General features: G+C 45.5%; 1 protein-coding gene across 1 annotated transcript; it reads right to left on the bottom strand.

The window, feature by feature from the left end:
* Positions 1-5,490: 5,490 nt before the first annotated feature.
* On the bottom strand, positions 5,491-93,468 carry KCNJ6 (potassium inwardly rectifying channel subfamily J member 6). Its single transcript, XM_019922288.3, has 2 exons — positions 92,556-93,468; positions 5,491-5,816 (listed from the first exon to the last, which is right to left on the bottom strand). The coding sequence occupies exons 1-2, from the start codon at positions 93,451-93,453 to the stop codon at positions 5,491-5,493; spliced, it is 1,224 nt and encodes a 407-aa protein (XP_019777847.2). The 5' UTR covers positions 93,454-93,468.
* Positions 93,469-144,179: the final 50,711 nt, after the last annotated feature.

Consider the following 144,179-nt stretch of genomic DNA (forward strand, 5'->3'; position numbering starts at 1 on the left):
TAGCTCAGTCCCTGGAATTCCCATTTTTTTAAATTGTTTATTAATGAGTAGTTGTACCACATCACTTTCTGAGCTGGCCACTGGCTCTTGCCTGACTGTTTACTCTATTTACCACTCTTGGGGGAATGGTTATGAAAAGAAAGGAGCTTTTCTTTGAGACTCAACTCAAAGTCCTGTGAAGCAGTTGTCTCTCTTACAAAAAAATGAGTTATTTTTCCTTGAACAAACCTAAGCACAATACTGGAAAATAAAGTCATACTGGAAAAGAATGTCATCATTCTAATTTGCCCAGGAATATTTTAATAGTACAGTACAATATGTAATAGTACTTAATGGTATTAATAGTAGTTAATAGCACAGTACTGGGGTTGGCAAACTTTTCCTGTAAAGGGGTCAGAGAGTAAATAGTCTTCTGGCTATGTGACCTCTGTTTTAATTACTCAGCTCTGCTGTGTATTGTGAAAGCAGTCATAGAAACAGATAAACCAATGGGTGTGCCTGTGTTCCAATAAAACTTTATTTATGGACACAGAAATTTGAATTTGATATAATTTTCGCATGTCACCAAGTAACCTTCTCTTGTTTCTTTTTTTTTCTTTTTCCCAGCCATTTAAAAATGTAAAATCAGTCTTAGCTCGCAAGTGGTGCAAAAACAGGCAGTGGGCCAGGTTCTGCGCGCAGATTTGGTTTGCTGACTCTTTTTGTAGTAAAAAGAGCCCATGGTTTTAGCCTCAGCACCTGGATTTGAGACCAGGATCTGTGATTGACTTGCCTTGTAGCCTTGGGGAAGTTACTCAGTTTGCCCAAACCCTAGTTTTCCGTCTATAAAACGTAAATTATAATACTCAAGCTCTGATGGTGGATTAGAATTAAATGAGAAAACTTGTGCAAGTACTCTGAATGCTCCAAGACACCACACAACGTAGGGTGTAATATTGTTTGGTTATTATTGTACATACTGTGCTTTGTCAAAATCAAATAGTAGCCTGACAGAGCTTGGACTGCTAGATGACATTTTACATCAAAAGCTCTCCAAGACGTTGAGGGCAGAGATATTAGGAAGAGGTATGCTTTACTCAATTTTAAATTAAAGGATAACATTTTCTTAAATGCGGGGTGGCCATAGAGTCTAGAAACAAGGTATTATTAGTTGATTATATTGTAATGCAATATCAATGAATCATCTATTATGTATATGTTGCCTATGTTTTTTGACTTTATAGCCATCCATTGAAATGAAACCATAGAAGATAATGTTTACCATCTATGTAGGACATTTAATCTTCAACTACCCTTATGACTCTTCTGAATCACATAGAGTATCACCCAAGTCAAGGAAAGAAAGACTGTAAAGTAGTCAGACCCTTGGCAAGCTGTTTTGGAAATAACTATGAATATATATATATATATATATATATATATATATATATATATATATAATTTTAGATCTTGTATCACTTAGCTAAGCAAATGATTTCACATTATTTTGCTGAGTTAAAGTAGTTTTCTAATGGAATTTTTAGAGTCTCTTTCTCTGTCCACCAGCTCCCATATTTATAAACAGTTTCTGAACATCCCAAAGATACTGGCTTCAATCTAAATAAAAAAGCAAAGGGGAAAAAGTAAGAAACCTGAAATGTAAGAAAATGTAGGAAGGGAAAACATAAGAATGTTGCTTGGAGACTTCAAAACTTAGGCTTTTAAATGAAGTCATAAATAATTTTTAAATTAGAGTATAATGAAAAACAGACATTTCAGAGCCCTAGTTTGGTTAAACCAGCAAGAGAAAATTGTGCTTAAGAAATAGATTGACCTTTTTAGAAACAGTAGCTGGATTTCTGTTAGGGAACATAAGATATTGAACTAAATCAATGGAACTGGAACTGGAGAACTAGGGAAAGAGAAAAAGAGAGGGACAGATGGAGGAAGGGAGTGGGGAAAGAGAGGTTTCCTTCTCCTGGACATAGAGTGTCTATGTATTGGACCAACCAAGCTAAAAGGCCATATTTCGAAGGGATGGAAAAGTAATGACCTGACATTACAGTGATTGCAAAGGTGTTAATCCAAAAGAGTATAGTTTGCGCATGGGACATCCAAGGACATAAACAATTTTATCAGTTACATAAAGCTGACATAAATAAATAGGTGCTCTTCCAGTTGGAAAGCATGTTGAGGTGGGTGGAAATGACAATCTGAGGGTCTTGTCAGCCCTTGGGGAGGTCATGCTCCCAGCTGAGTCTGCCCTTTCCTCCAAACTGGAGTCAATTGTGGCAAACTGTAACCCTTTAGCCCAGAGTTCTTATCTGGCTAATGGATACTGCCATGCTTTTATGGGAAAGGGACTCAAATACATCATCAAACAGACCAAAATATCAAGTTGAGTGTGATCCTCATTCATTATGAGTACTGGTGCATTAAAATAGGCTTATTTATTTCCATAGCTCTGGATTTGCTAACAAAGTGACTGAGTGATTGGAGCCTGGATATGGTGGAAGAGAATGGGTAGAAATTGTAGGGTCATCTTTGCTGAACTGTTAATGAAAAACACCATTCAATACTTGCTACTTAGAAAATTCAGTCTTAATGAGCTTTTTTCAGTTCCAAATTTTAACAGTTGACACAAAATACACTGTTAAACTGTGTTATCAATAATTGTAGAAAAATAGACATGTTTGATAAGGACATTCTAATAAAAGGTTCTTCTGGAGCATCCTCATTTAAAGATTCAGAGGCTCACATTACAAAAATGAGATTTGGTTCATGTTCCATCTCCAACCACATTGACACCAAAGACAGTGAGAAATAGGGAAAGACCTCATACCTGGGTGCCCTGTCACAGATACAGAACTGACGTGTGTGTCTGACCAAAGGGTTGTCAAGGCTCTTCATTCAGTTGTGCTCAAGGGCCCCCAACTGCTCTTCCAACCAGACAACAGGGTCTATGTTGTCCTTTAAGCCTTAGTAATGGACTTAGAAAGGCCCATTGAGTCTTTAGGAGCTAAATTAGCAGACTTTTTGCAACCCCAGCTGATCTTGCTTTGTGCTACCATGCCTGGCCCTGCAACTCTGGTGATGCTGCAGGGATAGTGCCCCCAAGGCAAGAGGGCCCTTCCTAAGGCTACACTGAGGTAAGGCCACAGTACCTCCCCACAGCCTGGCAAGAAGTGTATGGGGCTCCCTCCTCCTCCTCAACTACAACCTCCTCTTTGGAGTATGTGGAATGAATAAATGATTCAACAAATATTCAATGCGAAAAGTGAAATGTTGGCAAAAGGAAAGAGTTATGGCCAACAGTTTTGTTTTCCATACCGTCAGTACCAAGAAGCAGTTGTCTTGATACAAGGTGTCAGAAGTGGGAGAAGAGAGACCCAACCCCCATGTCAAATTGAGGAGTTACTTTCCTTATCTCTGGGACATGCTTTTTAGTAGACAAGGTCCCCAAACTACAGTGTGAAGGCCTGTGATATCTGGTCAGGGAAGGCAAGGGCAGCAGGGAGGGACAGCTAGTTTGAGCTCTTTGACCTCCATGGTGCAAAGCCTCAAACTAAGCACAGCTGTAGAAGTTGAAAATGAACTTGGATCCAGTCAATGAATATTTATGATGGATGATTATGTTAGGGAACAAACAGTTTATAAATGCCAACTTAATGTGAAAGATCTGCTTCAGTGCAAAATCTCCACCTGCCCTTGAGGTTTTGTCTAAGATTCTCTTCCTTTTCTTATTTTTTCATTTGAAAATTTTTTCATTTTGAAAATTAGATTTTCAGTACAAAATACTATTCCTTCCTTCCCTCCTCCTCTCCTCTCCTTCCTTCCTTTCTTTCTTCTTTCCTTCTTTTTATCTTTGCAGATTAAAATGAATTAAGGCTGTAGTTTTTTGTTTTCTTTGATTGGGAGACACTTTGGATTTGATTTCTAACCTGTGGCATACTCTAGAAATATTTCTTAGACAGTCACCAAGATTGTTGATCTAATCTTTAAATATTGAACTCTGGAAATTTCATAATAATAAACTAATAATAATAATAATAATAAATACCAATGCAAGGAATGCTGATGGATAAGCCCCCCAGGTATAGGAAGAGTGCCAGATGGAGTCAAGGTGTGTGAGATCAGTGACTAAAATATACTTCGCCCATTACATGCCATTATGAATTTCATGACTTTAGACCCAAACCACCTTTTACTAATTTAACATGTCTCATTTTTTAACTGTGATTATAGAGTGAAAATAGTTGGAGAGTCAATGGTTTTGTAGAAAAAAAGTTTCTCAAACTGTGGTACTACAGAGGGTGAGAGCTAACTTGAAAAGCATAAACACATAATTCCCGTCATTGGTGGGAATTCCCTAGTGGGCCAGTGGTTAGGAGTTGGCACTCTCACTGCTGGGGCCTTAGGTTTGATCCCTGGTCAGGGAACTAAGATCCTATAAGCTACGAGGTATGGCAGAAAACAAAAACAAAACAAAACCAAAAAACACACATCATTGGTGACATGCCAGAGCATGTCCTCCTCCTGAAATTCTGCCCCAGGCTAGTCAGTGAGGTCTTGTTACTTAAAAAAGAGACCTCAGTTTTGTAAACATTTCACAGTATATCAGCATACTGGTGGTGTGTTTTGCCATCTACTGAACCTCCAAACTTCTCCCAGACCTATGGCTTATTAGATTCAATTAAAGGGAACAGTGAGGTACCCAAACGGCTGCCAGTCTGGGACACAGAGCAAAGGCCATGCACTAAAGGGCCAGCGGTCAATGGGACCAAAGAAATCCAGAAAACAGGACATCAGAACAGAAATGCCTACTGTACTTTGGGAATCCTTTTTTTTTCTTTTAATCTTATTTCTAAAGTTATATATCTAAACCTACATTAATTTTACATCTATGTACATTATTTAGAAGTTTTGTTCTACAGTACATTTGTACATGCTGGGTTTTATTACTAACTGCAAAAGAAAATAATTACATAAGGCATATATATGTACAGTATTTTGTCATTACCTCACCTGGGTCCTATAAATGCAATGCCCGCAGAGGGCAAGCACCTCGCCCTGTAGATGAAATTTATTGAGATGTATAAAACTGAGGGCTCAACTCTATGTCTCACTGCATGAATGAATAGGCACCAGAGACCTTCCTCATCATATCCCAGGTAGACTCTTTGATGCACTCTTTTGAGTGATCTGGTATTGTACAACACATGCAGGTAAGTAGCAGAAATCTCTAGGACTTGGATGTGTCGTATTCAGGGAGGAGACCAGGCTTGGGTCACAAATGAGGGCACATGACACCTTAACCCAATCTGAATCTGCCTTGTCGAATCTGAATAACTGAGAGGGCAGGTAGATATTTTACACCTTGAAGATTTGTTTTCTGGTAATGCCAAACTTCAATATAAGGAAAGAACAAAGTAAGAGAGACAGAAAAGAAAGAGAATGAGAGACAAGGGAAGGTTGTGGGCGGAGAGGAGAAGGGGTGGCCCAGCCAGGGGACTAAACTTTGGATTCGTTCTCTAGATTCGCCACATCACCATTCCTCTCCGTCTGCTCCTCAGGGTTCTTTTCTTCCTCCTCAGTCTCCAGTTCTGCGTGTTGGTTGAGTTTGCTGGAGACGGACCAGCTCAGGGGCAGCTCAGCCCTGCTGGCTAACTCGGCCAGCTCTTTGGCACTGAGAGATGGGGTGCTGGTCTCGTAGGTCTCGTGGAAGCTGTTGTAGTCGACTTCGTAGAACCCGTCCTCCAGCGTCAGAACAGGGGTGAACCGGTACCCCCAGAGGATCTCACTAGTGATGTAGGAGCTTCGAGCTTGGCATGTCATCCCTGCAGAGAGGAGAACAGAGGCTTTAGTGTGTGTGTCTGTGGGCTTTGTATCGCCCAGGGGACTCAGGGAGACAGGCAGGACTGCTGCATGTGATGTTGAGACTGTGACCCACATAGGCTGCTATAATAGGGAAGAACAGAATCTGACTCCATATTAAATCTGCTTCTTTTACTTTAACATTGTATTCAGTTGCTTTTGCTACAAGTTAAGAATGTTGCCTATAGCCTGAAATATACAGGATATCCCATTCTCAAAACTCTGACCTTTAAAGGTATAACACTTTCCCATTCATATAGAGGTAAAAAGTTGCAGAACAGAGGATAACATTTGTCTTGTTGGAGGTTTACAGGGGCATTATGACCTGACCTACATGGACAGCTGCAAGAACAAAGGATTCTGACCCCAAGAAGTCTGCAACAACCAGCCACACCCCCTCCTCTTTTAGTATAAAAGAAGCCTGAATTCTAACTCAGGTAAGATGGTTCTTTGGGACGCGAGTCCACCATCTTCTCAGTCTGCTGGCTTTCGAATAAAGTTGCTATTTCTTGCCTCAACGACTCGTCTCTTGATTTATTGGCCTGCCGTGAGGTAAGCAGTACAAGTTTGGACTTGGTAACAGTGTCACAACTACAAGGAGGTGTCTTTCTTGTTGTAGACATGTGCTACCATGCAGGAGGGCATGTGGTGCAGATACCAGGCTTCCGCATGGAATCCCAGGGAGCAACGTGAAAGTTCTGGCTCACACCAGGCACTTGCAGGCACTTGCCTGCAAGGTCAGGCACACACACAGGAAAGCATGTGTGCACATGCACACAGGTGCACACTCATGTGGTTGTGCCTTGTCCACTTTTTACTCCAGGATCATCTGAGGTCATGACTTTTGTCTCACACTGCTTTTAGAGGTTTTGCCTGAGCCCTGCTGGGATTTGAGTCTTGGTTTTGGCCACAGACTTAGAATGAAATTTGACATTTTAAACTAAACTTATGCTGCCTTTCAGCTGGAGGCCACGGATTTGTGGTACCCTCCCATTGCCGTGACACAGAGGCAGCTACTGTGGTCACCCAGATGAGGTTGGAAGGGATGCTGATCTGAATGTGTACTTTCCCCAGGACCAGTGGAGATGGTTGTTCAGATCGTGTGATAATATAATACTTTAAAGTCGCCCCCCATCTCACCCGCCCTTCCTGCTTATAGACAAGAAGACTTTTTCTAATTTGCACAAAAATGCCATGTGAGCTACTGGCAGCCCAGGAGCCGGGGATAGCTTCCTTTTAAATGTGAAAAGGCAGAACAAGGGAAATCCCACCCACCTCCTTAGAAAAGGAAACTAGGCAACAGGCTTGGTGTAAAATACGGGGAAGCCATTGGTGCATTTTTTTTCTGAGGTCGAAGAATTCTCTTATGAAACTTCTCAGGAAATGGAAGCGTTCATTCAGCCATTCCTTCAGGGCTGATTTTCCATTAGCTCAGTAGGTCCAGTACCAAGGGCCCACAGTGCTTTTAGGGGCCCATCGTAAAGTATATTACATATTACATAAGGTAGATTATATACTTATTATATTATATAATTATATAAAAATATAATTAGAAAATTTTTAAATGGAATAAAGGGCCTGCAAAGGTAAAACCACGTAGGACTCACCATAGTCCTACTGCAGCCCTGTATTCATTCATCCAGGGAAGCAGCCAGCCAGTCAGTCAATATATTATTCCTAGGACAGCCTATAATATATATTAGGCAATTGCTTTATGCTGAATGCAGGTGTGGTAAGGAGAAGAGGGCACATGTAGGTTTTACACAGAAGGTTTTACACAGTAGGTTTTTCAGATCTACAAAATATTCCCACAGCAGTGCACCTGTTCCTCGTGGCTAGAAGAAGAATGTTGGGGCCCAGGGACTGAAGTGACTGACCCACTGCAGCTGGCAGAGTCTGAGCCCATACAGCCCTCATTCACATTCTGCTCTTCCTCTGAACCTCAAAACTGAATGCTACCCTTCTTCAATGTTTCCCTGATTACCCAATTATTTGGTCTGCCCACCCCCATGCCTCTGAAACAAGTAGGGCAGGGTTACTGGGCATTGCAAAGCAAAGAACAACAGCATCTTGCTTTTATTTCTCAACGTTTCTCTTCTGAGTTACCAACTCTTTATCTGTGTTTGGGAGTGATGGGGGAAGACAGGTGATGACAGGGTTCTGTGGGCTCAGAGTGAGGCACAAACAGGAAGTCAAAAAGAAAAGGTGATAAAATGACTTTCAAATTTTTCTTCCCATTGAGGAAGCATATGTTTATTGTGACATGACTAGAAAACAGAGACAGGCATATAAAATAAAATTCACCTAGATTTTGATTTCTGGCTATGTAAATGGCCAAATGGAACTAGAAATTAAAAATACAATTATTAAAATTAAAATCTATATGGAGGTTTAACATCCAATTGGAATTGACTGAAGAGAGAATTAGAAACTTGGGACACAGGTATGAAGAAACAACACAGGATGAAGCCAAGAGGTTGTCATTGGGACTGCTGGAGAAAGGACCTCTGAAAACCCTCTCCTCCATGAAAGCAATGAGAACGCTGGCAGAAACGGACAAAGCAAACTCTTTTAGAACTCTGTAAATGAACTCCAGGAGTGTTTGCTCAAGAAAAATGGCTGAATTGCAGTAAGAACCCTGAGCTTTGGGAAATTTAAATTTTCCCCCTGCTCAGCTTTACGTTAGCCTTAAAAATCAACAGCCTGCAATCATGGTGCAAAAGAGCAGTCTAGCAACTGCTGGAGGGGTCAGAACAGGATTGGAGCTCTTTCAAAGCCTCATGCTCAGAATTGTCATCAGTTGAAGTTTCTAGCAGTTCCCTAGAAAATCCCATTTACAAGGCTTGTCTCTTTGTGACTTGGGACAGAGTTTGCCCAATGCAAATAACTTGTTCCCTTGGGCTGTTTGTCAAAAACAAACAGTGGTTAAACTTTGTACTCTCCCCCAGCCCAAATTCCTATGTTGTTCTAACCCCCAGTACCTCAGACTGTGACTTGTTTGAGAGAGGGTCTTTAAAGAGGTAATTAAGTTAAAATGAGGTCATTGGGTGGGGGTCCTAATTCAATATGACTGGTGTTGTTATAAGAAGAGGAGATAAGTTACACAGACATGTGTAGAGGAAATACCGTGTGAGGACATAGGGAGAAGATGGTCATCTCCATCTGTAAGCCGGGGAGAGAGCAACCAACCCTGCCAACACCTTGATCTTGAACTTCCAGCCTCCAGAATTAGGAGACAATAAATTCCTGTTTAAGCCGCCCAAGTCTGTGGTACTTTGTTATGGCAGCCCTAGCAAATGAATGTGCTTATTGAATTCCACAGGGATAGTAAAATACCTTTTCATAGTACCACTTTAATAGGATTAATTTATGTAATCAAAAATGAATAAGAGAGATTTAAACAAACGTTTGTGGATGCTTTCCCAATTTTTATTCACCTTTGGTGTCCTGATTCATTTGAAAAGAGATGAAAAGAATATTAATATATTTGTCTAACAATATCGAAAAGTATTTCTAGTGTAAGCCGATAATTTCCATTTTCTTCAGAAAGATTCCTGTCTTACATGTTGACATTGGTCCCAGTCCATTCTTAGAAAAATTGTGATTTTTACTGATGTTGAAAAAGTAACAAAATAAAACCAACTAAGGTGCAGCCACCAAAATTACATCAGTGTGTGACAGTGGAGCCCTTGTGATTTTCGATGTCACTTAACTCACTGAAGTGTGACCGTGACTCTGAGACCAATTTTTCACGGATTGTGTTTCAGGCTTTGAAATGAGTGTGAGCTGAGGATGCAGAATTTTCTTCGCTTAATAAAAAAGATTAAACATGAAAAACATGAAAATATCCACAACACTAATAATGGAAAACAGGAATGACACATGTATATTTACCACGCACATAAAAGTTTAGATACTACCTGTCTATGTATGTACAGAAATATAAAGTAAAAGGAGACCTCCTGGTCATCAGAAAAAAAAAAGATTCAATCAGTGTGTATGCAAGTTGTGTTTGTTTTTCATATCAGAAAGATCATTACGGTGTCCTGAGGTAGGTTTTTTATTTTTAAATTAATTAATTAATTAATTTTTGGCTGCACTGGGTCTTTGGTGCTGTGCGCATGTCTTCTCTTGTTGCGGCGAGCGGGGGTTACTCTTTGTTGCGGTGCGTGTGCTTCTCATTGCAGTGGCTTCTCTTACTGTGAAGCACGAGCTCTTAGGCACATGAGCTTCAGAAGCTGTGGCTCGCGGGCTCTAGAGTGCAGGCTCAGTAGCTGTGGCGCAGGGGCTTAGCTGCTCCATGGTATGTGGGATTTTCCCGGACCAGGGCTCGAACCCGTGTCCCCTGCACTGGCAGGTGGATTCTTAACCACTGCATCACCAAGGAAGCCACTGAGGTAGGTTTTTGAAGTGAGTGAAGTAATCTCTGGAAAAAGAGAAGCTCCTTTTGTAGAGATGAATAAAACCTGAAAAATCTGATCTCCAAGTTCAGATCACAGCCTTTACTCTGAGCATGCTGGCTGTCTTGCCATTTGCATTTATATTTTTATGACTGTCTGTGTGCTATTTGCTTTATCTTGAATGCCCTTCCCCCGGTGGACTCCTGTTCATCTTTCAAGAGCTGATTTATTATCTCCTTTCTAAAGCCCTCTGTGACCGACCCCACTTGAGTTGGAACTAGGAGCCCACGGCTATCAGGACATTTCAGTGACACCCCATCACAGCCTTCTCACAACCTTTGCAGCTCATGCTAAGTGTCTGGTTTCCTTGTTGGACTGTGGATGCCTCAAAGTTCGTTTATCTTCTTTATTTCCATATTCCTAGCATTTACATAGTGCTTCAACATTGGAGGTTCCCCCCAAAATACCTGTTGTTAAGTGAAGAGAATGGACCTAAGGAACTATAGAGAAATGTTGACTGGAAATGTCTGACATGTATTATTAAATTAAAAGATGGCTTGTGGTTCTTAGAAAAGAAAGTGAGAGATTTCTGTTTCTGCGTCATGTCAGATTACCTAGGAATGACCCTCAGCTAAAATACAAGCTAGACACTGGAAAGTTACAAACTCCCGAATTTTAATCAAAAATAAGTTCAATAACAAGTAAGGGATGGAACTTCTGGGCTTGGTGAAGATGGAGTCAGTGCAGCCTTTGTCTCCCGTTGCTTACAATGAAGACTTCTAGACAAAACACAAAATGCAACAACCTGCAGACTCTGAAAAGTTACCACTAGTGGGAAGATTGGGGAGGGGTACCAAAACTTGAAGAATGACTTGTTTGGGGGTAAATTTCTTGTTTTTTTTTTCCTCTCTTTTATCATCTGGCTTTAACCTGAGAGTGGTCCCTATGCAGAACTGGGCTGTGGTGCTGCAACAAAATCTCAGAGAGAAACCCTGTCTTTCTGGCCAAAGGACCAGGACAAGGTCCCCTCTGGGCTGGAGAATGGGGGTGGGGAGCTCTCATTAATTTTGTATCTCTGCACCCAGCTCTCAGTGCTGCGTAGTCCAGAGCTGTGAGAAAATCTTTCTGGCCAGAGGACTGGGAAAAGAGGTCTCTGTGGAACAAAGAGTTTGTGGCTGCGTTTTCCTCTCTTCTCACTGCCTTACTCTGAGAATGAACTCTGAGCCTGTGAAACCGGGCAGCAGTATGGGTGGCCAACACGTGGAGAGAAATCCTGTCTTCATAGACAGAGAAGAGGGGGTCTGGGAGCTGAAAAGGATGGGGAATCTCACAGAGGACAAAACTGAAGAAGAGTATCCCCTAATTCTGTGTATGAATCGATGCAAACCATGAATAAAAAGAAACGATGAATGAAAAGAAACTACTATGTGTTTCATAACATATAATCATACTTTGAAACGACTTCAATGAAGAAACTCTAATGGGAGTTCAATAATACTTAGAAATGAATGATACTGAGATGCAGAATGTCAAGATTGTGGGATACATGGAGAGTAAGAAACATGTATAGACCTAAATGCTTATATTAGAAAAGAAGAAAGTCTGTGCAGAATATCCAACTTAAGAAATTAGTAAAAGAACAACAGGATGAATCCATGGGAAATAGGTAATAAACATCAGTGTATAAATGAATAAATTAGAAAACATAATATTGAGTGAAAAAGCAAGTTGTATAGAATATACAAAATGATACCATTTGTACAAAGCTAAAAGTAAGCATAAGTAATATATCATTCAGGGGCACATTCAAAATTATTTTTTTAAAGAAATTAAGAGAATGATAAAAATAAGTAGTTACGTTAGGGTGGAGAAGGAATACAGAAGGAGATATAGCAGTAATGTTCTAGCTCTTAAATCGAACAGTCAAATTGGAAGTGTTTTCTTATACCCTGGAATGTAATACGTGACATGCATTATTTTGTACTTACCAAGTGCTATACTTTAAAAGCTTGCTAATTCCATTTGTTGTTGCAGTATTAGCCTGCTTATCTTTTGTGCAAAGGCTCCTCTTGTTCTGTGTTTTCAGAACTGCTTTTTCTTCTTTTTTTTATTGAAGTATAGTTATTTACAATGTTTCAGGTATACAGCAAAGTGGTTCAGTTATACATATATATATATATATATATATTCTTTTTCAGATTCTTTTCCATTATGGTTTATTACAAGATATTGAATATAGTTCCCTGTGCTATGCAGTAGGTCCTTGTTGTTTATACAAACTTATATTTTTATGTAAAGAATTGGAAACAATAAAAAAGAATTGTGACATAATCTAATCTATATAATTCTGCTTTGTACCATCATTTAAATGTTTCCAAACATCTGTTGGCTCAAAATAGCTATAATGTCTTTTCTTAAAGTTACCCTGTGATAAGAACTGTTAACCACTCATTTATTCGGGTCATGTTTATTAAATGGAATCCATGTGCTAGGTAATGAGTTCCCAGCCTCAGGGAGCTTACAGTCCGTCTTCTCATTCCTGTAGAAGCTCAGAATCAGGAATTCTGACTGGGACTTCCAGAAATGAGGACCCTTGCCTGCGTGCCCTAATGACCAAGGGTTCACGATAACTGACATCCAACTGGGTGCCTGGGGTCTTCGGAATGTATGGTGGGGGCAGGGGAAGGAGGGAGGCTCAGTGCATCTGGGGCGTAAACTCCATCCATGGTCTCCTTGGCTCCGTGACCCAGCTAGTGGGGTTAAACAGAAATACATGATTGTGTTTCTCACCCTTCAACTAGTTTTTCATGCATTTTTATTTCCTTGATGGTGAGTCAGAAACTGGGTCTCTGTAGAGTAGGATGCTGTCTACTTAGCCTCCTTGACTGCTTTCTGTGCAAATAACCACAGGAAATTCCACAACTGAGAGTCAGCTTAGAGGTGGGCAAGACAAAATCGGGGAGGAGGACGTGACATGTGAGACCTGTGCTATAAATGATAGTCCCCGTTTCTTCTCATTCCTCATTATCACGTCACTGTCATCTTCATGGAATATTCCCAAGTAGTTACTGTGAGCTGGGGATTCCCTAAGCCCTTTACCTTGTCTATTTCATTTAATCCTTACAACAACCCCATGAGCATGTGCTATGATTCTATCCCTGTTCTACAAATGAGGAAACTGAGGTGTGGAGACCACTCATGTCACATCCCTGGGGAATCTGGCCTCACAATCTCGAAAGAAACAGGTGGACACTGACATTGCAAGACAGCATTGAGGCCAGTGGGGTTAGAGGAGGAATGGCCTGTTGGTGTGTTCGTGGGTCAGTCATGCCTTTGACTTTGTGTTTGAGGAGCCTGCTTGATTTCCATAGCAGCATTGTCTGGTCTAAGTTATTTCCCCAAAGCCCAAAGGCACGCGCGCATGTGTGTGTGTATGTGTGTGTGTGTGTGTGTGTGTGTGTGTGTGTGTGTGTCTTAAAAAGAATTATTGCACTTCATAATTTCTCCACTGAGAGCTTCTCTGGTTAATCTTCCAAGAGTTTAACTCACTTGAAAGTGAATAGAAATAGCCCATCTTTTTGGTGGTGTTTCATTTCTTGAGTAAGAGGACGTTAGAATAAGGAGTGGTGAAGGAGGGACTGCTTGTCATTGGTGGTGAACAAAAAGCCCAGGAAGCCGGGAAGCCAGACTGAGGCCCAGTTGAGGGATCTAACAGGCACTGAGCAAACACAGGTCAGACCCTGCAAGATGGAGATTTAACAGGCAAAGCCTTATTTTTAGATTCGCGGCGACAAATGATGACTGGAGATGTTTAGTGCAGAATACCAATATGATGAAAGCCATCCTCAAGAGAGAGCCCTCTGGATAAAGCTGGAAGTATGCGCTCAGTAGATAGAAAATGCATCAAAATTGCCTGGAGAATGTGATTCCAATAAAATAAGATGGAATAAACCACCCTCACCACTTTGGAATTCTGTAAAATTAACCTATATTGCCAATATTCAGAAACAAAGAATTGACTGCAGGCATTTTGTCTTTTTATTTCAAATACCAGGCTACATGATGTAATGTTTTCCTTTACTCTTTGTTCTCATTCTCAATAAAAACTGCACTGAATTAGTGCAGTAATAAAGTGTTCTGCACTAATGTTTATAAGTCTTTGTGAGGGAGAACGATCTTGGTGATTTTCCAAGCCCAGTGTCAAAAAGAAGCAGTATAGAGTAATCTCTGCCATAATGTAATGGTAATTCTAATTCATTAGGCTCAGCCAACTGCTGATCATTTAAACAACAACAAGCCCTGTCTTATGCTCAGGTTAAGAATACCTTCAATAAACAGTTGTACTTCTTCTGTTACTGAAATTTTGGGTGGCCAGTGAGGTTCACCTTTAGCTACACAAAAAAAATATTGAAAAGTGTATTTTTTTTAATGTTTAGAGAAAGGCATTCTACATGTGTACTCCCAATTGTACTCTCACCAAAGTAACTGATAAATTCATAAATCAAGTATTGAATTAAGTAATACACATTATTTATTAAGTGTTTATTGTATGCCTGGCACCAAATGCTTTATGTGTGTCAACCAACTAACAACACCTTACAACAGCCCTCATAGGTGGGTGATGCTACGATATCTACTTAACATATAAGCAAACTAAGACAAAGAGAGGTTAAGTAAATGTTCTGGGTCACACAGTTTTATGGACTGAATTGTGTGCCTCCACAATTCCTATATTGAACCCTAACCCCCTCATGTGACTGTATGTGGAAATAGGAACTTTAGGGAGGGAATTAAGGTTAAACAAAGTCACCTAATCCAGTAGGACCATTGTCCTTGTAGAGGAAGAGGTACTAGAGAGCTTTCTCTCTTTCCACGTGCCACATGAGGACACAGCCAGAAGGTGGCTCTCTACAAGCCAAGAAGAGAGGCCCTACCAGAAACCAATGCTGATGGTGCCTTGCTATTGGACTTCTAGCCTCCAGAATGGTGAGAAAATAATTTCTGTTGGTTAAGCCACCCAGTCTGTGGCATTTTGCTATGACAGCCCTAGCAGACTAAGAGTAAGAGTGGAACTAGGGTTCTAATTTAGGGAGTCTGTCTCTAGAGCCCATGTCCTCAACTGCCACACTATTATATCTATTTTTGAAAACAGGGATCATGTGTTCATTGTCACCTTTATAACTCCTGTAAGTTCCTTATACTTATATTTACAAAATAAAATGGAGAGTAGATGAATCATCATGGCCCAAGTGATGTTGCCACTGGGTGTTGTAACTTGACTGCCAAATAATACCTGCTCACCATTTGTCTTTCCCATCATATCTACCATTTGTTCCCCACCAGCTCTCCTAAGCCTGTCCGTTCTTACCTTGTCTACCATACAAATGTACTTATTCTCTACTCAATCTGGAGCAGTGGCTACCAGATTCAGAATGTTGCTTGGAGACACTAAACAACCTTGATTCTTTTTGAAAGAAATCATGAGATAGCCTCAAATCAAATCATAAACTGCAGGATTCTTCTTCAACCTCTCCCATTCTATATTCGTTTCTCTCTTCTCCAACAGTTCTGGGTTCCCAAAAATCTATACACTTATCATTGGCTCTATCCTACGAGCACACAAAGCAGCTTTGGAATTATCACACCTATAAGTCTACTGAAGAATTGTTTGTACAAGACTCAGACCTCACAGCAGAGGACCAGATATGCTTCTAGTTGAAACAGGAAAGCCCCTGTGACTTTACAAGAAAGCCCCAGTATGTACCAGTAAATAGTGAGCCACAGACCGCCAAATGCACTTGAAAGCCAATTAGAACACTTCCCTGCTTCCAAAAATTCTATAATAGAACACTCACCAATCAAAGACTCTCTTAACATTTCCTCCTTTTACTCTGCAAGTCCTGTGGGTTTCTACCGAAGGAAAGAGATAGTAGCAAACTATCTCGTATGATCTGAATAAGCAACCTTTTGTTAATAGTACAGGTGCTCTGTGTACTTTTGAAACCATCATCCGCAAACCTATGAGGTAAACTTAAAAATTGAAATTCTTTTTAATCTTAGACGATTCCCACTGAGGTAGTGCAATCCAAGTACTGAGTTCCAAAGTTATTGGATTCATCCTTTTTTCTATGTAGCCTTGTTATCTGTTTTATATCTAGTTAGGTTCATTTGTTTCTAATGGTATTTCCTTTTAGGATTTGTTTTTGTGGTCCTTTTTTTTTTTTAAAAGAAATTTTAAACCACTTAAATAGTTCAAAAATTAAGTCAGCATAAAAAGATATATTCAGAAAGGTCTCATTCCCACCTCTTCTTCTATCCTGTTTCTGCCCACCTCCTGTATGTGGCCATTTTCATTTGTTTCTGCTTTACCCTGTGTTTCCTTTTGTAAAATAAGCAAACTTAGATGCACACACATTCTTATTTCTCATTTTGACCCTGCAGAGGGAATATATTTCAGGACAGGAAGCTGTATGATGATTTTCTTCTGCTAAAGCAATTTGAAATCTCTGGAGGTGCTCATTTCCTTTTATCATAGAATCCATAGGCTTATCAATGATACAGTGGAGCTGAACAGTGGGAGCTGGAAGCAGACTGGCCCAGGTTTAAATCTGGGCTGCCCAGAGCCACAGTGTGGCCTGGATAGGCTACTTAGCTTCTCTTATTCCTCATCTGTCATAGCTGGGAAAATAATGACCAGAGTAGAGAAACGATCTACAAGAAATTTCACAGGTGAAAGCCTTGACCTAGGGCTCTGTTTGAGGACATCACTGGCAATTCTCTTAGTGCCATTCCTTCCCTTGGTCAAGCATAAAAGCTGACCTTTCTTGTAGAATTAGCAGCATTGATCAATAACATTTTCCTCCCTTACATCAAGTGTTTGGTTGCTTGTTGATTTTTTTCAAAAGGAATAAAAACCATTCAGAGAAAGATCTGGAGACATCATGTTTCATCTTCCTGTTGATGTCAGGGTTTACTTTATGCCTTACTATTCTTTGAACATTTCGAAATACCCTTTGGTGCCTGATATTTGAAGAGTCACTCGTCTCTTCATTGTCCCCCATTATTCTGCATTTTCCAGGCAGTGGTTCTTAACTTTTTTTGGTCAAGGACCCTTTTGGGAATCTTATGAAGTTCATGGATCCTCTCTTCTTAAAATATACAAACATACAACAGTTTGCAAAGGTTCAAGGGCTCAGGAACTCACTGAAATTTGTGGGATCCTAGGTTCAAACAAAACAAAGAGAAGCAAAACCAAAAGAACAAAACAATTCTGCTTTAGTAGAAGGTGTGTGTGTGCATGTGAGGAGGAAGGGGTTTAAGGGAAAATAGAGAAGAGAGGGTTTCGTTAAACTGCAACTGGGTTATGGGCAGGTCATGTGCTTTCTCAGTGGCCAGTGCTCACCCTACCAGAATCTTCCTCACCAAATTGCAATTGTCAATATTTGTTCCTACATTTTCAAGTCTGGGGATGGGGGTTCCTGTGGGCAGGAGTTCTGTCTTGGCCACTACTTTATCTCTGTCCCCTGCTATAGTGTTTGGCAATGGTGTTTGATAATATGCCCAGTAAGTATTTGTTAATGGCTAAAGGAATAAAAGGGCCCAGGTGATAATAATTCATTTATTCATTCATCATATAATATTTATTGAGGACCTACTGTGTGTCTGGCATTTTGACGAATTCTGGGCATCAAAAGATGACATGGTCCCTGGGTTCATCGGATTTATAGTCTTCTAAGAATGGAATAAACATCTAAATGAATGTAAAATTATAACTGTAATAAATGCAATGAAGAAAAGGTGGATTCTTCTATAAAACATAACATGGAAATCACACTTGGGTTCACGTGGGAATTAGTGAAAGTGTCCCTGAGGATGTGGCATTTGGGTTAAGACTTTAAGGATGAGCAATGGAATGAGTGAGGTAGGGGTAAGTGGACTATATCAAGGAAGCATTTCTGGCAGAAGGAGGCTCTGTTGGAGGAGGGTCCCTGAGATGTCCAAGAAACTGAAAGACTAGTGTGTTTGCGGTAGGGGTGAGGGGAACTAAATAAAATATTGCTCTGGCTACAGAGGGAAAAATGACTTGGAGGAGGGCAAAGTGTGTGTGGGGAGAAGAGTGAGGAAGCTACTTCAATAGTACAAAGAAGAAATTATAGTTATCAGAAGCAGAAGAGAACCAGTGGAGATGGGAGACTAAAATGGACTGAAGATGTATTTAGGAGGCCAAATGGATAGACCTCTGTAATGAATTATTCATGGGGGTGAGTTAGAAGGAAGAGCCAAGAATGATGCCCAGATTTCTGGCTCAGGCAATGGGCTGGATGGTGGTGCCACTGCGAATCTTGAGTGCAGGAAAATTACATGTTTGGTTTTGGGAATGTTAATTTTATTGTGACTTTGAGATATGCAAGGATATTGAATAAGTCCTTGGGATAACCAAGTCTCAAATCCACAGAAGAGGTCTGGATTGGGTATATACTTGGGCTGTCAGTGGCATGTGGATGGAATTGAAGCCTGGGGGCGGATGAAATTGCCAAGGGAAGGGTTTGTGATGAGAAAAACTGAGGGTGAGACTATTGTGAAAATTTAACATTTGAAGGTGGAGAAGGATGAGATTGCCCAGCATGTTGAGAGAGAGAGAGGGTGGCTACAGAGATAGGAAGAAAGACAGAAGAGTGGAGGGTGACACAAGCCACGGGACAGGAGTGTTCAAGAAAGGCGGGTGGTTAACAGTGCCAAGAACCGGTGAGAGAAAATTGCCCCAAACCGAAAAGTATACACTGGATTTCAGACATGGTGGTCATTATCAACTTAGTGAGAGCTGATGGGTAAAGGAGTCAGTGAAGTGGTTTGAGAAGTGGGTTTGGGGTGAGGAAATGGGGTGAGTGAATTTAGGAAAGTTTTTCAAGAACCTGACTATGAAGATGAGGAGAGAAGGCAATAGTTAGCAAGGGACATGGGATTGAGTGAGTTTTTAAAGACGTGGGACACCTGCCCACATTCAAATACTGATGCAAAAGGCTCTGGTTGAGTGGGAAGGGCTCCATGTAATGTAGGAGAAGATGTAATCAGTAGCTTATGGTTCTGGAGAGACGGGTAAAGCTAGGAAATCAAGGTGGCAGAAGGAGGCTCTGTCCTTATAGACCGTGGGCGTTGGTCCAGGTAGATTTGTGATATGGGGCAGAGTTGAGCGAATTTCTGTCTGAAAGTGCCTATTTTCTTATTGAAGTAGGAGGTGGGTGGGGGAAGATTTGAAATTTTCGGTGGAGAGTGGGACAGCGGACTGATCAGAGAAACAAAGAAGGATTAAGACAGGAGGATAATCATGAACTTGCAATGAATACTTGTTGCTTATATTCCTTCTTCCTAAAGGTACTCAGAGTTTTATTAGGTGCACCCCCTCCACTATAGCCCATGAACTTTGGGGTTCCACTGGGCTTAAGCTTGTTGATACATTTCATTTTCTTGGCCATGGTCATTGGTTCCAGAAGGCATATGATGTTCCTTCAGTGGTTCTTCGTTCAGGATGAATTTCAAACCATTGCATAAAGTGATGGGCAGAAGTAAGCTCTCCTCATGATTGTGAACCAGGGCACATATAGCCCTGCTGGCTGCTGGTGGCCATATTGGGGCTGTGAAAGCAGAGAGATAGGAAGAGATGACTGGGAGCAGACACCTTATCTGTCCATGGACTTTGCACTTGTGAGAGGCAACAAACCCCGTAAGTGTTCTAGCCTGGTTGTCAACAGCATCCTAAAACAATCCGTCTGACCCTGGCACCAGTTTGCCCTGATGTATGTTAACCTTCTCTAGCCAGACTGCTGGGGTTAACACATGGGTCCATTGATCTGCCAACTAGACCAAAACCAAATGAAGACTAACGTATTCATTTTTTTCAGTAAGAATTTATTGAATACCTTCAAAGTGCCATATATATTCTGTGCTTGGTGATGGGGATTCAGTGATGACCTTGACCTCATAAAGTTGACCATCCAGTGGAGGGCTGCAGTAGGGCCAATGACCCAGCACCACTGATGATAAATTCTCATCAAATTTCAGTAAATGAATGAATGAGTTTCTCATTATCACTACAGCAGTTCAGGGTGATTGGCCATATTCTCCTGAATGGCATATTGCCTTAAAAGATCCCGCAAACTTCGATTCCTTCAATTCAACAAACTTCAAAGCTGCTCTTGATGTTCATTTCAATCTACTTTTTCTCATCAAAAATACTAATTTTAAGGGGATGGGCAAGGAGACGGTGGGAATTTTCTCTGGGTCTAGACCTACATAGAGATGCTATCAAACGTGCTAAGCAATAAACTGGTCCTGATGCTGACGTCCAAAGCACACACACATACACACACCCACTCACTCTGGGGCCCACCCCACGCTGCTGCCAGACACTCCCCTGTCGGTGCTTGTCCCACGCTGGCCACCAGCCTTTCAGTTTTCACCGTGCTCTCTGTTGGTCGAGGAAGCATCACTTTAGAGCCGATTCCTGCAGTGGGGATTTCCCTGGAGGGACCCATGAACATGCAGAGGGAAAGTCTTTTGGAAAGTTCATGAATGCAGTCTTCTTCCTGATGACCCCAGGTTATTCCTGGCTGCCCTGTGTCTTCCCACTCATGGTGTGAATGCTTTTCACGGCTTCGTGGGGTGGGTGGAGAGGCGCCAGCTCTCAGCTTTGACACACTATAAGTTACACTTTGAGTCCAAAGTTGCACCAGTGGCCTGGACAGCAGGGCTTTCATTGACAAGAGCAAAACTTTGTGGAGAGAAAATAAAAAGGACTTGAGAGTTCCAGAAGCCACAGCTAAGAGAATTGAAGTCTTCCTGTGCCATTCAGGAAAGTGAGACCAGCTGGGAAGAGGGGGGACCGGGTGGAGGTGTTGGGGATGTGACTAGGGTTTGCACACTGCCCGGGTTTCCAGGAAATGGCTCAGGATCCCCTGCCTTGGGCCTGACTTAGGCGTGGGAAGAGGCCAAGACAAAAGGCCCTAAAGAGTTTGAAGTGGAATCAGAAATCGTCAGGACTCAGTGCCTTTTCTGTGGCCCTGGAGGATTTCAGACGTCATGGAGCAGGCTAGGGTCGGCCCAGCTTCTGTGAGGCTGGCTGCCAGCACCGACAGGGGAGTGTCTGGTAGCAGCGTGGGGCGGGCCCCAGAGTGAGCGGGTGTGTGTATGTGTGTGCATGTGAGTGCACTGTGCCTGTTTGTGTGTAGGTGGGTGCGTTTTGCCCTTGTGCAAGCTCCCCTCGTGTGTGTGCAAGTGCGTGTGTTCCAGAGCGTGTACGCGGGAGTGTGTGTGTGTGTTCCCACATCGCTCCACCGAGAGGGTGGATCCACTGGCAGGCCCAGTGGGGAGAGGTGCCCAGAAACTTCTACCCAGGAGCCTTGGCACCTGCATCCGACACAGGGACACCATGGGATACCCTCGAAGACCTTGGGGGGAGTAGCAACGAGACAGAATGTACTTAAGCCACACCCCTCCATCCCTCGTGCCAAAATGATGTATAACCCACCCCAATTCAGAGTGCTCCTAGGATGGCGGAGGGGGACATCTCGAATGACAGTTTAGATCTGAGTTAACCCCATTTAAAGTTGGAAGTGAGGGAATTCCCTGGTGGTCCAGTGGTTAGGACACTGTGCTTTCACTGCCGAGGGCGCAGGTTCGATCCCTGGTCAGGGAACTAAGATCCCACAAGCCACAAGGTGTGGCCAAAAAAAAAAAAAAAAAAAAGTTGGAAGTGATTGTCACCTTTTAATTCCCAAATTTAAGGTTTCTTTTTTCTAGGAGGAAACAAAAAGGGTGCTTAAGAGAAGAGTTAATTTCAGTCGCAGAGAAAGTCAGTTCTATCCGTACTTATCTGAGTGTTGGCTATAAAATTATAAACTCCCCTTGAACATGTTTTTAAAAGTTGGCTTAAAATCTTTAGAACTCCTTCTCAAATAAGACATAAAATGACATTTATAACTAAAATGCCTTTGTCTTAGAGGGAAAAATCAGAGTCTGTGAGCCTGAGGATGCCCTCTGATGAGTTTATAAAACTTGGGAAAACTTATGTGATCCTATTACTCTTTGTAGAGTTCAACATAAACACCCTATTTCAACTGGCTTTAAGATTCTAGTAAAACCAGTTTTGAGTTTGATAATTAGAACAATATAGACATTTGGGTGTGGGGCTCAGTTTTTTTCCAAAGACTTAGGATCTTTTTGATGGGTAAAGATGTACAGATGGACCATTTCTATGGACCTGTGGGCTCCTGTCCAGTACATGGATTCATTGGTGTTAAAAGCATGTACTGTGGTTTTGAGAAGACTAAAACGTACATGAACTACTGCCTACATTGTTTTTGTGGCAATTGAGAGTTAAAAATGTTGAGGGAAACTCTAGATGATGACCTCATCCCACCTATCTAGCTTTTTATAAAACCCCAAACTCAGGTGAAACTGCGGGCAGGCAACAGACGGGTGATCATATCCTGCAAAAATCAGTTACATGATTGTGGAGCTGCTATTATGTGCAAGCTCACTGGATTGGCTCTGCAGCTGACCATGCCGGTCCTCTTGGCCATCAGGGCCCTCTTCTGGGGCTTCGGGGTCCTCTGTCTACACTCTCTCCCTGGATGACCTCATTCACTCATGTGATTTCATGTGCTGCTGGCTTTCGAACCTCCAGCCTGACCCTCATGTCTGATCTCCAGACCCAGACATTCACCTGCCCACTGGGCATCTTCCCTCCAATGTCTCATTAAATGCTCCTGATGGGACACGTGCAGCCACTTTCCCTCCAAGCCTGCACCTCACCCCAGGTTTCTGATTCCAGGTACCATTACCACCAGCCAGACAGAATTCTCTCCTCCCCCCAGCATCCACTCCCTGAACACATCTGGTTGATTCTGCCTCTGAAATATTGCTGGGATCTCTGCTGTTCCCTAGCCTCATGGCCACCACCGTGACCTGTATCACCTCCAGCAGCAACTCCAGCCTTCAGCCTTTCTGCTCTCCTCTCTTTTCTCCTCCTGCCACCAGGGTGACCTTGGAACAAAGCAGATCTGATTCTAGCTGTGTCTGGCTTAGAGCCTTTCAGTGACTCCCTATCGCTCCTCGAATAAAACTCCAAAACCTTAGAGCCTTCTCTCCGGGTCTCTGCTCCCACTACCTGAAGTCCATCCTCCTCTCGCCTGGCTGGCTTGAGACCTTCCTCAGGGGTCATATTGCTCTCTCCAGGGGGTCTTTCCTGACCCCTGCACTGAGTTAGACCTCCCTGTCACTCTCACCCATCACACCCGCCTGTTCCCTTTGAGACTTTCACTGCAATTCTTGATAAAATGCCTGTATTCCCCGATAGAACATAAATGCTGCGACAGCAGGGACTGTTCCTGTTTTATGTTTCTGGAACCGTGCCCAGAGTGGGACACAGTAAGTGCCCAATAAAGACCTGGGGAACTAAAGAAATGAGAGGAAATGACAAAGCATAACCAGCATTTCTTTCACTGATAACCTTACAATAGCACAAATCCAGTTGGAGAGGGAACACCTTCACCTGGGAAAAAGATAATGGGTAGTTAGAGGCTGCATGTGGTCAAACCTGAATGAGCAGCCCAGGGAGTGTTTCCAGGTTTAAAGACTGAGGGATTCTCTCTGGGTTGGGGCCGGCTGGGAAGGCTCTGGACCAGGATGCCTTTAGCTGGGCCCTGAAGACCTCGCAGGATGGGGCTTCAGGTTAGCAGAACCCCTGTGCCTTGAAGTTCCCATTTGTTACGTGCAAACAAGCTCTGGGCTAAGGTGCTACCATTGAGAACTAGACACTTCAACAAAGGCTCAATTTGGCATCTTGTGGATACCGTTGGCATCCCAGTGGGTGACCTAGGTCTCTAGACCACCCCTTGCCACAGATTTGCACCTGGGCAGTTGTGTAGAAAGCTGAAAGTGAAGAGAAGCGTCTCAGCAAAGGTGACACAGTTACCAGAGAAAAAGAACATCATTTTGGCCAAGAATACGAAGCCAGTAACACCTATCAAAACAACTTTCAGTTCTCCAGCCGGAGGTTTGTCTCTGCCTGTAAGAGGCATGTGCACAGCCCTCGATTTTTTTTAGGGGTGATTTACGTGTGGGAAGGGAACAGAATGGGGGGACCCCCCCTCCTGATTTTCCTTTAGGTCTATGAATCTGTCCTATCTCTCAGAAGTGTACGAAAACTGGAGACCCTTCACTGAAAATTAAGTATAGTTTAAGCCTGGCCTAGACATAGTTCACTTTTATTGCCTTTTCATAATTGTTTATGTTTTCATTAATTTTACACCTTGGGAGCCACTGTTGGATCAATTTGCAGAGATACAGTTTCTGTGTCTCAGAGGACCCATTTGTACTCTGCCTTGTTAATAGCCCGTCAGAAGGAAATGGCTTGAGAAAGACGAATACTGTATGATCTCACTTATATTTGAAAAAAACCAAAAAGCCGTCAAACTCAGAGAAAAAGAGACCAGATTTGTGGTTACCAGAGGTGGGGGGGTGGGGAAGGGGAACTGGAGGAAAGTGGTCCAAAGGTACAAACTTCCACTTATAAGAGAAATAAGTCCTAGGGATGTAATGTACAACATGATGACCATAGTTAATACCACCGTATGGTATATTTCAAACTTGTTAAGTGAATAGATCCTGAGAGCTCATCACAAAGGAAAAACATCTTCATTTCTTTTTTTGGTATCTGTATGAGATGATGGATGTTAACTAATAGTGATATTAGTGATAGTCATAGTGTATTGTGATAGTCATTTCACAATACATGTAAGTCAAATCATTAGGCTGTACACCTTAAACTTACACAGTGCTGTATGTCAATTGTATCTCAATAAAATTGAAGAAAAAGAAGGAAATGCTTGAGCATATTTTAAATTCTTCTTAAAGTTAGGGGCATACCTGCAAAACAATAGCCAAACTTCCTACCCTCCCTCCTTTCCTCAAAATCATTTTCTGGAAGATTCAAAGGTGCCCTTCCCCTAGGGGGAGGGAAAGTGATGGGCAAGGGAAGAAGCAGCAAGTGTGGGAAACACCAACTGCAAGAAAGCCAGTGTTTTTCTTTTGAAAAAATGAACAAACAAACAAAAAACCCCAATAAAACCAGACCCTAAATGATTTTTTAACCACAAGCAACAGATTTTTAAAAACAAAGAAGACCTTTACAGACTGACTTACAAATCTAGTGACATTCTTGTGATCTGTTGGAATTTCCTTGTTGTTCAACTAATGGTGAACAGTTAACGAACTTGGGGTCACTCCTACTTATGATTCTATTCTGCTCCCTTTCTTCAAATTTGGATTCTTTCCCGACATGCGGAAAATTGGGTTTGGCTTGTAGCGTGTGAGGCAAGCCTTTTGAATGAGCACATCCTCGTAAACGTGCGTCACACTGTTAGAAAGGAGGCATCATCCTGTTAGCCTCCTTAAGCTAAATTCTGTGTTGAAGGCTTGATTTCAAGTACATGTATCAACTAATCTCTACGTTCCTCATTCCAAACCATTTATGGTGAAAAGTGTAACCCAGGAGGGTATGACGTTTCAAATACAGGGTTTTGATGTTAAATGAGAATCAAACATTTCTAAGGATCGAAAGGAAACTTGGTGTGGCGAGATAAACCCTCACCACACTTCATCCTTGGGCTCCGAATCGCCACCAGGTGTCTGGCGAGATAAACCCTCACCACGCTTCATCCTTGGGCTCCGAATCGCCACCCAGGTGTCTGGGTTCTCGCCCGCCTGAGCTCCGGGCAGTGACGGGACCAGCCCTTTGGTTTCTATTCTCACTTCTTGCTTGTTATTATCCTGGCATGATACCACGTTCTGGGAGCCTCATCATTTACTTGATTCTGCCTTTTAAGGCAAGAAGGGTCCGTATAACGACACTGTGTTCCTCTTCGGGCTAATCTCTGCCATCTCATCTCACTGTTCCTCCGGGAGGGATGCTGCGATGTTCCAGCCGGTGTGCCGGAGGTGCTGAGCAGAGTTCCCCAGAGACAGGAACAGCAAATGCCTGGATTCTAGGCCACGGTGTATCTGCAGTCAGCTCAGACGCTTTGTGACAGGGGCACTTGCGCAGCGTGGCGCAGATCGTGTGCGCGGGTGAGACTGGAGGCGGGGGGGGATCCCCTCCTCTGTCCCAGTGGGAGGAAGACAAATCATATGTCGGGTGGAATAATACACGAGTATCTAGCACGGTGCCGAGCCCTTAACGCGTTCCTAGTCAATGGCACCTTCTATTAAGCCTAGGCTGTTATGTTATGCTTATTGTATCCTCAATGTACTGGTGATTCTTTTTAGCTCATTTCCTTGCACCCCATGATTTTTGGGGTCTTTCTAAGAGTGCTTTATGAAGTGTAGAGACCTGGCCGAGGGGCGTGTATGTTTTTAGGGTCAGGGTGGGCTGGGGGAGCGGTATTTTGTGGCTGTTTCATGGCTTGGTTCTGAGTTAATGTACTAACCATGTCTTTTATTTTCTGTGTTCTGATGCTTTGACACCTGGGGCCTTGCTGACCCTGGAGGGACTGTCCCTCCCAGGGTTAGCCAATCCCTGCACATATTGATTGATAGTAAACAGCTTGCCCGTGAGAGAAAGTTTTAATTACAAACTGACCCATCTAGAGTCGACGCTCCGAACCCATCCCTCTATGAGGTTTTCCCACTCCTGGGCCACTGTTCACCTGCCCTAATCACCCCCGGGCCAGGTGTCAGACAGCCAGGGGCAGCTCCTAGGCTCAGAGTCCGCTAAAATCATCCAAACCAGCCCATTCAGTCTTGCCCCTCCCTCCTGTGAAAATGGCTAAAGGAAACCTCACTGAAAATGGAGCGGGGAAGCCCTGAAACGTACAGACCCGGGCAGGAAGAAAGGTTTCCTCTGACCCTCCAATACAAGCTGCCCGCCGCCGTCTGCAACTAATGGCAAACCCCACGGCCTGCCCCGATTCCCTGCTTTCAAGCCGCCTCCTCTGTTCTCTGGACTTGCCTATGGTTCACCATAGTTGGCTCGTCTCGAGCTGCAATTTTTTGCTATTCCTGAATAAACTCATTTTGCTGGTAAAATACGTGGGTTTTTTGTTTTTTTGTGTGTGTTTTTAGGTCAACGCTCGCCACAGAAACCACAATAAAAGCTTTTCCCATCGTTTCCCCTTTCCCTCTGCCTCCTGGCCAATCCCAATGCTTCTTCCCATCACACACCCCCTCCATGGCGTGGCGTGCCGTGGGATCTGTAACAAGTCGTCTTTGCAATGGCAATCATCTCCTGATCTGCTGGCCTTACGGAACCTCAATTTTTCTACTGATACATAGAAAAGTTGTTTCTCTGTTTTAAAACAGTTAATCCCTGGAGGAAATGAAGGGCAGGGTCTGTGGCTTGGTTGACAACAGTGTAGCTGGGGAGGAAGTAACAGCACCGCTAACAGTGATTGTGTTTCCTGAACCTCAGATCGGGAGCCGTGATCTGAGCCAGCACCATGTGTCAGGTGTTACGGGCATTATCTGTTCTGGACTGGAGTAGCCAGGACAGGGTGGCTGCTGCCACAGATGCTCTTTAGACAGTCCTGGGGGGATGTCAGGAGCTCACGGAAGAGGCAGCTTTGAGCATGACCTCTGCCTTTCACTTTCAAGAATTGAAATGCTCCCCAGGGCTTCCCTGGTGGCGCAGTGGTTGGGGGTCCACCTGCCGATGCAGGGGACGCGGGTTCGTGCCCCGGTCCGGGAGGGTCCCACATGCCGCGGAGCGGTTAGGCTCGTGAGCCATGGCCGCTGAGCCTGCGCGTCCGGAGCCTGTGCTCCGCAACGGGAGAGGCCACAACGGTGAGAGGCCCGCGTAACGCAAAAAAAAAAAAAAAAAAAAAAAAAAAAAAAGTGCTCCCCAAAAGAGCTAGGACTTGGGGATCAAGGCCTGGAAGGGGCCCACAGGGGAAGAGGCTCTGCCTGAGAGGGTGGAGGCTGGCTGGCATCGTTGAGGCCGGCTGCTCTGTGTGCAGAGTTTGGGGCCATAGTCTTGCAAGTAGTGGCTTCCTTGCTGCCACCTGCTTGCCGAGCTCTTAGAATGTTCCTCAGGGGAGCCATGGGGAAGGCCGCCTGGCCTTTCCTCTGGGAACTGCTCATGCACACATGGTGGGCATCAACCTGGAGAGTTGGTCCATGGCCTCAGGGGGATGGATGTCATCCGGTTAATATTTAGATTGGGGGGATGAAAACCAGAATTGTTTATTTTCCTTTCTGGGTAATCTAACTTCACTCCTTTAGCATTTTCTTCTAACCAAACTGTCAGTAGGTACACGTTTTCTGCTCCTGGAAGAGAGGGTCTTGATTTCACTGTGCTACTTCCTGGACCATAGATGTCACAGGACCTTTCTCAGCCTGACGAGATGATGGAAACTAGCCTTCTCCCCTGTTTTTTGTTATTTCCCGGGGTCCATCATTTCTAGAGCCACATTCTACTGGATTTATTATGCTGGGGTTTTAAAGTTTTTTTTTTTTTTTAAAGAACTTGTAATGTTAAAATCAACGTGTTTCTCTTTTCTCTCCCTTTGACTTCTATTTAATTTTTTTCAAATCCCTTGTCAATTTTTATTAAAAATTTTTTAATAATAAATTTATTTCTTTTATTTATTTATTGTTGGCTGCATTGGGTCTTTCCAAAGGTACAAACTTTTGTGCGGGCTTTCTCTAGTTACGGTGAGCGGGGGCTACTCTTCGTTGCGGCACGTGGGCTTCTCGTTGCGGTGGTTCCTCTTGTTGCAGAGCAGGTGCTCTAGGCACGTGGGCTTCAGTGGTTGTGGCACGTGGGCTCAGTAGCTGTGGCTTGCAGGCTCTAGAGCACAGGCTCAGTAGTTGTGGTGCACGTGCTTAGTTGCTCCACGGCATGTGGGATCTTCCCGGACCAGGGCTTGAACACGTGTCCCCTGCATTGGCAGGCGGATTCTTAACCACTGCACCACCAGGGAAGCACCTCTATTTAATTTTTACAATTAAAATGTCCATGAGCTATGGTGGAAGAGACCTGAGAAGTTTCGACCCGAGGAATCCTAGCACTTATATTCCTAGAAGGAGGATGGGATGCCTTTTCTCCTCTGGCCACTCCTTCAGTTTCCTCTAATTGTTCAGTATTGTTCCACAGACTCAGAATTCATTACAACTGTATAACTTCTCAATACAAGTTATTAAGGAATATAGAATGAGAAATTGAAGGAGACTTATAGAGAGGAATATTTTTGTAGGTTGCAAAAGCCGTCCATGACAGTCTCATGATGAAATCAATTGGAAACTAGGGTTTCCGTGGTGGGAAGCTGTGGGGATGACAGTAGTCTTTTGCCAGGGGCTGTCTGCACCATCTACAGAGATGCAGCCATGAGCCTCAGATTGCCTTTGGTGGGCTGTCTGTTGCTGAGGTTTCAAAAGGCGCTGCTTCCAAATGAAGTAGCCTGGGTTCTGATTTAGTGACATTTGTATCTTGTATGTTTATTCTACGTCATTGAATAGAAGGTGACCACATGGCATAAACTTGATTCAGTGAGCATCTTCTATATGCGCCAGGGACATGCCCCTGCCAAGACCTTCATGGGCGATGCAGCCCTGCTTCCCTTGGACAGCCTTGGTGGCTTTGTTTTTTTTTTTTTTTTTTTTGCGGTACGCCGGCCTCTCACTGTTGTGGCCTCTCCCGTTGCGGAGCACAGGCTCCGGACGCGCAGGCTCAGCGGCCATGGCTCACGGGCCCAGCCGCTCCGCGGCATGTGGGATCTTCCCGGACCGGGGCACGAACCCGTGTCCCCTGCATCGGCAGGCGGACTCTCAACCGCTGAGCCACCAGGGAAGCCCGGTGGTTTTGTTTTACGTCCCCTTGGTGGCCTTTTTGGTGGAGAAGGGTTTGGGGAATATCTCTCAGTTCATTGGAGGCCGTGTATTTCACTTTACAACTCACAGCACTTCATAAGGACTCCTTTACTGTGAAAATACTGATCGTGAGTGTACACCAATGCGTGTGAAAGTAATAACTTATGACTTGATCTGCATTAACCAGAAAATGTATAGTGGAAGACCAACTTTAAAGAATGCTAAAATGTTTGCATAAAAGGGTGTCAGGTGGAATTATTAAGACTGAGAAGGGGTGCAGAGACAATGCCAAGAGGGAGAGCATCCCTAGTGATTAGTACCAGCCGAGGCAAAGGCCCAAAGCACAGAAGACTGAGCTGGCCCCCCTGCATCCCAGCTCATTTCCTGTTTGAACCATAGCTATTTGCATATCTGTCTCCCTTTCCCTTTCCCTATTCAAGAGTAAGCTTTCTACCTAATGCAGTATTTACCCAGTGCCTTACAAATAGCAGGTGCTCAATAAATCAATGGATGGATGGAATCATGAAAGAACAAAATGAGACAGATAATCAAGGAATGGGCCACCGAGGTCTGCAGTGGAGGTGAGTTTGCGCTGGTCTGCACGTGGGCCCAAGGGATTCAGGCAGAGAGTGTGGGAGAGGGGTCAATAGGAGATGAAACTGCGGGTCCTTCTACAGGTACTTCTCCACAGCCCTGGCCCCAGCAGCGGTGCACAGATGGGCTCCATCCTCTCCAGGCTCCAGGGAGCCTTCCTGCCTGCAGGGGGCGCCAAATCGCCCAGCACCATCTCATTTGGTGCATTCGCTTTTGCAAAGGCTTTCTCAACTCTTTGAGGGATGGTTTTAGTCTGTGGAGATTCTGCGTGGTTTGACACGTTTACATTGGGCACAGCGCTCCCTTTCTGCCCTCCCTTGTACATTTCTAGCTCTGCTTTTAAATGAAGAGGTGGAGTAGACTTGTGGTTGCATCACTTTTCACCTGACCATTTTATAGGGTCTTTCCTCGGCGACACGTTTGGGGCAAAATCTTCACTTTTTTTTTTTTAAGTTAAATGTTTGACTCTGAACTATACATGCATTCCTCCATTATGAGTTGGAATCTGCCTTTTAGCTGGAAGTCCTTCAAATATAATTTTAAGATTTTTATTAACAGTCTGACTTGGGAGCTCCCTGTACCTCACTGATTCAGTGATCTGATAAGAAGTTTGCATTTCACAAAAGTGACAGTGTTACTCTAATAGAAGAAATGGAAGAAAGACCCTCCCTGGGTCAGGGAGAACACCCAGTAGCTTGCTTGCTTTCCTCTCTCTCTGTCTGTCACTCTCTGTCTGTCTGTCTGTTTCTCTTTCTAGGTCCCTGGAGACTAGTTCAGCCCTGGACTCTTATAAGGATTGAATATCCTCAAACCTCTACATAAAGCACAAAGATTCATGGCAGAGTATGAGAGAGACAAATGTCTATTTATCTCTTTTTGGACTTGATAAACAAAAGCATGTCCTCATTTGTGGAAATAACAAGGAACTCTCATTCCAGCTCTTAAAACAATCTGTCTGGCGTGTCTGCATTCTAGAAAAGTAGTGCACTAAGATGTGGCTTTGATCCTGCCTGGCCCACTTGAGGCTGATTCAGAATGTCTGGGGACAGTTCGCTCTTGTCCTCTGTGAGCAATCAGCCCTGACAAGGTGGGTCTGGGCAGGAAGGAGGCAGCCCACAGTCGTTGTTGGGAGTAGGCTACCCTTGTCTTCCTGTCACTCGCTGTGTGACTTGGGGCAAGTTGCTTTGTCTTTCTGAGCCTCAGTTTCCTTATCTGTAAAAGAAGAATAATAATACTTTCCAGGTTGCTGTGAGGTGTACTATGCAAGGCATGCAGGGAATTTTACCTGATCCACTGTAAGCTCTCCATAAAGAGAACAGCTGGAGGGCAGCAGCCTCCACACCTTTGTGCCATTCCTCCCTTCTGGAATATTCTTTCTCCTCCTCTGCCTGTCAGAGTCCCATCTAATGCCATAAGGAGGCCTCTCTGAGCATCCCAGCCAGCTTTATTCTCAGGAATTCTGATTCATTTATTGTCTGTACCACTCACTAGGGTCTTTTCATGTTCTGTCTATTGTTTTTCCCTTGACCATTTTTAAGGGTTTTATTTATCACTATCATAAAAAAGTTAAGTGTGAGTCTTAGTTCCTCAACTAGGCGGTAAGTCCATGGAGTTTACTTTTCATTTTTATTTATTTATTTATTTTTGGCTGCGTTGGGTCTTTGCTGTTGTGCATGGGCTTTTCTGTAGTTCCGGCGAGCGGGGGCTACTCTTTGCTGCGGTGCACAGGCTTCTCATTGCAGTGGCTTCTTTTGTTGCAGAGCACGGGCTCTAGACACACGGGCTTCAGTAGTTGTGGTGCACAGGTTCAGTAGTTGTGGCATGCGGGCTCAGTAGTTGTGGCGCACGGGCTTAGTTTCTCCGTGGCACATGGGATCTTCCCAGACCAGGGCTCGAACCGGTGTCCCCTGCATTGGCAGGTGGATTCTTAACCACTGCGCCACCAGGGAAGCCCAGTCCATGGAGTTTAGTGAATGTATTTTTGCACCTCCAACCTCATCCCTTAATCAGATAACCTGAAGAGAATTTTGTATCTTTTGCATAAGCTCACTAAATACTTGAAGATAATATCTAAATAATATCCCTAGAGTGGGTTACTTGATTCATTCTACTGGCACTACACAAAGCTTTTGTTCTTTTGAAGTGGGTGCTCACTCCCGCAGCCAGCCTGGATCAGGTGTCACGTACATAAATAAAAATCATTCAGTAATTCAGCAAGTGTGGGTGCCTATTATACGAGTCAGGCACTGTGTTGGTTATGGGATACACTAATGAATAACACCAGACACAAATCCTGTCCTCTTGAAACTTGTGGTTTGGGCGGGGTGATGAACATTGATCAGTGTATAAAAGCTGTGATGAGTTTTATGTAAGAAAAAGGTATAGAAGGCTATGGCTGAAGATAAGGGTGGGGACGTGGTATAAACTGGTGAGTAGAGAAGGCTGTCTTGGTGTCAGAATTAACATTACCCACATGAAGGGGAATGTGGAGAGAAGGGAGTTATTGGACTGGTGAGCCAGCTGTGGTGGGAGAGTGTGGGCTGGCCATAATGGGAAACGGGGCTAGAGCGGTGGGCAGGGGCCCACGCACAGGCTGTGGTCATATCAATAACTCAGCCTTTCCTCTGAAAGCAATAAGAGGTCACTGGGGGCATTTTGAGGAGGAATCAGAAAGGACCTGATCTGCATTTTCATTGAAAAGGGCTGCAGTGTGGACAGTGGGCTGGAGGACAGTACACGTGGTCACAGGAGGGCAGCTAGAGGCCTTCCTGATGGTCTGGGTGATTGGAGCAGCTGCAGAGAGGGAGAGAGTGGATGGATTCAAGAGGTAGGAGTTGAAATGGGCTGAGCTTGAAGCTGGATTGGAGAGGGGCATGGGGAAGATGCAGGGGCCCGATGTCTCCTGGGTTTCTGGAATGAGCATCTGGAAGGATGGAGGTGCTGTATGCCAACATGTGGACTCCTGGGAGAGGACCGGGCTTAGGGGGTATTTGTGAATTTAGTTTGGTTGTGTTGCGTTATGGTGCCTTTGAAACCCAAGCTCCAAGAAGAGCTTTCACGGTGGCCGTTGGATGAAGCATTCAGGAACTCTAAGGACAGATCTGGGTTAGGGGTAAGCTTAAGAGTCACTGGTGTGGGGTAACTGAAGTTGTGGGTGGGAATGAGAATTGGAGACAGGATAGAATGAGGGAGAAGAGGGCTTAGATTGAACCTTGAGAAACTCTGACATTCGTGGCTGGTTACAGGAGTATGAGCTTGAACAAGAGCCTGAGGGATGGACAGAGGGGAAGAAAAACCATGGAGGTTAGATGTCATAGGAGCCCAGGGAAGAGAGCAGAGCCAGAGAGAAAGTGTGGTCAACATCAGAAATGGCTGGAAGGACAAATAAAATGAAGATTGGAACTGGCTCATTGGATCTGGAGACTAGACGTCATTGAGGAGCTGAGTGAGAGATGTGTTGCTGGACCAGTAGGGTCAGACCCCAGTGGGAGGTGTGGATGGGCAAAGAGAAGAGGGAGGAGGAAAGTATAGACAATTCTTAATTTGCTTGTGTGGGGAGAGAGAAAGAGAGCAATGGGGAGCTGTGGAAACAGGGGAGAATTTCTTTATCTTTGTTAGTTGTTTTTTTTTTAAATTAATTAATTAATTTATTTTTGGCTGTGTTGGGTCTTCGTTTCTGTGCGAGGGCTTTCTCTAGTTGTGGTGAGCAGGGACCACTCTTCATCATGGTGCGTGGGCCTCTCACTGTCGCGGCCTCTCTTGTTGTGGAGCACAGGCTCCAGATGTGCAGGCTCAGTAGTTGTGGCTCACGGGCCCAGTTGCTCCACGGCATGTGGGATCTTCCCGGACCAGGGCTCGAACCCGTGTCCCCTGCATTGGCAGGCGGATTCTCAACCACTGCGCCACCAGGAAAGCCCCCTTTGTTAGGTTTTTAATAAGAGAGACTTGAGTACAATTACAGACCAATGCAAAGTATTCACTGGCAAGGGAGAGGCTGAATATTCAGGAGAAAGAGGATCTTACCTAGAATGTTTTAGGGTGAGTGGCTGTCCTTGTTTGCCCAGGACAGAGGGGTGTCCTGGGACCCAGGACTTTCAGTGCAAAACCCAGAACAGTCTTAGGTTAACTGGGATGTTTGGTCACCTGAGTTTTTAGAGAAGGTGAGAGGCGATGAGATCCAAAGCATAGGAATAGGAACCTACTTCTGCAGGAGGAGGGCCACCTTCTCTCTTGCAATGGAGGAAAGGAAAGGATGAACTGAGGTGGAGGGAGGTTCATAGGCTTGTTCTGCAGAGGAATTGAAGGGTGCTCATCTGATGTTTTCAATTTCCTTTAGGAAGTTAAGGGGTATGATTATTTGCTGAGGGGGGATGAGTGGAGAAAGTTTCAAATGCTTCTCATGGAGCCTGGAAGAGCAAGTTGACCAGAGAAATATAGTGGTATTACTGGGTGGTGGTGAAGGGCCATGTGAGGTTGGGTGCCATGAATTTATAACAATGCTCATTTGCCCGTCACGTGTATGGGATTATCCAGCAGAGATCAGCTGCTCAAGGGCAGCTTAGAGATGGTGGATTGTTGGCTTCCCGCAGGGCTGACATTTTTCCAGCTGGTGCAACTATTCTAGCAACAGAACAAAAGGGTGAAAGGAAAAATTTAATGTACTGCCAAGAATTTTATTAAAGTGGTGGAAGACAGAACTTAGGCTGCATAAAGAAAAAGTGAAGAACTTAGGCTGGAAAAGAAAGAAAAAGTGATGATGGATTTGGAGTAAAATCAATGGATTGGTAAGGTTGGCGTTAAGGCTGTGAGCCCAGGGTGGAGGCTGTGGTTGAGCTAGAGGTGGGAAGTTGTCACCAAGCATGCCAGAGGGCACAGGGCATGAGGCTCAGAGGGTGCTGGCTGGGATCTGTGAATGTACATTCTCTTCACGGGACGTTATAACAAAGGAAGGGAGGGACAAAAATACTCTAGGGGGAAGTAGGGTGAGTGATTGATGGTAGAGGCAAGCTTCTAAATGTGTTGAAAAAAATAAAGCAAATGCGTTTAAATGCTTTAGGGAAACTACCATTATCAAGTTGTCTTTGATTCTAGGATGAATGGTGTTATGGGTTGAATTGTGTCCCCCTAAAATTCGTATGTTGAGGTCCTAACCCCCGTGTCTTCAAATGTGACCTTATTTGGAAATAGGGTCATTGCAGATATAATTAGTCAAGTTAAAATGTGGTCATTGGGGTAGCCCTAATCCAATAGGACTGGTGTCCTTATAAAAAGGGGAAATCTGGACACACATACTCACACACACACACACACACACACACAGAGCACCACGTGAAAATGAAGGCAGAGATCAGGGTAATACATGTGTAATACAAGGATGCCAAAGATTGCCAGCAAACCACCAGAAATTAGGAGAGAGACCTGGAACAGATCCTTCCCTCAGCCCCCAGAAGGAACCAACTCTTTCGACACCTTGATCTTGGACTTTTGGGTCCAGACTGTGAGACTAGATTTCTGTTGATTAAGCCTCTCAGTCTGCGGTACTCTGTTATGGCAGGAAACTAATACATTTTGGGATTATGAGACTTCAGTCAGTATTTTATACACTCTCCTCTTTCATAGTTTTTCCCTATCCTGTCTCTAGTTCTGATGTAATTCTAATTTGGTGTCTGAACAAATGTATTCCTCTAATTATCTTGCCTCTCTTACTCTCCTACGTAATATTTTTAATCTTTAACAGGCTACCCTAGGTGAGAATTTATGACCTGTGTTAGGGGCTTGAAATGCTTTCCACAGAAAGTTGGAGACACAGTCTCAGTTATAACAACTTCCAGAAAAATTAGGTAAGACGACTCCATACTCTAAAGGACAGTCCTCAAAGTGTGAAGCCACCCCGCTCCAGCACTGACCCCGTGATGACAAGGAGGCTCAGGCATGGAGACCCCAAAAGGGTCTGGAGCCGTGTGCAAGAGATGCCCATGAGGAAGCTGGTGGTCTCTGGGCAACTTTCACCATCTCTTAGAAGCTGACATTCTGCCTCGTGAGAGCTTTATGAGCACTGGGGACCACGGACGTAAAAGCATCCTGCACACTTTGTCAGCTTGCCGCCCATCTCCTCAATGTTTTCATTCATTCATTCCTGGGGCCAGCGAGCCGATATCCCTCAGGGCTGCTGTGTCCGAGGCACTGGGATCGTGGAGCATGCAGCATGGCCCTCAGCGCTGGGCAGACAGAAGCCACTGTCAGCTCCCTGGCTGGTCTCCTGTCTTCCTGGTGTAACAGTCCCCTGTATTGACCAGTGGGAAATAAAGTTTCCGTGTCTCCTGATAACTCCTCCCAGCTTGCTTTCGTTCAGTGGCAATCCCAGATCCCCTTCCCACAGTCCCTGTAGACAGCAAGTGCAGGAGAAAGGGCACCGGCCAGCGGGGGGTCAGAGCCCTGACTGTGCCCTCGGGCAGGGCCTGTCCCCCCCTCCCTCCCACTCCCACTGGCCTCCTTTGATCTTCTCAAGCGCTCTGTGAAGCAGCGGGGGCAGTCGCTGCTGCATTCCTGTTTGACCGATGAGCAAATTTACAATTAAGTGACCTGCAGGAAGCAGAGGCGAATTCCTGGAGGAGCCTCGATGTGGTGGGTATTCGGGGTTCTCCTCCCCAGCAACTGCTTCCTCATCCTCTCTGCACAGCGCCTGGCTGTGTTTGGGGACACAGATGTTTTCCTGGGCTCCGGTGAGGACCCCGTGTCCAGGTCAGTGCCAGCACGCGTGGACCTTCCTGAGACCACGTGGGACCCAAGTCAATCACAGTGATTCTCAGAACTTACGGGGCTACAGGAAAGGACCTTAGCCCTTCCCCTTTGAACTTGAACCTGAGAGGTGTGAGAGAGGCTGGCTGAGACAGAGGCAACACAGAGGAAGTACAGCTAAGAGAAGGAGGAAGGGAAGGTCCCATGACATCGTTTGAACTCTTGGGTCAAACTGTACCTTAGTTAGTCCGGCCTGGGCTTGTGATACTGGTCTTTGTGCTCCAGCTTGTGTGTGTGTGTATGCACACATGTGTGTTACTGGCACTGAAGAGGGTAACTGATACCCAGTGCTACGATGTGAAACCCTGAGCCCCCAGACCAACCCCCACCCCCAGTGGTAGCCACATTGCTTTCTGAAATAATTACGCTTTCAGAGATGACATCTCTGAATGTGACATGCAAATCAAAGCTGCTGTTTTTTGTAAAGAAGCCGAATGAACTCACGGGCTGTTTTTTACAAGAATTTCAACAGACTCTTTATTCCAAGGAAGAAGCGATTCTAGATTTTATGTGGACCTCTGTGCAGGCTGTGATTGTGTGTGTGAGTGAGTGTGTGAAAGTGTATGAGGGGGAAGGTGGGACATAGGTGGGGGAGGATGGACGAGAACAATGATGGGAAAATTCTTTGCAAAGTTAAAGAAAGGTCTTGTTCAAATATGATGTGACCTTCCATGATTGTTCAGTTGATTCTTGGCCTCTGAAAGCTCCATGATTAGTGCAGCGCCTTCCCTTGATTCTTCCTGATGACCCGGGAGGTCCTGGCGGTGATGACTCACACCGGTGGGCTAGTATTTCTTCCTTAGAGACCATGACCTGGAGCCCAGCCTCGAGATGGAAGAGAAGGGAGCAGAGGCAAAAAGGAGGCCAGGCCAGCAGGTGCTGTGCTGGGGACGGGTTTTAGAGGAACATCCTCCCCTGGCCCCGCTTCTGGTGCTGTCACCACCTTCTCCTCTCCTGTGTCTGGAGTTGGTTGATGCCACTACTGGGACGCATGCAGCCCAGCCGCGGGGGCATTGCATGGACACAGTGTCACACCACCACCTTTGTCCCGTGGTTTTTCTCCACGTTCCCATAACACACGGGACCCCCGTGGGCTTAGGGATCGCGCCAATGGTGGTCACTGACCATCCTGGCCCAGCCGATGGGGACCCGGGCGGGCACAGCATGCTTGCATATTGCATTCACAGCAGCAATGCTGTTTTTGTTGTTGTCACTATATATTCTATTTTATTTTTCATTTGAAATATTGTTAGTGCCTACCCTAGGTCCAGCCTTTTTCCAGGTGGGAAAATTCAAAAGCAAGGGACATAGGGAGAGGCAAATACCCTTGGGATGAGTGAAGTATTCAGCACCCTCTCCCCTTATACTCTCCCTTGGGATCCAGCCTTCTCTGCAGATGGAATAACAGACCCACCTCACCTCTCAGACCTTCTCTTACCAATTCACTCTCAAGATTTCAGCTAGGCTCCAGGCTTTTAAATGCACACAGCCTGAAAGACGTAGCTCCTGGATCCATGGATCATTTATGGCTCAGTGTAAGCACATTTTCAATGGGTTTGAACGGAGCAGAGCACCTGTGGGGACTGGGCTTGAGAGGCCATGTTTCCTGGGTGCAACGTGATGTGCTGTGCCCCCCCAAAGTGATGCACCCCTGCTCCCCAGACTGGCGTCTGCTGCCCACCACCACCTCCTCCTTGCCTAGCATTACGGGCACTGTGTTTGCTCCTGGAGACCGGCACCTTCATTACATTGCTTGGGGCTCCTTCCGTGGTGTGTCCTGGGTCTAGGCTGGATAACTCCTCCCTGGAAGATACATGCTGGGTTTGAACCCATGGGCTTCAGACCCCTCTTGACTGCTAAGGGGCCTGCCTCAACATCCCCAGCAGCTCACCTGTCTCTGCTGGTCCCTCCGATGGCGCAGCTGCAGACTCGGCTGGGTTTGTGGTGTAGACGATGGCGGGGTTTGCGGTGTAGATGACGGCTTGTGGCTTGGTTTGCGGTGTAGACAATGGCTTGAGGCTTGGTTTGTGGTGTAGATGACGGCTTGTGGCTTGGTTTGCAGTGTAGACGATGGCTTGCGGCTTGGTTTGCAGTGTAGACGATGGCTTGTCGCTTGGTTTGTGGTGTAGACGATGGCTTGCGACTTGGTTTGTGGTGTAGACGACGGCTTGTGGCTTGGTTTGCAGGGTAGACGATGGCTTGCGGCTGGGTTTGCGGTGTAGACGATGGCTTGGTGGCCCTTGTCCTGGACTGGCTTCTGGCCCCCGGTGCCCCCACCTCGAGGTGGGCGGCCAGCACCTCTCACGCCCCAGGCTGCGCAGAGCTGCAGGGAGTGAGCCAGGTGGAGCTCCTGGAGCTGGGAGCTGGCATCCGATCCAAATGCAGTTTTCATTTCTGTTCTCACCCAGCCTGCCCGCTTGGACGGCGCCCTGGAGAACAGACCCTTGGTCTGGCTTCTGGCCAGGGTGCTGTGCTGGTTGGGTGAGGACAGAGGTGGTGGTCGTGCATGACTTGGCCCCCGGGGCTCTCTTCTCTGGAAGGTCCTGGAAACCACTGGAAAGAATGGGGGATGCTTGCTCCTCCTTCATCCCTGGGGGGTGTCGTGGCGCTTGTGCCTCCTTCTGACCTGGAGAGAGGTTCCAGGTGCGTCCCTGTGCTGCTCCACTGGAAGGTCCGGGCGAGGGGGAGGGGCTTGCCCTAGGGTGGAGGGGGAGTTCGGGGTGCCCCTGCCCTGGGGCCTGCACCGGCCTCGCTCCCCGGGACGAGGAGTCCCCTCCTCCACTGCCACCAAGCCCCAGGTGTCTGGGACCCGGGAATGCCCTCCCGCAAGCGTCTCCAATCTTATTCCAAGGCCCACGTTGGCCAGAGTCGCAGAGTTGGCTGTGTGGGCACCCCTAGGCCTGAGGGGCTGCAGGAGACCTTGGACATACCTGCTAGGGTGAACCCACATAGGTCCCAAGGACCCCCGCTGGACCAGTTGGGAGACGGAGACTAGAGAGAAGAGGTGTGTGTCCTGGGGGGGCACCTCTGCGCTTGCTCTGGCCCCATGAAGCACAGCCAGTGGGAGCCCAAGGGGGAGGAGCTGGTCCTGAGATGGGCGGGGATCTGCCCCACCATCCCCAGGAAGAGCCCCACTTCTCCATCTGCAGCAGGATCGAGCTCCATGGGGAGCATTGGACCCTCTTCCCCGCCTTCCTCTCTTCTTCCTTTAAAGGGACACTGTCACTGGCTACGTAAGTTATGGGGTCTGATGCAAAGTGAAAATGTAGGCCTCTTACTCACAACTGTTTAGAATATTAAGACTGTGACAGTGGAGCATTAAACTAAGTCAGGGCCCTGTGTACAGGTTGCTGGCTCATAACGCTGACCCCGAGCCTTTATAATTTTTATTAACCTAATTTTTTTTTTTTTTGCGGTACGCGGGCCTCTCACTGTTGTGGCCTTTCCCGTTGCGGAGCACAGGCTCCGGATGCGCAGGCTCAGCGGCCATGGCTCACGGGCCCAGCTGCTCCGCGGCATGTGGGATCCTCCCGGACCGGGGCACGAACCCGTGTCCCCTGCATTGGCAGGCGGACTCTCAACCACTGTGCCACCAGGGAAGCCCCTAACCTAATTTTTTACTGAGGTATAGTTGATTTACAATATTAGCTCAGGTAGTATAACACAGTGACCCAAATTTTTATGGATTATACTCAATTTAAAGTAATTATAAAATATTAGCTATAAAAAATAAAGTAAAGGGACTCTCCACTGGGAGAGGGTCCATCGGGATGACCGCAGTGAACCAGAGGGGCTCCCCTGATTTTCTGGACTTGGTGGAAATCACACTCCTCCAGTTTTGCCATATCATTCCTCATAGAAAGACAAGTAAATAAAGCGGTGATTTCTCAAAACTGACCCATCCGGGCCACCACCTGGTTTGGAAAAGTCCCTGCAACGTGAAGCATCTTTTCAGGGGAAATGGCACACTGTGTTCTCTGGCAGTGTCTTTCCCGTGGTTGTCTTGCAGGCTGGTGAAGTGGTGAGTGCGGGATTTGAACTCAGGTCCGTTGGCTATTCAAGTTCATCACACCATGCCTGACTGGACTCAAGCTCTGAGACTCATGTTTCTGACTAGGATGTTTTCTTCTAAAACAAGGCTCCTGTTTCTGTAAATATTTATCGATCACTTTGTTACACATGGAACGGAATTTCTTTGAGTGAGGTGGGGGCAGGGGACATGGCCATCTGCAGAAAGGGCCCAATTAACTGATTTCATGCCAGCCACAGCCTGATGGAGACACTCATTTTAGTGACTAAGTTGAAAATAAAAGCGAGATCAGAGCATCGCAAGCATGTAGCAGGAACGCACAGTGAATTCAAGGGGGAGACGGAAGATTTGGACCCTGAAGACAAGCATGACATTGCAGTTTAGTTTGGGTGAGAAAACTGAGATCTCTTGGAAATGCCTCTGCACGTGTGCGAGTGTCTCTATCAGGTTTCTGCTGCTGTGCGGCCATTTAACATTGGTCCTAAAATATCCTCAGTGCAGAACATTTGAAATGAGCTTTTCATTTGCTAAAATGTTGCAGCGAGCAGGCAGAAGTGATGCTTGTGTGCAACTTTCTGATGGTTTAAAAAGCCTTGCAGAAATGGGGGGTGGTGATAGTTTTTCTTTTTTTTTTTTTGGCTTGTCTACAGAATGAGTGGAAAGAGAAAATGTACCCAAATACTGTGCTCATTCCCAAGGGCACACCAGGCAATGCAAACACCAGAGGCAGGACTGATGGGAGGGAAAGGGATGCTGAGGCCAAAAGAACTCTCTGTGGCACAGATCCTGCCTCATCAGGGCTGGAAAGGACACCAGAGGCCATCCCCGCCCCCCTCCTGTGGCAGGTGGGAAGACAGAGGCAGCGACCGCTTGCTCCGGGCGGCCCAGCCGGCTAGTGGCAGAGCCTGGGGCTCACCTAGACCCTCCGTTCCCCAGGCCAATCCTCTTTCCATTCTGCCTCCCCCAAACATCATCTGTCTAGAAATGTTGGCTCCCACACTTCAAAACAGAAATCTCCTTGTTCTCTCTCCCCATGTGAGTAATTTGTTTTCAGTGTTTACATTAGCTGGAAACAGAGCTGGGAATACTCCTCACTCTGTTTTCAAATGAGATGTATTTTGATCAAGTTTCCTGGCCTCAAATGCTTCTCTGCTTCGTCAGGGCTTGTTGGTTAGAACTTGGTTCGTGGAAGTTCTCAGAGCGGCGGGTGGAGCTCGGAGGAAGAGTTCCAGGTTGTCCCTGGGTTTTGTTTTTTTCCAGGCACGGCTGGAACCTGCAGTACAGTCAGATCACACTGTTCCACATAAGAAATGTGCTGTGAGGCCGCATTCCTGACCATGAACTTGGCACCAAATGAGTCGTAGAAGTGAAACCAAAAGGTGTGACCAAGGGTGGGTAGATGACCCTTGAAGACCGAGCCCCGGCTTTCAGCTGCCACCCCATCACACCTGGGGCAGATGTCTTGTGACCCCAACTGCTGGAGATGCTATAAGCATCCAGGTAGGTCTGAGATGCAGCGGAGAAGATGAGAATGGAAAAAGGGAAGCTTGAGAAAGAGAAAGAGGCAGGAATAAAAGAGGGAAAGAGCACAGGAAGACGCAGCCGGAGGGCAGGGGAACTTGTGCTCACCACGGCCCGGGACCTCCCTGCCGTCCCTCAGCTTCCTCACTGTGGAGGGTACTCACATGAGCCAGTGGTCTCCAGCCCAACCCAGTGGAAGGACCACAGTCCACAGGTGGGGGCTGTCAGGGACAGGGTGACGCTTGGTCAAGTTTGCGACTTCAGGATTAGGTCTGGTACACTCCTGGCTTCTTCTGGCCTTCCTAACTGGGTAGAGATTCAAAACCTTTTGTAAAACTACCCAAGCACTTCTGCGTCTAGCTGTGTAGGCAACCGGAAAACTGTCCCCTTCAGAAATACTTAAAATGCCACCGACACACGATAAAAACGTAGGTGTCGGTACAGATGAAGCTGGGAGGAAAGGCCAGTCCCTAGAGGCAGGAAGAGGGAACGGGAGGGGAAGTGGAGATGGCTAGGGGCCACCTCGGTGAGGTTGCTCTGGGTCCACCTGGGTGGCGGGCTCTGCCTGGAGGGCTCCGCACAGCATCACCCGCAGAGCCTCACCATCTGGGGAGCCTTTCCCGAACGCGTCCACCTGGCACACACCTGCAGTTTCTTTTCCCCGTTTTTATTTTTTTGTGATTTGTCCCCTTGCACTTGACCGAGAGTGGCCACATTTCACCAACATCAGTGCCCCAGAGTGCAAGGACCTCCTGAGGCCCCAAAGGGGCAATAGGAAATATCAGAGCCGGTGGACACGCTTTTAATTGGGCACCACTCTGGGTCTTGCACGTCCTGCCCTGGGCGGGGAACACTGGACACAGGTGTTCTGGCCCAGCTGCGATGCTCTGAATCCAGGTGAGCTGCAGAGCGGGCTAGCACACGGGGCACAACTCTCCCTTTAGCCACCTTGTCCCTTTCGTCTCCTGCTATGGCCACAGCATGTATTGTTCCCACGAGGACAAAACAAAGACTCTTGGATGGTTATTTCTCCTGTCACCCAAGCAGCAAACACACACACACACATGCACACATGCACACACACACAGGACTCCACGCCTTGTCTGCTTCCCTGTGTTAGAAATATCTGGGCTTGGGACAAGGCATGCTGGAAAGGCCCATCGGCCTCCGAACACCCTCTCTGCCTGTTTTCCACCTCGAGACAGAAAGAGCTTACTGCATGCAGGCCTGGCACCAGGAATTGCACACTTTGCTTTATTAACCGCATTGATCTTGGGGAGCCCTGTCTTATGCTGGTGTCTCACTCCGTGGACTGTCACATGATTTTAAGGACGAGAAAGTGAGACTGTCCGCTTCTAGCAGGTCATTATGACATCTTTGAAAGAAGGCAGCATGTATCAGTGGTAAGATAGTGTTTTAGAGTTTCTTCAACATTATTCAGACTCACAGGGCAAAGATTTGCATTAAATTTTGCCACAACTTTAATTACTGACTGAATGCCCTATTCAACTTTACCATTGAAAAGGTCTATTGAAATGAATATTTCTAGTTTCCTAAAATTTTTGTAGAATAGGCTAAAAGATATGCCTCTAACTACAAGAGTAACCAGCATAATTAACTTTGATTATTTTGATTATTATATAATTAATTGGATACTGGTTAATAGTATTAGATACTCTTGGTAATAGTCTTGATAACCCCTCCACACCCACACTCTGTATAACTCTTTGAAACTGAGAATGTGATTGACTGTAATGATTAGAATGTGACTAGAATGTGATTGACTAGTAATGTAATAGGGAAGAACAAATCTGACACCATGTTGGATCTGTTTCTTTTACTTTAACCTTTGTATTCTATTGCTTTTGCTACAAGTTAAGAATGTTGCCTATAGCCTGAAATATACGGGATAGCCCATTCTCAAGGCTCTGACCTTTAAAGATATAACATTTTCCCATTCATACAGAGATAAAAATTTGCAGAACAGAGAATAACATTTGTCTTGTTGGAGGTTTACAGGGGTATCATGACCTGACCTACATGGAGAGCTGCAAGAACAAAGGATTCTGACCCCAAGAAATCTGCAACAACCAGCTACACCCCCTCCCTTTTTAGTATAAAAGAAGCCTGAATTCTAACTCGAGTAAGGTGGTTCTTTGGGATGTGAGTCCACCATCTTCTCGGTCTGCTGGCTTTCCGAATAAAGTCACCATTTATTGCCCCAACAACTCATCTCTTGATTTAATGGCCTGTTGTGCGGTGAGCAGTACAAGCCTGGACTCGGTAAGAGTAACAAACCCTTTTGTAAGTAGCCGGTTTCTAAGGAGTTGCTTTTAACAAAACTAAAACAGGGGACTTCCCTGGTGGTCCAGTGGTTAAGACTTCACTTTCCAATGCAGGGGTGCAGGCTTGAGCCCTGGTCAGGGAGCTAAGATCCCTCATGCCTCAGGGCCAAAAAATCAAAAGATAAAACAGAAGGAATATTGTAACTAATTCAGTAAAGACTTTAAAAATGGTCTGCATTGGGCTTCCCTGGTGGCTCAGTGGTTGAGAGTCCACCTGCCGATGCAGGGGACACGGGTTCGTGCCCCGGTCCGGGAAGATCCCACATGCTGCTGAGCGGCTGGGCCCGTGAGCCATGGCCACTGAGCCTGCGCGTCTGCAGCCTGTGCTCCGCAACGGGAGAGGTCACAACAGTGAGAGGCCCGCATACCGCAAACAAACAAACAACAAAAAAAAAACAACAAAAAAACCCCTAAAACAGGACCTAATTCATGTCTCAGCATGTGGATCATTTAAAATATTTTTTGATGATTAATCAATATGTAATTTTTAAAGCAAATGATTCCAAAGAAGTTCAAAGAACTGAGTGGCAAGCTATAGTGATACGCATTCTACCCCATTTATGTATTTATAGGAATAATACTTATCAGTACTTGTAGCTAAACAAATAATAAATCAGAATGAAAATAATGCTCATCCCTGTCTCAGACTACCAATAAGTAATAGTATCTACAGCTACATGTGAAAAATAAAAACTCCACCCAAGTCTTTAAGAGATGTATATCTAATAAATTTTTTCTGTTTGTACTTAATAATTATTTACCCCAAATTAATATATTATTTATTTATTTATGACTGTGCCACATTGCTTGTGGGATCTCAGTTCTCTAACCAGGGATTGAACCCAGATCATAGCAGTGAAATTCTGGAATCCTAACAACTAGGCCACCAGGGAACTCCCTTTAATGTTTTTTTTTTTTTAATATATTCATATTTTGATTATTTGTGTTCTACTTATGTTGTAATGATATCTATGAAGAAGAAAACAGTTTAATCCTTGAAGTTTTATGATTACAAGAAATTTTTTTCAAATTTAAATTTGTATATGTATTCTTGTTGCAAAGAAGTCTGACATTGTAATCAAAAGATCTGGAAGCACAAAAATGTAACACACTACAATAGAATTCTCTGGGGGAGGTGAAATGAAAATACAAGTTCAAGGGAAAAAAAGACACTGTAAAATGTCAGATGTTTAAAGAAAAGCTTGTCTTGTGTTTTTAAAATAGATGATAACTATTAAATTGCTATATATTTATATTTCATAAAATATATTTAAATGAATTATGTAATCATTTTATAGTTAATGTCAGTATTTACAGTATGCCAAAAAATCTTTTGCAATTACTTAAACTTATGATAAACATGTTAGATGTCAAATTAAACCTCTGTGAGAGGCCTGTTTGCCCAAATTTTTAAGGAGTATGTGAACAGAAAAGTTGTATAAACCCCCTTAGACCTCTGATGTACAGCACTCAACTAATTCCCTAGTAAAAAGATGAAGATGGTTCTACTGAATTTTTAAAGAATCCAACAGCATCCTATTTATAAGAGGCAGTCCATCAAAACAGTATGGTACTGGCACAAAAATAGAAATATAGATCAATGGAACAGGATAGAAAGTCCAGAGATAAACCCACGCACTTATGGTCACCTAATCTATGCAAAGGAGGCAAGAATATACAATGGAGAAAAGACAGTCTCTTCAGTAAGTGGTGCTGGGAAAACTGGACAGCTACATGTAACAGAATGAAATTAGAACACATCCTAACACCATATACAAAAATGAACCCAAAATGGATTAAAGACCTAAATGTAAGGCCGGATACTATAAACCTTTTAGAGGAAAACATAGGGAGAACACTCTGATATAAATCGCAGCAAGATCTTTTTCGATCCATCTCCTACAGTAATGAAAATAAAAACAAAAATAAACAAATGGGACCTAATTAAACTTCAAAGCTTTTGCACAGCAAAAGAAACCATAAACAAAACGAAAAGAAAACCCTCAGAATTGGAGAAAATATTTGCAAATAAAGCAACTGACAAGGGATTAATCTCCAAAATATACAAACAACTTATGCAGCTCAATATCAAAAAAACAAAACCCAATCAAAAAATGGGCAGAAGATCTAAATAGACATTTCTCCAAAGAAGACATACAGATGGTTAAAAAGCACCTGAAAAGATGCTCAACATCACTAATTATTAGAGAAATGCAAATCACAACTACAATGAAGTATCACTTCTCACCCGTCAGAATGGCCATCATCAAAAAATCTACAAACAATAAATGCTGGAGAGGGTGTGGAGAGAAGGGAACCCTCCTACACTGTTGGTGGGAATGAAAACTGGTACAGTCACTATGGAGAACAGTATGGAGGTTCCTTAAAAAACTGAAAATAGAGCTATTGTATGATCCAGCAATATATGCTACTCCTGGGCATACACCTGGAGAAAACCATAATTCGAAAAGATACATGCACCCCAATGTTCATTGCCTTATTCACCGTAGCCAGGACACGGAAGCAACCTAAATGTCCATCAACAGAGGAATGGATAAAGAAGATGTGGTACATATATACAATGGAATATTACTCAGCCATAAAAAGAACAAAATAATGCCATTTGCGGCAACATGAATGGACCTAGAGATTCTCATATTGAGTGAAGTAAGTCAGACAGAGAAAGATATATAGCATATGATACTGCTTATATGTGGAATCTAAAAAAAATCTACAAATGAATTTGTCTACAAAACCGAAGTAGAGTTACAGATGTAGAAAATAAACTTATGGGGTTTAAGGGGTTAAGGGGCGAAGGGATAAATTGGAAGATTGGGATTAACACGTACACACTACTATATAAAAAATAGATAACTAATAGGTACCTACTGTATAGCACAGGGAACTCTACTCAGTACTCTGTAATGGCCTATATGGGAAAAGAGTCTAAAAAAAGTGTGGATATATGTATTTCTATAATAGATTCACTTTGCTGTACATCTGAAACTAACACAACATTGTAAATCAGTTATACCCCAATAAAAATAAAAATAAAAAGAGACATTCATAGAACAGAAGAGTACAGAAAGTTTGAAGAAAAATAATAATAAGAGGTATATCAGGCAAATAGTAACCAGAAGAACACTTGTGTAGCTATATTAATATGTGACAAAATGGACTAGGGCTAAAATTATTGCAAGAGATGAAAGGATCACTTCATAATGATAAAAGTTTCTACTCGTCAGAAGATATAAACATGCTAAATTTATGTACATCTAATAACATGTCTCAAAATAGAACAAGAAGAAATGGACACATTCACCAATGTAATGAAGGCTCTATCAGTAACAGATAGATTAAACAGACAAGAAATCAGTAAGAACCCATGTATCTATACAAAGAACACAATTAACAAGCTTAATTAATATCGTGAACACGTGTCAGACACTGCATCCAAGGGCTGGGATCACATTCTTTTTAAGGACATACAGAGTATTTATTAAATTGACTATGTACAAAATCAGCAACCAAGACTTGATAAACTCCAAAGAACTATCATTCAGTTCACATTCTCCAGCCATAACGAAATTAAATTAGAAGTCAATAACAAGGAAGATTAATAAGATGCCATGCTTTTGGAAACAAAGTCATGTCTAAATAATTTATCTGTTAATGAGCCAAGATCATAGAAACTGGATAACTCTTGGAATTGAACCATAATTTAAAAACTACATATTAAAACTTGTGGGATGAAACTAAAGGGACTCTTAGAAAATCAACTCTAAATTATATTAGAAAAGAAAAAGAGGACAGAAAATGAATGAGTGAAACACCCACTTTAAGAGAAAAAAGTAACAGAAATAATCCAAAGAAAAAGCGGTAAAGAGACAATAAAGATAAAAGCAGAAAATAATGAAAGAGAAAACAATAATGTAATGGAAAGGATTAAGTCGATTCTTTGGAGGCTAATGAAATTGACCAACCCCTAATGAGATGAGCACAGTGGGAAAAAAAGATAATTTGAATAAACAGTATTAGGAATTAATGAGTGTACATACTAAAGATGCCTTGAGATGTAAAAATGTAACAAGAAATACGAATTTATACCAGTAAATTTGAAAATTGAGATGAAATAGACAAATTTCTAAAACATATGTAACTTCCAAAAACTGACTCAACTAGAAATAGAAAGACCTGAATAGTCCTATAACTATTAAAGAAACTAAATTGGTAGTTAAAAGACTTCATAAAAAGGAAATACTAGATGCAAAAACTGAAGTGGTTTGCAAGCATAGCATGTGGGCTCTTTTAAACATTTAAAGGATAGATAACTGTACAGAGATTGGAAAAAGGAAATATTCCTTTTATAAATTTTTAAATTTTAACGAACTAATTATTTAATTAATTTTAAATTGAAGTGTAGTTAATTTACAATGTTGTGTTAGTTTCAAGTGTATAGCAAAATGATTCAGTTATATGTATATACATATATGCATATAGGCATATATAATATATATATTCTTTTTCAGATTCTTTTCCATTATAGGTTATTACAAAACATTGAGTACAGTTCCCTGTGCTATACAGTAGATCCTTGTTGTTTACTTATTTTATATATAGCAGTGTGCACATGTTAATTCCAAATTCCCCCCCCAACACCCCTCTATCCCCTTTGGTAACCATAAGTTTGTTTTCTATGTCTGTGAGTCTACTTCTGTTTTGTAAATAAGTTCACTTGTATCCTTTTTTTTTAGATTCCACATATAAGTGATATCATATGGTATTTGCCTTCCTTTTAAGGCTTGGCTTAGTCGTCTGTTGAATGGGACAGCAACAGTACAAACCTTTTGGGATCCTTGTGAGGATTAGAGGAGATAATGAATGGAAGTCACTTGGGGGAATAGTCATTAAATAAACAGTAACTATTATTATTATGGATCACACAACAGTAAAACAGAGCGTTAACATGGGGAGGTTGTCCCCGAGAGACCCTAGCTGACAAGGCCGTCCATGGTAGGGGATGTGGTAATCTTTGCAAGAGTCACTTCTCCAGGGAAGGGGTAATCATTACTCACTCTGGTTTTACAATAAACATTTAGCAATTGGCAGGATGCAGATTCATGGCAATCGGAAGTAGTTCTGAACTGTAAAAGGAAACAGCAAGATCAGGTGGAGAAGTAATTTTTAATGATTCCACCTAATTTCAAGAGGGGGAGATTGCCACCTTGGTGCCCGTAAGAGTTAGAGCTGGGATTCACACAGCTCTGTCTAGGAGCATAGCCCCTCCTGCCTCTTTCAGTGGTTCAAGGCAGACGCATAAGACTAAAATAGGGTTTTAGGTGGATCCAAGGGTGTGTTGGGTGAAATCGTTCATCCCTCCACCAAGCATCACAGAAAATCTTGTACTTGAAAGTTTACTCCCTTTTAGTAATTTAAAGTGTATCTGAGAAACAAAATACCCTGACGGAGAGTTGAACAGCAGTAGGGGGTGTTGTGTGAGTGCGTGCTAGAGGTTTGGTGGTTTAGTTATTTGGAGAAGGGAGTGTCAGACGTGGTTAGGGAAGGCTTCCTGGAAGACACATTATGGAAGCCAGAGAACGGATGGGATGTGGGTAGAAGGAGGAAACGAGCACACATGCTACGATGCCCCGGAAATTTGCTAGTTGTTTTTGACGTGTGATCTCATTTTATACCGCACGGCCACCCTGAGAACCTGAGAGCAAGATACTGTTACTCCACATTTTGTAGGTGAGAAGGCTGTGGGCTGCACTGGTGAAATGATTTTCCATAAACCAAACGACCGGGAGTCGGGGGATTCTAACCAGGGTGGGAGCTCAGAGGAGAGGGGAGAAGATGGAGTATGACGGAGAGACTGGGGAATGGGCAAGGTCAGCTTCTGTCGACACAAGAGTACCCTAGTCCTGGCTTCCTGTTGGGTATTGCCAAGTCCCCAGCCTGGATCCTTTGGGCCGAACCTCGGCTGAACTGGACCCTCATGGTCTGGGCAGGATGGCATGACTCGGGTGCTGCTATATGATGATGGGAATGAGCTGCTAAGAAGGCTGCTGGCACCATAGGGAAGAGCCTTTGCATTCTATTACAAGTTAATCACCAAAGGGATGTTGCCTATAAACTTAAATTATACATATTGAGCATTACGTTAAAATACCTTTGTTTAGCTCACAGGAAACACCCTGACCAGGTCTACCTGTGAATGGCCGCAGGAAGGAAAAGTTAACACATCCTCTCAGGAGGCTGACTGGGACCAGGAAATGTTTGACTTTACTCCCTCCCCTTTTACTACAAAAAGAAGCTTGAATTCTACTTCAGGCAAGGTGGTTCTTTGGCACACGAGTCCATCATCTTCTCGGTCAGCTGGCTTTCTGAATAAAGTCCCTATTCCTTGCCCCAAACACTCTTTTCTAGATTCACTGGCCTGTAGTGCACCTAGAAGTATGAGCTTGGACTTGGTAACACCGGGACATCCACCTCTACCAGCACTGCTGTGTCATTTCAGGCAGGTCCCCCTACCTTTCCGAGATGTACTTTCCTCATCTGTAAAATGGGAATCCAAGGCTAGTACCTCTTTCATTGTTTTCCCCTTAGGAATCAAATGAGACGACAGGGGCAAAGCACCCAGACCAGAGCTGGGTGTGTAACAATAAGTGCCAATGAGTGTGAGTTCCTTCTGGCTCACCCCCTGTATCTCTAGGTCAGCGTTTCTCAGCAGCACACCATGGGTACTTCGATCTGGAAAATTCTTTTCTGTGGGACTGCTTGGCAGCTCTTTGCTCTCAGCACATAGAGCCCCAAGCTCTGCGCATCCTGTCTGGACCAGGAAGTCCAGCCCAGCCTAGAGTCAGCCCGCAGAGCCCTGGCGGAGCTCAACAGGAAGAGGCAGTAGGGGTTCTTGGATCAGCGTGGTTGGATGTCAAGCAGCATCCCCACTTTTCTCCAGCATCTCTCATCCCCTGTTGTGATGACCAAGATGTCTACAAACATTGCCAAGTGTCTCTTGGGGACAAACTTGCCGCTGACTGAGAACCACCGTTCCAGGTCCGTCTCATGCAGTGGGACCATATCCAAATGGGGCTTGGGCACAGGGCAAGAAGCACTCCTGCTAGGGAAGTGCTTCTTGCCCCCGGGTGCACATCAGAGATCCTGGGAGCTTCTCAAAAGAACTGGTGCCTGGGCTCCACCCTGAGAGTCTGCTGTCATTGCCTGCGGGTGGTATTTGCTCAAAGCTCACCAGATGGTTCTGATGCAGCCATAGCTGAGGACCACCGGTGAGAGGCTCCCTGGGGACCGGAACCCTCGCTCCTGGTGGCCTGACCTCGGCTGCAGGAATGCTGGCAGTTCTGTGCATGCTAAAAGCACGATGAGCACCTACTATTGTAAGATGCTCCTGAGAGCTGGGGCCTGCTTCACTCACTGCTGTGTCCACACGGCCTAGAACACTGCATAGTATGTGCTCAGTTAATGACGAACGAATGAATGAATGAATGCATAAAATCCAGACCACTTGCTCCATTGGGGTGGCCAAGGAGGGGCAAGGGCGGCTCTCCCCAGGCAGCACCCCAACCCCCAGCCTCCCAGGTGGGCTCAGGCTGCCCTGCTTGGAGCTGCCAGGTGCCCTGGGCTTAACTCAGCGGACGTCCTTCACATCATGCTCTACGTGTCTTGCTTGGACTGAGCCCAGGGGGCCTCAACTGTGTTTTATTTACTGTCCTATTACTGTGTCTGGTCTAGGGTCAGTGAAAACCCCACAGCCCTTTCCTTTCATTATCTGGAGTTTCAGAGGTGATGGCTATACCTCAGAGATATGAATGTGCACAGAATAAACCTCAGTGATGTTTTCCAGCGGCTGACTGCGCTGGTTTTAGAAACTGTCCGCCAGCCCCATGGACACCTCGGCTGCGCTGTGTGGCCTCTGTACCACCAGGTGGCGCGCACACTCGCGCGTCTTTCAGGGATGGTCAGACGGCCCAGGTTGCTTTCCGTCGCCGCTGACAGCGTTGGGGAAAGAGCACCGGGCTGTCACCGCGAACGCCATGTAGGAAAGGTGCTGTCGCAGGGAAACCTCGGGCTGCCCCTCGGGTCCTCGGGACCCCACTATCTCTGGGAGGAGCTGTTCCCTGATCTCTCCTTGGTCCCGGGATTTGGGAGGGGACAGCTGCAGTGATGAATTTAGCCCCGGGTACCTTAGTCTGAGGCCGCCTCCTCTCTGCCCCAACCTGAGCAGAAGTTTCCAGCCCCAAGGAGAGGGTGTGTGATAAGAGAGGAGGCCTTGACCTCTAGATTCAGACCCTGGAGGCTGTCACTAGAGGCCTTTGCTTCTGCTAGAAGCAATAGCAAACCAGTAAACTGACTCTTACACGATTTCCGTGTACTGGAGAAGAAGAATTTGGAGGTCTGCCCCCGAAAAGTCTGTCAGTGTTACCCCCATCCCCAAATTCCTGTTGCTAGAGTCATCTTTAGGGCGGACGCCCCTGCAGTCCCCATGTCCATGGGAGGCGGTGCACTAACCCTGTCCGAGGCATCTGTCAGATTTCCTAACTGTGGCTTGGACCACCACCCCTCACGTGTGGTCCCCACGACTAGCAGTGGCAGCATCCCCTGGGAGCTGGTTGGAATGCAGAACCCAGACCTACTAAGTCGGAATCTGCCTGTCAACACCATCCCCAGGAGACTCGTGGGCATCTGAAAGCTTGACCTGTGCTGGGAGAGGCCGGGATGCAGGACCCGTAGTCTGAGGGCGGTAAGCAAGGTTGGCGATGCCTGCAGCCTGGAGAGCTGACCGCTGGGTCAGAGGCTGAGAGAGGGCTGTGGGCCCTTCTTCCAGGAGGTGGTCCTGCCATGGGTCAGGCATGTGTCCTGTGACCACAAGGAGCTCATAGTTGGGTGGCAGATGGGCTCTAAGCTCCCCAGGGCAGGCCTTGTCCTCTGGCCACCATTGTATCCTGCTACCAGCTGACACTGGGTACCTGATAAATCACTGTGGAACGAAGCATGAACACGGATGAACAATCCCAGGGCCCAGTGGAAGGGCCCCCGAGGGCTGTGGGCATGTGCACAGGGTCCTGGGCGTCTGGAGGACACTGGCATGTTAGTGAGGGGCTGTGCCCATGGTGGGCCTGTAGGGAGCTGACAAGTGAATGAACAAAACAACAGGAAAGCAGAGGGGTCGACCTTCCTGCCTGATCAGTTGTTCTCAGTGGGTAGCTTTGCCCACCCCCAGTGACACTGGCCACTTCTGGAGACACTTTTGATGGTTACAACTGGGGGAGAGCTACTACGGGCAGCTAGAAGGTAGAGGCCGGGGACGCTGCTGCAAAACGCCCTACAACGCACAGGATGGCTCCACAACCAAAAGCCTCAGATGTGAGCGGCGTCAAGGTGGAGGAACCGCGCAAGAGAGCGGAGGGCCTCTGTCCACATCGCTGGAGATTTCCTGTCTCACAGTGGCTCTGCATCTCCCTCACGAGCTCCACTTTCTCCAGCGCTGTGGCCTGAGACCTTAAGAGGAGTGACTGCAGCTCTGGTCCCAGTTGACTGTAAGGGTAGGGCTCTTGGCTAAGCTGAGGCTGTCCCCGGGAGTTCTATCTGTTCAGTGGCTGAAATCCATCATTGGTTCTAGACACTTTCCCCAGATGCCAGCATGCCGGCAGTGCCCACCACCCTGCTGGCCTTGGACAGTTGCCTCTGACTGCAGGACCCATCCCTCCTGTGGCTTAAGGCAAGCTCCAACCTGCTGCTCGGGGACAGCCTGGGGGCTGGGGAGGAAGAGGACTGCTGTAAACACAGCCCGGGGACAATGTCTTTTCCATGGCAACAGCTCAGCGCTGGGTCTGCTCACAGGCACGTGGGGCATATGCAGCCTGTGTCCTACCCAGACAGCAAGTTGGCCAAGAGAGTTTATTTTCAATCCTTTGGGGGAAAAACAATAATATTGCTCAAGAGAATGAAATCCTTGGGTTTGTGAAATAGTGGTGATTTTATTTGCCCTTTCATTTCTTCTCCTGTCCTTCTCCTGTTTTTTTCTCCCCTTTTGTTGTTTGTATTAAAATTTTACACTTTGTTTTTCATATGGTTTTATCCTGATTAGGCTCTTTTCCATAATGTTTTTCTTTAGTAAATTTCTCTAGAATACATATTAATAGTTAATCTTATTTTTATATGACTGTTATAAGCTCCATGGGATCAGGAGCTGTGTCTCTCCATCCAGCCATTCACCTATCCATCTCCCCATATACCTACCAACCTAACCATTCATACATGCAATCATTTATCCAACCATCATCCATCCATCCATGCATCATCCAACCATCATCCATCCATCCATCCATCCATCCATCCATCCATCCACTCATTTATCTCCCCACCCACCCACCCATCAATTTATCAACCCATTCATTTGCTCACCCATCCATCAACTCATTCATCCAGGCAGCCAACTGTCCAACCATTCGTCTGTCCGTCCATCTACTCATCAGCAAACATTTGGAGTGCCTGCTGTCTGCCCGGCCCACACAGATATCCTTCTAGTGGAGGGTATAAATTCACAATACAATGTGTTAAATGCGACCTGAGTGGTATGTACAAAGTCCTATGGGGCCAGAGAGAAGTTGCTGGCTAACTGGGTGGGTAGTTGGAAAGATCTCAGAGAAGAGAGATTTATCAGGAACGCCTTGGAGGATAAGTGGAGAGCAGTGGAACCAGCATTTAGGTAGAGGGAACAGCACTTAGTGAGTGGTTCATTGGGGCTGAGGCATGGGTTGCTGAAGTGAAGGTGAGGGCAGAGATGGTACTGGACAGGTAAGTTAGGTGTACATTGCGAAGGGCCTTCGGTGACATACCAGGGAACTTGCATTGAATCCTATAGACAGTGGGGAGCTATTGAAGATCTGAGGCAGTGAGTGATGTGGTCAGCACTGTGCTTTAGATAGATACCTCTGGCTTCAGGGAATAATAGTTGGGAATTATGGCTTCTCCACAGCAAAGTCAGAGAGAGGTGGGGAGTGCTCTCCTAAGTGACTAAAAATTCTCTGGGAGGTTTAGAAACCTCTGTTCTAGGGTCCTAGGATTGCTTGTTGCACAATTCCCAGCAACACGTAGAAAGCCACTATGATAGGTGGTGGTGCCTGGACCTGGAAGGGAGTATAACAGGAGCAGCTACAGAGTTTTGCATGTGTGGCTGAGAGACCCATGTTATCCAGTAAACTTAGGGATGATGACCATAACCGTGAAGTACATGGCCTTTGGAGCCAGACTGAGTGATCCAGACCGTAGCTCCAACATTTACATGCTTTGCTATTCCCCCTTCAAGAGTTGGAGCCTAATTTCCCTCCCCATAATTGTGAGCTGGACTTAGTAACTCATTTCTAGTGAAGAAGTGATGATGTGTGACTTCAGAGATGAGGTCATTCAAGGCACTGAGGTTTCTCTCTGTCTTTTTTGGACCACCAGCTTTGGGGAAAACTATCTGTGATGTTGTGAGGACACTCAAACAGCTTATAGAGAGACCCACAAGGCGAGGAACTGAAGCCTCCAGCCAACAGCCACATGGAAGCGGATCCTCCGGCCCCGTCAAGCCCCCGGGAGACTGCAGCCCTGGCTCATCTGCAATCCCATGAAAAACCCTGAGCCAGAACCATTCAGCTAAGCAGCTCTTGGTTCTCGATGTACAGAAACTGTGAGACAACCTCTACTTGTTGTTTCAGCCACTAAATTTTGGGGTACGTTGTTGTGCCGCAATAGAGGACCAGTACGGAAGCCCTGTGCCTTTGGACAAGTGAATTAAATCTCTGCTTCCTCACCCACAGAATTAGGGTGATAATAACAGTGTTTCCATCATAGAGGGTCAATAACAATTCTGTGAGTTAGTCCATATAAAGTACTTAGCACAGTGCCCGGCATGCAGTAATTGCTCAATCAGTGGTGGTTAGTTTTAACTATTACTTGTAGTCATTGCATGAATTTGGGGCAAAAGTGGAAGAGTGTGCAAGAGGGAGGAGATATGGGAATACATGTATATGTATAGTTGATTCACTTTGTTATACAGCAGAAATTAACACACCATTGTAAAGCAATTACACTCCAATAAAGACGTTAAAAAAAAAAACTTAAAAAAAAGTGGTGGAAGAGTGGGGAAGAAAGAGAGTTCTTGCTGGATGAATAGAAGGTGGGAATTGACACTCATCCTAACTAGTTGGTGAGCTCTGCCAACCCAAACACATCACAAGGGTGAGGATGTCCGCAGGCCAATGAGGGAGTGAATGAAGGGGAGTGACCGTCACCATGGGAGGAGCCTCTGTGCTCTGGGGGTTGTGCTGAGCCCTACGCCCTCTTTGTCTCAGGAACCTCTCCTGCTGCCTTTTGCAGTGATTCAGCATATCATACTGTCTCCCCTTCTAGACTTGGTTGAAAGAACCCTATCTATTGACCTGAAAAATCTTTATCAAACATCCTCATTACTCATATTGTTGAAGTAACTGTGTATCTGTGAGCATCAGTTCCCAGGGAAGCCCTGAGTCAGCAGAAGGGCCAGTTACTGTTGTGACAACTTTTATTAAAATTCTTATTTGACTCTAGCTAGATATTTGTATATAAGTAAATGGTCTACAGCAAATCATTTTTTTTTTTCCTCTGATACAAAAGCTAGATGTGCAGATCCCATTCACTTGCTCTCAACTGGTTTCCCCAACTGGCCAGGAGTGTGTATAAATAACGGCCCATTCTTACATGTTCTTTTTTTTTTACTTTTCTTTTTTTTTAACATCTTTATTGCAGTGTAATTGCTTTACATTTCTTACTTGTTCTTTACTCATTTTTTCCCCCTTTTGGAGTGAAAAGAGCATATGAAGATTCCAACTGGGTGCAGAAATTCCTGAGGAAGAAAGCCCTCTGGGGACAGATCAGAGTGAAAGATGTGCCCAAGAATGATGTGAGTGAAGGTAAAGCGAAACTCTGCTCATCACAGACTGTGACCCTGGTCCAGTCAGCCAGGGCCTCAGTGAGCAACTGACTGCGAATTTCTAAGGGCTCTTGCAGGAAGGTCAAACCAGCATGCATGGCGACTCTGTCTCTGCTGGCTTCCAGAATATTTGGCTGCTGGCAAGGGCACGCCCATTTCAGCCCTGTGATGGGACTGTTTCTCAGAGCTGTGCTTCCCGTGACCACCTAGCATGTTTCACACACCCCCCCTCCCGCCCCCCCCCCCCCCCCACAAAACCAACAGTTCTGAGACTGCACCAGTCTCCAAGGGTGCTCACTGTCTGAGCCACAGAGCGGCTGACCAGCCAACTCTGGGCCCCATGTGGCTGCCGTTGAAACCTGGGGTATCCATACTGTGACGGTTCCTTGTATGTGTCAATGTGATGGGGCCGCCAGCTGCCCAGGTCGAACCTTATTCTGGGTGTGTCTGTGAAGGTGTTTCTGGGTAGGGTTCATATTTGAATCGTTGGACTAAGCAGAACAGAGTGCCCTCCGCAACGTGGGGAGGTCATCCAATCCATTAAAGTCCTGGATAGAACAAAAAGGTGGAGGAAGAGAGGGTTTGTTTCCTCTGCTTGACTGAGCTGGGACATCGGTCTTCTCCTGTCTTTGGATATGGACTCGGGCTGGAACTACACCATGGGCTCTCCTGGGTGTCCAGCTTGCCAACTGCAGATCCGGGGACTTTTCAGCCTCCATGGCTATGTGAGCCGATTCCTTATACTAAGTCTCTTTATCTGTCATCTATCTATATCCACCTGTTAGCTATTATCTCTCAATCTGTCATCCATGGATCTTTACCCCATTGGTTCTGTTTCTCTGGAGAGTCCATACTAATACGCATACTGAACAGAACACCGCAGCCAGAACGTCCATGACCCTTCGTGGGGCTTTTTTAACCCACCCCTCTGGGACCTCAGGGCTCACTGAAGAATCCCTTCTCCAGAGCAGGCGGCATTCACTGTCTGCGGCAGATCTGGTGTTTCTGCGGAGGTTCCCATCAAGGGCACTGGGATGAGGATTATGCCAGTTGTGGAGGGAGCTATGACCCTAGAGCTGACTGCAAGATTTCTAAGTAACCTCAAGAAATCTGTCTGTTAGGTATCGAGGAGTAAAAAGCTCAGTCCCGTGGCCCCGGTCAGAAATAACAATGCCAAGGTTGAGATTTCCTCTTGTCTTTCTAACTTTCCAGGGGTTGAGAGTTTTCAATGCTTGACTTTTCCTGGCATTTTTCATGTGATGCAACAATGTGAAACTCTCAGAGGAGGGGAGGAAATTCCCAAAGTGTCGGCACGGATGATATGATCCAAGTGAAGGATGATCTAGAAAGAGCCAGACGGTAATCTGATAACTCGCCAAGCTTCTCTGATTGCGCCTGTCTCTTCGTCTTCTGTGGACTGTTCCTGTGTTGGTTTCAGTCCGAGAGGAGAGTGACAGGTGCTTGTCGACGAATTTAGCACAGGATCCTGCGCTGTCCTGAGCAGAACAGAAACCTGTAACTTGGTCAGGAGCTTCTGAAAGGTGTGTGCACAAGCCTGCTGGTTTCACCCTGATCCATCCCCCAAGGGCTTGCTTCCTTAGGATGTCTGCACTCAGATTCTTAATAACCTTTTTTGAAAAAGGGAAAACATGAGTAATGTTTTCTCATCTTGCTGTTCATTAAACGTTCTCTCTGTGAATGTATATGTGGCTGGTGAATTAGGCTAGTGAAGTCAGCTGGCAACAAAAAGTAAGAAAAAGAAGGGAAGGTAAAAAGGGCGTTTTCTGGAAGGTCAGGGCTCTGGGCAGCCACCGTGGCCAACTGAGACCACCGTCCCTGGAGCCCCCGTGTAATCTGAGGTCAGGGTGTGTGATTGGGATGCTGGCCTAGGCTGGCTGATGAAGGTGTTGGGTACCTGTTTCTCTATTTCTTTATCGGGGCGAAAGAGGTCTGGCGTGCCCACGTGTTGGGGGGCTGGCCTGGACCTGACACTTTTCTGTCTTGTCCATTTCTTTATTCCACAAATATTATCGACTTAGATGGTCTGTGAGGAGATAGCAGAAGGTGAGAGATTACTTGGAAGGATGGAGCGTTTGTTTCCCATGGCTGCCATGACAAATCATCCCAAACCGGGCGGCTTTGAAACAACAGAAATGGAGTCTCTTGTAGATCTGGAGGCCAGAAGTCTGAAATCAAGGTGTCAGCAGGGCTGTGCTCCCTCTGGAGGCTCTGGGGGAGGATCCTTCCTGCTTCTTCCAGCCTCTGGTGGCTCCAGATGTCCCTTGGCTTGTGGCCACATCACTCCAATCTCTGCCTCCGTCTTCAGGTGGCCTTTTCCTCTGTGTCTGTGTCTTTGTCTCTTCTATCTCTTATAAGGGCACTTGTCACAGGATTTAGGATGACCTCATCTTGAAATTCTTAGCTTACTTACATTTTTGAAGACCCTTTTTCCAGAGACACTGGAGCTTAGGGTATAAACATCTTTTGCGGGGCAGGTCACCATTCAACCCCCTACATATCGGTTGGTGCCCGAGCAGTGACAGAGTGGTCCTCTGTTGACCCAAGAACTACTGAAGGGGGCTCCATCTGACCCTGCAGCCTGCTGGGAAGGTGCTGCAAACCCAGCAGCTTTCAAGAGCTCTGGAGCCACAGGGAGCAAAGGCAGGGATGCTTCAGGGAACAGCAGACCCTTGGGAACAGTGCTCAGGCCAAATCAGATCTCCAAGATCCACGCTCACCTTTCCGAGTAGATCCAGTCTGCTTCCACCCACGCTGCCTCTCATCTCTGAGGGAAGCATTCCTGGAAAAGCGTGTCCTCTGAATCATATTACCATCCTGATTTACATTATAATTTCTTCAGCTGTGTGTTCCCAGAGGGAGGAAATCAGCTACAAGCCATCACCAAAAATTCACATATAAGCACAAAGCAATCCCGAAAGAAAAGTCGTGTTTGCAGAAAAAGACGGGGCCAGTGTCGCAAAGGTGGATTCCCCGGTGACAGACGTGGCTGTGGACTTCAGTGTGATGTGGCCGTTGAGAAACCCCCATTTCTGGAAGCATTTTCACGGTTCTTGCTTTTTTAAAAAACAGCATTTAACGAGAGCAGCTTTGAATAAATCCTTCCTCAGGGTTCCCTGAAAGGATCATCCTTTCCCTCCCATCCCCCTTCCTTCGCTTAGCCCCCTGGCTTTTCTACAGTTTTAGGAGCACATTGTCGATAATATTTCTCAGCAGAGGAAACACAGATGCACTGTCTCTTCAATGGTCGGAATGGTCTGTTTGCCCAGCTCAGCATGTTTGTTTGTTTCCAGGAAGAGGGAAGGAAAGCTCAGAGCCTGGCAGGTGGTAGGAGGGGAGATGACGGGAAGGAAGCCAAGGCCAGGGCAGGAGTGGGCAGAGTTCTGCTGGGAGCGGAGCGTGACCGGGTATGGGGAGGGGGCTGCCTCACCATAGCAGATTGCTGGTCTGGACCCTGGGCCCAGCTCTTTCCTGATATACTGCAGAGGAGGAACCCTTACTTGGGTAGGCAGAGGGAGAGGGCGTGGCTTTTGCAGTCTGATGAGCTGGCTGCTTGCAGCATCAAACTGTGCAGGGCGGGTGGGAGTGAGGCCCAGAGTGCATCTCACTGATGGCCTGAGATGGAGAATGACCACATCTGTGTGAGGCCGACCTGCACAGAGGGGAGATGTTCCCCATGGAACCTTCTCCAACAGCAAATGAACTGGTCTCCAGCCATAAGTAAGAAGTCAAAACGTTCCCTCTGATTGTTGTATTCGTTTGCTAGGGCTGCCACAAGGACATGCCACAGACTAGGGGCTTCAACAACAGAAAGCTGCTGTCTCCCAGGTCCGGAGGCCGGATTCTGTGAACAAGGTGTGCGCAGTTTGGTTTCTTCTGAGGGTGGTGACGGAAGGTCTGTTCCAGGCCTCCCTCCTGGCTTCTGGGGCTTTGCTGGCAATCACTGGCGAACCTGGGCTTGAAGTTGCACCACCCCTATGTCTGCCCTCATCTTTATGTGACATTTTCCCTGAGCACGTGTCTGTGTCCAAATTTCCCCTTTTTATAAGGACAGCAGTCATTTTGCAGTAGGGTCCAGTCTACTGTAGTATGACCTCATCTTAACTAATTACATCCACGATGACCCTATTTCCAAATAAGCACGCATCTTAGGTCCTGGGGGTTAGGACGTTACCGTATGGATTTTGGGGGATACAGTTCAATAATAACAATTGTAAAAAGTCGTGTTGGCATAAGCAGCTTAGCGGAGCTTAGATTGATACTTGAAACAGTCACCCGAAGATCAGGAATATTTACTATTGACTTGGGTTTTCTTTTGCTGAAGAGGGTCAGGAAAAATCATAAAGGGCAAAGCTGATAAGCACTCAACTCAGCTGAGAGAAAAATGGATCATTCAATGGACAGTGTTTGGACAATCAGCTGGTCATTCAGAGCAAAATGCAAGCTGGCTCCCTAGCTGAGTCCAGTTGGATCAAAGATCTCGGTCTAAAAGTTAAACTGTTGAAAGGACTATGGGAAAACAAATGGACTATGGGAAAACAAAGCAGAGTTATTTTATGCTAATAATATTCCTATGCTAATAATATAGGAATAGGGAAGGCCTATTCCTAGTTATTTTATGCTAATAATATAGGAATAGGGAAGGCCTGTTCCTAAAATATAAGCATGCCTATGACATAAAACTGAGATCTTATTAAAAAAAAAGTGATGTTTCACTACATAAAATAAAAATATTATAAAAATATCCAGGCTAAAGATAAAAAAATACCATTAACAAAGAAAGCCATGAGACAAAGGATAGATTGTGAAAAACACGTATGTGTAAAACATGTAACTGGCAGAGTGCTAATTTTCTTTATATAAAGCAAGGCTTTCCAAATCAATAAGAAAACGCTAAAAACCCATTGGAAAAAATGGGCAAAGGGCAGAAAAAGCAGCACCAGGAAATATATAAAAAGATGCTCAACTCCACTCTAAGAAATGTAAATGACACCTAGTTTTCACTTACCCTGCTGGCAAAGACCAAGGAGCTGCTTATATCCAGCATGGGTGAAAATCTGTTTACTCAGGCACGAGCCCCTCTGGAGGCAGGCTTTTAGATCAACACAACCTCTTGCGGGCAATTTGGCAGTATCTTTAAAAGCAAAACATGCATATCCCCTTTTCTCCCATCAATCTCACTTCTAAGAATCTATTTTATGGAAATCAAAGAGTTTCCTTATAGTGTTGTTTGTAATAGAAAAAAATGTAGGAAGCCATCTAAATATTCATCAGTAGAGGACTAGCTCTATACATGATCACACATCCATAAAACAGACTATTATTTTGCAGCTTAAAAGAATACGTGATTTCCTTCGCTGTGCAAAAGCTTTTAAGTTTCATTAGGTCCCATTTGTTTATTTTTGTTTCTATTTCCATTCCTCTGGGAGACGGGTCAAAAAGGATCTTGCTGTGATTGCAGCTGTACTTACAATAGCCAGGAGATGGAAGCAACCTAAGTGTCCATTGACAGATGAATGGATAAAGAAGATGTGGCACATATATGCAATGGAATATTACTCAGCCATAAAAAGAAACGAAATTGAGTTATTTGTAGTGAGGTGGGTGGACCTAGAGACTGTCATACAGAGTGAAGTAAGTCAGAAAGTGAAAAACAAATACCATATGCTACACATATATATGGAATAAAAAAAATAGCTCTGAAGAACCTAGTGGCAGGACAGGAATAAAGACACAGACATAGAGAATGGACTTGAGGACGCGGGGAGGAGGCAGGGTAAGCTGAGATGAAGTGAGAGAGTGGCATGGACTTATATATACCAACAATTGTAAAATAGATAGCTAGTGGGAAGTAGCCACATAGCACAGGGAGATCAGCTCGGTGCTTTGTGACCACCTAGAGGGGTGGGACAGGGAGTGTGGGAGGGAGACGCAAGAGGGAGGAGATGTGGGGATATGTGTATATGTATAATTGATTCACTTTGTTATAAAGCAGAAACTAACACACCATTGTAAAGCAATTATACTCCAATAAAGATGTAAAAAAAAAAGATCTATTAAAATAAATAAATAAAACAATAAAACAAACAAACAGAAAGAATACTTGAATCCGTACATAGATTACATTGTGAAAAAGCAATTAACCAGGAGCAAAAACGTATGCTTCCACTTGTGTAACAAAATATAAATATGTATTAATGCATGTGGACGTATGCTTGAATAAGTATGGAATATTTCTGGAAGGCATACAAGTGGCTGTGAACCGTTCTTTCCCGGTAGAGGCACCAGAAAAGAGGGGGTGGGCGGGGGATGTATTTTTCATTACACATTCTTTTATGCTATTGGAATTTCTTACCATATACCACTATTACTTGTAATGTAAAAACATCAAAATCAAAATGACTAAAAAATTGAGGAGCCAGACATTGATCCTTCTTTGGCAATCAAATGGTTTTGCTCTGATGACTCTTATGTGTACAGCTGAGGACAGTGGCAGGTAAAATTTAAATGCTTTAGACTGAAGCAAATAAAGAGAGATTCATTACCCAAATCAAGCTGGCTATGTAGGTGGTGGATCAGGGTGTCTGTTGTGTGGGAGGAAAAGAGCTCCTATGATTTAAAAAACAGGCATTGGACTTCCCTGGCAGTCCAGTGATTAAGACTCTGCGCTTCCACTGCAGGGGGCGCAGGTTCCATCCCTGGTCAGGGAACCAAGATCCCACATGCCTCGTGGTGCAGCAGCGAAGAAAACAAAAGAAAAACCAGGCATTGAATCTGGTGGTCTGACCTCCACATGCCCCCTTCCTTGCGTTAGATGCTCCCAGGATACAAGGGTAGACGGGGGCCGAGGTATTTGGTCACAGACCTCAGACTCCTGGGCACCTAGGTGCCAGGACACAGACATGATGGGGAGGGAGGGGATAAAGGGAAAAATGAGGGGTGGGGGCAGGAGGAGAGAGGGGGCCTGCAGCAAAACCCGGAGCACGCACCCTCCCTAAAGGCAGGCAAATTCAAGCTCCTAAGAATACTTGGTCAAATAAATGAGGAAAGTGAGGCCCAGAGTGGCTCACATGGCTGCCCCAGCGGACTGGTCCCTTAGTCCACGCTGTCCTCTCACATGGAGCATCTAAGGCCCCCAGAGGGCAGGGTACCTTCTAGGACACAGGGAAGCCCCTTAGGGCGGAGGGCGTCATCCACACAGACCGCCAGGGCCCTTAGAAGTGCTTTAGGTGCTGGCTTGGGTTAGAACAATGTGACAGGGGCGTCCTCAATTGGGACAGGCTGGGCTGGAGACCTGGGCTGCTGGGAGCCTGGAAGGTTCATACCTGGCTGGGCCCCAGCCACTGGCTCAGCCACGTGGGATTGCACTCCGCAGGATGGATATTCCAGACGACAGAGCTTTTCCCCTTAAATGGCAATGTAAATAAACAAACGCTTCTCGGTTGAAGCCAGAATTCTTTCAGCAGTGTGGCAAACACTCCCCTTTCTTTGCAAGCGGACGATGCCCGAGTGTCATCTAAGCATGTTCTCATGTCCCCGTGCCATGTTGCTGAAACCTTACATACAGTGCTGCCCTTCAGTGCAGACCTGATCTCAGGAGACTGGAAGGTGTAGGAACGTGGGCTTCTCTCCTGAATAGTTCCAACGGCTGCATGTTCGGGCTCTTTCTCTTTGGTGTAGGGCTCTGGGCTTTCCTCACTTGCTGCCAGACCCAACTCTCACTGCTTTCCACATGCCAGCTGTTTGCAAACCCATCTCCTCCCTTTATTTACTGCTTCCGGTCTGCTCTGGTCTGGGAATCCTGTCAACTGACCTTAGGATTTCTTATTAGAAAAAAGAAAGAAACAGGCTCTGCTTATCTGCACGTCAGCCTTAGATACTGTGCTAAAATGCATGAGGTTTAACCAGTGGATACTCTGATGTCTTTTGTGGTTGCATTTCTCTCCTCACTTTTGGGTTCTTAGTTGGATTCTGGAATCTAGATGGATCAAGTTGCTGGATAAACAAGTGTCAGATGACTGACATTTTTTTAGTGCTCTTTAGACCATATTCAATGATTCTGAATGATTTAAAATTTCTTGTTCTTGTTCACTGAGTCCTAGCATCCAAGATGGAAGGCATCCCTCTCGTCTGACCTGGTTCAGGTATAGAACACCTGATGAGAAACAGGCAGCTCTCCAGTTCTTAGTTTAGCTGATATTTTTGCTAAGGGCTAGGCAGACAGGTTTTTTTTCCTTATAAAGATAATTTTAGAGCTAACGTGTTCTAAAGTTACCTGAATTATATGTGATGGAATTCCCAGCTCATCCTGCTGAGATTCAACCTAAGAAAGAATTACCAGCTAATAAGGAGGATGAGTGCTTTTTCTAACCTGACATTTTTAGGAGTTTGAACTATCTGTCATTTTACAGGTGAGTTAGAGCCTCAGAGCACTAGAGAGATACCAGTATTTAAAAAGCAAGATTTTTTTTTCTCGGTTGTCTGCAATATTTCAGATTCTATGCTAAGCTCTTTTACGTAATCTTATTTAAGCCAGGCAGGTTATTATCCCCTCTCATCAGGTAAAGGAACTGGGGGTCCGGGTAGACCAGGTATCTGGGTCAAGGACAGGGTAGGGTCAAGACGTGAATGCACCTTCTGGTCACAAGAGGTCACTGCTCTCCCTGGTGAATTGCACCGTCTTGGTCAGCCTAGTGGAGTGTGTAACACAACCCACTGCTGGTGACAAAGATTCTCCCTGACCTGACTTTAGGGAGGCTCCTCTGAACCCCCTCTCCAATGAGGCCTTGACTTCGGGACTTATGTGTCTGTCTTTGCATCGCCCAATTTTAGCAAAAGTCCTGCTAAGTCGGTTTAGCCAGAACCCCCATTCCCCGTTCCTTGATATCTGATCACCCTCAGTATCTGATCTGGTTCTTGGTCCTCACCACTCCCTAGATGATCACCCTGGCCCGCCTTCAGTAAGAGTCCTATTAGGTTGGTTTAGTCAGAATGTTCTCTTTTTTTTGCGGTACGCGGGCCTCTCACTGTTGTGGCCTCTCCCGTTGCGGAGCACAGGCTCCGGACGCGCGGGCTCAGCGGCCATGGCTCACGGGCCCAGCCGCTCTGCGGCATGTGGGATCTTCCCGGACCTGGGCACGAACCCGTGTCCCCTGCATCGGCAGGCGGACTCTCAACCACTGAGCCACCGGGGAAGCCCCAGAATGTTCTTTTACCCCAACTGTTTCCTCTTAGTATTTTTCCATCCACCGACAACTTCCCCCTCCACCACCTTGGCTAAAAGTCCCTGCTTGTCCACACTGTATTTGGAATTGAGCCCAGTTCTACACTGAGATTTTGTTTCCCCTATTGTAATAGTGCCTGATTAAAATCTCCTTTTACTGCTTTAACTACTCTCAGGCTCTGGTTTTTCTTGGACGCTGGCAAGGCTTGTTCTGGGATACTGAATTCCAGTGGCCAAACAGGTGGGGAAGAGGGATGCAGGTGTCAGATAAGATACCTGAGATTATTCATTACTGAGACCTGTCTGTACTGATGCTTGGCTGGAAACCAGACTTGGGTGCTTAGTAAATATTTTCTCTTAGTCCTACAGTTTTAGAAACGGTATTTAATAGACACAGTGACAATATGGGTGGAAGTGTTGGCTAAAATATCAGATCCAAAGAGAGCATGCTGGAGGTCAAATGGAGGATTCTTTGAATATATTCTGAACTAATGTATTATGTTGGCCAAAAAGTTCATTTGGGTTTTTCCCTAAGATGTTATGAACTTTTTGGCCAACGCAATAATTCAATTGTAATGAAGATATCATTAAATATATGCATATATATATACATAATGTGTATATATGTATATGTATATTTATGTACATATATGTATGCATATGTATATACATATATAATATAATAATATACCATATTATTATATATATTATAATATAATATATACTATATATAATATATACTATATATAATATTATATATATAATATATAACATATAAAATATATATTATATAATATATTATTATATATAATATACATATATAATATATTATATATATAATATACATATATAATATATATAATATAATATTATTATATATATTATATTATATATATTATAACATAATAATATTATATGTTGCATTATAATATATATATTATTATATATTATAATATACATATATTCTTGAAAGTACAGTTAAAGTGCAGGAGAGAGTAAGAAGTACCATTTAGGAAAGAACTTTCGGGTCTACAGCTTTTAAAAAGTGATCCTTTTCTGGTTGACTGAGCCCAAGTAAGGAAGAGAATGATCTCTCCTACCCTCCACTGTCCTTCATGAGATGAAATTTTGATGAATTTCCTACCCTGGAATCACTTCAAAATCACGAATTTTAGAAGGTCTGCTGGGTTATAAAGGAGAAGGGTGACAAGAAAAATTGGTAGGCAAAGTGTATATTCCTTTTCTTCTCACTCCCCCTTCAAAGGGGTTCCACCTTGTTTTTCTCTTTCCTTTTAAGGGGCTCGGTGTTCACATTCTGTTTCTTTGTTATCAAAGCCTCCCAAGAAGAAGGCGTTGAGTTTTTCAGAGTGTTACTTATCTATCTTCTATCCAACCACAGTCCCTAGTTCTTAGTATTTAGTAAGCATTCAATAAATCCCCATCTTCCTTCCCTTCCTCCTTTCTTCCCTCTCAGGAATTAACAATCTATTGGTAATAGGAGAAAACAGTTGCCACGGAGTGTCAGAACACATGACATGTCATGCTGGGCTATTTGTATATTGAATCTCACATTGATTGTGAAAGACAAGACTTAGTCTCTTATCTCCTGTCAGGCATCAGCAGTGGGTGGGGAGCTTGGGTGACCTGAAAATCCTTTCCTCACACCATTTAGTTCACATCAGGGAAGCAGTGTCTCCTCGCCATCATCCAGGCTGGTTTGGGTCCCAGGCTAAGAATCAAAGGTTGGGTCTCAGATGGCCAAGGCACCAGCTTATTCATCATCAATGGCCCGAGCTGCTGTATCCTTAGTGAACTTAATTTTGGATTGAGGATTTAGAAAGATGAAAGACATCCACTGCAATCAACTAGAGACTGTCCTTATAAAAACCCTTGCCTTCTCAGTATAGCATTATGTAATTAAAATTGACAAATAATCAACACATGATATAATTACTTAAAAATTACTATTACTTTCATTGTGGTCATCATTATGAACTATTCTATGTCCAGAGGTTTATCATGTAATTTTTTTTTTTAACATTTAGGTGCTTCCACTCTATAGCATACACCTGACAGTAACCATTTCCCCTTGAATCTTGTTTAAATTTATAAAATTCAAGGACTGTCGACTACAAGACTTTTAATAAAATGTGGGTGTAAATTTTTGACTTCAGCCACTGTCTGCTGGGCAGCTACACACCTTTACAGCTGTAACAGGCATTGGTGGGATACGAGGTCTTTGTTGTGGGAACCTTAGGAAACCCCAAGGTTTTTAAATTTGCCAATGCCCTGTGAATGTTTTGCTCAGTTCTGGGGACCTGGTTACCAAAGACGGCATGTGGCCCGGATAATAGCCTATGGCCACAGTCAAGGCAAAAACATGAATTAAAAAAAAAATCCATAGAGTCCTTTCTTTTCCAAACAGAAGATGGATCAGAAGCAGGCAGAGATCAGAGTAACATATTCATGGTGAAACTTCAGGTGACTTTTCAATTTCAATTTACCTTCAATGTGGGTGAAGAGTTGGCCACCAAGCTGGGTTCTGACCCCTCACTTTGCTAGCTTTCAAGGAGCCCAGCAGATCTTGTTGGAAGCTGGAAGGACTTGACACCCACTGGGTGAAAGCACCAGCTGAGTCTGACCTCTGAAGAACTCCTCTTGGATGACCTGTCCTGCGCCTGATTCACAGTTTTGCCCCTGGCTGGAATGGTCTCCAGGTTAGCTTCAGGCCACAGTGCTTTTCTCAGTTTTTGGCATGAGTTGAAATCAGTAATAATAATGGGATGTAGTGAGACACGGCTGGAGCCACCTGGCAGGGGTGGAGTCGGTAGAGTTACTAGCACACCTGTGCTTACCTGGAAAGCACAGCCATTAGAACTCCGTGGACCCTGCAGGACCTGTTAAGTTAAAACAGGGGCACAGATATGAATGTATTCATTCATTCAACATGCTTTTGCTGTGATCCACCACCGTGGATCAAATATGTCTTCTGAGATGTTTTGCTATGTAATTAAAAGAAAATTTCTCTACCCTCAGCTGATTGCCCACTTATTACAAGCGATCCCTGACATAGTTGAATTCTAACGTACCTTGATAGTCACTTGGGGTTGATGGCAATGGAATTTGATATATGTGTCCACTTCCAGAGGTTAAAGAGCATTGAGAGCCGCCCACATTCCCATTTAACTTTTGTGTTTCAACTTCCTCTCCCTCTCCCTTTGAGAAATAAGTGCAATTTATTTTTTTTCCCTTTCAGAATAATTTCCAAGGAGCTGCATATGGGGATCAAATTGTGTTTAAAGCTCATGGGTTTAAAGTAGACAAGATCAAGTATAACCTCTTCAGCTGTATCAACCCCAATTCCTGCACTTACATTAAGAATAATGCCCCATCCTTGTTTTCCATTTTAGTAAAAAGATCAAGAAAATGATGCGAATGTGGGGGCCAATATAAGCCATGTCTTGGTTGGACGTACTATGTCCTCCTGGTTCAGAGAGGACTTCGGGGTCCAGGGCTTGAGCCCTTCTCTCTCCCTGAAATAGAGTTTAGGCCCTGGCTTCGGAGTGAATCAGGGAGACAGGAGAGTACTTATAATTCACTTTCAGAGAGTCAGAGTATTGACAGTTTGACATTCTCCAAGAAACAGATCTCCCATTGAGATTCCCAATTGCCTGGCAATATGCCAAGGAAATATCTATTTAGCCCAAATTTCTAAAGTCGCTTCCCTCAACTAAATGGTTATTTAGTTAAAGTTAGAATAAAAGGGATGGATTAGATATGTTAAGTTTTACTTTTAATATAGAAGGGGTAGCTTTTCATACGTATCTTTTTTTGTATTGTAAATAACAACAACAAAACAGATTCTGTGAGCAACCTTGTAAGAACAGTCTCATTAATGACTAGCTATACTCTGTTTATGTTCCATTTTGTTTCCCGGCTTCTATTAAAAAGTGTTAATGATCGGGCTTCCCTGGTGGCATAGTGGTTGAGACTCCGCCTGCTGATGCAGGGGACACAGGTTCGTGTACCAGTCCGGGAAGATCCCACATGCCATGGAGCGGCTGGGCCCGTGAGCCGTGGCCGCTGAGCCTGCGCATCCGGAGCCTGTGCTCCGCAACGGGAGAGGCCACAACAGTGAGAGGCCCGCATACCGCAAAAAAAAAAAAAAGTGTTAATGATCAACAGATGAATGGATAAAGAAGATGTGGTACATATATACAATGGAATACTACTCAGCCATTAAAAAGAATGAAATAATGCCATTTGCAGCAACATGGATGCAACTAGAGATTATCATCTTAAGTGAAGTAAGTCAGAAAGAGAAAGACAAATACCCTATGATATCACTTATATGTGGAATCTAAAATATGACACAAATGAACCTAGCTAGGAAACAGAAACAGACTCACAGACACAGAGGACAGACTTGTGGTTGCCAAGGGGGAGGGGTGTGGAGTGGGAGGGTGGGGTTAGCAGATGGAAGCTATTATATACAGGATGGATAAACGACAAGGCCCTACTGTATAGCACAGGGGACTATATTCAGTATCCTGTGATAAACCATATTGGAAAAGAATATAAAAAAAGAATACATATATATATATATGTATGTATGTATGTATAACTGAATCACTTTGCTGTACAGCAGAAATTAGCCCAACATTGTAAATCAATTAAAGAAAAGGGTTAATGGGTAGGAAGAAACATTCCTGTGATACTCTCTGTTGTGACAGCAGGAAATTAATAACATTAATCCAATTTGGAACTCTATCAGATCAGCTATTTAAATGTGATAATCTTTCCTTCTGAAATTGACGGTGCCAAGTGCTATGTCATAGGTATTTTCTTGCTTCTTGAGGACAGAATCGATGTTTCAGGCAGCACTCCAGTAATGACTAGTTCAATGACATCTAAGCAGGGGTGGGGTGTAAATACTGTGGTCTCTTGATGAATGTCACCGACTGGGGGGTGGTGTCTCAAATGTCTCTTTCACAAGGAGGGGGCCCCGGGTCGGTACCTGAGCTGGAGGTGAAGGAGCATGTAGGTCTGGGCTGTGATGGATGAGTCCTCAAGACAGAATCCTGGGTGATGGCTTGGACCTGACAGCCGCGGTCCAAATGGCCAAATCCCGTGGGCAAGAAGCAGGTGTGAGGTGAGGCGCGCTGCGTGGCTCTTGGGCAGGACGGGGGAGGCCGGGGCAGCCATACGCAGGGTGCAGGAGCTGTGCACAGAGCCTTGGGCCTCTCTGCTGGGCAGACCTGCTTCCCTGAGCCCCTCAGGCAATTGTAAGCAGGAGGCATCCGGGGAGGGTGGATGCCACAGCACAGCTGATAATTCAAAATGAATCGATCGGCGATTTGGGAAGAAAAGCAGAAACCCTATCACGCGAGCTGAAACAGAGCTCCCAGAGCCACAGATGAACCCTGTTGGGCCAGCTGCTGGGCCAGCAGCACCCTTCCTGCCAGAGGGACTTGGAAGGGAAGTGTAGGGAAGGTTCCGGAGGGAGAAATCTCCAAGCTGGGAGGCAGATGTGGCAAGTCCAGGACTAGAGCCTCAGGTAGTCGTGTGCCCTCAGGCTTTCCCTTTCTGAGACAAGGCCGACTGGATCCACGGCTGCCCTGCTGTGTGTTTACCCTGGTAGTTCTCACCTTCCCACTCTGATGGCTCTTTCAGCACCTATGAGCTCACGTTCCACCAAAGAGGGAAGGGTTGTGGGGTGTTCTGGGCAAGGGATGATGGGGCACTGTAAGGACTTTTCCATACTGTCTGATTATAGAATAAGGAGCCAAGTTTTAGTGGATTTTGCTGTATATAATTTTAGATAAAGCACAACCGATCAAGTGGCAGGCGTGTCAGGGTCTGTGTTCTAGGTGTCAGTGCAATAAACGTTTCAGACTGTTAGTGAGGATGCAAACACTGTGTCCCTTTATTATCACTCTGACGTGGTCCACAAGGATAGAAGCAGCTTACATGGTGTTATGGCCTCACCTGTGTCCCCTCCCCCCAAATTCACGTTGAAGCCCCAAACCCCAACGTGCCTGTACTTGGAGGTGGGTCCTATTCGGAGGAAAAAAAGGTTCAATGTGGTCATAAGCATGAGGCCTTAATCCCACAGGATTGGTGTCTTTTTAAGAAGAGGGAGGGAGTCCTCGCTTCCAGCACAAAGAAGAAAGGCCCTTTGAGGACACAAGGAGAAGGTGGCCATCTGCAAATCAGGAAGAGAGCTCTCACTAGAAACCGAATCTGCCACCACCAGCCCCATCTGGGATTTCCAGCCTCCAGAACTGTGAGAAAATAAATGTCTGTTGTTGAAGCTGCCCAGCCTGTGGTATTTTTAATGGCAGCTCTACACCACTAATACGTGTAGCCTATATATACATAGCACCATCATGCTGGGGGTGATGCTACGGAGAGAAAGCCACCTAAGATGGGGTCATAAAAAGCACCAGGAATGAGGCATCATGAAAACGCACACCACAACCGCATGCAGCCTTGCTACGTGCACCCCAAATTTGGTTCTAGGCATTATGGCAACCACAAGGGAGACCTGGCTAGATACAGAACTTACAGCACCCATCACATAAAAGGAAATCAATTCTTGAGCAAAAGTCCAGCTATTCTTAGTGCTGTGACATGAAGAAATGTCTCCTGAGAGCTTGCAACAAACTGGTGGGACTGCGAACTCGAGTCAACATCGCCTTCTAGGAGACACAAGGTCTATTTCATGGGGCTGGTTATACTTCACGCAGCTCAGTAAAACCCTTTTGCAGCAGACTTCTAAGTCCAGGGTTATTCTGTGCTTCTCTGGTAGGTGCAAAAGCTGGGTTATAGACCTTCTGGAAGAATGTGGGGTCTGCATAACTTCAGGCAGGCCTCCCCGTATGCTTCACTCCAGACCAACTTTCTGATAAATATTGGAGGAAGTGAGCTCGAGATTTCTCCCTGACAAGTTTCTGGAGTGCAGAGTTTCTGAACTCCTGGTTTAGTTCAGAAACATACATTTAGCAGCCAGCGGAGTTGGGGTAGCATTGACATTTTCCTTTGTAATAGGAGGAGCCTAATATGGCTATCTGTTCTGCATACCTAGTGCCCAAGTCTTGGTGCTAAAGACCATACTCTACTAAACGGAAAAAAATCTTTGGAGAAATGTCTGATTCCATAGCAGGGACTGGAAAAACTCAAATGTGAGCCTGGAGCATCTTTTTGTGCCATAAAGGAAGAAAGCACAAGAGAATTATGGGGAAATGTTCAAAGGATAAGAAGCCTGCCAGTAGGGGGTCCCATTGGCCAAATCTCAAATACCTGGAGCATCACAAATAATTAATGGTAGAAGCAGATTGTAATCCATTGGATAAAATAAGACTCCGTGAGTCCATACTGATATAGGTAGGTAGGTAGATAGATAGATAGCTAGGTAATGCAGGGAGAAAAGCTCTTCCTTAGTGTTGAAAGCCAACACCTAAATGTAGAAAGAATCATGGAGTTAGAAAATTGCCATTTGATAGCCATCCTAGTAATAGTTGATTTGGGTAAGAATCATCAACGGATGCTAAAATGAAAGTTTGTCGAGGAACAGGATATTTATGTGGTCTCGAAGTGTCTATCCACAAGATGCTTTTTACAAAGTGAAAAGCAATAACTTTACAATGAAGAAGCCTGGTAGGCACCCCTACCCAACATCACGTGCCTCCTGATCTGATGTACAGAGAGGGGCCCGGCTTCACTTCTATTGTATTCTTGTCAAAAATGCAAAACCTGAATCTAACCACAAGGCAACATGAGAAAAATCCATATTAAGGGACGTTTTACAAAGTAAAGGGGCCTCTACTCTTGTGAAAAAGTCAGTGTTTGGAAAGTTAAAGACACACAGAGGAGCTCCACTAGGTCACAGGAGATTGAGACATGACAACAAAGTACGGCCTGTGACTTTCTTTGATAATAAGAGAAATTATTTGGAAAATTGGCAAAAGCTGAATCATCTTTAGATTAGATAATAGCCTTGTATCAATATCAATTTTCTGATTTTGATGATTAGACTGTGGTTTTATAAGACTGTCTTTGCATTTACAAAATATACACTGAAGAATTTAGGGTTAAAGTGGCAGCTTGTCTACAGTTTACTTTCAAATGATTTAAAAAATCTCAAATTCACATACATGCGTAAGTGCATGGATCTATGTTGACACCTGTATGTAGATTGAGCAAATGTGGTAAAATGTGGAAGACGGTTCCTGCTGTTCCTGACTCGTGATATATAGCATGGCTAACGGGATCAACGTGGGGATCCGAAATGGGTGAGGGATACTGAGTGTCTATAACTGACCTCATAACAGATTCTGGCCCCGACACTTGTCAAATTGTTAGCAAAGAACTCATGGCATGTTTGGGATCCATAGGGGCAGCTCAGGAGGTACCCTTGACAGGTCCCCGAGCTATCACCAATGTGCACTGTGGTCTCCTGTGCTCAGTATGGTGCCACGGGGATCGGAGAGAGAGAAGACAAGAAGCTTAGGGTCCACTCAGGAGATGACAATGACACTTGGAAAAGGAGGGGACATTACAGGACCTGGTTAGGGGTGAGGCTGCGTCATGTGAAGGCCTTGCGGAGGAAGGGGCGCTTGTTGGACTTTACAGGGTGTGGAGAATTCAGAATGGGAGGAAAAGAAGCCACAGAAAGCAGTGTGGGGAAGACGGGGAACAAAAGCGAACCAGGAGAGAAGCTGAGGCTTTCCCGTGTGGGTTTTCCAGTGAAAATCCATTCTAGGGAAAATGATTTTTGTCAAGGCAAGTTCCAATGTGCAACTGTTTTTCAAGCGTTTGTTATGATTATTCTGAACCAAGCTCCTGCGAGTAGGTAGAAATACAGCCAAAGCAGGTTGTGGGTCTTGGTGAAGTCTTCCTCCCACCATATTTGGTTGGGTCAATGGCAGTTGTGTTGACAGCAAGTTGTTTGATTGGAGGCATTTCCAATGAATTTGTTAAGGACAACTTTCTTTGTGGACTGAGTCCCATAATCGCCTGATAGAGGGCGGGGTTGTGTGGATGTGTAACTCATAGCAAAGGTTGAGTGTCTTCATTGATGGCTAATCGCTATACGTCCCTCTCAGCCTCCTAAGAAAATGGGAGTGCGAGTGGGAGGGGGCAGAGGGGAGTTGGGACCAAGAAAGGCTCTTTCGGGGTGGAATGGAGTTTAGGACCTTCAACCTCCAAATGAATTGATGTTAAGAATAAATGTTGACGTAGAAAACAAACTTCTAGTTACCAAAGGGGAACAGATGCGGGGGAGGGATAAATTAGGAATTTGGGATTAACAGATACATACTCCTATATATGACATAGATAAACAACAAAGACCTACTATAAAGCACAGGGAACTATATTCAATATCTTATAATAATGTGTAATAGAAAAGAATCTGTATAGCTGATTCACTTTGCTATACACCAGAAACATTGTATATTAACCATACGTCAATAAAAAATAAATTAATAAATACATATTTTAACTTAACAGAAGAACAAATGTTGCTGGGAGAGAGTTGTATAGCTTTAAGTAGGGGGAGTAACTTTCAGTCAAAGAAAAACAGAGCAAGCACAAAAGGTAGTGTCAGTGCGAACCCTCCCGAAACAAAGACACTCACATTCTTTAATTTTTTTCCCTTTAAACCATGATGTTAATAATAGCACTGTTTACCGATGAATCTCTGCTTTTGAACAGAAGTTCAATTTTAGCTCTCTCTCAAAGGTCAGGAACCCTCTGCCCCCCATTATCTTCTCCTTCTGGGGGATTGCAAATGCAAAGAGCAAAGGTAAGTGATTTCCTCTCTCCTGGGTTCTGGCCGCTCCCCCTTCTCCCTGGAGGTGCCTTGCTTGCTGCTGTCACTGGTACTTGTTATGTGGCACACATCTGAAGTGGGATTCTGGCTGGGAGTACAAGAGCAGAGCTCCTGTACCCGCTGGTGCACCTCCCCATTAAAAATGTTCTCTGTATATGCATTATTCCATTTTGTATAGTAACTTGTTTTTATGTCCAGTCCCATCGCCTAGAACAGGAGAGAGCTAAAAGCAGTTTTGGCATTTTTAAATGGTTGGAAAATACCCCAAAGGAGAATAATATTTTATGACACGTGAAAATTATGTGTCCATAAATAAAATTTTATTAGGACACAGCCACAGTCCTCTGGAAACATATTGCCTGTGGCTGCTTGAACTCCAAGGCAGCAGAGTTGAGTAGTTGTAACAGAGACATCACAGAGTCTGAAGTATTTACTACCTGGCCCTTTACAGAAAACATTTTGCCACCCTCCTGCTCTAAAATGTGAGTTCCCTCAGGGCAGGACTGTGTTTGTCTAACTTTGCCCAATGCCAGGTCCATGGGAGGTTCTGGAAAATCCCTGCCTGCAGACTGAGTACGCCTCAGCCTCAGACACTTTGCCTGTAGAGTTCTTACCTTCAGAAAGCCCGCTTAGGATGCTTCAGGTGTGGGCTGGTGTGTCCTGATCTAGCACCTACCCTCATCCTTCATCACTGCAGAAGGTGAGGGTTGTATAGTGAGAGACCCTTTATTTACTTATGGATTAGAAACTTGGGTAAAGGAATCTCCCTTTCCCATGATTTGCTCTTCTGAGCTCTCTGCTTGGTCCTTTGGCAGAGCGGAGATTTGTGAGCAGAGCCAGACAACATCAGAGGGCAATATCCATGCGTGGGATGAGGGGGAATGAAAGTAATGGGGGACTCTTGTTATGGGAGCCCCATCTCCTGTCCCCACTGAGCCTCCAGTGGACTAGACCTACTTTAGAAAGGGGACCAGAGATATGTCTACTTGGAAGAGCCCCTTGTGTCATTTAAGACCAAATTCTGGGACAAGTTTGCCTTTTGGACCTCTGCTTTAAACTATCTGTATTTACATTGGATGGACTTTATAAGATGCCTGGTGAATATTGGATGGGGAAAGGATCTTGTAAAATAAACAGGCTCGTTAAATAAAAAGCCTTTAATTTTTATTTATTTATTTTTTTGCGGTACGCGGGCCTCTCACTGCTGTGGTCTCTCCCGTTGCGGAGCACAGGCTCCGGACAGGCAGGCTCAGCGGCCACGGCTCACAGGCCCAGCCGCTCCACGGCATGTGGAATCTTCCCAGACCGGGGCACGAACCCGTGTCCCCTGCATCGGCAGGTGGACTCTCAACCACTGCGCCACCAGGGAAGCCCTAATTTTTAAATTAAATGATATAACAGCCTCATTGGGAAGGCAGATGTAGTCCTTGGCTCTCAGTAGAGTTGAGATAAGATGGTGCCAGGTGGAAAGGAAATGCTGCCAGGAGTCTAAGACACATTTAGAAAGGCCAGACCTTGCTTTTTACAAAACCATCAATGTATTCATTCTTTTTATTGAGCACCTACCATGTGGCAAATTGTGCTAGTTGTTGGGGTAGAAAGAAAGGGCATAATCTTTATCCTCAAAATACAGAGTCTGTTGGGGACACCCAGCCATGTGATCAGTCATCCACAATGCAGTCAGATATCATGGAGATTTGTAGAAGTGCAGGGGAAGCAGAGAGGGAGGATGCCAGAGTTTGCCAAGCAGTCAGGAAGGTTTCACAGGAGGCAGCATTTGAAGGGAGATTTGGTGGGTGAGTAGGGGTTATTGGGAAGATAAATGGAGGAGGATAGCCTAGGCAGAGATAATGTCAGCGCATGTGCAGGCCAGAGGCAAAATAACCCATGGTGCGTTCAGGAATTTCAGTAGCACAAGCAGGTAGTGGGGAAAGTGACAGGGCTCCTGGACAGGTGGCAAGACTGTGACATGCAAACGAGATTGGACTTGATTCTTTACCCAGAAACTACTGAGAATGTTTGAGCTGGGGAGTGAGGAGATGGGATCTGTAAGTTACAAAGTTTACTCTACTAATTGCAAGGAGGGTAATTGTAGAAATGAGAGTCTATAATTAGGGAAGTCAGTATGGAAGCAGTGTAATAGCCCAGAGGGAGGGAGTGGTGTTGTGAACCAGTGCAGTGGCCAAGATGCTGGAGAGGAGAGGACGTTTGGATACTAGAGACGGGTACGAGATGGAATGGATAAGTTTAGCTCGGGCCACCACATACGGTTGTGCAGGTTGTACACTGCACAACTCACTAAATCTAAGTGGTACAGATATATTTATGACACAAATTTCCCAGCAGATGGCAGTAGAGTTGAGGAGGGATGGCTTTTCCTCATTTGCACAAAGGAGCCCTGTGGGCTTGGGGAAATGGTTGGGAGAGAGAAGACTGCAGTGCCCAAGGGAGGGGAGAGCATAAATGACAACCACGTTTCTGATCTGGGCAACCAAAGACTATTGGTTAACACACAAGTCCACAGGATACCATCAGCTGGTGACACGTTCTGCACCGAGTGACAGAGGCACAGTGATGGGAGCCGGTTTCTATCTGGTGGGCAGAGAAGACCTCCCTGTACAAGAGCTCTGTGCTCAGAACGGAGAGCCCACGCGGCTGCAGCGTGGTGAGCTGGGTGGGAAAGTGGCTGGAGGTGAGAGCAGACAAGCATGCTGGAGCCAGGCCAGAAGGGCCTTGTTGGCCATGGCAGGGAATCTGGATTTTCCAAGTGCAGCCAGAATCCATGGGAGGGTTTTAAGCACGAGAATGACTTGCTCTGGTTTACATTTTTCTTACCATCACTCTGGCTGCTGTGTGCAAAACGGATTTGTGTAGGGTGGTCACAGTTAAACAGGGAGACCCAGTTGAATGCCATGGGCTCCACATTATGACAATCTGTGGCAGTAGCCACAGAGATAGACATATTTTGGAAGTCACATCTATAGGACTTCTGGACGGTAAGGGCAAGAGATGAATCAGGGATGCTCCCGAAGTTTCTGATGTAAGTCATTACGTGTTTGATGATGGTATTTATGAACATGGGGAAGATGGAGAGGGAAGCAGATTCTAGGGGATGCTAGGATATCTAGTTTCTGCTTTGGTCACATTAGTTGTACAAGCATCTAAATAGGGATGCCAAGTAGGCAGCTGGATCTTTGAATTCAGAGCTCAGGGGAGAGGTTAGGACCAGAGATAGAAATTTGATGTCACATGCAAAAAATATGGTGATTAAAGCCAAGGTCCTGGCTGAAATAACAGAAAAGGATAATTAATGGAGGCTAGGACTCTGGATGGAATGGGCCCTGAGATTTTGGGGAAAAGGAGAAATAGCTTGAAGATGAGGATGGAAAGGAGCTTTCACTGAAGAAGGAGGGAAAGCAGAAGTAGTGGTGAACGCTGGGGAAGAAAGGCTGGAGAAGGAGGAAGTGGTCAGCATGTTGATGCGAAGAGGCCAAGTAAGACGGGAATAGAGGGGTGGCCTCTGGAGCTAGCAGGATGGATGTTGTTGGTGTGTGCCAGTGGTGTGCTAGGAATGGTAGCTCATTTGGAAAGGGAAGTAAAACAGTGGTGATGGAGATGCAGACAATTCTTCCTAGAAGTAATGTGGGAAAGAGCGTTGAGAAGTGGGACAGTACTGGAAAGGGACACGGTACCAGGAGAAGTCTAGCTTTGTTTTTGTTTGTTCTCAAAAATGATAGATATTAGGAAATATTTTTATGTTGTCGGAAATAAACTATTAAGAAAAAAATTGATGATGGGGGAAAGAAGATGGTGTAGTCTAAAAGTCTTTGAGAGGGCTGAAGGGATGCGGTCCAGGTTTGGCCCCGGGTTGGACAGGGCTCCGGACAGGGGTGAAAGGCCCAGGTGGCGGAGGCGGGGGTGTGGCGGTGAGATAGGGACCGGCGGAAAGGCCAGGGTTCCAGTCTGACTGCTTCTGTTTTCTCAACGAAGTGTGAAGCCAGGTTGTTATCTAAGAGGGAGTGATGTTGCAGGATTGAAGAGAGAGGAGGATGTGGGGCTCATGATTTGGGTGGATGGGAAAATAAAGAGACTAAGCATTTAAATGTAAATGCATATGCCTCGGGTCCATCTGTGGATTTTGTTTCATCCTAAGAAGACACCCGAGACTTCCCTGGTGGCGCAGTGGTTAAGAATCCGCCTGCCAATGCAGGGGACACGGGTTCGGGCCCTGGTCCGGGAAGATCCCACATGCCGCAGAGCAGCTAAGCCCGCGAGCCACAACTACTGAAGCCCACGCACCTAGAGCCTGTGCTCCTCAACAAGAGAAGCCATCGCAATGAGAAGCCCGCGCACCGCAATAAAAAGTAGCCCAAGCTCGCCACAATTAGAGAAAGCCCGCACGCAGCAATGAAGACCCAATGCAGCCAGAAATAAATAAATAAGTACATTTAATAAAAAAAAAAAAAAGGAAGACATCCCAGGGCGGGGCCTGTGAGAAACACTGAAGGCCACGGCACATTTTTGCCTAACATCTTCCCCGTCTCCTGTCTACTAGACCATCTCCTGCCCAGGTTACAGATGCTCCTCGTTCATGAGTTGCCCCCTTCCACCTGGGTGAACGTGTATTGGAGTGAACTCAAGGAAAGGAGTGCCATTGCATTTGGAGTGTCATTCCACCCTTCGACATGGCAATAGAGGACACTTTGCTTTGCTGACACGGGAGCTCCAAGTGCACCCAGCTAGTCTCTTTGATGTCAGGAGTGAGCATTTCTGGTCACAGGTGAGGTTTTTGCGAAGTCATCCACCAAACACAGGGGGTGACTCTGTGCCAGGTCCCCGCAGCAGCAGAGGCTTTGAGGTGGTACTGGAGACATCCCTGCCCTTCCTTGTTCTTGGCCTGGTTTGCTGATGGCCAGTGAAGCTGCCAGCCTCCTCCCAGGTAGCCGTGACCCATCTGTTTTTAGCTTCATGAATGTGGCTTCTTTCTTCCCCCAGCCTTGGGGGCTGACACAGGGTCTGCAGGCGAGGCTGGACCTGCTGAGGTCCCTCTGGGTGAACATAAAGGACGCATGCTGTAAAGACCCAGGGAGGTGTTTGGAAATCTTTCTTGCCCCATGTTGGACCTTGTGGGTTCTTAAGCATTTCTGTAAGAATCATAGACATTTTTGTTTTGCAGCATCATTTTTGTTCTCCTTGGGTTGTACACCTTTTCCAACTTTCGGGAGAGAGACAACATATATAACCAAGTATCTAAAGCAAATACTTTATGGCTAATACTTTGTTACTACTTTAGCTCTCTGAGTTGTATTAAAGATACTTCATTGAGGGCCGATGTGAATGTAGCATTAGTTCCTTTCAGGCTCAACATTCAGTCTTGTCTCCTTGGAGCTCCATGCTGTGTGCTCTTCTCTAATATCATTGCCCACCAGCCTCTCCTTTATCCATCAGCCTTCACAGATTTCTATTAATATTCACCCTATAGAAACTATGCCTGAGAAAACGTAAAAGAAAATGTATTTACTTCGCAAATGTTTAATTAAAATCGTCTAAGGATGGCCTCAGTGACAAGAGAAAAATTAGCATCCTCCTCAAACCCCCAAAAGGGTCTTATTGGATGTTTTGCAGTGAAATGGAAACCCCAGCAGGGTTTACTTGGGCTGGTCAAAGCCTAAATCGTTTTATTATTGTGATTTCTGGCAGGAAGCTCAGCGTCAAAATGGATTCTTCCCTTTCAGTGTTAAACTTTCTTTTTTTCTCCCCTAAGGGTTTTGGCACTGACTGCTTGGTTGCACTGTGGGTTATACTTGGCACGGCACCAGGCTCTTTTAGATGGGGTTGGCCCAGTGTCAAGTGGCATGGTTGCCTGATAACGTAGAACTGGGCAGAATCTGAGAGTATGAACAAGTAGGTGCCCTTTCAAGAGACTCAGTGCCAACTGTTATGAAAGAGCAGATTGCCCGTACCTGCCTCCCGCGGTCTGGTGAGGGGAGCCTGATGGGGAAGCTGAGGCCAGTAATCAAAAGGGAATATATCACTGAGCGATAATCGTCCACACACTAATGACCTTTAATCAATAACCACTACTTTCAGTGTGCTATTGTGTACTATGCCTTCCCTGGAGAGGCACAAGGGAGACAGACTGGGAAGGTGGGCAGCCCTGAGATGGAATCTTGCCTTACTACTTCACCAGTTGTGTGACCTCGGGCAAGTTACTCTCCCCAACTCCCTACTCCAGAATCAACCTCCTCATTTGTTAAATGGGGATGGTATCTACCTTTCAGAATTGCTTTGAGGATTGAAAATAATATATGGAAAGCATCTAATAAAGCAATTGGCATTCAATAGGCACCTAATGAATGCTGGATGAGAATAGTATGATTTACAGAATCATAGATTCACTCTCTAAATTTATTGAGCACATACTATGGTCCCATGATGAATGACTTGCCTGTATTATCTCATGGAATCTCCTTATAAATATAAGTATCATTCCCATTTTTCAGAATGGAAAAAGGTTTGGTGAAGTTAAGGAAAGTGATGCACCCAATCACATGGACAGTTGGGAGTGGAGGCAGAATTTGAATTCAGCCTGTCTGACCTCAGAGTCTTAAGCAGTGAACAGAGAGTTTAAAGGAGGGAGGAGAAGCTTTGCAAAGTAGCTAGACAAAAATTCATTTCATGGCAAGTGTGGGGCTATGAGCAGTATACAACAGCCAACCTGTCAAAATGTTTGCATGAAATTTTGTGTCAGGCCAAAGAGGTTAGTTAATATTGTGGTAACAAACAACCCAAATTTCAGTGGCTTAACCCAACCTAAGGTTATTTCTCAGTCATGCTACAAGTCCCAAGTGAGCTGGCAAGGGTCTTCTCTTCAAAGCCGGTCAAGGGTCCAGAATGATGGAAACTTCACTGTGACATGTGCTTCCATGAGAACTACAGAAGTAGGAAGGGAATTATCCTATTTAGCTTGTAAGGTTTCCAGCGGCGTGATACACATGACATATGCATATACTGTTGGGACGAATGTAAGTCACATGACCGTGTCCAACAGAAACAGGGAAATGTGATCCTGACATGTGTTTAGAAGGACGAAAGCTGGACATATTTCACAGACAACACGAATGACTACCGCACATTTTAAACCCTAACTTGCAAAAAGTTTTTAACTCGGTCTAGGGGTTTTCAAAACCACTTGGGTACCTGTGGTAGATTGTATTATTTTGTTCTGAATTATTTATTCCAAGTCCCTGTGAGAGAATTACATTTCCCCATTCCATGGACATCAGGCACTGCCATACGACTTGCTATGACTAATAAATGGCAAGCAGAAGCGAGATGTTTCGTCATTTCTTTTTTCTCCCTGCCATGAGAATGCCTTGTCCTAAGTAGGCCTGCTCCTTTCGTCTGTATCTTGGAGTCAACAGGATGTGAACAGAGTTGCAACTGACATGTAATAGGAATGAGAAATAAACCTTTGTGCTTTAAGCCCTTGGAGGTGTTTGTTACTGCAACATGCCTAGCCAAACCAGACTGTACAGTATCTTTTCATTCTCAGTAAATAGAGAACAGTGGAATGGGCCATATAGAAATTCACATTTACTGTCCACTTTGTTGAAGGATATCTATACTTTCACGCAGAAGTATCTCTAAGGGCTTATTATGTAAATAAATATTCTTCAGTTGAATTAACAGCACAAAAATACATTCTCCAAATTGGGGCATCAGCTGACACCAGAGCATTCTTATAAAAACCTAGGAGGGGGACTGGGGACATAGAAATCTTGTTTTCAAATGCAGACTCTTGGTCCTGTCCTCCCTGAGCAGCTGCCTTAGAAGACTTGAGAATAATCTATATTCATGTCCCCTTTGGGCAGAAATTATAATGATGAAATGTTACTATCTATAGGAATGCAAAGTCTATTCTGAGCCCAGTGATCCTCATTAATTCAGAGCTCATCATTCGTGGTAGGTAACTGGGAAGAGGCCAGGCTGGCATTTACTCTCACGTTGTGAGTGTGCATTTCTTGCACTGGCTATCGCAGGTTGACATTTGCCATTTTGACTGTTCAGAGTGCCTTCTGAGGAGAGTCAGTTGTCATCGTGTGGAGACGCTAGCTGCACAGTCCCTGGAAACAGTGGAGCCAGTCCCTGGGACTGACCCTCCCAAATGCCTGGCTTCCCTCCTCCCTACTGCATTTCCCCTGTGCAGTCTATGGGGGAAGGAATGATCTGATCTAACAGAATCTGTGAAGCTGAAAGGTCACCAACGATCTAGGTACCATTGTTGTTCCCATTTTAGAGAGGCAAAAGTGAGGCCTTAGAGAAGTTAAGCAAGACAGTGAATACAGCAGCTGTGGTTTGAACCCAGGATTGCCTGACAGTATAAACGACACAAAGAAGTACAGATAAGCTGAGCTATGGCCAAGAGAGACTACTTTTAAAAAAGAGGAGTACTAAATAAGTAATAGAACAAACAAACTCACTTACAAAGTGAGTTGGTGTAAGTGAGTTGGTGTAAAACACAGGAGCAAGGGCATGCTTAACTGGGGAAGAAGCCCCTCTGGCTTCTGGCTGTTTAGCTATCTAGCAGAGGTGTGTGTGTGTGTGTGTGTGTGTGTGTGTGTGTGTGTGTGTGTGTGTGTGTGTGTGTGTGTGTGTGTGCATGTGTGAATAAGTTATATGGTTTTCCCCAATGATCCTCTTCTGGTCATTAGAAATTGTCAGGTAGAACTGCTTCACTGGCATCATGCTGTCAGCACTCATATTACTGAATGCCCTGGGAAATAATAAAGCTCGATTTATTTCAGGATGCACTAATTAGAGGCTTCCCACTCTTTGATACTCATCTCTTAATCTGAATGGTGCAGTTTCTTCCCAACATGAGTACTGACTTCCGAGTTTGAGTCAGAGCTAACTTTTACATGCTAGTCTATTTTTTACCTTGGGTTTGAACTTTAAATTGTATATATTGTGCGGCCATTCCTGACTTCTACTGAACATCTATTTTATGAGCTCCTCACAGCCCATTTGGAGAAGGAAGAACAATGGATTTTCTGCTATTGATGTTTTAATAATGAAAAGTTTGATAATTATCCAGTATTTTTGTCTTTTCAACCACAATAGTCTATGGTGACCTCAATACACTGCTATCTAAGTTATGAGATCCTAAGTGCCTTCTAAATTAGGAGAAATGTTTCACAGAGGTATAATGTTTCACAGAGGTATAATGTTTAACAGAGGTATAACGTTTAACAGGGTTACAGTCTCTTTCTTCTAGAGGGGCGGCGGAAAAGTATAAAATTCTATGTGTGCTCTACTGCATCCAGCCTCAGATGGTTAGGACCAGAACAGTGTCCCCAAACTGCTTAGAATCACAAAAAGTTTACCATATTTAGGGAGCAGGTATTATCAGTTTTTATCCAGTCACTGACACTACTTAGGTGTATTACACTGAGGTAGGCATTTGGGAGGAAGCCCTGAATAGATCACCTGAACCTAATGCTCGAAGAAGAAAGAATGGTTGGATTTCTTGATGTTGATGAGTGGTAGATTTCCATCCAGGAAAAATAAATTCACATGTCTTTGAATTTTTTTAATTGTGCCTTATAGAGATTTACCACGAGATTTTCACCCAAGATCTTAGCATTCCAGATCTTATCAGTTAACTCTTTTCCTAGGCTGGGTAGTTGGGGTTACAACTCTTAAAAGAAGAATGGTAAATCTGGAGATAATGACTTGCCAGTGGAGAGACTAGCAGCTACCTATCTAAAGGGGAAAATAAGATTTGAAAAATACAATGGCTATGAAATATCATTAGTAGAAACAGCTTAAAAGTACTGTGATGCTAACCCTCAACCATCTTAGCTGAGAAATGCCACCTGTTCAAACTCTGTGATCTCATATTCTCCTCTGTTATAGAGAAGTGGCATTTTGACTATGGCAAAGGAAAGTGGTTCTTGGAAATCAGATTTGACAGAACATTATATTCTTCCAGGAGTATTTTTGTAGACGGTGCTTATTGAATTTTGATTTCAGAACAGTTTTGTGGCAGATCTCATTTTAATATATGCTTGTTAAAAATTCATGTGAATGTAATAAAGAATTTTAAAATGAACTGATAACATTGGAGACCAAAGGAGAAGCCTTAAAGAAAAAGAGCTAAGGATGGGAGAAAAGAGAGCCTGTCTGCACGTTAAATACCAGTCATCTTTTTGGGTGCATGCTCTGCAGAATCTTCACGAACCAACAGCATTCATGATGCAAAGAGCACTGAACTTGGAGGCTGGACATCATCCGTGGTTTAGGGTTTCAAGGTCTTGCTCTGCCCGTAACTATCGCACCTTAGCCAACTCGCTAGTTTTGCTGGGCATCCATTTCCTCACCTGTAAAGTAATTAAGAGTAGGGCGAAGACTCTTGCAACTCAAAAATCCTGTGATGTGATTTATGTGACTAAGCTCTCCTCATGTGAATAAAGAACTGAGCTTTCCTGTGGGGAAGGATGGCTTGCCCTCACCTACTTCCGGTTTGCTTGCCTACTTCTGACACACACTCCCCCTCCTCCTTGGTAACCCGTAGATACTGACGTCTGGACAGTCAGCCCTGCTTCCTCATCTACAAAGTGTTATCTAGTATATCTTCACTAAGTTGGCTTCCTCCCACCCTCCACTTTCCCCAGCTTTCTTCGTAGTATATAAATATTTCAGAAACTCTCTTCTTTGAGAAAAACTTGAAAGATAAAAACCCCACAGGGATGGAAGGGGAGCTCATAGACTAAGGCTTGGAAGAGATCTCAGCCGATAACAGTGTGCTAACCTGATTTGGATTCAAACAGCAGATTTAAACAAAACTTAAAAAGACATTTATGAGACAAATGGAAGTCAGAGCATTTAGTAGATATTGGATCTTAAGAAATGATCATTAATTGTTTTAGGTGTCATAACAGTGTTATAGTTATGTTTTTTAAATTAATTAATTTTATTTTATTTATTTTTGGCAGCATTGGGTCTTCGTTGCTGCACACGGGCTTTCTCTAGTTGCAGGAGGTGGGGCTACTCTTTGTTGCGGTGCGCAGCCTTCTCATCGCGGTGGCTTCTCTTGTTGTGGGGCACGGGCTCTAGGCGCATGGGCTTCAGCAGTTGTGGCACATGGGCTCAGTAGTTGTGGCTCATGGGCTAGAGCACAGGCTCAGTTGTTGTGGTGCACGGGCTTAGTTGCTCCGCAGCATGTGGGATCTTCCGGGACCAGGGCTCGAACCCGTGTCCCCTGCATTGGCAGGCGGATTCTTAACCACTGCGCCACCGGGAAGCCCTACAGTTATGTTTTTAAAAGAGTCCTTATCTTTTAGAGACATATTGATATATTTGCAGATAAAATATGATGCTGGAGGGGCAGTTAGTGAGTGGGTGACACAGATGAAACAAGTTTGGCCATGAATTGACAATTATAGAAATTGAATGATGGGTACATGGGAGTTGATTATAGGATTTGGTCTACTTTTATATAAGTTTTATAGTTTCCATAATAAAAAAGGCAAAAAAAAAGAGCTTAAAACAGATAATCAGCAAGGACCTACTGTATAGCACAGGAAATTCTACTCAATATTCTATAATAAACTATATGGAAAAAAAATCTGAAAAAGAAGAGGTATATGTATATGTATAACTGAATCACTTTGCCATACACCTGAAACTAACACAACATTGTGAATTGACTATACTCCGATATAAAATAAAAATTAAAAAAAAAGCTTAATGGGATTCATTCTAAGGAGACATATTTGCTGAGGTGTTGGAAAGGGCTGCCTGTCATAGTTGCATAATCGTTGGGGGTAAATATGGAAGTTCATCAATCAGAAAGCCTATAGTGAGGAGCTGGCTGGCACCGGGCCCAGCTCTGTGTGGCTGTCATCTAGCCTCTATGCCAATTTGCCCTCTATAAATAACAGGCTATATGAATGCTTTACTATTTAAGGCTCACTTGCCACAGCTGCTCGGCATGTTTGTTTACGTAGCTATGAACCCTTCTGTAAACATCACTATCTCCAAATTGCCCCTGTGTCAGGAACATAAAGGGCCCCCTTTAAAAATATATTTATGGGATGAGACACGGCCAGTTCCCAGATGTCTGGGTGGCTGGTGTCAGAATTTTCCAGGGTTTGATTCATTTTCAAAAATAGAACCACATGACTGGAAGGTTCTTGAGAGGTGACACATCCCCCTGACTTGGGGCAGGACCAGACTGAAACCATCCACCAAGAACGTGGGTCTGTCTTTTGTGGGTGTGAGTCTGTCTTTTATGAGGCCAGAGAACTCACTGAATGAAGGACTGGGGCCAGGACCTGCAGAACATCAAAGGTGGGCAAGACTCACCTCCCGCCTTCAAGGAGCTTACTCCCGTTTTCTAAAGACGAGCCTGACCCTGAGTGATGTGACGAAGCAGGCTTGGGGCAGCACAACTGGAGTGGGCATATTATGTGTCAACCAGCTGGCCTGTGAGGGGCCTGAGCACCCAGTGGACTAAAGGACCTGCTGGGTCAGCCGACTGCCTGGTAGCTCGGATCCCCAGAAAATACCACGTCGGGGTCGCTGTGTGCCCACGACGTGCAAGACAGAAAGAGGGAGGGCATCGCATGGAGGTTGCAGTGGTGGCGATGGTGAGGCTCGTCCTTGAAAGAGGCATCCTAACTGAGGTCACTGAGAGTAGTTTCAGGTCAACTAAGACATACTTGAAAGAAAGCATGAGTCAAGCAGAGGCCCCTTTGTGTCAGCTTGCGGTTTTCATGGCTCCTGATTTCCCATCTAGCCTTCCAATGAATAATTAGATCCTTGTGAATCTGTTTTCCTCAGGGTGCATTTGGTCCACATCTATTTTTTTTCCTGTGGCTTTGATTCATTGAAACATTCCCCCCACCCCAAGGGCCTACTTAATACCCATAAATCCCAACTGTGCTTTTCATTCACAAAGAAAAAAAGTGTGCCTCGTTAAATTAAGAGATGAGATGTGCTGGAAAGACTGAACTCTACGAATCCTATCAGGAAAGGATCAAGACGTGTCCAGCTTCCAGACAAACCCAGAACTTTCTAGAACACTCTTTCCTCCACTTTCCAAAAATTAGAAAATTATTATTATTACTTTTAGAAAGTTAATAGTGGTTGCCTTTGATTCTTTTTTTTGCTGGCAAGTACCCAGTTTTCTCTATGAAAGCAGTAGAAAGGCCACCGAATGCTCAGAGGTATCACTATTAACTACCAACAAAAGGATGTTCCCCTATTTGGAAAGGCTCAGTCATTACAAGCTATCTTCAGAAAGACAGGGTCTGCCCCAGGGAGAATTCCGACTCAGAGACATCACAAAGGTAAGTTGCTTATTCCGGACTGACTTATTTTTAGAGCTTGGGTTTTGATTTGAGGGAACACAGCTCCTGCAATTCGAAGCTCAGATTAACACCAGTAAACAGAGGGTACGTCTCCACTGGCTTTTGCTTCTTGAGCTCAGAGACAGAAGGAGAACAAGGCTTGTCCACTCCCCTCCTTTCTGTCCTATCCGGAGAGTTTATAGCGAGAAATCTAATATTAAAAGCGCATCATAAGTGGTCAGTTTATGCTGCCAGAGACTGTATCTCAGTGGTTACCACTAGGGGGACCCAGAGTCCAGGTGCTTGGCCGAGGTGGGAGTAGTTTCTGGTCTGTGGGAAAATGACGGAGCTCTCTTATTGAGTTGGTTTCTCCCCGCCCTCCTCCCCCCTCCTTCCTCCTCCCTCCCCTCACACAACTATTGGCTCACGAGGGCACCCCAAAGTCAGGCTCAGGGTACAGATAGCCCAGTGCACATGTGCAGCACTTATTTATAATTTCACAATGATTATTTTTGTTTTAGATGTTCCTTTTGCCTTATGCAAAGGATCACACTTCATGCAAAGCCTTTTACTCACATTTTCATTGTTTGCTGCATTTTAAAAAACTATTGCAAACGTTTTTACCACTATAAGAGAAATTTGTTAGAGGTAATGACTTTGCCTGTTGGGTCCAGGGAGGCTGAGACATGGGAGTAATGACTTTCATTTGACGGATGACTGAGGTCAGGTTATGGGTGGATGAAGAGTCTGGGGTCTGCTGGTAGCCGTGCATTTTCAGATTGTGTAAACTTACTTGAGCCTCAAGTTGAAGACCTCAAAGCACAGAAGGGCAGATTGTATAACTAAAGAGGATCCCAAGACTAATGACTCAGAAGAATAGTAAAGCAAAGCTTGAATTAGTGTTCTAGTTTATACTTTTCCCACAGGCACTATTGTTAGCTTAAGGCAGAGTTTATGGCTCTATTTCATAGAAAGTTACAGATAAATACAGGCAGAACCTCCTTTGCTCCTGGGATGTGTAACATGTATGGAAAGATATGAGTGAAGACTTCAATAAAAACAGACCATTTCTCTATTTTTAGAACAGATCATCTTTGTTAAAATACACCAGTAGTTAGCTGTTCAAAGCAGATGGGTCAATAGAATTATGATGAGTGGATATCAATATTTTTTCTTTCCTGTTAGAGTTATTTACTGGGTCTGCATTATTATATCTACAGGGGATTTGGCAGGTAGAGTATAGGGAAAAGATACCAAGTGCTCAACTGATATAAAAGAAAAAGCAAGGCTATGGGTCTTGCAAATGGCTCCCAAAGAACGGGCAAAATTGTATTTTTATTAAAGCAATTTGTCAGGCTTCCTTTGAAAGGCTTAACTTCTTCCTCCTGGCTTGGCAATAAATAACCTCAAGTATTTAATTTAAACAATGCTTTAAAACAATCTAAAAATTGCTTTAGAGAGAGATCAAATTTTAATTTAAGTAAATATTTGAAAATTTAAAATATATTAAGAGGTGTTTTAAAAAATTGTTTGTTAATTTATTTTCCCAAGGGCTTTTAAAAAGCTAAATTGTTAGACTTTGTGGTGGACATACTTAAGGTTATAGGCCACATACTACTTCATGAATAAAGAGGTGGCGTCAATAGTGAGTGAGGTTCAGTTTTCCATATTTTGTCAAAAATAAGAATGTGAGGTTCAGTTTAAAATGAGCATTGATCCCACAGATACCCCCGGATGGAGCACACCTTACCTGTAGCTTCCACCATGCCTTCTAGGATGACCACGATTTCCAGTTCCTCTTTGGGCAGCTGGGCTTTGGAGATCTCCCAGAAAGGACTCTGTTGGTTAATTTCATGGCTAATGATGAGTGGTGACACCAGAAAAAGACGGTCATCGCCAGTGTAATACCCTACGTTGATATCCGTCTGGTTCAAGGGGATGAACTCCCCCTCTGAGGTCTGTTTGGATTTGATCAACTTAGCTCTGATGGAAGCCTCCACGATGTGGGAATTCCTCAGATCCCCTACGCGAAACATCAGGCACAGTTTCCCATCCCTCATGGAAATCACCGCATGGGTGGAAAAAACCAGGGTCTCTGCCCTCTTCTTGGGTTGAGATATTTTTACAAACATGCATCCCACCATGAATGCATTGACAATGGACCCCAAAACAGATTGGATTAAGAGGAGAATAATTCCCTCTGGGCACTTGTCCGTGATGACCCGATAGCCATAACCAATGGTGGTTTCTGTCTCTATGGAGAATAAAAAAGCAGAGACGAACCCATTGAGGTTGGTGACGCAAGGAGTCCATGAAGGGTCCTCTATGTGGTCCATGTCTCCTCGGATGTATGCAATTAGCCACCAGATCATTCCAAAAAAGAGCCATGTCACTGTGTAAACCATGACGAAAATCAACAGGTTGAATCTCCACTTGAGGTCTACTAAGGTGGTGAAGATATCGGTCAGGTAGCGATAGGTCTCCCTCACGTTGCCATGGTGGACGTTGCACTTTCCATCTTTCCGCACATACCTCTGGATTTTCCTTTTGGTCCGGTCTCGGCTGATGTGTCTTGGCAGGTCGTCCCTGGCCTGCTTAGGCAACTTTGGCTGGTGAATGGCCACAGGGCTCTCGACATCCTGGTCCATGGAGTCACCCTCCAGGACGTTAGCTGGTGGTTTGGAAAAAAGAAAAGAAAAACTGAATGAAAAGCTGGCTCTTTGGAGGTCATGGAAATCCCACTGTGGATGGAATATGGTAGGAAACCACCATTTGACCATTTGTGTAGCTATTAACAGTGTAGATGAAGTCTTTTTTGGGGGGTGTCATCTGAATGGGTTGCCTTGGACTCCTGGCCTCTGTGATCTAGCTTGTGTAAGGACTTCACCACCCTTCTCACAGGGACAGAGCTTAACTGCTGTGAAATTGTCTCCCTGCCAGCAAGTTCTAAGAGTCAGCTTTTACAGTGGGATGTGTCCGCACTCTCTCTGAGATGCTGTGGTATGTGAGAGGCAGTGCACTCTGGATAAAGAAATGTTTAGATTCAGACAGTATTGGGTCTACCACTCAGCAACTGTGGGCTCCTGGTCATGCTATCAGTTAGGGACCAAACTGCACCTCCACTCCACCCCCAAATATGTTGAAGCCCTAACCCCCAGTGTGACTGTATTTGGAGAGGGGGCTTTGAGGACATAATTAAGGTTAAATGAGGTCAGAAGGGTGGAGCCCTGATCCAAGAGGATGAGACACCAGGGGTGTGCACACAGAGGAAAGGCCACGTGAGGACACAGTGAGAATACAGCTGTCTGTAAGCCAGGAAGAAAGGTCTTTCCAAACCAACAGAGGTCACCAGAAACCAACCTTGTTGGCACCTTGATCTTAAACTTCCAGCCCCCAGAACGGTGAGAAAATAAATTGCTGCTGTTTAAGCCCCCCAGTCTGTAGTATTCTGTTATGGCAGCCTGAGTAGAACAATAGACTTAAAATTCACTGATTGATCCTCAGTTTTCACACTTACAAAATGGTAATCATGATAGCCAATTCATAGGGTTGTTATAAAGTTAACATGTGCATTATATGTGCCTGCATGGAACAGACATGTCATAAACATTCTTTTGTAATAAATTGTTCCTTTGCCACTCTCCTTATATTTAGGGGCAAGAATTTGGAGGGACCTCTTTAAGATGTCAGTCAAATTTCAGTTTAAAAAAAATTCTGGATTTTATTGGTAAGTATGCATGCATTTTACCCTAATGGTTGATGCAATGCCAAGGTTAAAAAACGTGTGGGGGAAATGTTCTCTCTCTTTCTATGTGTTTACACATTTCATTTGGTTTCTGCCTCAACATTTAACATCTGCAGTTTTGGCTTGCGGTTATTTTATTCCTCACGGCCTTCATGATTAATGCATCGGTACAATCATTTGATGACGAAGCATTAGGAAAACTCTCCCGGAATCCGAGTGCAAAGGGACATTTGGAACTGATGCTGCTGTGAAATACATATAAACCACTGTATGAAATTACTTGTTTAGCCAATAATTTCAAAGCTTTCTGAAAGTTTTATCAGCAGTTTCTTCCCTCAGGCTTTTATTCTGTGTCATTTGACTTTGCCGTGCATTTTCTCCCTTTGGTTAAGGGAGAAACACAGTCCGTTGAGAAACAACGTTTATCTGAATAAGAAAACAGCTGGGGATGGGACTTGAGTGGTACCAACTTAACTTATGGATTAACCTTGCTCACGGTTGGATAGTTTCCTTCATTATCAATCCCATAGATCCGGTTTTAGACTTCAGCACAAGGAAGAGGCAGCATTTGGTCTGCAAACTTGATGTTTGGTCCGATAGCTTTGACTTTAGATCGCTACCCTCAGTAACTCTTCATTTGTAAATAAAACCTCGCTTTTATTTCAAAGCAGATACCAGGACAGGAGTCGAAGGAAGCAGCTGAGAGTGGGACAGGATGGAGGGGGTTGGGGTATCTGGATGGAGGTCACGGAGAACGTCCCTGCTCACTGCAGGCACCCCTGGCAAGGTGGGATGTTTGTGGCCCAGGGGGCCGCATGTCCGAGCTCTCGCTGCTAAGTTTGCCCTGAGAGGGAATCTCTAAGTGTGACTTCACGTGGGCTGAATTCAGCTCAGGATCGGCCAGCGTGGAGCGGCCTTGTCTGCAGAGCTGCAGTGTGGTCTGGCTCTGGCCCAGGTGAGGAGCTCGCTGCCTGTGCAGAATCACCCTGGGTTCTTGTTTCCACGGGGTGGGAAGTGGAAGAGGGGGGTTTGTCTGAATAGCTGACTCCCAACAGTCTTCTGCCATCTTCCATGCTTTAACATTTCATGGAGGCAACCTACACATACCCCAGCCCCCTGTGTGAAGCTGTTTTCTGCATTTTCTGGCTCAGTTGTAACCTTCCTGTCTGAAGGGTTAATGGAGGAGTAGAGATAAGTGCTCTGGACAGTCTCGGGAGCCTGCCAGTTGATCCTCCAAATCCATTTTTTCCCTTTTCCTAGCTCAGGACTGGACCACATTTCCCGGCCTGCTTTGCATTGAGGAGTGGCCACGTGCCGAGTCCTGGCCCATCAGGAGTGGGTGTGCCCTTCTGGACCAAGGCCTGAAATAGTGGGTGTGTCCCCTCCTATGCCCTTGCCCCTTCTACGAGGGATGATGGAGTCATGAGGTGGAGGGGCCTGGGTTCCCAGCTGGTGGCAGAGAGCTGCCATCCAACTAGAAACAAAAATTGTGTTTGAGCAGCTATGTATTTTGTGTCTGTTATCAAATTGAGCCTTCCGTCTAATTTTATGGGCAGCAGTATTGACATGGATAAGCAGACGGAAGAGTTCTCAGGGGGCTAGTGTGGGAAAGAGCAGGGAGAGGGGAAGAGAGTGAAGATGGGGTGTTTGGGTTTGGTGTTGTTGAAAAGAAACAGGAATCCAAAAATGGAGTCACTTGTGCTAAGCTCTACGTCAGTCAATGGGGACTGAATACCTATGCAGGTTCAGTCCCTCCCAGGGATGTGACCTTTTACCAGTCAGTCTGGAATTTTCTGGCCACAGATGAGGTAGCCTACCACACAGACCCCTGCCTTCCCCCAAGGCAAGTGACCTTGCTTGAAATAATCCTCAGTTGTTTATGACTTCCTGTCCCATCCCCTTTAGGCCTTTAAAAACCATCCATTTTGTACAGGACCCCTCCTGTCTGTTTGCTAGATGGGATGCTGCCTGATTCATGAATTGTTGAATAAAGCCAATTTTTTCTTCAAATGTACTCAGTTGAATTTTGTTTTCTAACATTGTCTTTTGAGAAATAAAACATTGCCAGCCATATCAGTAAACAAAGGATGTCAGAGTCATCAGCAATTGCAGCGCTCCAATGGTGAGCTGGTGAGCGCTGAGGGAACTCAGGGAGGAAACAAAGAATACCTGCCATCTAGCAGCCATCAGACTGTGGCCACTCCCCATGGTGAGCCTTGAGGAAACTGTGGGTGTGAAAACACAGGGTATTGGCCCCATAGCTGAGGTTCATATCAAAAGAATGGTTTCAGTGAGCCTAGACTCTTGCATTTTCCTATGCATAGAAAAGCACTAACTTCCTTAATTTGAGATACCTAATTTTCTTTTAAAAAGTAATCTTTTGTTCCTACTACCCGCCCTTTGCTATAAAACTCCTGTATATCCTAGCGCCCCCCTCACCTCCTCAGGGCAGTTGTCTGAGGGTTACTTGAGATGCTGACTCCCAGGCTTGAAGTCCTCAGTGTATCTGCTGAATAAAACATAACTCTCAACTCTTAGGTGTGCATATACTTTTTTTTTAGCCGACATTAATGAACTAGCATGTGGTTAATTGAATGTCTGTGTTTTGTGTCAGGGAAAAAATATCAATGCATATGCTACTTAAGTGCCTTTTAAAAACAAACAAAAATGGAAGCAAACAAAGAAAGCTGAACGTCCCAGGGAGTATGGTGGAAAGGTGGCTTTGGAGTAGGGAAAAACAATGACTCTATATGGGATCTGTTTCTTTTACTTTAACCTTTGTATTCTGGTGCTTTTGCTACAAGTTAAGAATGTTGCCTATAGCCTGAAATATACAGGATAGCCCATTCTCAAGGCTCTGACCTTTAAAAGTGTAACACTTTTCCATTCATGAGATAAAAAGTTGCAGAGCAGAGGATAACTGTCTTGTTGGAGGTTTATAGGAACATCATGACTGGACCTACCTGAATAGCTGCAATAACAAAGGATTCCGACACCAAGAAGTCTGCAACAACCAACTATACCCCCTCCCGTTTTAGTACGAAAGAAGCCTGAATTCTAACTTGGGTAGGACTGTTCTTTGGGACACTAGTCCGCCATCTCCTCGGTCTGCTGGCTTTCTGAATAAAGTCGTTACTCCTTGTCCCAACAGCTCAGCTCTTGATTTATCGGCCTGTCCTGCGGCAAGCAGTACGAGCTTGGACTTGGTAACAGCCTCAGAGGCACCACTGCAGGTGAGGCAGTGGGTGCACGTGAGATGCATCCAAGGGAAGATGGGGAGGTAAGCTGGGCCTCCCACTTGACAGTGGCTGGTGGGGAACAGGCAGAGTTGAGAAACCAAAAAAGCCAATGAAATGTGAGAGTACCTGGAGAGTAGAGGAGACTGAAGTAGGGGTCTCAAGGGGCAGAAGAGGTGAGGCCAGCGAGGAGAAGAGGTGGGGTGTGGAGTGGGCAGAAGAAGGCAGCACAGCCTCCAGGCCTTGCCCAGAGCAGTGTCAGGGAGCCCTGGACTGGGGAGAGGGCCATTCCAGGTCTGAGCTGTGAGCGTGCTTCAGCACCCCGGCAGGAATTCAAATGCGCGTGCGGGGTGGGGGGGGGGGGGGCGGGAATACAGAAGGGAATGTTGATTCTCTAGCTCTTAACGTTTCTTTCTTTCTTGGAATCCCAGGTGTGAATTTGACAGGGTGATGTGAATTGCATTTGCAAGAGCATTTGAGCTGCTCGGCGTGGGGAGCTGCAGCTGCGGTTGGGAAAGCAGACAAACCTACCTGCGTTCCTGCACAGCCCGGGACACAAACGACTTCCCACCCCACCCCACCCCCCCCCCCGACCCCCACCGCCTCTCAGGAGCTTGCCCTGGGCCCCCAGCCATGCGCATGCGCATCAGAGTCCCGGTGAGACCCGCCACCCTGGTCCTTCAGCATCGTGCACGTGGCTTGACCAGAGATAATGTATAGGAACTCTCTGCCAACTGTGAAGTGCTGTACAGCGTGCAAAAGCACGGGAGGAACGGCGCCAAGGATCTTGATGATTTACTTAACCTGAGTTATTTTGGTTTAGAGTAAATGTGACTCTGTGTGAAAAAGCCGCTCTCCTGCCCCCCTCCACCCCCATGTTCTTTTTCTTTCTATTAGAAAGATGACCAATTTACATAAAACTAGGTAAGGTGCAAAATAGCCTGGTGTTGAAATTTAACCTCAAAGAAATAACATGTGACTGAGTTACAAACTGGAAAGGACCTGATCCCAGAATTACCGGAAGCACCTCGAATTCGGGGGGCACCGCTTGTGGAGAGAAGGGTGCCGTGAATAGATGCTCTCCTGATGGGAAATTCTACATTGAAAATTGTATACGAATTCTATGAGGGAAACTTACAGTGTCTAAGAAAATGTCCGAAGAGCACTTCAAGAATTTTTAGTATCGTGGGGGAGAAACCCAATGGAAAAACGGGATGGATCTCAAACGCACAGGAAAAATCAAAGACTGGAAGGAAATGCACACATGTTAATAGGGAACTTCTGAGAGGGGGGCTATGGGTGCTTTTAATTTTCCTCTTAAACATTCTGATTTTTCCAAATTTTCCAGAATGACTTTATATTCCTTTTACCATCATAAAGAAAAAAAGATATTTTCTAACAAAACCTTGAGACTCTCCTGGCATGTGATCATGGAATTTAGCACATAGAAGCTAAATAATTATCAAGTACTTGATCTGAAGGTGTTCCGTCCCATATATCTGGTAACTTAGAAATGGAGAGATTTGTTTCACATGACTCTAAGAAAATCATAAGTAACCCCCATGGGGTGCTTGTGGGCAGAGGAGTGGTGGGCGTATACAGAATGCCTGCAGGTCTGAGACCACTGGAGGCCCCCTGTGGAGTGTAGATTAGAGGCAAGGTTCTGCAAACTTTTTCTGCAAAGGGCCGATAGTAAACAGTTTAGACTTTGCAAGCAAGCAACACGTCTCTGTTGCATACTCTTTTGTTTTTTGAAAGACTTTTTACAATGCTTTAAAAATGTAAAATTATTCTTAGCTCATGGGCAGCACAGAAGGAGGCTGCAGCCTGGATCTGACTCCCTGGGCTGTCATTTGCTGACCTCTGGGTTAGAGGCATGCTGGTAAGAAGAAATGGCTAGCTGCTGGATTAAGGGAGCAGCCATGAGGGTGAAGAGGGGGCAGTGGATTGGGGGCTGAATAAGAAGCAAAACTAAAATAATTTGGAGATTAGAGACTGCGGAGGGGTGTGGGCAGGAGAATGGGGGATGGCAGGATGGTTGAGACCAGAAGGCAGAGGATGATGTGGTGTGGGCAGGTTTAGTTTCAAGTGTCTGCTCTCTCCTATGGGCTGAAGCTTATCAGTGACCTGGACCGAGCTCTAGATTTGGAGGTTGTTAGCACATGTGCATGGAAGTGTAACTATGGGCATGGGTGAAAGTTCTTCTGGAGGCTGTGGAGTAAGTAGAGGATATAGAAGACAGGATTCTGGAAAACAATTACAATATGAAGCCAGAAGTAGAGAACCCAGAGCGGGTGCTGAGGAAGGAATGAGAGATGTGAGGAGAAGAGGGAGGGCAGGCAGGTAGCCAGGTGGCAGGTGGAACTGGAGTCTTAGGGGGGCAAACGGGGCATTTGGCACACACTGTAGGGACAACTGGAAGAAAAATGATGCATCCCTTCCCTCTTCCTTATATCAGAATAAATTCCAAGTGGATCAAAGATCTAAGTACAAAAAAATAAACACTACAGAAGGAGTAGAAGATTTGAATGTTTTTATAGTTCTCCGAGTTGAGAAAGCCTTTCTAATCGTAAGAGGAATCCAGAAACTATCTTGGAATGCTGGTATTTTTGTCAATATAAAAATTATAAATGTTTGTAAAAAAAAAAGCAAGAAGACAAACCACAAAAAATATTTTCACACATCACATATATATTTCTGATTTACAAAAGCAATAAATACCCCCGTAGAAAAAACTGATCAAAGGAAATGAATATGGAGTTTATAAGAGAAGAAATACTCGGAGCTGAAAAGCATATGCTCAACCATGGCAAAGTAAAAGCAGTGCAAATATAATAACATTTTTTTACTCTAAAGTTAGTAACATTAAAAATAAACCATAAATACAGCATGTGGAGTATATGTGTTGGGGGGCAGTGGAATTGTGAACGTGCATGTATTATCAGATGTGTAAACTGGCAAAGTCTTCCTGGAGGAGAGAGTGACAGTAGGTCTCACAATTTAGAAATGATTAGATGCCTCGTATTAGCAATTCTGGATCTAGACATTTATCCTAAGAAAATAATTTTACCAACATTTATCTATTGTAGGCAGGGGATATTGCAGCCTCAGTTATAATAGTTAAAAATTAGAAACAACTTAAATGTCTATCCACAGAGCACTAGTTAAACATATTGTTGCAGCTCTAATCAATGGAATATTGTGCAGTTATTAAATATGATTTCCCAATGTTTTGGGGTCTTCAACTCTTTGTGGAAGAATCACCTTCTTAATGAGGACATTTACCTCCTCTTAAAAATCTCAGTCACTTCCTTCAGGTCCTCACATCTCTCTTCCTTATGCTACTGTTTACTTTTTCTGTAGCACTTTTCACCTTCCAGCATGAAAGAGTTTATTTATTGTGTTAATTTTTTTTTTTTTTTTTGCCGTAATCGGGCCTCTCACTGTTGTGGCCTCTCCCATTGCGGAACACAGGCTCCGGACGCGCAGGCTCAGCGGCCATGGCTCACGGGCCCAGCCGCTCCACAGCATGTGGGATCTTCCCGGACCAGGCACGAACCCATGTCCCCTGCCTTTGCAGGCGGACTCTTAACCACTGCGCCACCAGGGAAGCCCTATTGTGTTAATTTTTTATTGTCTGTTGCCACTGTCAGAAAGGAAGTTCCTGGGTAGAGATCTCTATGTGTTTTATCTACTGATGGATCTCAGGCTCTGGAAAAAGTGCCTGACACAGAGCAAGCCCCAGCACCTATTTATTGAATGAATGAATATGTGTTTATCAACCTGGCAGGTTGTCCATGCCATAGCGTTAAGTGAAAAAACAGAATAAAACATATAGTTTACTTTGCATATATTGCCTTTTTGCATTAGTGAGTGTGTGTAGAAGAATGTCCTCCAAAATGATAATTGAGATCAATCTCTGAGCTGTAAGTTTGTTGGTGTTTTTGCTTTCTTTCAATTTTTTTATGTTTAAACTTTCCGTTAATAGTTCTATCATCTAAAAAATCAGTAGGCAATATAAAGCTATTTCTGTTCTAAATAAACAAAACAAATTCTGCGTACGGCTACTGAGTCATGTCCACTGGGCTTGGCACCTGGGATTTACTAGTGTAGTGTGCTGAACCTTGTCCCACCCCCAAATTCATGTCCACCGGAACCTCAGAATGTGACCTTATTTGGCAGTAGAGTCTTTGCAGATGTAATTAAGATAAGGATCAAGATGAGATCATACTGGAGTAGGGTGTGCCCCAAATCCAGTTAAAACATCTTCATATGACACAGAAAAGGACAGACAGAGACACAGAGAAGGCCATGTGATGGCAAAGGCAGGGAGTGGAGTGATGTGGTCACAAGCCAATGAACACCTGGAACCCCTGGAAGCTGAGAGGCAAGGCAGGATTCTTCCCTAGAGCTTTTGGAGGGAGAATGGTCCTGCTGAAGCCTTAATTTCAGACTCTGACCTCCAGAACTGTGAGAGGACACACTTCTGTTGTTTTAAGCCCCCCACTTTGTGGCAACTTGTTGTGACAGCCAAGGAAACTAATACAGTTGGTGACTTTGAACCTGGGGAGTTTTTAGCACCTTTGCATCCTGAGAAGAAGCTGAAGCGGAGAGGCTGACCCAACAAGGAAGGGGGGAGTGTGGGAGTGAGGGGTCTGGTGGAATGGAAGTCAACACATAGTGCTGTCAAGAGCAAGGGTGGGGGGATGGGCGCGTACAGAAAAAGGGATGAAGCTTCCTCCTGAAAGGTTAAGTGTGGTATGAGGAGGAAAGGAGAAAGATGGGAAGGGAATATTGGTGACATCTGTCTCAGGCTCTGTGTCATGGAGGAGCTTCAGATGGGCTCATTTTCCAGTGTGAATTGCAAGAAATCTGTACTTCAGCAGACTCATTGAATTGAATGTGCATCTCACAATGCAAATAACTGAACTCTGCGTAATCACAGATCAGCCAAAGGTGTCCCCATCCTTACTGGTCAAGAAAAGCACATGTAAACAGATACCTGTACACTCCTGTTCACGGCAGCATTCGTCACAATAGCCAAAAGGTGGAAGACATCTAAGTGTCCATCAACAGATGAATAGATAAGCAAAATGTGGTCTATACATACAATGAAACATTATTCAGCCTTAAAAAGGCTACAACATGGATAAACCTTGAGGACATTATGTGAAGTGAAATAAAGTCACAAAAGGACAAATATTGTATGATTTCACTTATATGAGGTCCCTTGAGTAGTCAAATCCTTAGAGACAGAAATACGAATGGCGGTTACCAGGGGCTGGGGGAGGAGGGAATGGGGAGTTAGGGTTTAATAGGTATGGAGTTTCAGTTTGGGAAGATCATGAGCTCTGTAGATGGATGATGGTGTTGGTTGCGCAACAATATGAATGTACTTAATGCCACAGAACTGTAGATTCTACAGAATGGTTGGAACGGTAAATTCTATGTTATATGCATTTTACCACAATAAAAAAGTAAATTGTGTTAACAAAAAGAAAAGCATGTCTATATGTCTATTTTCTTTTTTTTTGCGGTACGCGGGTCTCTCACTGTTGTGGCCTCTCCCGTTGCGGAGCACAGGCTCGGGACGCGCAGGCTCAGTGGCCATGGCTCACGGCCTAGCCGCTCCGCGGCATGTGGGATCTTCCCGGACCAGGGCACGAACCCGTGTCCCCTGCATCGGCAGGCGGACTCTCAACCACTACGCCACCAGGGAAGCCCAGCGTATCTATTTTCTAAACGAGAGGGGAAGATTAGCTTCTAAGATGCTTTCTTGTCTTACTTCAGGAAAAAGTTTACAAACAGCAGTAATGAATTACAGGTGATGATGCTCCAGACAGAGGACAGGGTGGGGTTTTCCTGTTATATTGATGCCTGCATTTTTCCACTGAGGCTCCCATTGACGACTGGAACACATTTGAGAGAAAATTCAGAGCTGTAGTTACAAGTGGTGCTTAAAGGTCAAAGTCAATAGTTTGCCTCTGGCCCCTTGTCCTGATACTTGTCGTTTTGCATAAGTCCTTGTGTGAAGAGTCTCCTTCCTTGGGGGCTGGTGGTGATGCCTGCCACTGATGTCTGATGTGTCGTAGGGAGGTGAAGTCGCTTTTATTTGTCCTGTACCTTGAGCTGTTGTAACTATGGGAGACCATTATAATAATCAGAAATTCTGACAGACTGGAAAGTTTAAAGTCATAGGTGTGTGTGTGTGGCAGAACGGCTACTACGTTCCACTGGGAATATGTGACAGAAACTAAAGGGCAAATGTTCCTATTAAAAATCGTAGCTTGGGGGCTCCACAACATGAACCTAAATTTAGAATGTCTAGTACCCACTGCCAGGTCAGAGGACTAACCCTGGCTGCTGTGCACGTGGATATGACTTTGTACAATGTGCAAGTTCAGTGCTCAAAGGAGGGAAATGACAGGTCACTTTGGACAGATCAGAGGAGACCAACATTCAATACCATGATTTCTCTTCTCATTGGATTTCAAGAATCTGAACCTTGGATAGTGAGAACCAGTAAGAACCTCTCAGGACCACTGCATACAGTTGTGTAGGTTGTGCACTGCACAAGGGTGTCCAGAGGAGGGGAACAAGATGACTGAGATCCAGTCAGTGATTTGCGTGCCTAGCTAGCACTTCTGGAACTCTGGGCATCATTTATTTTGCCCTCCTCCTTTTTAAATTAAAATTTTTTTATTGAAATATAGTTGATGTGTAATATTCTGTAAGTCACAGATGTGCAATATAACGATTCACATTTTTTAAAGGTTATATTCCAGTTATTATAAAATATTGGCTATATTCCTTGTGTTGTACAATATATCCTTGTAACTTATACCTAATAGTTTGTACCTGTTAATCCTCTACCCGTATGTTGCTCCTCCCCGCCTTTCCTCTCCCCACTGGTAACCACCGGTTTGTTCTCTATGTCTGTGAGTCTGCTTCTTTTCTGTTATATTCACTAGTTTGTTGTATTTTTTAGATTCCACATATAAGTGATACCATACAGCATTTGTCGTTCTCTTTCTGACTTATTTCACTTAATATAATGCTCCTCAAGTCCATCCATGTTGCTGCAAATGGCAAAATTTTATTCTCTTTTCATTACACAGGAAGAAAGTGAGGCCCCAGGAAGCCAACTGACTTGCAAGGAGGCAGAGCCAGAGTGAGCTCTGAGTCCATGGATTCCAGTCTAAGTTTTCCCACCTTCCCTGTTCTCTGAAGACGGGGCTGCCTCAGGTTTTCCCCTTCTTCAGAGACCTTGGACTTGGCGGTTCCCTTCTGGAGTGAGAATTCCTCTACTCTTTCTCTCCTGATGAGTCCAGTGCGTGCCTTCGCCTCAGCAGACCTGAGGCATCTCTGTTGGGCTGCTCACCAGCTGGGGGACTTCAAGCTACAGGTTCTTTATTTGTAAAATGGCCTTGCTGGGTTGATGGGAGAATGAAATGACATAATTGCATTGGGCAGTGTGGCCTGGGACAAGGCACTGGGCTTTGGCAGCAGGCAGGCCTGTCTGGGACACTGCTTTCCCACCTCCAATCCGTGTGCATTTGCTCAGGGCACTTCAGTCTCTGAGTGTCCGTTTCCTCAGTTATAAAATGAGAATCATAAGACCTACTTTGCTGGGTTACTGTGAAAAAGAAATAAATCACCTGGTCCGTAGCAGACATTGAACAAATGGTTACAAGTTATGGTAGTGTCTGGGTTGAAGAAGATACCCAATTTGTAGCTATATTAATCACAATTTTTATAAGCTCAACACTGTCTTGGAAACTGTGAGAAATTCAGATGCAATCCAAGACACAGATGGGTAGACCCATCTGGAAGCGAAGAACCTGCTTGGTGATGTGAGACGCGCACACTGTCCCATATCAATGTGAGTTGCACTCTACACGGTGGATGAGAGACTAAGAATTTGCCAGCATGTCAGAGACAGGGGTAGGCCGTGGCTGGGCTAATTAGCAAAGGCATCTTGAAGGAGGTGGGAAATGAAAGCCAACCTTTAATGAGCATATACTATGTGCCACGTACTGGGTGGGGCACCATAGCCACCAGGAAATGTTGACCCACCCTGCAGGGGAGGCAATGAAGATCTGTCGGGTTGAGTGACCTGCTGAAGCTTATGCATCTAAAATGGGGCCGGAATAGGACTCTCCGTCAGGTTGATCTGATCCTGAAACTCATATTCTTTCCCTTCGGCTACTGTGGAGAGATGTGAGGATGTGTGTGCGTATGTGCATGTGTGTGTGAGCAACGCAAGGGAAAGTGCGGCAGTGAGAAGGATCTTGCCTCACTTGGGTGCCCTTCGAGTGAATTACCCCATAGAGTGGAAGAGATGGAAATAAAAGGGTGATGGATTTGTGGGGTTGTGTCTGGGGTAAGGGTCACTCTAGAGTGGGGAAGGTGGAGGAGAAGGGAAAGCGTTGCAAAAAAAAAAAAAGACCTTCTAGGACTTCGTGTGCCCAAAACCAGTGTAGTAAGTGGGAAAATTCAGGTGTCTTTTATAAAATTTTAAATTGGGAAGGGGGACTGGACGTTGGAAGGCAGGGTGAATATTTATCGAATCCCTCCTATGGGTCAGTGTTGAGCTCTGTGGCTTCACCTGCTGTTTCAGCTCATTCTCATCTTTCAGGAATCGGTGTGGCAGACTTGAATCACTGATGCAAGAAAGGCTGAAGTCTTCACCCGAGGTTACACGGCTAGAACTGTGTTAGGTCGAGGGTGCTGGCTGCGCGTCTAGGGCTCTTTCCATTAATCAAACAGCACAGAGATGCACAACGCCCCAGCCCAGTGGTGTTGAGGGCGATGGGCGAGCTGTCCCAGAACATGAGAGCATAGAGGGACCACAAAAGAATTGAGACCATAGGTACCCAGGGGGTATCGACAGAGAGTGGTCTGAGGAGGGAGTGAGAGAGGGAGTTAGCAGAGGGGAGAAGGCTCTGCTGAGGGGAGGGTCCAGGTCAGGGAAGCCAAGGCCCCATATTTAGCAGAGGAGAGGTCATTGGGTTTGGCAGCCAGGAGACCACTGGCGACTCTGAATAGACCGGTCAGAATGCAAGTCAGGCTGCAGGGGAAGAGGGTGATGATGGGCTGAAGAGGCAGGAGACATTTTGTCTGTAGGTGGAGGGAGGGGGCAGGGTGGCCGGGAACAATAAGCATGAGATCTGGATTTTCAAACGAGGGGAGGGGGGAGCTGGTGGAAACGGAGCAATGGGGAATTCTGGACGAAAGCACTGGCATGAGAGTGAATAAGATATCCCGGGGTTGGGAAGGGGTGGAATTCAAGCATCGCCCGCAGAGAGAGGACCACCCCTTCCTGTCTGCTGAAGCCACCGTGCCTGACACAGGAAGGATGACAAGCTGTGTCCAGCTCAGAACGGGGACAGCCGTTCCAGTCCTTTCTTCTTCCTGTCCCTGGACTGCGGTCCTCCATCCTGGAGAGCAAACAGAAGAGATCTGACTTTCCAGCCTTGAGGAGGGACAAGGAGGGGCCGGGAGAGGTGAGAAAGTAGTTTCTTAGCTCTGCAGTAGAGCTGAGCCCCAAGACAACCTCCCGAAGATTCTAGAACTGTGAGGTGCCCAATATTCTATGAAGGGTTTGGTAAGCTCTAGGGTGAGGACAAGGGAAGCTGTTTCAGAATATCCAGTCCCTCCCTGACTGATGGGCATAACGTTTCTGTCAATTTTCTGGAGCAGGACAGGCAGAGCCTAGTCAGGCCCCACCACATTGCGGGTTTTCACAGTGGAGGAAGGACTTCAGCCCTCACGTTAGTCAGAGTTCCAATTTTGGACAATTGTTTCAGCTCACTGCTTCCCACAGACCCCTTGCTGTTAAGAATTCTAGCAAGTGGAAAACTGAATTTTGTTTCCTCTGCTGCCCCTTTCCTGGGAGCGACAATAATTGGGTTTCAGGAGAAGGGTCCTGGCAGTTCACTCTGAGAAGTGACCAGGTAATTGAGGGCTCAGGATAACTGGTCCCCACCATGAAACACCTGTTGGGAGACTCCACCTGCTACCAGCAAAAAAATTGGGGGTGGGGGCTGGAGAGCAGGATTCAGGGTATTTCCTCTGCTCTAACAAGGTATGCTTAATTTTACAAGAAAACAGTTATTTCCCTGCATCATTTCCCCCCTCAACTTCACCTTTACTGCACGATCTATAGGCATCCTGTCGTTTAACTTTGCACTTAAAGTTTAAGTGATAGCATTTCGAGCAGATTAAAGCCGACGGCCTCTTTTCTTATGAAAGCTTGTATCCTCCGAATGTATTTCAGTGATTACACTAATTCCTGCATCAATGAAACTGCATTGCTTTTACTGGAGATGTGGCTTAAATTCCTGGTGAAATTCCGGTTGGAATGCAGAAGGCCTACATTTTGCACTTCATTAAATCTGTGTTGTTCTGGCAAGATCTGCTGTTGGCATTTGAGAGTCTTTTGAAGAGAAGCCTGTTCCATGCAATCATTGCCTTAGCACGCAGGAATGGGTATGTCCTCCGCCAGGGCTTTGCGGAGGGCAAATGCACTGGATTCAGGGTCTGCAGACTCAAGTGCCCAGACAACCACTTGGTTCCTTATCTTGGGCCACTGACCTTCCTTCCCCACCTCTCGGTGCCTTTTTTTCCAGAAAAGGTGCCTTTTTGCTGGTAGACAACTTACCCCATCAGCTTTCATCCTGAAAAATATTCCCCATCTACAATTGTTTTTTTTCAGGATGAAATAAGAAATTCCTTTTAAAAGGAAGCTTGAAAAGAATGAAATAATGCCATTTGCAGCAACATAGATGGACCTAGAGATTATCATACTTAGTGAACCAGAGAAAGACAAATATCATATGACATTGCTTATATGTGGAATCTAAAATATGACACAAATGAATTTATTTACAAAACAGAAACAGACTCCCAGACATGGAAAACAAATTTATGGTTGCCAAAGGGGAAGGGGGGTGGATAAATTAGGAGTTTGGGATTAACAGATACACACCACTGTATTTAAAATAGATATACAACAAAGATCAACTGTATAGCACAGGGAACTATATTCAATATCCTGTAATAAACCATAATGGAAAAGAATATGAAAAAGAATATATATATATATATATATATATATATATATATATATATATATAACCGAATCATTTTGCTGTATACCAAAAACTAACACAGCATTGTAAATCAACTATACTTCAATTAAAAAAAAAAAAGGAAGCTTGATATATTTTTGAATGGTCTCTATCCAATGAAATACATTGCATCTTATTTTCCCTGGGAAGCAAATAAAATACAATCTTAGCCATATGTTCTTAAAAGACTTCCATGAGGTTTCAGTAGATGTGAGAATCACATCTCACCATTTTTCACACATATGAGGCTTGCATTCCCCCAGGTTTCAAAGAAGAGAATGGCTCTCCTCCACCTGCATCAGACAGGTAGGTGTGGCCATTCCCTCACCTCTGCCCCAACTTCCTGGGCAGCCCAGTTTCTGTGAACCTGCACCAGCATTCTGGGTTCTCTTCAAACGGCACCTGACTGACGCAGCCCACCAGGTGACTGGGTAGGCATCAAATCTCACTGCCTTCACTTTCCGCAGTCTCTTGGGCTTTCAATGTTTTTCTCATTTGTTTGAGTCACCGTGTGTTGCCCCCAAGGCTCTGAGGGGCTGGCAAGCAGAACCTGAATCTCTAGGCTGGATGCCGGTTTCTGGTTCTCCATTTGGCCAGGCTCCAGGGATATCATTTTTCTTTTCATAATTAAGTCACTGTCTGGGAACATGTCATAAACAGTGTGGGGTGGGTTTCCTCCCATTAGGGCTGAGACTGGGTGGCTGGGTCAAGGTGTTCCCACTGGGAGGGGTGGAGTGGAACGCCCCTCCTCCCTTCCAGTCTGTGCAGAAGGGAAACTGCTGAGGCCTCAAAACGCCCCACAAAAGGGGAGCCAGTCCAAGGATTCCACGGAGGAGAGGACAAGACATGGGGAATCCTCAGACTCCCCGACGCCCCCTCCAAGTCCAGGAGACTCCCTAAATTGGGCTAAGACCACTGTTTTGCTGCTAAAGCAGCTCCACGGGGGGTGGCTGGGAGGGGGGAATAAAGCCTTGATCAGAGAGTTTGCCTATTCCTGTGCTGCAAAAACTCCCACCACGGCTGATTCCAACCTATCAACTGTTGACCAGCTCTCAAAATTCCTGAATATGTAACAGTTGCCTCTCATGAGTCGGGATGAACCTACTTCTTCACCCGGCTGGAACAAGTTCTACCTCCCAGAGTGAGGGTGAAGGGATCCTGTTTTGAAGGGGAAGGAAAGTGAAGGGATAGTAGGTTTAGGAAATGCTGCCAACTCTGTCTCGCCTTGGAGTGTTCTAGAACAAGCTAGGCTTGTTCCGAATCATCCTGTTTTATAGATATATACTATTACAATTATTTGTAATTGCTTAAATGTGCTTCTCCCAGAATTACACATCTAGGTTCCACAGAACAGGTATCTGAAATACAGATTTGCTGGTTCCTGGGGTGCAGTGGGAATTGGAGACCGTCGGGTCCACACTTGGCCTTCTTTGCTGTTTGCTCAGGGCTGCCCTCCACCCCCCCACCCCCCGCTCTCTATCTGGCTGACACGGTTGGTGCTGCAGGCTGCTCTGACTCTCAGTGTACCCACTGTTCTCGGGGCCCATCCACCCATCCTCCCTCCCCTCGACTTGGGAAAGAGAGACTCAGTCACCCGGTGACAGCAAAGACGAGAGTGACATATTATCCAAACAGAGGAAGACTCTCTGACACGCATGGGAGGTTACCTTAGACTCTGTTGCTAGACTCAGAGGGTAGATGGAAATCGAGCTTCTAAAATAGAATCACTTAACCAGAAACAGGTACAGCCCAGGGCTGGGAATCACCTACAGACTCTTTGTGCTGCTTTTCTGCTTTCACCCAGCGCATTTTTTCCTGTGGGCTTGAAAATGCAATCCTTCTATGTTTAAGTGTGGTACTGCCCCTCATGGCGCCAGGGAGACCCCAGACCTCAGCACCCAGGCTTTGGGCATTTTTGTGTATTTATCCCCTCCAGCCCTTCTCCCCAAAGCTCTCGCCTCTGGTGGAGGCTGGTGCCAGGACCAGTGCGGTATCCAGACCAGACCCCATCCCAAAGGGTCAGTGCAAGTCCCGGACCCTCCTCAGAGGCACAGTGTGGGGCAGCCGGGCAGAAGGGGTGCTTAAAGCCTCAAGTGACTTAAAGTCCTTGAAGTGACTCATTTGGTGGAAACCCACAGCTGGAGGCAAAAGAGAAAAGGACATCTGCTCTGAAAGATCCAAAGCAGCCTCGCTGGTGGGGAATGAGGGCAAAGCCCCCATTCCTAGAGCAGCAGCTGCTGCTGTTATTGGAGATGGATGGAATTCTTAGGGGAAAATATGCCACAATCAAATGCCCACCCCTGAAAAATGCTTGCTGTTTCCTGATGTGATATTATCACATCACAGCATCCCATGGACCACCCATGGCTGGGTTTCCAAGGGGAGAGGGAACGGTGTCATGGAGCTCATCTGTGGACATGCCATTTGGGATGCCCTTGGGGTCTGGACTCCATAAAGGAAGGAGGATTCTCTCCTCCTGGCTCTCATTGGCTTCCCAGCCAGCTTAGGTCTTGGGTGAACTTCACATAGAGTCTAGGGGGAAGTACAGCTTCAGGGCTCACCTCAAAACAGATGAGCTGAAATATGCATCCCTGACGCCCTAAGTGCAGGCTTAGCGCCCTGTCTCTACCATTTTGATCCTATAACTTCAACTGGGAGCCACACGTCACTCACTGGGCTAGGCCCTGGGATAGAGAGATGAATAAAACCTAAATCCCTGCCAGAGGACGCCACCTTTTTTTGTGGCTAGAAACTGGTCTGAGGTCAGGGCAGGAGTGTGGGGAGATATGTTTTTGTAATTAGAGAAGATCTTCCTTTAAAGGTTGTGTTGGAATAGGGGATGTCAGCTTAATGGGCATGGGGTTTCCTTTTGGGGTGATGAGACTGTTTAGGAACTTGATAGAGACGCTGGCTGCACAACTTTATCCATGCACTAAATGCTATTGAAATGTACTTCAAAAAGATTACTTTTTGGAATTCCCTGGAGGTCCAGTGGTTAGGACTCAGCACTCTCACTGCAAGGGGGCACGGGTTCAGTCCCTGGTCGGGGAACTAAGAGGCTGCATGCCACAGGATGTGGCCAAAAAAAAAAAAAAAAGGTTAGTTTTCATGTTATGTGGATTTCACCTAAAAAGAAAACTTGCATTGGATGGGAAAAGTCCAGAAGGTCACGCCTCCCCATCTGCCGAAGCCTGAGAAGCATACGGGCAGCTGGGAGATGGAGCGTGTTGGGATGCCTGCCCGGGGCCGCTGGCCTGGCAGGGAGATGGACAGAGGGTGAGGACTGTCCCCCCAGCTCCTTGTTCATGTACCATTCACCCCTACAGGCTCCGGTGCCGACCATCGTGCCGAAGCCAGCCTAGAACATCTGGCAAGTCATTCATAACCAGTGACTGTGATGAACGCCTGCGAGCTTCAACCGACGTTAGCATTTCACTGGATGGGAGATGCCATCCTTAATCATGTTCTTATGCAAATTAGACACAAGTTGCCACCACGGGCCATTGCGGTTGACTGGGTGACAGTGAGCTTTTCTCCTGAGATCAATTTCCCAACCAATCACTTTGGGTGCATCATCTTTTCCTTTTGTGGTGCTGGCATTCCTGGCTTGGCACTAATGTCATGGGGAGCACGGCAGTGTTCTCAGAAAGCATGGCTTGCTCTTTCCTTGAGGGACCCCCCCCCGCCGGCTCCGTTCAGGCTTGATGCAATGGGAAGACCTGTTTCATCCTGCCTCACTTTGGGTGTGTTTGCTGGAGACGGAAGTCTCATTTGGGGTTAGAGTGGCCAGAAGTTTGCTGGATTTGTACCTATCATTCATTCGCTCCTTGCGGACGATTCCCCACCTGAACCTGCAATACTTTGTGAATATTCATCAGGCATTGGAGATATTTGCCTTTCCCTTCTTCTCCCAACTCAGGCTGTGTGTTTCTCTTGTGAAATTAAGCGCCTTTGTAAAGTGAAGCAGAGGGAAAGTCAAGACGGCAACTTCTCTGCGATTCTTTGCCAGTTTTGTTTGTTTGTTTTCTGGTCTCATCTTGCTAGAAGGAACGAACAGTTTCCCCAAGGAACAGCCTTGCATTGTGGAACACCTTTGGGCAGCTCTGACCACAGTAGGACTCGAATTGAGTCTTCCATCCTGGGAGGGAAAGAGATCTGGAAAGGGGACTGTTGATTCCTTCCTGTCCATTCACAGCTAGTGAGGGTGGGGCCTGAGTGAGCTCTGGGGATGGGGTCAGAACACCAGCAAAGGCTCTCAGTCCACTAAGCCACAGCTCTGGACTGTTTCTGTATAGAAAATGGCAAATTACTGCACAATAAAACTGTTTAGCCCTACATGGCTGTGTCTGGGGACTTAAGGCCATTCTGGTCCTAGGTTTTCAGGTCTACGTTTGAATGAGCTTGGAAGGCTCTGTGGCTGAGGTGTGCTTCTCACAGAAGATGGCTTTGGTAGAAAGGGAGAAAACTCCCACCTTCAGCGAGAGGAAATTCTTGGACTGTGCACTTGGTCAGCTCTCGGAGAAGCCGGGTGGAGGGATGGGTTTGGCACAGGGGATTCTGGGTTTTTCTGTTGCTGTATGTGTTCAGTGTTCACATCATACTCTTTTTAAACAGTGAGCTCTTTTTGATTCTCTGCTTCCACTGACAACTGGCGTAAGCCATGGTAACAGGCAGCCCTTGGGGGTAACTATGATGCCGGTTTGGTGTTCTGTATCTCCCGAGACCGACTTATTAACAACCCATAGATTGCAAAAGCCCTCGCGCTTCCCGTGCCTGGGGTCTGTCTGCTGCAATGCTGTTTGGGTTTCATGCTCTTGGGATATGGTCCTTTTAAAATTGCATTTTCTCCTGCTTCTGTGCTCCTCCCCTGTGTGTTTTGCTCAGCCTCTCACTGAATCACTCTTTCCTTTTGGTTCTCCAGCAAAGGTGTATTTGATTTCTCTAAAGTCACTTGATTGAATTCTGAACACAAGTACATACACTGAAGTAATTACATCTGCTCTTTTTAAAAGGAAAAATAGAAATTGGCGTTCTTCTCTCGACTTTGCCTTGCCTGTGGATGTCAACAGTTGCAAATGATATGTCCTTGAAAAGTCATGTTTTATCTAGCTTTGCAAACTTTCGGCTTATATCATAAATCCAGAGATGCTGGCGCTTCTAGCCATAAATCTAATGTTCCTATTTATTTCCTTTTCCCCGAGTCCCAAGAAATATTTTTCAAATAAATGCTCAGGTGGACCAGGAGAGATTTTGTTTGTGTGTTTTGCTTTAATGGACCCTGCGTTGGTTTGGATAATGCTGTTCATCACACAATAAGGCATAGTGGATTATGTGCCAGCTCTCTCCTTCCTGCACCAGCCGTCTCTAATAACTTCCTTGTTTTAGGTTTTTTCTTTTCAAAAAAATTTTATTGAAATACAGATGATTTACAATGTTGCATTAGTTTCAGATATACAGCAAAGTGATTCAGTTATACATATATATATATATATATATATATATTATTACAAGCTATTGATTGAATATGGTTTCCTGTGCTATACAGTAGGTCCTTGTTGGTTATCTACTCCATATATAGTAGTGTATATATTTTAATCTCAAACTCCTAATTTATCTCTTCTTCACCTTTGCCCTTTGGTAACCTTAAGTTTGTTTTCTATGTCTATGAGTCTGTTTCTGTTTTATAAATAAGTTCATTTGTATCATTTTTTTTTAGATTCCATATATGTGATATCAAAGGGTATTTGTCTTTCTCTGTCTGACTTACTTCACTTAGTATGATAATTTCTAATAACTTCCTGATATATGCAAAACAAAGAGAGCCTTTGTAGCCCACAAGTTCCTCCTTGGATGGGCTGATGGGCTCATTTTTTTCTGGGAAGAATGAGTAACTTTTGCTGGAGAGAACCCTGGGGCGGTCACCAGAGGAGGGTCCAGGATCTGCACTAATATGACAGCCACCTGCTACGTTGTCACTACTGGCTATTTGAAATGAGCGTGACCCAAAATGAGATGTGCTGTAGGTGCAATCCAAACAGGGGATGTGAAGACATAATGAGAAAAGTAATAATGCAACAATGTAAAATATCTCATCAACAGTTTTCCTATTGATCGCATTAGAATGATAATACTCTGTATTGTTATATTGGGTTAAATGAAATATATCACTATGTTAATTTTACCTATTTAATTTTCCAGTTAAATGTGCCTCCTAGAAACTGTAAGGTAGCACGAGGGACTGGCCGTATGTTTCTACTGGACGGGGCTGCTGTGGAACATCTACTCCTCAGCAACGCCTACTCCTAGTGCGCTGGGACTGGAATTGATTCAGAGCAGCCAACTCCCTGGCCTAAGGGAGAAGAAAAGGGCTGCTATATGCGAGGAGCAAACTTGGAGGCCCAGGATTTGGGGAAATAAATGAATAAGGTTTGGAATTAAGCACAACTAGTCGAAAAAGGGTTAAGAGATTGCTGCTAGCGTGAACCGCTTTCCATCTTTGGAAACGGTGGCGCCCATTTGTTCAAGCATGGGCTGGCTTTCTGCACATCAGCAATAACCTAATTTGTGCCTGGATGGAGAAAACAGACATGGAGAGCACCTTACTTTTGTGCTCTGCACAACAAGGGGGCTTGGCAGAGAGGAAGAGCTCTTGGAAAAACGGACACTTGCAAGTGGAAGAAGTGAGATGTGAGGACCAGGTAGTGTATCTTTTGGTTTAGGCGACTGGATGGCTCATGAATTTATGTGTAATTCTGTGTTCGTTAAAACTTCCTCGGGGATTTTGAAAGAAAAATATCAATAATTACCAAGCACTGATTGGCATCCCACGCTGTGGGTATGAGTCTCATATTTGAAGCACTGGTGACGTCGCCTGTATTGACAATCATGTAGTTTGTCACCCTAATCTTTCCTGCCAAATCAGTTCCTCCAGGGCAGCTTGTTAAACAGGCTTGCTGGGACTACTTTATTTAAAAAATCTTTTTTTATTTTTAATTAATTAATTAATTTTTATTTTTGGCTGTGTTGGGTCTTTGTTGCTGCACATGGGCTTTCTCTAGTTGCGGAGAGTGGGACTACCCTTCGTTGCGGTGCGCGGGCTTCTCATTGTAATGGCTTCTCTTGTTGCAGAGCACGGGCTCTAGGCACGCGGGCTTCAGTAGTTGTGGTGCACGGGCTTAGTTGCTCCACGGCATGTGGGATCTTCCTGGACCAGGACTCGAACCCGTGTCCCCTGCATTGGCAGGCAGATTCTTAACCACTGCACCACCAGGGAAGTCCCTTGCTGGGACTACTTTACAAAATGTGTTCAAGGAAGTGCAAATGCTGTGACTCCCAGTAACTCTTCCCTTATTGCCCTTCCCCCTAGAGCCCTCAAAGACCATGAACTTCAAAAGTTATTTGTGTTTGGTTTGACCTTGTACCTTTGTTTAGATCTTTCCCTAATTTATTGGTAGACCTGACGGCTGAAAAGTATGACTAAAAATCTCATGAACATCCTGATTATGGTCTCTGGGTCTCTGATCCATTCTCCTTCCCATTGACCTTCCCTGACCCCTTCTTCTGTTTTCCCACCTCAATGTTGGGGTCACCCAGGGTTTGTCCTCAGCCTGCTTCTCTTCTCATCCCTCATTCTTTCTCTGGGAGAGGTCACTTGTGCTGAAACTCTCCTGATATTTAGATGACTTCCACACCCACCTCTCCAACTCAGATCTTTCCATTTCTACGCTGCCATATTGACTTGCTTGCTAGACAGCTCCACCTGCATTTCCCAGGGAACCTCAAAATGAACATTTTCAAGATGGAGCTCATTATCCCCAGGCTGTCTGGGCTAAGTATTCTCTAAGTGCCCCTGCAGAGCTTCCCTGAACCCTCCTTGATTCTCCACATCACAGGAGAATGGTTATTATGGATGCAATGGGTCTCTCATGTCCTCTGGTTTCCTGGTGGGTTTAGCTCATGGGAAGCACTGACAGGAGATGGAAAGGCAGGTGGACAGTGGAGCCTTCCTGTGGGCTCCAGGTTGAATTGAAATGGATTGAGCTCCTCTTTCTACCACCACAGTCCCATTCGGTGGCCCTCTCTCCCACAGTTCTCTCTGGTTTCCTTCTTTGGCACCTGTGGACTCCGGGTGGTGATGGCTCCAGCTGTTCCCAGCCCTGAGGCCTCCCCATCCCGGGCTGGTTTCCCCTAGATTTCCCCACACCTCCATAGAGTCTCTCTCCTAACCTCCACACCCCCTCCACCATGTGTGCCTTCTGTGTCCTGTAGACCCTGTCACATACCTCTCCCATGTGTTCCTTCCCTTTACATGACTCCATGGATGCCACCAGCGTCTGCTCAGAATCCCAAGCCAGAAGCCAGAGGCTTCCTTGCTTCTCTCTCCTTCACCCCACTGACAGTAGACACCAAATCCTATGGCCTCTTCTTCCTAAAAGCTTTTCCTCTTGCCCCCACTTTACTATCCCCCTGTAGCAGAACTGATTGTGTTGTGGAATAAATGAAGACCAACCACATGAGAAAAGCAAAGACTACTAGAGTTTGCTATAGCAAGAGAGTCAGCCACATGACTTGCATTTTGGCAAAGACTCAAAGGCAGGCAGAGCAGTAGGAAAGCTTCATAGTGGAGAAAAGGGAAGGCTTCAGGTGTGCCCTGATTGGAGGCTATAGGTCTGGAGAAGGTATGGGTGGCCAATGAGTAGGGGGGTATCCTATGTGATTGCTTAGGGGTGCATAGTTAGCTTTCTTTAGTTGGTACTAAGTTGGAAGCAGAGACAAAAATTAGGAAAGCTGTCAGTTATTAATCAAGTCCCGGCCATGTTGAGCCAGTTGTTATGGAAGTCAATATTTAGCTTCCTGGGTTTTACTAGAGATGACAGTCTGGGTTTCTACACCTTCGACTACAGTCTGACCCAGGAAGCAGGCTAGCTTCCTGGGTTGTTTATTGCACATAAGGGGTTGGTTTCCTGGGCAGATTGCTACAGGATATGGGTCAACGTTCTATTTTTATGCATGGTCTGGCCATTGCCTATTTGTATATGCAGTCTCTCAGGGTCACTGTCAGTTTTTAATAAGCAGCAAAAACAAAACTTTTTTTGTTTGTTCTTGCTTATAAAGGTAACACATCCTCATGTAGAAAATTTCAAGCAACCAAGGAAAGTATAAAGAAGCAAGCAAAAAATTCACGCTGTGTCCTGCCACCAGAGGTAACTACTGTTAACATTTTAATGAACATCTTTCCAGGTACCTTTGTGCATCAACACACATTCAAACACACGTGATCAGCCCATAAATGCTATCCTGCAGCCTCTTATCAGTTTTCATCTGGATTGTTGCAGGTGTCTCCAAGTCTAGATCATGGCTCCAGTCTTTCCTACCTCCGCTTCCCTTTTTTTTTTTTTTTAAAAATTGAAGTATAGTTGATTTAAAGTGTTGTGTTAGTTTCAGGTGTAAACCAGAAATAGACTCCCCTTTCTTTTTCACAGAGCTTCCTCATGGGCTCTTTCCAGTTCAGATCCCATTGTGTTCCTGTCCTGCTTTACGTCGTTCAGGGGTCCCACTGGTAAAGTCCAAGCTCCTTGGCAGTGGCTGTCCACGCCACTGATGATGTGACCTTGGTTTTCCCTCTGCCTGAACGTAGAGTTCCCAGGGTGCTCTAAGGCACGATGCTCTTTCACACATGTGTCCTTTCACATGACAATGTCTTTTCACTTCCACTGTCTTCCATGCTCTTTCTTACCCCCTACAACTTACCTGAGTCCTCAGGACTCAGCTCAAACTTCCCCTCCCCGGGGAGCTCCCAAGACTATTGGTTCCCATCCTCTCCACCCAGTGCCTGCAAAGGATAACACTCAGCACATCGTATGACTATGGCTGGCTTCCATGCCACTCTGCCCTGGAAGACCCTGAACTCTCAAAAGTAAGTGGCTATGTCTCACCCACTTTCTCCACATCCCTGTGCCTGTGATAATGTGGGGAACACAGTGCAGGCTCAGTAGACACTGCCTGAATGAGTAAGTTGGTGGATGGATGAAATTATATGGATGTGTGTGTGTGTGTGTTTCCACACACATATCTATCTGTAAATGAACTGGTCGCATGTCAGGTTGATTTGGGGTATCAAATAGAAAATGCCAACACCTACCTTCTGTGGGGTGACCACTTAAAAATCTCAGTTATTGCCTTTAAATATGCTCAGTACTACTTCTATAAGTTGCCGCCATTTTTATTTCTTCTATCTATAACTCTATAAAGATCTTGTGGGAAGTGAAATGTTATATTCATAAAAATGCTTTGAGCTTTTTGCAGGAAAATTCACTTTTCCCCAAATCAACAGGGGAGCCACACTCCCTTATAACTAGTAGATAGCATGCATTCCTATTTTCCCAGATGAGAGACTTTCAGGAGAGATGACTGGGAAGCAAGGCAGATGATTTATGATTTTCCAGAAACACAAAGAATTAGAGGTCCAACCTGCTGGAAGCACAGATCAGGTGTGGGCTTTATCTAGGGTTTCCCACTCACGAAGCAGTGTCCTCTTGGGAAGGTGGAAGGGGCAAGAAGAGTGGCAGATCCCCATTCTGCCACTGGTTCTGGAATGGAATCCCCATTCCAGAACCTTTCCCAGAAGGCTATCCTGCACTTACAGTAGTAATTCAAGTGAGACAAGTGAAGATTAAGTGGTTGCTGGACTAAAGGCCACCAAGAAAAAACTCAAGCACCATAGGATTGGTGTTGTATCTCTTACACAATGTTTTTCAGAATAAGTTCCTGAGATATTCAAGACTAGAGACCAGGCTCACTGGGGTTATGGGTTGTAAAGGATGGCAACAAGAAGAGGGTGTTAGGATTTTGCTGAGTTGCAGGCATCATAAATTAAGATCCAGGTTTATTCAATTTCTCCTTCTATGGCTTGTAGTGGGCAACATAATGCCCCAATGATGTTCACATCCCACTCCCTGAAACCTGTGAATATGTATGTTACAGGGCAAAAGGAAATTGAGGTTGAAGATGAAAGAGAGGTTGTTAGTCAATTGGGAGATTATCCTGGGTCCTTAAAAGTGGAAGACGGAAGACCAGATAGATGGCAGCATAATTTCAAAGATGGTAGAATGAAGCCACAAGTCCAGGAATGCAGGTGGCCTTCAGAAGCTGGAGGAGTCAAGCGAACAGATCTTCATCTAGAGCCTCCAGCAAGGAGCACAGCCCTAATGACACCTTGACTTTAGCCCAGCGAGACTCATGTCAGCCTTTTGAGTAAGGCTGTAAGATAATTCATCTGTGTTATTAGTGCAACAAATTTGCGATGATTTGTTATGGCAGCGACAGGAAACAATTCAGGGCAGTAGATCCTGTGCTAAATGCTTGGGGTAAGATGGGGAATAAGGACACAGCTCTGCCCTTGTGGGTTTGCAGCCTTGAAGAAAAGGTAGTGCACGCTGGCCACTAGGGCAGCAGTGGTGATCCCAGGACTCTGGTGTCTTAGTCAGCTCAGGCTGCTACACCAGAATACCAGACTGGGGGGCTTCAACAACAGTCACTTATTTCTTGCAGTCCTGGAGGCTGAGTCCTAGGTCAAGGCTCTGGTTGATTCAGTTCCTGGTGAGGACTCTCTTTGTAGTTTGCAGATGTCCTCACATGATGGAGAGAGAGAGAGAGAGAGAGAGAGAGAGAGAGAGAGAAAGAGAGAATGCTCTCTGTGGTTTCTTCTTAGAAAGCACTAATTCAATTAATGGGCTTCACCCTCACAATCTACTTGCCTCCTAAAGATGCCACCTCCAAATACCATCACACTGGGGGTTAGGGCTTTAACGTATGAATTTTGGGGAGACACAATTCAGTCCGTAGCATGTGGGAATGCAGAGATGGTGGACTAATTGTCTGGGATGAGATGTGAAGGAAAAGGCTGAGGAAAGCAGGGAGTTCTTAAGTGGAAAAGCAGAGGCTTAGGAAAATCCCAGACACAGGGGACAGTTTAAACAAAGCCTGGGATTACAAGAAAGCCACGTCCTTCTTTCTACCTGGAAGTCTAGTGATCTGGGATTATTTTGAGTGTGTTCTGTGAGACGAGAGGGGTGAAGAGGGATATTTATTGAGCTCAGTCTATGTGTGCAATTCTGTCTTCTCCCAAATACTGTGAGCAGATGTCATTTGTATTACCATTGTTAAGATACAGGGGGGAGAAGTTACTGGAAAGTTTTGTAGCTTACCCAGGACATCTGACCTCCTGTCTCATGTCAAAGCCCACATCCTCCATGATGCTCACTCTACTCTGAGTAATTCCCCTCTGATTAAACCATGGAGGAACAAGAGAGAGCACAAGGTTTCCTGTGACTATAAACTTGGTACTTCAAACAAGGCCTTGCATATACTAGGAACTCAATAAATGTTTCTTGAATAGATGAATGAGTCTTTTCCTTTCCTTAAGACTAAACATTTGGAATGGTAGCCTGCAACTTTCTCACGCTCTCCAAATGGTACTTCATCCTCTTTGATTGCTCTATGGCTTGTATTTTTAAAATGTTCTAGCACAATATCCAAATAGATCCCAGCAAAAGTTCTAAGCTTTCCAATTGTAGGATTTTGTTGGCTATTGAGATTGGTGGCAAAGCCTTACATTCTTCTATATTTTTGACGATTTTTGAAGCCCTGCCGAGACAAAGCTAAAATCTCTCCCATTGCATGTGTTGGTGTGAAATCAGTGAATGCTTGAACATGTGTGCAGAGCACTGTGTGAGCTCTGGTGGAAGGTTCAAGAGGATAAGATGTGTTCCCAAACCCAAACAAGCATAATGATAGGAAGAGGCACACTGCAGGCATCGAGCAGACCCAAGAAGGCAATTATCAGAAAGACAGCTGAGAAACCAGCTGTCTTTTCTCCCTCCCTGAAAGGGGCAGGTATTTTCCCCACTTGGAGAAGGCCAGAGGGATTTGTGTCTTGTCTTTGAGGAGTTCTTCAAAGTTCCTTTGTTTTCCAAAGATTTGGCTTCAGGAGACAAAGAGCTGGGTTGTTCTCAAGGGGTGAAGTTTTGAGGTTTAATCAGGAAAAGCTGGTAGAGGCCTTGCTAGGGGTAGGGAGGAATCCCCTAGATCTGAAGAAGGGGGTTGGTTTTGCAAGTGGGAGGGGACACCTGAGCACATTATGCGGGGAAGTGGCAGGATGTCTGATGGAGTGTGTGGTAGGCAGGATAATGTCCTCCCAAAGATGCCCATGTCAATCTTTGGAGCCTGTGAATATGTTATGTTACATGGCAAAGGGGAATTAAGCTTGCATGTGGTATTACGGTTGCTAATCGGATGACCTTCAAGTAGAGAGTTTGTTCTGGATTATCCAGGTGGCCCACCGTAATTACAAGGGTCCTGTACGTGGTGGAGGGAGGTAGAAGAGGGAGAACCAGAGAGATGGCAGCACAAGAAGGACTCGGCCCCATGTTGCTGGTTTTGCAGGTGGAGGAAGAGTCACGTGGGCAGCTTCTAGACAATGCAAAAGTCAAGGAAATGGATTTTCCCCTTGAGCCACAGCAGTGACACAGTCCTGCACAAAACTTGATTTGAGCCCAGTATTTTTGGGGGTGGGGTAACAAGGATATGCCTTCCACAGATTTTATTAGAAATATTTATTAAAAAAGGTATCTTTGGGGCTTCCCTGGTGGCGCAGTGGTGGCCGATGCAGGGGACACGGGTTTGTGCCCCGGTCCGGGAGGATCCCACGTACCACGGAGAAGCTGGGCCCTGAGCCATGGCCGCTGAGCCTGCGTGTCCGGAGCCTGTGCTCCGCAACGGGAGAGGCCACAACAGTGAGAGGTCTGCGTACCGCAAAAAAAAAAAAAAAAAAAAAAAAAAGGTATATTTGGAGGTTTAAAAGGAGGTAGTGTAATGGGCAGGACAAAGTCTCCAGCCCTTCCCCCTCAGATTCCTCTGGCCAGCTTCTCTGCACATTCTCCACGTTGCAGGCCTCTTGGCAACAGTCTCCGTGACCTCTGCTGGGTGGTTGCTGACACTCCCTTTCGTCCCACTTGGGTGTCTTTTCTGCCTTCTCATTTGCACAAGGAAGGCGATGCTGGTAACAGGAAAGAGGACGCGAAAAACCAGAGCTGGGATGTCTCCAGCAGCGAGACAGGAATTCAGGTGGACTGACCAGGTCCAGACTTCTAACAGAATTGCCAGATAATGTATTTGTGTTGTTTAAGCCACCAGGTTTGAGGTAGCTACCCACAGCAGCATTCGGAAACTAACACAGGGTGACGTGGGGATGGCTGGAAGCTAAGCCACTCTGCTGAGTCTGTAGCAGGCAGAGAAGGCTTCACTGGACGTAGAGGCATGAACTCCATGCTCACAAGGTCTTGTTCCCTTGAATAGATGGTGCAGAGGTCAGACGACAGCACAGACCAGGACCAGAAATCTTTCCGCAAGGTTTGTGGACTGTGTAAACCGCTTGAGTTACTTTATTCAACCCTAGGGAGAGCTGGTGTCCCTCAAGAACGACAGCCACAGGACGGCTCCTCCACCCTGGAGGGCGGCAGGTGCTCAGAACTCGGAAAATCTGCGGTTGTAATGGATCTTGCCCCCAAGGGTTGTGAGTGCTCTGCTAATCCAGATGTTTCTAAAAGAATATGGTAATTGTTGCAGAATTGTACTTGTCAGAGCAAGCTCAGAAAAGAGATGAGTTTTCGGCTGTGTTTTGGCCAGGATGGGAGTGGCAGGTGGAGAGGTGGGAACCGGGCTCCACGGCATCAAGGATAGGAGGAGAGAAGACTTCCAGAGATGGATGGCAGGAGCCCATCTCTAGAAATTTCCACAGAGTTTCAGGTTTTCTCAGAGTTCAGTTTTATCTTGGGCAGAATATGACAAAAATGAGTGTACTGGTGATAGAAAATGGAAGAATTCGTAAGCAGAGTGTCAAGTCTCAGCAAAAAATTTCAAAGATCCAGTTTCTTTCTTCTTAGACTGGTGTTTTGCTTCTCCCCCGCCTGTCTGTTAAGTCCCAACATGGTAGGTTGAGATTTGACAGCTGCTCCAGGATCTTGCAGTTTATTTTTATTTTTATTTTTGCAGTATGCGGGCCTCTCACTGTTGTGGCCTCTCCCGTTGTGGAGCACAGGCTCTGGACATGCAGGCTCAGCGTCCATGGCTCACGGGTCCAGCCGCTCCGCGGCACGTGGGATCCTCCCGGACCGGGGCAAGAACCCGCGTCCCCTGCATTGGCAGGTGGACTCTCAACCACTGCGCCACCAGGGAAGCCCGCAGTTTATTTTTTTTGTTTGCTTTACTCAAATTCCTACTCGGCTTTGTACTACGAAGGACAAACCTGTGGGTCTGAGTATCCCCACTGGGGTTTCACTGACCTGAAACTTGGGAGCCCCATGAAGCTGCAATGACAGGAAAAATGTCCAGGGATAAAACTGTGGAAAAACCTGAACATTAAGGATTCCAAGATGATCTTTGCCTTGTGCTGTTTTACTAGGTAAAGAGCAATCAACCCTGAGTAGACAATGGATATTTAACCCTCAGATTATATGTATCTCTCAACCCTACACACCTACAGTTACACTTTTTTTTTTTTTTTTTTGCGGTACGCGGGTCTCTCACTGTTGCCTCTCCCGTTGCGGAGCACAGACTCCGGACACGCAGGCTCAGTGACCATGGCTCACGGGCCCAGCCGCTCTGCAGCATGTGAGATCTTCCCGGACTGGGGCACGAACCCGTGTCCCCTGCATCGGCAGGCGGACTCTCAACCACTGCGCCACCAGGGAAGCCCTACAGTTACACTTTTTGATGGAGGGCACTATTTTTAGAGATGTATAGATTAATTTCTATAATTTCTAGCTTTCGCTTTGCAGCTCGGGTAGTCTAGGTGATAGGAAGGAGGTGGGTTGGGTAACACAACAGCAGGTATGTAGACATCAACTAGCTGGTCAGAGGGAAAGGTGGGTGGGAGCAGGCATTGGCATCCCTTCAAGGAAACTGGGTTTGTTCCAGGAGCAACTTTGCTTGGGAAACAGTTGAGCAGAGAATGAGTATGTGTGGGTGAGACTGGGCAAACACCAACACAACCTGAAGAAACATCCTCTGCCGGTAGACAGAACACTGCACCGTGCCGGGGACCCTGCAGGAGTCGCTTCATAAATAAACTTGGATTTGATTTATCACTAGGCTGTGTGAGATGGAATTTTTATAGCACCCATGCCTAGAACCCAGCTGTAACTCTCTGTGTTGTGGAGACAAAGTAGAGACGTCAGGGCTGTCCTGGCCACCTTCCAAGAGGACTTAGACTCCAGCTTAAAGGGAGGCTTTGTGTTTAAGCCCATCGTATTGCGAAAAACGAGGGAAGTTATGTTTGTGGGTCACGATTCTAAGAAACTTCTGTTAGCTTAAGGATGGAATCTAAAAGATGCTGGACATTAAAAAATGGTCTTAAGTCCTCCTGCTTGTTGTAAGGACATAATCTATTGAGGCAGCATGGGGGGCAGGGCAAACCACTGCCTCTGGAGCCAAAGTGCTGGAGAATGCATGACAATGTCAAGGAGCAATAAGCCCTGCACTGTTGCCAAGGGAGCTCCAAGCCAGCGTGAACTGACGAGCAGTAGGACATTATCTCAGGAGAGGGGGGCCTGGGCTACAAACTCACAGATCTGAACCTTCATCTGTGAGATCAAACATCTGGGTTGATATGTTTTTAAAAACTTAGGTTTTATTTTTAGCAGAGCACAGAAGTCTACATTTATGCAGTAGTTTTATTAGAAGCTACAGCTGGTAAGACCTGGGAGCTTGCCTGAAGCTGCGACCTCCTACACACTCCCTAAAGCCCTTGTTATGGGTTTAGGGTTAAGAAACTAACAATAAAGCCCCGGGAATAAGAGAACACTGCTTGTATTTGTGTTCCATGATGTCCTTTTGAAGAAGTCACTAAACAGTCGAGGAGAGAACATCCTTGGAGCTCTGAGGGAATAGTCTTTTTGGAGGGAACTGCTTAAGCAAGTCCAAGAGACAGTGGAGAGAGCCGGACACACAGAGAGGATGCAATACCGCTTGCCTTCAATCTCATGAACATTCGCTAAATGTCCAACCTCTCACTGGAATTCTTCATGCCTAAAGTAATTCATGATGTGGCTGGAGTGTGAGTCCTGGGCTGCTGGGCATTTTATTAGGGAAATGTGGACAGCGCTACCTGCTGAACTGCTAAGGAGCTCGGCCTTGACCCCATCTCCCTGGGTGATGCTGGGCCCAGGGAGAGCGGGAGGGAAGTGGGACCTTATTGTTATGATGATGATGTGCCTCTTTTCACACTTACACATTGGAGCCCTCTGGGAGTCAAGTGCAAGGTTGGACACTCCCGTGTTTGGAGTGCATTTGCACTTGTCGAGTAGAGTGGGAAATGTGAGGAGCTTCTGTGCTTAGCAGACCCAGCGGACTGGGAGGTTGTAGGGAAGGAGCCCAGCTGTCCAGAGACATTTCAACTCCGAGGATGGGCTCCCCTTCAAATACAATATTTACGGTGCCACAGAAGGTCCTGACTATAAGCAATTTGGGTTCTGTGTACTGAGTTTAAAAGTGTGATTGTGGCACCTTTTAAAACACTTCCTCCCAGAAGGAAGAATGATGTGGAAAAATGATGAACATTTCACAAACCCATGTACTACTGTAAGCTCTTTTACTGTTATGAGGTCTTTGAAGACAGGAACAACTTTTTTTTTTTTTTTTTTGATATCTGTACCCTCAGGCCCTAGCACAATACTTGATATATTGTCATTCCTCAGTGCATTCTTGGTAAATGAATGAAGGAAGGAAGGAGAGAGGGAAAGAAGACATTTCCATTGTGTGAACAGAATGCATCAAGTTCAAAAGTGTGTATTGGCACAGTTCAAGAATGGGCAGCAATGGAAAGCTATCCACAATGTACAGTAATCTCGTTCCTTTGCAAATTCAATTTAACCTTCAGTGGCTACTGAAAACCATGTCGTTAAAAGAAAAGCTCTCCAGGAATCTCAAGGATCTGTCATTCATCAAGTGGAAAGTGAAAAAGCACTGTACCGCAAGGCGTACTTCTCTGTGTCCTCATGAGACCTTGGACACCAGAGTCTACCACAGCCGTACCTTCCTTTAGAGGGATTTTCCTGGATAAGCTTCCCTGATTCATGCCAAGAGGCCCTGCTACTCTGCTCACAGCTGATTGGACCAGATAGGGACACCTGACCAAAAAGGCAGCTGACCACCAGCCAATGGATGACCTGACATGGAGCCCCGCCCAATAGGAGATGACTCTAGTGTCCAGTGGCCGGTCACCCAGTCTCTTCTCTCCCTGGAAAGTGAGCCAGATAGAGAAGTCACAGGCAGCAGCGAAAGCTAAGAGGGATGCAGAGAGAAGGCAAGGAGAGGAAGCTCCGAGGGAGCAGGAAGGAGAGGAGAGCAAAGCCAGGAGCGGAAGTGGAGAAGCTGGGTCCCCACATGGCAGACATGCTGCTATTGGGTCGCCAGAGCCGCCAGAACCCAACGGCGCTGATAAATCCTGGAAACCGATGAGGCTTCAGTTCCCAGGGAACCTGGCTAGGTGGCCACAGGCATTAGTTCAACAAAATCCCTGACCCCAGGCAGCCCAGTAGGCTTCCTCAAGAAGCCTCATCCATTTCAACAGGCCAGCTAGTCTAGGAGACGCAGCACTAAAGCTGTGATTCCAGGGTTCTGTGTGCTGTGGGGAACTGAGGGGACCCTAGGAAACTGTAAGGCTTTGCTTCTGCCTGGGAGGGAATTTAATACTTGAGTTGATAACGCAAGAAAAACCCAAGGTGGTGTATATTAAATTCCTTAAGTGAAAGGGAAAATGAAGGTTTCCAGGAGTGAGAAGTGGGTGAGGGCAGCATGGGCCCGGCAGACAGCAGGGGGAAGGCCTCTGAGAAGGCAACCCCTGAGCTGGGGGACGCCTGCACAGATGCCTACGTGCAAAAGCACACGTGTGCGTGGCAAATGCATGCACCGTGTGCATCCAGGGTGGGTGAGGGAGGCCACCTGAACCTCTGCAAGCCCAGGGGGCCTCCTAATGCCTAAACATGGAAGCACGACTCTCTGAACTTCTCAGATGACCAGAGTGAACAGTTAGGGCCCCAGATGGCCTTTCCTGGCTCGGGTGACAGCTGTGATCTTGGCTGTTCCCTAGGGCCCTGTAATCAGGACACTGAGGGCACGTCTGTTTCTTCCTAGGAACCACAGGTTACTGATAGAAGGGAGACCACAATGGGAGAAGCTTCAGCCAGGTGTCAACTGCAAAGGGCCACCGTGTTCTGTTCACACAGTGAGTCTATGTCCCAGTTTCATAAACAAAATAGAAACAGAGGGCTGTGTCTGCAGAGATGGACTGTGGTCTGCCTGGTAACCAGGTAGGAATGTGGCGTTCTCGGAGTTCTCCACCAGGCTCTGCTCCTGAGGCTGAAAGGGGACTCTGGAGAGGAAGCTGGGAAAGCCCATTCAGACAATGTTAGGGAAGCATGCATTTCAGAGGGCCCTCTGTTCTGTTTTCTCCTGTTTCTTTTCATCATCTGAAATACCTGTTACCAGCAGAACGAAGGAACACTCACTGTGGTGTTTTATAGGTGAGCCTTGGAAGAATCCTTAGCACGCTTGGATTGTAATGCAGGGGGCTGGTCCGATCCCTCCCTCTCCTTGGCCTCTGAGGCATCTGATGCCACTGCCTTCACTCCTGTGGGATGCTCTGGACTTCCTTGGCTGGTTTTATTCCACTGGGAACAGGCTGGACCCTGGAGCATGTACTAACTGACTGTGGAGCACAGGGCTGCTCCCTCGTGGGGTCTGAGATCAGAGCCCACATGCCTGTAGGTAGTTGTCATGAATGTGTGAAAATGTCTTGGAGCCTGGATAATACCTGAGATATTGCAATCAAGGGAGAATTAAACATGGATGTCCTATGCAAGCCCATTCTTTACGTTTTGCACATGAAATAGATGTTACTAGAGGAAGAGAATTGCCAGGGCAGGGAAGGCCCACGCCAGGCAGTTACTGGGGATGCAGATGTGTTCCTGGTGTTTTTGTGTTTTTTTGAAGATAGCGAGTCTTCCCTGAAAGGAAGCCTTCTGGGATCCCAAGACAAAGCATTCTAATTCTCTACTGCTGCTTGCTTGAGCAAAATGAAACTGGCTTTTTAAGAGACCATGAGTCTGTGAGAAGTAGGAGGCCTTTTATCAGGTATCTTCTAATGCCATAGTTTGTGAGCAGAACACAGAACTGGTCACGATGGCTTGAAGCCTGTGGTTTGGACTGATGTGCCTTTCCAGTGCTCGGCCATTCATAAACACCCGATAAGTGTCATTTTGTTGAATAAATAAATGAAAGAAGAAACACACTATGTCTTTATCTCCTGTGGTTCTGGCTTATCTGTTTTAAACTGTGCCGTAGCAGATGGGACTGGGACTTAATGCCATCAGTTGCCTCAGTCTACTCACCCCTACAATGGGTGTGTGAGGTTCCATTGACGGTGCATGTGGGAGAGCTGTGCCAACCAGGAGATGCAGGAGGGAGTGGGTTGCTGTGGGGTGAAGTATCCAGGCAGACTTTGCCTCACCCCTAATTGTGGTTCATTTCCAGCTTAGATGTTTGCCATGGTGAAGGAGAGACATGGATTTCTTCCTTCGGGATGGGGAGTGCTGGATTTCCCTTCTAGGGGGCTGTCTCTGGGCCTTTAGCCACATTCTCGGTGCTGAGGTTATAGGGCTGCCAGCCATTGGCTGACATGTGTGAGCACATGCTGAGCAACGTGCCGTTGGGACGGGAGCGGCTGAGGTGTCTTAGGGCTTCGAGGGTTCCTGAAGGACTGAGGCTTTGCAACAGGTTAGCAAAGTGACAAACTAGCCAATCTGAGATGTGTTCATCACTAAGACGTATAGACTGCCAGTCTCCCTGAGAAACAAGTCCTAATTCCTCAAAGAGCCACATGGAAATCTAAAAAGTCAGTCACTGGCTTAGTTGGTTGAAAGTCAAGATAAATAGAAATATCCAATGTCATGGAAGGAACAGAGATTACAATAAAGAAGGAATATATCAAAAGGAACTTGGCTGACTTTTGTAGTCCCTGGTTCCTTATTTCTGAGATATCCATGTTCAGTGGTATCCTGAAAATAAAAAATACAGAAACACACACGCAAAGACCCTCAAAGAAGGCAAGAAAAGGCAGTGCCCCAGGGATAGAAGGCTCTTTTCTGCGACTTTTTTCTTGGTTATCTAAAAGGCCTGCAAATCTTCAAATGCTACCTGAGAGCTTTTCATCTGTAGTTGAATGTCTTTTTTTAAACATCAATCCAAAAGAGAAAGCAGGGAGAGGCTAGGTTTTCTTGAAAACAAACACACTGGCTTTACAGATGCAAATCTGTGTGCACTGGTCACCAGGGGCAATTACATGAAAGAAGGGCCTGAGCTGCCCTTAGTTTAGAAGGTTTAGATGTTTATAACTGTGAAAACCAAGGGGCCTCCTCTACCTGCCTTGGACCCGAAAGGTGGCCCAGCCACCTTGAGTTCCTGGTCATAGCGTGAGCAGCTGTGATGGAGTGAGGTAGGTGCTGCCGTGGGGCCTGACAGCGCAGGGAGAGGGACAGAGATGTGGACATGGTGCGAGCCTGGGGGCTGCGTGGAGGCTGCTGGTTCCCTCCAGCCCTCTTAGCCCTTGGTGAAGCCATCAACTTCTGGAATCTTCTGTGTTGGGTGAATGCGTCCTGCAGGATGCATGGACTGTCTGAAGTCTTTATTCAGTGGCTCTAAATGGTCACTTGGTAGAGATTGAGAAGGAAAATAAATAGCCAGTGGGGTTGGTTTCATTGAGGTGCTTTTGGATTAGAGCTCTTCTAGGTTTTCTGGAGGGATGGATGGCGTCCCGTTCCCTCATTTGGAAATGGAGCTGGTGGTACAGCTCTGGATTTAGTGAGATAGGTTTGTCAAGCTCCTAGCTCTGGACTCAGTGCCTGCTGGCCTCCTGTGTGACTTTGGCAGAACCATCATTAAAAATGAGCAAAAGCAAGGACTTCCCTGGCTGTCCAGTTGTTAAGGCTCTGCGCTCCCACTGCAGGGGGAGCAGGTTCCATCCCTGGTCGGAGAACTAAGATCCCACATGCCGTGCGGTGTGGCCAAAAATTAAAAAAGAAAAAAGAGCAGAAGTAGAAAAACTGACTCAAAGGAAACAAACACTACGACAGGTAATCATTCATTCCATGTTAGAAATGAAAGGCTGGACCTTGTTTTGTAATAAACACAGGGAACACGAGACCACCACTTGAAGGGACATGGGGGCCACGAGCCCCATGCTCAGGGAATACGTCCCAGGAATAGGGCTGGCTGGGGGCCCTGGGAGAAGACAGCTGATGTGCAAAGGGATAGAGGCTCAGTCTGGGGCTGGGGCTCCAGCCTTCAGAGCTGCACTGACATCTTTCTCCATCCTCTGCCCGGGAGGGCAGTCCGCTTGCTGGCATCTGCCACTTCCACCCTGCTTTGTGGCCATCACCAGTGTAAAGCACCCAGGGGAGTGTCTGGCCCATTATGAGTGCTCAACTACAGCACGATAATTCCCTTTATTGTCAAAACAATCATTCCGTGTTATAGTAAAGCGACAGATGACCTTGACTTGGATGCAATCACACATCTGGCAACTGGCTGGCTTGAGCCCAGGTCGTCTGAACTGACATCCGATTCTATCGCAAAATGTGTCTCCTAGAAAACGACTCCTGATTAAAACAACAGCTGCAAGAAGGCATGAGAATCTCAGCTCTTGGGATGAGATCAGGTTTTGACCCCCTACCCCTGCATTTGCTCACTGGCTGTGAATGACTGCCTGGCGTTGTCTGGGGAAGTTGCAGGTCCTGGGTCCTGCCTGGGAGGGTGGGGGAGACTGGGAGGGTGGCAAGGAGGAGACCCCCCTTGGTTTGGGGCCATGTCTCATGTGGCCGCAGCAGGGGGGTTTTTGTGGAGGCTGCTCCAACTGTCTTTCCTCTTAAAGCCCCCGTGACATAACTTCCTTGACAGAGTAAGAATGTGAGTGTCCAGAGCAGTGGGGCATCATGGAGGTGGCTGGTCACAGAGGTCTGCAAGGTGGATGCAGTGTGACTTCCCGGAGGTCCTGTAACTCTTCTGTCTTTAGACTCAAAAGGTGTTTGCGGTCATTATGGTTGCGTTGATGAGAATATGTGTGGACGAGTAGCAACTGTTTGGGGAGAAGTTACCGTGTGCCGGGTGCTGTAAATACTTTCTCCTTTTTCAGTTCTGAAAACAAGAGCACGTGCAAATGGTAGGCGGAGAAGCCAACAGCCCAGAAAGGGGGGTGGAGAAAAGTCCTGATTTGCAGTGTTTGCCAATTTCTGTGGTGTAAACGCTCCCACCACTGCTGATTTTAGACTTATCAGCAGTTTTACAACCAGTTCACAAAATCCCTGAATATTTACCAGGCAGATCTCTTGGGCCAGAGGAGCAGCTCCAGCGCATTTGAAATAATCAGGGATTTGACAGATGTAGGAGGTAAAGATTAGAGATTTTTATTTTATTTTATTTAATTAATTAACTAACTTATTTTTTTGCGGTGCGTGGGCCTCTCCCTGTTGTGGCCTCTCCTGTTGCAGAGCACAGGCCCTGGATGCTCAGGCTCAGTGGGCCCAGCCACTCCGCGGCATGTGGGATCTTTCCGGACCAGGGCACGACCCCGCGTCCCCTGCATCAGCAGGCGGACTCTCAACCACTGCGCCACCAGGGAAGCCCTAGAGATTTTATAGGTAAGGAAATGGAGGCTTGGAGGTCACCTGCCCTCTAACTGTGGGTTGGCAAAAACTGTCCGAGCCTTTTTCTTCACTGCCTCCTGGTCTCCATCTGATCCTCAGCCCAGTGGTGACCTGTCCATGCTCAAGGCTGGGGAGGAGGCTGTCTCTCACTTCAGCTTCCTGCTCCCCCAGGTCAGGTGACACCAGTGGCCTTTGCAGAGCTGACTTTGCCCAGCCACATCCCACGGCCTGTGGCTTGCTCTCCCTTCATCCTCTCTGCCCACTCTAAACTGTCTTGCTGCTGGTGCCTCTGTCTCGTCCTTGATGCCCTTGACCTCTCCTGGTGCCCTCTCCCTCCTTTCAACACTCCTGAATGAGCCACTCTGTAGCAAGCAGTGAGATTGCACTAAGTGGCAGAGCCTTTGAGAACCTGGAAAGACAGGTGAAATGCTGCCTTTCCACCCCTGTTCCGGCAGCGCTCACCCTCACTCACCGGCTCCAGGCATCCTGTCCTTGCCGATGTTCCAGAGCCCCCCAGGATCCTTCTCTCCGTTGGGCCCTTGAGCTTACGGTTCCATCTACCTGGAATGCCCATCCCTTGGCTATTCCCATTACAGACACACCTCGTTTTATTGCACTTCACAGGTATTGTGTTTTTACAGAATGAAAGTTTGTGGCAACCCTCCATTGAACAATTCTATAGGCACCATTTTTCCAACAACATTTGCTCACTTCAGGCCTCTGTGTCACATCTGGTAATTCTTGCAATATTTCAAACCTTTCCGTTATTATTATATTTGTTATAATGATCTGTGATCAGTGATCTCTGAAGTCACTATTGCAAAAATATCACAAATCACTGAAGGATCAGATGATGGTTAGCAGTTTTTAGCAATAAAGTGTTTTTCAAATTGAAGTATGTACATTGTTTTTTTTTAAAGACAATGTTATTGCACACTTAATAGACTACAGTCTAGTGTAAACATAACTTATATGCACTGGGAAACTAAAAAATGTGTGTGACTCACATTATCGCAGTGTTTGCTTTATTGCAGTGGTCTGGAAACAAACCCATAATATCTCTGAGATTTGCCTGTATTGGTTGCTTCTTGTCCTTTAGACAGTGTCTCCAGATCATCCCATCTAAGTAGCTTTTCTGGCCTTCTCTCTATAGCACCCTATTTCTTTCCCTCCTGGCATTCCTATCATCCTTAATTCTTTGACAGTCCTCCCTTCAAAAGGTAGACCCTGATTTCCCTCCTTTTGAATGTGGGCTGGACTTAGTACTCTCTTCTGATGAATAGAATGTGAATAGAATGAATAGAATAGGAGTGATGGTGTTAGAATTTTCTCAGGCTGGGTCATAAAAGGACAGCAGCTGCCTGGCTCTGTCTGTCCCAGATTGCTCTCTCTCTGGGGTGACCAGACGCCATGTTGAGAGGATGCCCAAGCAGCCCTGCAGGGAAGCCCACGTCAGGATGCCTCCCACCAACAGCCAGCACCAGCTTGCCAGGTGTGTGCGTGAGCCCTCTTGGAAGCCGACCCTCCAGCCAGTTGAGCCTTGAGATGACAGCCCAGCCAACATCAGATGGACCCCCCAAATAATCCTGAGACTAACCTGCCCAGCCAAGCCAGCCCCAAAATTCCTGACCCACAGAAAATGCCAGAGATAGTGTTTCCCGCTATTTTAAGCCACTAGGTTTTGGGGTGTTTGTAAAGCAGCAATGGCAAATTAATATGAACATTAAAGTGCTATCATTATCCTCATTTTATGAGTAAGGAAGCTGAGGCACAGAGAGGTTAAATGACGCAACTAAGGCCACACAGGGCCAGAATTTGGACAGTGGTGGTCGGATTCCACAGCCCGTGCTCCTAACCACTACACTATACTATCTCCCCCCAAAATGTTCTCAAACCCTTTTTACTTGTGGACAATGTATCCCAAATGAGGGACAGATTGGGTGGTGGGGAGGCACTGGGCCTCCCCCTCTGCAGTCAGAGGTAAATTCAGGCCCTGCAAACAGGAGAGAGGCCTCTGACTCAGTTTGGTGTCCCACACCACAGGGACTGGGAATCCTGCCTCAGGACCACCAGCCATCCAGCTGTCACGTGCTGCTGCCCTTACTTCTGTGTCTGCTTTGAATTTCAGGTGAGCTTTCCCTGCTCAAGGACTTGTCCTTTCACCCTTATCTGCAATGTGTTGGGGTCCAAGAACCCTCCTCCCTACCTTTCATCAGAGCCTGCCTGGCCCTCTTGTCATCCGGAACAGGAGGCCCAGGATGCAGAGGGCTCACTCTTCTTTTACATTCCTTACCTGTGCTGGGAATGGACCTTCCCACCCCTTCAACACACATTTCTGGAGTCGGGGGGCACTGTGTTAGCCCAGGGTTGATTAGGGGATGGCCAGAGGGCCTTGGGCTGAGTTCCTGGGCTCAAAGGGACACAGCTGGTTCAGACAAAGCCAAGGAGGTGAGGAAGGAGCCGGAAGAAGGACACAGCCTGGGGTCCCGGGGATCTGGGTCCAGGCTCACACAACTGGCTAGGAGGGTTGCCATGGCATACCCCTTGGAGTATGGGCAGGTTTGGGATATGTGTGCGTGTGAGGGGTGTGTGTGTGTGTGCGTGTGTGGTGTGTGTTTGGCGTGTTTGTGTGCATTGGTGCATGTGTGCTTGCATGCGCATTCACACATGCACACATGCTCACCGCTCAACGTTTTACTCCTTTGACCCCAGAGTCCGACAAAGTCTAGGGAGGAGGGGAGTGAGGTCCACCCATCATGGGTTATGTAGAAATAGCCGACAAGTAGTTAAGATGGTTTGGGGCCAGCCTGGAACCCTGTAGCTCCCTGGGGGCAGGGACGTTTATCTGTGGTTCGCTAGTTTTTCTCAAATGTGCGGGCAAGATTTGACCTGAAGTCTGAGGTACCGAATGTGGAAGTCTTCACCGGGTAAGGACATCACACACCCTCTTCCTTTTTCATCAGGAGAATCTGAGGTCCGTTTGAACTCTCTCCCCAACCCCCCATCAGGACAGTGGCCCTGAGGGTATAATGACCCACAGCAGCCATAAAACACAGGTTGGCAGTCTCTCTGAGCCAGGAGTGCCCAGAACACTCTGATAGGTTGAACTCTTTCAAGGAAACTCCCCTTTTCTCTAGAAAGGATCTGCCCACAGCTGGGACAGAGTGGGCACCCAGCTCTACCTACTGGATGTCACTGTCCACAGCAAGAAGCCCTGCAGCTCTCCTCCCCTCCGCGTCCCAGGCCCTCGCCCAGAGGCCTCACGGAAAGAGCTAAGTATCCAGTGGGAGCTGAAGCGAGAGGGAAAAGCCCATCCACATGGCTTCCCTGCTTTCCCGGGGGCCCTGCTCAGCTTGGTGGCCCTGTGTTGCTGCACTTAGCATCCCTGCCTTGCCCACCAACGCCACGCTTCCAGTGGCTTCCTAAGTGGAGGTAGACACCTGGTCTGTGGAAGGCAACCCATAAAAGGTTGTGAGGTTTCCTGCCCAAGTTACTAGAAATTAAAACATTTAAGGGCCAAGCTGGCCACAGGGGCTCCAATTCTAGGTTGATGGACAGGTTGGGCCTGAGCCTTTGCAGGGCGGAAAGAGGTCCCTCTTCCAGGCGTTGGCCACGCAGGACTGCCTGCCCCTTGGCTGGACACCAAGCCAGCCACTCTCATGGGGGCCCCAAGTAGGAGGCCACAAGGTCCCCAGCGAGATCCACACTTGCCAACCACGCCTGCAGCCGAGCGCACCCGCTGACCAGAGCTGAGAGGACTGGTCACCAAGATGCAGGTGGTCTCCGCCACAGCCTCGGGCAGCAAGAGCCATGCTCCCTTGGGTCCTTGGGGACCCAGCCAGCTGCACTTTATGATTAGAGCTGCTCAGCTGTGGTCCCTGGCCCTGCTTGCACATTAGGATCCTGGGGAAGATTCTAAGAAATTCCAGCATCTGAGCTGCACCGCAAGGCAATTTAAACCCCAGTCTCTGGGGTGGGGCCTGGGCAGCTGTTTCTAACAGGCAGCTATGGGTGAGAAGAATGATGTTCCCATCTCATTTCAGCAGGAACTCTTGCCTCCACCAGAATCTGCACCGAGGGATAAACATGGGCAGTTGAGGACAGGCTGCTCTGACTGCTGTGCGTTCCCCGTGGTTCCCCAGCTTCTGAGAAGCCCCGAGTCATCGAAAACCACTGATGGGTGGCATCCACTGGTGGATGGGAATCATGAGAAAGGAATTTTCCAAAGTTCCTGGGAGAACACAAGGGCAGCCCTCACCTACCCCTGGCAGGTGCCATTCCCGAAGGTCAGAGCCTGCCGTCCCACCCTGCCTGGCGCTGCTGCTTGCAGACCCCTTCTCATGCCCCCCAGGACTTGAAAGCAAGGATGAAGCTTCAGGGGGCGAATAGTGGGGAAAACATCATCTCTGCCTCTCTTCCATCCTCCTGTTCTGCTTCCCACTCCTGATTCCAGAGGGGTCACAGAGCCCATGCCAGCCCCTCTGGCTGCTCCGTGAGGCTCAGGCATGTCAGCGGGGCAGGTGGCTCCATGTGTCATAAGGTCCTGGCCAGGCCCACTTCCGACCTTCTCCACCTACTGGCAGAGGTGGGACTAAGAGGACCCGCCCTTCCCTCCCTTCATCACATCCGGTCCGACTGGGGGATAGTGGAGCCTGCGGTATTGGGCAGCCATGGACTAAGCACTAGTGCAGTGAGGCTGCCCAAGCCCCTGATCCAGGCACCCCGGCCTCTCTGCTGGAGAACATGGCCTTGGAGTGACTCCTGGGCACAGCACCTGCCACCTGCTGCCCACACCTTCTGTGTTCCCTCTGTCGTGTGGAAGAGCCACCCTCTTCATTTTAGATCAGAGCTTGGCTGGGGGCTCACCCCATGGCACCCTTTCTCAGAAGCCATATTCTTCCGGGTGGGGCTGTTGGTCTTCCCCAAGGACAACACACCCCCCGTCAGTCTCAGACCCCCAAGACTGACAAGGGCAACAGGGGAGTCCTCTGTGTGTGGCATCAGCTGGCTGAGATTTGGGGGCTCTGGTAAATGGGGGCGGTCACCAGGGTTGGGAGGGTAGGGCCGCTGTCCAGTGAAGCTGCTGTTCCCTGTCTGCTCTGTCCCCATGGTCCCTTCCAAGATTTGAATCTGAGCCACAGGGACCCCTGGAGTCCCCGTCCCCTCTAATATTCTCCAGTGACACTAGCTGTGACCCCTGTGCTGGGTGACTCAGAAACGGCTGCTCCCTGGAACCCCTGCCTCCAGACTCCATCACCCTAGACCTTGGACCACCCCTGCAGGAGCAGAGGTAGACTGACCCCGTTTCCAGGAAGGAAAGATTTGCAAGTGGTCTCCATGTGCGTGGGTGATGTTTCCTCAGAGTCAACACCCAGGCCAAGACCGAGGCTGTTTCCTCCCCCACCAGCCCCAGATCTTGACAACCTCCTGGACAGAGAGGCTGGCTTTCACTAGGGCATCTGGAATCCGCCTCTGATCTCACCACCTTGCCTGTCCTGGAGACGTTCATGGTCAAGGGTGTGAAGCCTGGTTTCTGGGCCCCGTACTGAACTGCCCAGCCAGGCTGTCTGCACAGGGTCTGCAGGGCATCTGTGGATGAACAGAGACAATCAGGCCCCTCACATGAGCCCAACTTTGCTGTCTCAAGAGGGGAGAGGGCTTCCGGGCACCTGCCCAGAGAAGGGGTTTCCCGGTAGCCAAATGCTTGACTTGGCCTCTTGCAGGGAACTGGCAGGTCACCATAATCCCTACGCCTGGGGGAAGGCACCCTTTCACCTGCAAAGGCTAGAGGCAGACCCCTGGCTCATCCTCTGCCATAAGATGAGCAGCCACATTCAGGGTTTTATTTCTCCTGCAGGAAATAAACCAGCCAGATGACAGGCTTTCTCTGGGCACAAGGAAGGCCTCCCTTGTGAGGTATAAGTCTAGACCTGCACAGCCAAATCCAGGCTTCTGAGGCTCCCCTGAGATTCTCCAAGGCCCCGTGAGGAAGGGCAGAGCGGAGGGTCAAAATTCGACCTCAGGACTTCCTGGCTAAACTGCTCTTTTTCTGTGAGTTGCTGAATTAAAACCTCTCTTGGCAGATATGACACGGAGGGTCTTCCCACGTGCTTTCTGAAATCTTCTCCTTCTCATCACCCTCCGCATTATTTGTGATGATGTTTTGAGAGGTTATTTGAGTGACAACTGGCCCTCCTACTGGAGTGTCAACTGCAGGAGGGGAGGAACAGTGTTTAGATGACACACAGCTGTATCTCTGGTACCTGAACATTGCTTGGCTCATACGGAGAGTAATGAATGCGTCTTAAATAAACGACTGGCCTTTGCTTGTTTGAAAACTGTTGTTTCCCCTCGACTTATGCCGTATATCACTACACATCCAAAGGCCATATTTGACTAGAGTGGAACCAAGTCCTTGATCAGCAGAGTGGATTATTATGGCACAGGTTATGTTTAAATTGAAGTTGCATCAAGCCACTGTGTAAAACAATATGGAGGTTTCTCAAAAAACTAAAAATAGAATTACCCTATGTCTCAGCAATTCCACTCCTAGGTATATATCCAAAAAAATGCAAAAACTCTAATTCAGAAAGATACATGCACCCAATGTTCATAGCAGCACTATTTACAATAGCCAAGATATGGAAGCAACTTATATGCCCATGGACAGATGAATGGATAAAGAAGAAGAAGATATATATATGTATATGATGTGAGATGTGTATACACACACACACACACACACACACACACACACACACCATATACAATGGAATATTACTCAGCCATAAAAAAGAATGAAATTCTGCCATTTGCAACAACATGGATGAACTTGGAGGGTATTATGTTAAGTGAAATAATTCAGACAGAGAAAGACAAATACTCTATGGTATCTCATATGTGGAATCTGAAAAATACAACAAACTAGCGAACATAACAAAAAGAAGCAGACCCACAGATAGAAAGAACAAACTACTGGTTGCCAGTGGGGTAAAGGGAAGTGGGGAGGGGAAAGAGAGGAGCAGGGAATTAAGGGTATAAACTGTTAACGTATAAAATAAGCTGCAAGGATATATTGTACAGCGTAGGGAATACAGCCAATAGGTTATAGTAACTATAAATAACCTTTAGAAATTATGAATCACTATATTGGACACCTGTAACTTATATAATATTGTACAGCAACCAAACTTCAATGAAGAAATGAAGTTGCATTATAGGTCAAATGCCATCTATGGACACTGACAGCCGGTACCATCTCTTTACGAAGACTGTGGTGAGTAAGGTTGAGGGCCTGGTGTTGTAAGAGGTGTCTTGTTGTGGAAATGAGTACAGAAGCAATTGACTTGAAGGGACTTTCTCCTTCCAAAGTAGCAGGTTGAGAAAATGGGACCATGTGAGCCATTAGTTGAGCTTCTGGGAAGCATGACAAATGAAGGGGGAGCAAAGGAAGAGGGGGACTTTAGCCTGAGATGTTCAGAAGAAAATCCTGAAGGAACTTGTTACTTTTTCATGGGATTTTCCAAAATGAGTTTCCAGGCCATCTGCTGGCCAGCTGTATTTTTAAGGGTGAGTGTGTGCTTGGTCATCTTGTGATCTGCTAGTGCTTTGAAAGCACTCTCAAAAGAATGGGCCTCAGCTGAGGGGAGAGTGGGAAGAAGCAAATCATGCAAACAAACCAGAAACTCTGTGCCAAGGTGCAGGCTTAAGAGGCACCACAAATACTTCACTCAAAACTGCATGTTCATAATATTTCATATTTATGTTGAAAACTCTTTGAATTTATTGAATTATTCTTTAGAACCACTTCTTAGCTTCTTAGCACAAAAATTATACTGCTCATGCCTACTACCATACCAAAAGGAGGGTTTATTGTTATTAGGAACTGACCTTAGGAAAGTGCGCATAGACTTCCTTAAGAAACTACTGAGCTCCTTTACAGAGAGAAAGAGCCAGACTCCAGTTAATAGTTAAAAGTAATGGGTCAAAAAAAGACAAAATATTAAATAGAACCTTAAATTTCTATTTATGTTTTTAAATGTTGAGATTCTATTTTTGCCCAAATCATATCCAATCCAACTGTCTAGTATAGCTCATCAAAAATTCTAGAATGACACTGAAAGGCAACATAAAAATTCCAATAAAAAGTGCCAGTGATATGAAGATAAACAAAATCTGACTATTTCTTTATAAAATTTTCTGGGGAAAATTAAAACTGAAAAGATCAAATCCCTTTAAAGTTCAAAGAGGAAAGAAATTATGCTGAAAATAAAATTATTTTCTTATTTGTTTTAAAAAAAGAAACAAAAAAACCCTGCATGCTCTCATGGAGTAGAAGCAGTGGTGTGCTGGAGCTCGTTCGACTGGCTGGTGAGAGCTGACTCTCAAATTTTAGGTTTAGGAGCTGGTTGTTAAACACGGCCATCGTTAAAAATTAAACTACGTAAACTTACAATTAAATGAATTATATTCAAGACAAAGGTGATCAATACTCAAAACTCATCACCTTCCTACTCCTTTTACTGTGTTTATTTCTTGAGGTTATTTACATCTGTTGTTTCTATAACGTGGAAATACCGCAAAATGGTGTTCGTGAAGTCACTTTGATAGCTGGAAATTGGCCGTGGTGGGAGTATTTATACCACACAAGTTGTCAAACACAACCAATCAGGCTCGGTTTATTGTTTTGCTGATTATCAAAATCAGTGGTTATGAACCAGGGGCGACTTTGTCCGCAGGGGACATTGGGCAGAAACACTTTTGATAGTCACAAACGGGGGTGGTGGTGCTACTGGCATCTAGTGGGTAGAGGCCAGGGATGCTGCTAAACGTTCAATATGCACAGGATGGCCCCCACGACAAAGAATGATCAGACTCTCTGGTCTGAAATGTCAATAGTGAAGTTGAGAAATCCTGGTCTGGATTCAAGGAAGTAATAGGGCATTGTTAATAATGTAGATTAAACTCAAGAGTGTCTCATGTCTGTACCTGTTGCATTGTGAATACCACCACAAAACCTCAGGAAATATTCTTCAAGTATTCAAAAACTCTTATTTGATTCAGTACAGAAGTTGTTCATGTCACTGATGAATGAGTGAAGTTCTGACTTGCATCTTCACTTTCTTTGTTTCACTAAATGAAGATCTCAACCCATATTCATGTTGGAACGACACTCATTTGTCAATGACCACCATAGTTTGGGGGCAGAAACAAGCATTGTGGAAAAGTCCACAGAAACATTCTATAAGAATCAATGGGCTAAGTGGAATTTACAATAAAAATTGCTACATATATTATTATTTGTAAACTGTGTGCTATACATCCTTTAGATCAGTACAATGTATTATAAACGTGTGTGTGTGTATGTGTGTGCACATGTTTTTCCTGGAGAGCCTGTTGATAAACATTTACCAGCACACCATTGGTTAGAAGCTGCAAAGTTATCTGATGTTAAATTTAACACTCTCTTTTCGTGTCCTCAGAAATGTGTTCATGAATTCTACATCTCGAGAAAGCACGGTGTAGCTCTAGGCAGCTATCTTCTGGGAGGGATTGGAGTAGGGAGGAATACAAATGCATGATCGAGCTGGTTCCTTGGGTGGGTGGAGTAGGAGGCCTCTCTTGCAGTGTGACTTGTAGCAGGGCCACTGAAAGCCTACTTACCACCCCTTAAATACCTGCTCCAGGGGCCTGTCTCCAGTGTCTGACATGGGCCCTTGTGGAGACAGGTGGGTTGTCACTAGGCTAGAAAAGGATGGGTGAAGGGACAGAAGACATGGGGGTGGGTAACACAGTGCGTGACTTGATTTTCGGCAGGATTTTGAGCATACATTTAATCCATTAGATCTCATGGTAGTGGTAGTCCTTCCAGAGCAGAAGGCAGAAGAAACAGCCGATGGGTCTGGTACACTTTGATAGCAGGAATGGGATAGAAAGCAGTATGGGGTAGGGCCCCCTCGAGGGAGCTTGAGGAAGCCTCCCAGGAAGGGAAGAGCTATCCTCTACCTGCTTTTCAGTTGCACCAAAGGAAATGAAGGCTGAAGCTAGACAAATGTGGTGCAACTCTTATGAGGCCAACTTCGATGTCCTGAGGGACTCCCCACCCCCAATATGCCACATCTTAGTGATGGGAACTCTGTGTATGGGGTCGGAACCATCCCGAACCTCATTATCTGATAGCTTTAAGAATTGTGGGACACCCATCCTTTGTCCAGATGAAAAAGAAGGGATCCGGAAGGATGCAAGTTGCCTTGTTTTCACCCTGGAGAAATCTCAGGTGTGCGTCACCATTTGTGTTCCCAGGTTGGCCTTCAAATCCATGAATGACAACACAGGATGGGGTAGAGGGTCAAAGAGAAAGTAGAATTGTGGGATGTAAGATCTGCAAGGGGCCTTGGAAGCCTTTAGTTCAAATCCCACCCTTCATGGAGAAGGGAGCAACCAGAGGAGATTAGCAACCTGTTTCAGGGGAGGGGCTGGGCTACCCTTGGGGGTGTGACTGCTAATCCCACCCTCTCACCACTTCCCAGCCAAGATGAGAAGGTTGAGGAGAGGGCAGGAAAGTCAGAAACCCAGATGAAAGAGATCGTGGTCAAAGGTTTGGTTTTCCTCTCCCTCCCCCAATCCTGAAGTTGCCTTTCAAAAAAATTCTGAGATGAGAATTTAAATTTAATTTTCATGTTTCCACCAAAAGAGTGGATTGATTAGATTTCAGCTTAAATCAGTGTTTGTGTCTTATGCACCAAAGTTTGGAAAATTATCTGTACTTAGAAGGAGACACAGAAGTCTGGAAGTCTGGGAAATCATACGTGAGAACTGAAAATTTTTTTTAGCAATGTGGGCTTTCATGCAAATTGTATTTCTACAGGACTTGGGTAAATTTTTTAAATTAAAATACCGTAGGTGGCTGTGTATAGATTTTTTATTTTCAAGCGTCTGTATGAGTCATCGTGAGTTGTCTGACTTTTTCTTCTCAGCCATATGTCAGCCTATTCGTCCTTCTTGAGCTGGTTGGTTGATAGAGTCAGTTCTCTGAGACCACCCCCATACAGGTCACTGTGATACAGCAGTCAGGGACAGCTCTGTGTGACATGATACTCAGGGTCATCTACTCTGTGATATGGAAGTTCAGGGAACCCACTGAGGGACCACGTGCTTTTATTTTGGCTTCTGAATATGCACATTGATAACAACACAATAGGAAGACATCTAAGCTGGTTTGGGAGTAACTGCACTTGTATCTTTAAAATGTCTGGTGGTCCCTGATTCTTACCAAATTATCAAGCTAAAGGACAAAGTAAGGAGGAAGAAAAATGATAAACTGAGCAACCAAAATAAAACAGTTGGATTTACATGATAGAAAGTGGCATTGGGGTTACAAAGTACACAGAATCACCAGTTCTCTCAATTTTCCTGCCCAAAGAACACGTAATGGACTCCCCTGAGGTAGTTTCCTTGTAAGGCACTGCGGATTCTGTTCACAGCTTACCCTGCCATTGATATAGA

Source organism: Tursiops truncatus, chromosome 4 (genome assembly GCF_011762595.2).
Source record: "Tursiops truncatus isolate mTurTru1 chromosome 4, mTurTru1.mat.Y, whole genome shotgun sequence".
In the NCBI taxonomy this organism is placed as follows: Eukaryota; Metazoa; Chordata; class Mammalia; order Artiodactyla; family Delphinidae; genus Tursiops; species Tursiops truncatus.

Excerpts from the sequence above, each read along its gene's own strand:
- KCNJ6 (XM_019922288.3), bottom strand. The coding sequence starts at position 93,453 with ATGGACCAGGATGTCGAGAGCCCTGTGGCCATTCACCAGCCAAAGTTG. Across the intron at positions 5,817-92,555 it reads AGGCATGGTGGAAGCTACAG|GGATGACATGCCAAGCTCGA; the intron begins GTAAGGTGTGCT and ends TCCTCTCTGCAG.